This window comes from Onychomys torridus, chromosome 7, assembly GCF_903995425.1.
Source record: "Onychomys torridus chromosome 7, mOncTor1.1, whole genome shotgun sequence".
NCBI classification, from domain to species: domain Eukaryota; kingdom Metazoa; phylum Chordata; class Mammalia; order Rodentia; family Cricetidae; genus Onychomys; species Onychomys torridus.
Window position 1 is genome coordinate 57398157 of NC_050449.1, and position 143488 is coordinate 57541644.

Sequence of the window (143488 nt, forward strand, 5' to 3'; positions counted from 1 at the left end):
AATGTGACAGCAAGTTCAGCCACTCCAGGTTGTGTGAAGTTCAGGCGCAAACCTATGTTCAATTGGTCTCAGCTCAGAGAGTCCACCTGGCGGGGACATTCCCACGTCCACCAGGAAAACTTCCTCTTCTCAGCCTCAGGCTTCCACTCTGAAATCTGCTGTAATCCAGGAAGGCCCAGGCTCCCTGCACCTTGGCTGTAAAGGGAGCCCCAAGCCTCTCTAGAGGTGCACACCTTCCTTGTTCATCCCTCCGGGCTCACTCTTTAGAGGGTTTATTTAGTCTTCAGTGGTGGTGAGAAATAAACCCTGGATTGGAATCTGGATGTCCAAGCCATACTCCCCCCAAAGGAATGACATTCTACAACATGCCCCAGAGCAGGGTGCTGATGCAGCTGGGATTGGAAAGGATCCCTGTCCCTGAGGCACACAGCCCAGCACTTGCTATGCAGGAAGTGCTCCATAGACACTGAGGGAATGAGGCTGGGACCATGCAGCTCGGTCTGCAGCGCCTTCCTGCTCTCTTGCATGGCTGGGTCCTGAATATGGGCTGATCATGGGTCACTGCTTGGCTCTTTAGCCAAGGAAATGTGAGGCGTGGGCCTGGGTAGAGGTGAAAGGGTAGGGAAGAGTAAGTGTACCCATCCCCCAGAATGTGGCACACATCACCACATCTCTCCATCAAATAAATCTCCACATTTGCCTTCTCAGGGAAGGGACATCCTCCCTTGCTCTCTTTCATTGGTAGGGAAACGGAGCACCCCTGCAGGGAACTGAAGAATATGGATTTAGACTACTCCCAGATAGACCCTCATACCATACTCCTCTTCCCTCTCTTTAGTTGATAAGCCTCGAAAGAATGATGGGGTAACTGAGGTCTGAGCACATATGGGTCTTTCTCAAGCTAGTAGGACAGCTGGTCCCAGCCCAAGACTGTAGCCTGTACTGTTTAACATAGTGGCCTTTTCCTCCCGGGGGCTTCAAGACTAGTGAAAGCAGATACCTATATCACTCGCTGTCCAAGGGTGGCACCCATTGGTAAGGAATAGGGTGGGCCCCTGCCAGCAAAGGTCAGCCTTCGCAGGGCGTTAAAAGGGGCACATTCTGACACCCCACAGCAGACAGTGTGCCCACCCTAGTACTGAAATAAAAGTCCCCCTGGGGGAGCCACTGCTTGTCACAGTGAGGGGCAATGTTCAGCAAGACCCTCATCTTGCTGCCCTCGTCTCCTGACCAGTGTCCATTCCCACCCTGGGGAACATTCCTCAAACTGCATCTCTGTAGGTGCCTGGCTTCAGAGGATGTGTCCCTCACTCCTGCTGGGTGGGCAGCTGAACAAGTGGATCTGCCCTCTGGCCTTCTTCTCTAGACACAGGAGCTAGACACACTAGAGGCTCCAGGCACCCTCTCTACCACTGTGGACGCTGGTTAGAGCTGACATCCTCCAGGCCAGGCTAGTGAGAGCAGGTAAGACTGTGGAGGCTGTGAAAACTCCCAGCTCAGGCCTGGGGAGACAGGACGGTTGGTAAAGGGTCGCCAAACAAGCGTGAAGATGAGTTCAGATCCTCGGCACCCACGTAAAAGCCAGATGTGATGAGGCACATCTGTAATCCCAGGGCTGGCCAGGTGAGAGGAAGCTCTCTGGGGCTTGGCCCAGCCAGTCTAGCGCAATTGGTAAGCTCTGGGCTCAGTGAGAGACTGTCACAAAAAAAAAAAAAAAATAAGGTGATGGGACTAGAGAGATGGCTCACTTGCTGCTCTTGCAGAGGACCTGGGTCCGTTCCCAGCACCCATGTGGCACCTAACAACTGTCCATAACTCCATTTCCAGAAAGTCTGATCAGCCACGGTGAGTGCTGCACCCATGTGTCCCACAGACATACATGCAGGTAAAACACCCAAACACTTAAAATAAAAAGAATAATTTTCTTAAAAAGTGGAAATGCTGGCAAGATGGCTGAGAGGGTAAAGATGCCTGATGCCAGACAACTGAAGTTTAATCCCCAGTACCCACACGGTGGAAGGAGAGGACCAACTTGAACAAGCTGTCCTATGGCGTCCATGCATTTGAACACTGGGGGGGGGGGGGGGAGTCAGGGAGGAGAGGAGGAGACAATGCCTGGCTTAGATCTCAGGCCCTGAGGACCATAACCAACCAACTGTGAACATTCACTGTGTCACGTGCCTGTGATGATGATGTGCAGCTTAGCTTGCTACAGGCTCTCAGTGATAGCCCTGTTATGTGGTCTGATGATCCTCCCAGCATCCCCGGGCTCCTCTTCAGTCTCTCAAGGATGTGTTCCCTGAGACATCTGTCCACGCTCATCTGACTCAGCATCTGCTTCTCAGAGAACTGGGATTCAGCACAGGTCCTTACCCTGAAGAGTGTCATGTCTGGAGACATGTCTGGGGCTTCGGAGACTGTGGGACACCCAAGGCCACGACATCACCGAGCTGACACATTGAACAGCAGATGTCCACTTCATCACATCCAGGACCTACTACTTGCCAGGGACTGGGTGTAGGTCCTATTTCCTTCGACTCTAGAGCTCTTGCTCCCTCCCAGCCTAGAAACCATGGGTCAGCCATTCTTCCCCAGGCAGAGGTGGGCAGGGGCTAGGCTGAGGCAGCCAGAAGTCACGTAGAAAGACATAGTCATATGGTCAGCAAATTCTGTATTTTACTGTCCATGAATTCATCTAGCACCTTGTGTATGAGAGGCATGGTGACAGCAGAGTACTCCATAAATGACACAGGCTTCAGAGACCACTGGAAAATAGAGTCTGCATTTGAGCATTCACGTCCAGGGCTGTGTGATACTCAACAAGTCACTAAGCCTCTCTGGGCCCATGTCTCCCCTGTGTTTAAAAAAAAAAAATGTATTAGCTGACACTAGCAGATGTCTCCCAGGGGTCCTGCTTTGGCTACAGCTCGTCTGTCCTTGAAGCAGCTACTTAGGTCTTCCCGTTCATTCTGGGCAGCCAGATACCAGCTTCCCACAGGCTGCTCAGCAGATGGAGTTTGCAGAACCCCAGCTATCTGCCTGCTGAAGGGGAGACTCCAATGCAGGTCTAGCCTAGGCTCCTGTGGGCTGGGCCCCTTCCATGCCAGCAGCTCAGTAGAGTGCAGAAGTCAGCTGCAGGGGGCAGCCTGGGGACTGTGTCCTGAAGGACCTAGGGATGGAGCTGCTTCTCACACAAGGGGCGTATAAGGGCATCTTCAGCCCAAGTTCCTCAGGTAAACCTTCAACTTCCCACATCAGAGAGACAGATGTGGACAGCTGCTGGGGGGAAGGGTGAGGGGGGGATCAGAAAAATAATCAGCTCAGACCAAAGTGGGAAAACCCAAGAAGCCATCCCAGAGGAGGTGCCTGGGAAGGGAAGGCAGGGGCTGGAGACTCTGGAAGACCAAGTGGACAGCGGCACAGGCTGGAAGAGGGGTGGGTAACTGAAGTGGTTAAGAGAGGAGAGAGAAGTGGGCCGGATGTGTCAGCAGGCAGGGTCAGAGGTCAGATCTTCAGCAGAGAGGCACCAGGTCTGGAGTTTGAGCAGAGCAACACTACACAAGCTACACGTATAGCGAGGTAAGCAGCTCTAGCGGCTGGATAAAGTGGGGTATGAGTGCAGGGAGCATTCTGGAAACCTGGAAGTCCCAGACTGGCCCCTACAGTCTTTACCAGGGTTGCTTTTGTTTTAAATAGCTCCCACCTCTCTGTCCGTGTTTACAGCAGGAACTGGGAGTTGTGGAAACCGTGTACTCTGTGTCTTCAGCCTGTCCCATACCATCCCCACACCCTCATGCTCAGGTGGAGCAAGGAGCAGCACCTTGCGTGCATGACTAATATTGACCACCAGAGGGCGCCGCCACCACCCGGCAATGAGCTCTTAAAGAACCCACCAAGCAACTTAGAAAACCCATCTACCTGCCCATTTCACCTATGTGGGAATTGAGACTCAGAAGTAACGGCCTGAGCAAAGCGAGGAAGGAGGGAGTGGCCCCTTTCAACAGATGGATGCGGGCAGTGCAGTTTGAAAATAGACACTTGCGCCCAGGAATGAGGCACCTGCCCCCATGCAGGCACATACTTGAGTGTAAATACTATCTGTTCTTGTTTGCAGTTGCCACAATACAACACTAATCAAAATCAACTCAGGGGGAGGAAAGGGTTTATTTGCCTTACAGGTTACAGTTCATCATTGAAGGAAGCCAGGGCAGGAACTCAAGGCAAGAATGTGGAGGCAAGAACTGAATCAGAGACCATGGAGGAGTACTGCTTGCTAGCCTTATACAGCTCAGGCCCACCTGCCTTGGGATGGTTCCACCCATAGTGGGCCTGGCCCTCTGACATCAATTATCAATCAAGAAAATGCTCTGCAGAAATACCCACAAGCCAATCTGATGGAGGCCATTCTTGAATTAAGGCTCCTCCTCAAGATGATGACCAATGTTAACCATCACACCCCTGCCTAAGCAAGGACCTTCTTACCACCTGTCATGTCCCTGCATGCCCACTAGGGGGATACTCTTAGTTCACACCATGTCCCAGCAGCCTCGGTCACTAGATACAGCAGAAAGGTTATAACCAGTCCTTGGTCAGCCCTGGACTCTAGGGATTCTGACCACAGCACCCCAGGAATCCACTGCAAACTTGGATATGGTTCCCCTCTTTCCTCCTCCCTAAAACCCCTCTTCCTGGGTTCCTGGTGGGGGGGCAGTCACCCCCCATTCAGCTTCTGAACTCCCTTTCAATCTCCCACTCACTCTCCACCATTCTTTAGACCAACCTGACAGCTTTCCACTTTTTGTGATTCCGGTGAGTTCCTGTCCCAATGTCCTCCAAAGCAGCCACCTGAGCTTCTTGTTGCCCATATCCTTGGGGTGGCCCACACCCTTAGAGCCAGGGCCAGAACCAGGAGACCCACAGGTTGAGAATCACTGTTCTGGCCTCTCTTTCATCCTTTCGCCTCTGTCGAGCACATAGACCTTTGGAAGAGCACAGGGTGGCAGGAGTCCAGAGCCTCAGACCTGCTCGCCGTGATGCGTCCAGTGCCTTTCCCAGGCCTTGGTGATTCATAAAACAGGGACAAGAATTGCCACCACGGTCACCACGTCCAAGCCCCACCCCACATTCCCTCTTACAAAGAATATATCCAAACCCCACCCCATACTTGCCCTTACAAGGAACTTACACAGGACAAGCTACTGTGGCCCCTGTTTTATAGGGGAGGAAAGAGGCTCGAAGGAGTTGAGTGGGAGAGTGAGGACATGACACATTCATTTCACAAAAGCTAACATTATGATACGGAGGCCTTCGAGGGACAGCTCAGGGGGAAAGAGGGCTTGCGACGCACACACGAGGACCTGAGTTCAAATCCCCAGCACATAATAATCTAGGCTTGTCCTCCTGGGCACCAATGACTCCAGTGCTATAGGGGGCAGAATGAGAAGATCCTCGGGGCTTGCTGGCTGCCAGTCTAGCTCCAGGTTCAGTAAGAGATGATGTCTCAAGGGAACAAGGCAGAGAGTGACACAGAAGGACAGCTGATGTTCCCCTCTGGACCCCACAAATGCACGTGGATGTGCAAACCAACACACACACACACACACACACACACACACACACACACACACACACACTGTGCAGAGGTAAGCATGGTCATGCAAAGCTGTAATCTCAGCACTCAGGGAGGCTAAGGTGGGAGAGCATGGACAGTTTAGGTCAGGTTGAGGTACACAGCAAGACTTCTCAAAGGAGAAGGAAGACAGAGAGCACGGGAATGACCCTAGATACATTAACAGACAATTCTCAGAATAAAACATGCAAATGGCCCTCGGCCCTTTGCAAGGCTTCCTAACACTGCACAAATAAAAGAAATGCAAATTCAACCTGCTCCAAGATACCATTTCTCACCTATCAGATTGGCACAGATCCAAAAGGTTGGCAACCCTCCTTGCTGGGAAGGCTGCAGAGAAGCAGCCTCTCTCACAGAGGGCTGATGGGAATGTGGAAATGATGCCGCTCCTCAGGAGCCAGAGCTGCTCTTTGTCCTGCTGTGCTGGGAATTGAACTCATGACCTCAGCCATGCTACCCAAGCCCTCCGCCATGGAGCCCCTCCCCAGCTGAATGCAGCCTGCCTGGGGAATCTCACTGCTGGGCACAGACCCCAGTCCACAGAAAGCTCCTAACTGCCATCTGTGACAGAAAATGTCTGGAATGAGAGGAGGGATGTCCATCTATGGGGGGGCTGTGGATGATAACACAAGAGGGGATTTGGTAGCCGCCAATGGGACCCAGGAAGAACTCCCTGACCCTGGGCAGAGGGTAGGTGGGGGGATGCTGGAGGAGACAAGGTGTAGGGAAGTGTGGCAGTACAGTGGCCTGAGGAAATGGGGTCGGGAGGAATCCGTGCAAGCAACGGTGCTGTGTTCTATTTTATTTTTAATTGCTTGCACACACGCACACACCTTGGGGGGCCAGAAGAGGGTGTCAGAGGCCCTAGAGCTGGAGTTGTAGGCAGTTGTGAGTCACCCAACGTGGGCACTGGGAATCAAATCTGGGTCCTCTGGAAGAGCAACAAAAGCCTTTAACTGCTGACCTCTCCAGTCCCAGCAAGTATGCTTTATAGATATTAAATTAATCTGAATTGATGTAAGGATGGAGCAGAAAATTTTAACTAGAGTTATGAGGAGGGTTAGGTAGTGGAGACAGAGAATGTGGGCCTTTCTGAGGACCTTTTATTTTGTCTGGTGGATGTGTTTAGTTAGCTTCCATCACTGTGACAAATGCCTGGGGAAACCAACTTCCAAAGGAGGAGAGGTTTCTCTGGACTTAGGGATTCAGAGGCTCCAGTCACGGGCTGCTTGGTCTAGCTGCGCTGAGCCTGGGGAGAAAGCTGCTCACTTAACAGCAACTGAGAAACCAAGGGGAAGGAGGGACCAGGGTCCCAAATATCCCTTCAACGTGGGCCTCCTCACACTCTACCCCACGGCTTAAAGTTCCAACATTTCCCAACACACCATCAGTGGAGGCCATTTTCAACAAAAAAGCCCTTGAGAGACACTTAAGAGTCAATCCATAACAATCGACTTTGGGGTTATAAGTAAAAATTAGGATCTCTAAGTAAGCTGAGCAATAGTGGTGCACGCCTTTAACCCAACACTCAGGAGGCAGAGGCAAGCAGTTCTCTGTGAGTTTGAGACTAGGCAAGTTCCAGGACAGCCAGGGCTACACAGAGAAACCCTGCCTTGAAAAACCAAAGAAAGAAAGGAAGGAAGGAAGGAAGGAAGGAAGGAAGGAAGGAAGGAAGGAAGGAAGAAGGGAGGGAGGGAGGGAGGGAGGGAGGGAGGGAAGAGAGAGAGAAAGAAAGAAAGAAAAGAAAAGAAAGAAAGAAAGAAAGAAAGAAAGAAAGAAAGAAAGAAAGAAAGAAAGAAAGAAAGAAAGAGAGAGAGAAAAGTTGTTGCTGGGAACACAGCTCAGGGTTACAGTACTTGCCTAACAAGTATGAGACCCTAACTTCTAATCCTCAGGACCTCAAATAAATGTTTTTCATGACAAAACATTTAAAAAAGTCTGGTGGTGCTTGGTAAAGGTTAACTTTGGAAAGCAGTTTCTCCTTCTTCTCCTTCTTCTTCTTCTTCTTCTTCTTCTTCTTCTTCTTCTTCTTCTTCTTCTTCTTCTTCCTTCTTTCTTTCTTCTTCCTGTTCCTTTTCCTCTCTTCTTCCTCCTCTTTGTCTTCCTCCTCCTCTTCCTCTTCTTTTTCCTGGTAGGGTCTCCTCCTGCCTCCACCTCCAATTTGTGAAGTACAGGGGATGGAACCCCAGGCTTCATACATGCTAGGCAATCACTCTACCAAATGAACTACAGCCCAGCCCTGACTAGTTCTTAGGAAACACCAAACACCTGGCCCAGCTGCTCCGCTCTGCCACCCGTTGATGAAAACTAATGCCAGTTACTTTCACTAATGCCCTCTGAGTATGGATGTGGCAAGTATTTCAAGTGCCTGCCACCCTGGCTCCCCCAATGGGCTGTACCCTTGAATTGTGAGCGGAGATAAAAAGAATTGTTACTGTGTTTGGTTTGGGGTTTTTTGTTGTTTTTTGTTTGTTTGTTTGTTTGATACTCAAGTTAGAATTTAAATGTTAAGAGTTAGACTTTGGAACTACTGCTCTGAACTGTAGTTTGTCACACATCTGTAAAACTAAACACACATTTCCCTGCAGTCCCTCTGGTAGGGATCAACCCCAGAGAAGTGGGCATCTATATTTGCACGAAATCTGTACATGCAGCATATTCAGTGACATGTTTCATAACTACCCCAAACTAGAAACAAGCCAAATGTCCCTCATCTAAGCAGACAGATAAACAAATGGCATTGTGTCCATGCAAAGCCATTGAACAGTGGCAGGAAGGGAAGACTGTGGCTGGCTTTCCAAGCCCTGGAGCCAAGTGAGGGAAGACAGACTCCAAGTGAGAAGTTCAGCACCACGCGGTGGGCAGCACCACACGGTGGGCAGCACCACACGGTGGGCAGCACCACGCGGTGGGCGGGGGGCGCAGAGAGCAGGCTGGAGTGGGAGGAGGGGCCGTCCACCACGTGGCTGGGGGGAGGGGCCGTCCACTACATGGCTAGATGAATGTGTTCTAGACCTTGATTGTCATGGTGTTTACATATTTGCTAAACATTTGTCAAGTCTCGTGTAACTGTGCAGTTTCAAGGGATAACTCATACAACATGGGAATAATAGAACATGGCTCTTGAAAACTCATCAGCCGCGTGTTGATTGACTATCTGACGAATGAGCGAATCGGGAGGAGTCATGGAAAGAGAAAGGCCCAGGCAGAATGTCTAAGACCTACAGGACTTTGGGGAGGGGGGGAACCAGTGGACAGCAGGGCACTCAGGGCAGAGTCCTGGAGGTCAAGAGACCTTTGACTCCCAGCTAGCCTGCTCTGAATGCTGTCTCTACCACTCACGCATGCCACCCTGCCTCCTGAAAAAACCATCCTCAGTTCCATGTGTTACCCAGCTTGCTCACATCCTTGCCCAAGTCCCCAGGAGCTGAGCAGGGCCCATGTGTGCAGAGAGGCTCACTCTGGTACCTGCAAGAAACTCCCTGGTGTTTCTGTACCCTGTTCAAGCTTCAGGAGGCAAGACCCCCACCCTGTGTGTGGCAGAGAGCCAGCCACCCATGGGAGTAAGGAGTAGAGCAGTACCTCTTCCCCACCCACTGCTCTGAGGGGCCTCAGCCCAGTGTGGGAGATGGGAGACTCAGTCCCTGATCATGGGGATGGGAGAGCACAGATCTCTCACCCCAAAGTGTCCCTGAGCTGGGGGGACTCAATGCATCTTTGTGGCTTTCACGGTTCCCCATCACCCCAGTTGCTGGAACCTTAAGTCTCCCTACTTTCCTGAAGACAGAGTTGCAGGGCCAAGTGTGTTTTAGCCACAGCTGAGGATATTAAGCAAGGAGGGGTGGGGTGCGTCCAAACTGAGGGGAAAGCCCAGCTTCAGCAGGTGAGGAGGTACTGAGTCAAAACAAGGAAGACAATGGTGAACACACAACAGGGTAGGGTTTTTGTTTTGTTTTGTGTGGGGGTTTTTTGTTGGGGTTTTTTTTGGGGGGGTGGATTTTTTGATACAGGATTTCTCTGTGTAGTTTTAATGCCTGTCCTGGATCTCACTCTGTAGACCAGGCTGGCCTTGAACTCACAAGAGATCCACCTGGCTCTGCCTCCTGAGTGCTGGAATTATAGGCATGTGTCACTGCCACATAGCGGTTAAACAGGGTAGTTTAACTTCATCATGGAGCTACAGGGGTGTTGCTAGGCCACTCAGGGGAGTAAACCAAGCTTGCAGAAGATGGAGGAAATGTCCATACCTGCCCCAGGGGAGCTCATGTGCCACTTCATCTGCAAGAGCTGAATGGTATTAGTCCTGCCCTTCATGGATTAGAAAGAACAAGAGATGAGGCAGGGGAGTCACTGAGAAGCATGTATTTGCTAACTAGCCCACTGTAGCCAGGACAGCTAAGGGCCTGTGGGTCGTTAGACGGGTTGCTGCTTGTAGATATAACCATCTTGTTAAATAAGAAACACAGAGCCAAATACAGAGTTAATAGCCAAGAGGTCAGAGCAATAGCTGAGAGCTGAAAACCTTACCCTTCACTGCTGCTCTGCCTTTCCTCTCTGCAAGAGAGCTACTTCCTGTGTCCTGTCTTTTATATAGACTTTCTGTTCTGCCTTCTCATTGGTTGTAAACCCAGCCACATGATCTCCTCATCACTGCCTGTCTGTGCAGACCTCCAGGTCTTCTATGGTTGGTATTGAGATTAAAGGTGTGTGTCGCATGCTGGCTGTATCCTTGAACACACAGAGATCTGCCTAGCTCTGCCTCCCAAGTGCTGGGGTTAAAGGCATGCAACCACCACCGCCAGGCTTCTGCTATGGCTTGCTCTGACCCCAAGGCAACTTTATTAACATACAAATAAAATCACATTTCAGTACAAATAAAATATCACCATAGCTGCTCTCTGCTGCTGTTTGCACAAGGGATTCTGAATCTAATCTGGTTTCCACCACTATGGAGCTGTGTGGCTGTGGCCAGTTCACTGCACCTCTCTGGGCATCTGTTTCCGAAACTGGACAGCAGGACAGTGCCTTTCCCACTCAGAAACAACAGAAAGGTGTTCTGAGTTCTGCCTGTGGGAGACTATCTAGCGAAAGAAAAGGAGAGGTCGGTGAGCTGGCCTCTCAGTGAGTGGCTGATTACGATGGCAGACTGAGTTGTGGTGAGAAGCATATGCCCAGGGGATAGCCTTGAACACCAGTGAAGCATCCGGTACTAAAGCCAAAGGTTTGGCATGTACTGGAATCCTGACTGCCAGCGACTTGCTGGGGGACACTAGACAAGTTGCTTCCCTCCTCTGTACTTCAATGTCTCCCTCCTTGAAGGGAAAGTACCGTGTCTGATTCTTGAAGCTTCATGTGCAGAGGTGCATGTGCGTGATACGAACATGCACGCACGCACACATTAATTAATTAATTAGTTAATTAATTGATTGATTGATTGATTGATTAATTAAAAAAGAAAAACAAGAATGGGGTCTCCATAAGTGGACATTGGTTAAGGGCACTGGCTGATCTTTTAGAGGACCTGGGTTCACATAGCGGTTCACAGCCACCTGTAACTCCAGGTCCAGGGGATCCCATGCCTTCTTCTGACCTCTGTGGGCACTGCATGCACAAGGTACACAGATATGTATGCTGGCCAAATGCCCGTACACATAAAATAAAAATAAATCTTAACAAAAACAAAAACAAGAAACCATGGTCGTGCATGACTGTAAAGCAGTCCTCAGGCTGTGGACGTAGGGCCACTCGTGGTGACACATACCTTCAATCCCAGCACTTGGAAGGCAGAGGCAGGAGGAACTCTGAGTTCGAGGCCAGCCTGGTCACCATAGTGGATTCCAGGACAGCCAGGGCTACACAGAGAAACTCTGTCTTGAAAAAACAACAAGAAGAAAAGCTGTAGGTGTGGGTGGATCAGAAGTTCAAAGCCAGCCTCAGCTACACAGAAACTTGGAGGCAAGCCTAGGCTCCCTGAAACTGTCTCAAAGAGTTCATACATCCATACCCAGCCCCCTGCTCCAGGACTGGCCCACAGCCTGGTCTCCAGGACTCATGCCCAACCGGTGGCCAGCCTGCTCTCCACAAGGCCACCAGAGGGAGCCCTGGACAGTAGCAGGCTCTCCAGGCTGGCCCAGTGTACCAGTACCACACAGACAAGCCTGCAAACTAACTTCATCTGGCCTGCCCAGTAAGCTGCCACCACCTTCCTTCTCCATGGCCCAGTCCACGACACTGCAAGAGCTGTGGCCCTGTAAGGGCCATAGTTACCTATACATAATACAGTTCTCTTGTTTATCTGGAACTCAGATCCAACTGAAAATCTCTATTATAATTGGAAAGATGACCTCTAAGAAACCATGCACTCTTACCAAAACAGACACACCATCTTAATGTCCCCTTCCTGGCCAAAGAGCAACCTCTGAGCTGAGTCACCCCCTTGCCTGCTGACAAGGATTTCAGGCCTGCTGGCTTCAGAAGACAGATGTCATTTTGTGGTGTGCAACCTGCCCGGCTATCCATGGTATGCCTGCAGGAGGCCAGACAAGCAGGTACTTCCTGAATGAGGTGCCAGTTCTTGCTTCTCCCTAGCAGTGTGCTGGGATGCACAAGGACTGGCAGGGTGTGGCCAACACCCAGGCCTCAGCTGGCAGCCTCTTCTGGGCGCTCTGGGTGCTTTTGGACTTAGGCCCTATTTACAATGTGTCCCATAGTAGTAGAAAGAGGGACCCTATGGCAGGCGACAGCTGCCCTGTGGCCTGCCGGTGCCCACTGCAATTATTACAAGTAAACAGTTGCCCAGGCCTCATCCTACACCAACACTTGGCCCTTGTTCCTGGACACGCCCCTCTGTGCCCCATTCCTTTGTGACTGACATGTCATTAGGGTCAGGCAGCACCAGGGTAACCCAAGCCCCAAGCCCATCCTAGGGAGAGGGGGCTGGTCCTGGCCATGCAGAAGCTTAGCGTGGGGAGTCTAGGCAGACTGGTTGTCGCCAGCCAGGCAGCCACCCCCTCCTATCCCCAAATATCCAGTGTGGGCCACAGGCTGATGTGGAGCCGTGGGGGCGCCAGCTGACTCGGATGCCTTTGTTCTGGGCCTAGAGTGGTTTGAGCGCATGTCTCCTCCACTGAGGAGACACAGACGATGGGCGGCAGGGCCTGATAAGGTGTCTGCCAGGGGTTCCCACCCACACAGGCCCCATGAGGACTTGGCCCATGCCTGTCACTAGAGAACAGTCCCCCTGGGGTCTCAGCCTCTCCACATGGGACAAAGTAGAGGCCAGAGAAGGTTTTGTATGGAGAACTCAGCAGAGCCAACTCAGCTGCCTCAGTACTCTGCCCCTGAAGAGAATGGCAGGGAAGGCATTTCCCCTGGAAATTGTATAATATGCCTATACAATGGGGCTCCTGGGTCTGGGTGGGGTTCTCTGGATTTTCCTAGATCCCCTCAAATTACATCAGAGTTGCCTTGGATATACACAGCCCTGTATATGTCAGGCTCTGTGGTAGACACAAGGGTTTGGGGAGAGATAAGACATAGCCCAGGACTATATGGGACTTCCAGGAGGAGGCTGTTGGAAGATCTACCACCGCTCACCAACCTAACCCAAACCAAGCCTCCAGCCCCAGGGTCACAGAGTGGAAGGAGCATCCAGATGGTTTGGGGAGTTAGGGAGAGTGGGGTGAAATTCAATACTAAAAGACCACAGTGCTGAGGTCCCCAGGAGCAAAGGGTCTCTAGTCGGATGGAGGAGGCCTGGCCTGACCCTGCCCTGAGGAAGATCTGGTTTCTTGGGAAGTGTGTGAGTTTACTCACTGCTACTGTCTGAGGAAGGTAACTGAAGAGGGGAAGGGTTTGTTTGGGCTCACAGTTTGAGGAAGCCGTCTGTCCGTCACCGTGGGAAAGGCACGCAGTGGATACCTGAGGCAGCCGAGCACAGCGCACCTGCAGTCAGGAAACAGAGAGAGACAAAGCTGGGGCTCGGCTTGTTTTCTACTTTTTATTCAGCTTGGATCCCCAGCCCCAATATGAATATGATGCGGCCCACATTTAGAGTTAATTGCCTGTGTGTGTGTGTGTGTGTGTGTGTGTGTGTGTGTGTGTGTGTGTATTTTTTTTTAATTCTTCAAAGCAACACTGATGATAGAAGGTGGCTTTCATTCACCAAGAGACTTGGATAAAGACATTTACAGGAGTGCCAGGCAGCGGTGGCACATGCCTTTAATCCCAGCACTGGCAGAGCCAGGCGGATCTCTGTGAGTTCGAGGCCAGCCTGGGCTACAGAGCCAGATCCAGGAAAGGAGCAAAGCTACACAGAGAAACCCTGTCTCGATTTAAAAAAAAAAAAAAAAGACATTCACAGCAGCTCTCCGACATGGCCAGGACTACAGATAACTAATAGAAGTGCAGATACATAAATTGGACTATACACACAATAATTTTCTAGGAGTAGTAGTGTCTGCCTGCAACAACAGTATTAGAGGCAGAGTCAGGGAATCATGGGATCTAACCCAGATTGGGCTACAGACTAAGTTCCAAACAGTGAGACTGTCACAAAAGGAAGCCAACAAGCCAAATGTTGTGGCACACGTTTTTAAATTTCAGCACTTAGGAGGCAGAGGCAGGCAGATGTCAGTGAGTTTGTAGCTAGCCTGGTCTACATAGTGAGTTCCAGGCCAATGGGGGCTATATAGACCCTTTGGGGGCAGGGAGACAGAACGATAATTTACTTCGTGGGTGGTGGCATACAGCTAACACCAGTGCTTGTGAGGTGGAGTCAGAAGCATCAGGAGTTCAAACCAGCTTTGGCTACATAATGAGTCTGAAGGCAGCCTAGGCTACACAAGAAACCAGAGGGAGGGGGAGGGAGAGAGGGAGGGAAGGAGGGAGGGAGGGAGGGGAGGAAGGAAGGGAGGAGACTGGGCAGGGGTGGGGGAGGGAAACTATACAGCAATTTAAAAAGTAAGCAAGTAAGCTGACAGGTGATGGTGCACGCCTGTAATTCTAGCACCGTAGAGGTGGAAGCGAGAGCATCAGATCAAGTCAGCCATGGTTACACAACCTGTGCTATATGAGATCCATGTTAAAAAAAAAAAAAAAAAACCTAGAAAATAATGACTACCTTACAATATAGATGACTCTCACTGGTATAATGGACCCTCTAAAGACAGTAACCCCGTTATCTGTCCCAGAGTCTTCTAGAATGTTTCCATAGCCAAGTCTAGAGATAAAGTCTATGTGCCCTCCCCTTGATTCCAGAGAGATTCTAACTATCTCAACACACAGAAGGTGGTAGATATGAGGCAGTATTACCTAAGGCTAGACCATAAAGTCTTGCTAAAAACTCCCTCACAGACCTGTCCAGAAAGCCTCTGAGGGGATTCTAGATCACATCAAGCTGGCAATCAATATTAACCATTATAAGGACTTAAGGCACCCTGAGAAAGACTAAGAAGGGGCTGGAGAGATGGCTCAGAGGTTAAGAACACTGGCTGTTCTTCCAGAGGTCCTGAGTTCAATTCCCAGCACCCATATGGTGGCTCACAACCATCTGTAATGAGATCTGGCTCCCTCTTCTGGCCTGCAGGGATACATGCAAACAGAACACTGTATACATAATAAATAAATAAATCTTTAGAAAGAAAGAAAGAAAGAAAGAAAGAAAGAAAGAAAGAAAGAAAGAAAGAAAGAAAGAAAGAAAAAGACTAAGAAGACAGGCCCTCCTGAAGTCAGGCCTCTCAGCACCCCAAAGGAAGTTGGAGTGATCAGGTGGCCTCAGGAATTATGGGGGAAGGTTTTCTGACAGTAGTGGATGTTCCCCCTCAGGACTACATCAGAACCTTGGGCTCCAGATTTACCCACAGTAAGTGGAATTCAGGGCTGGCCATCTGCCATGTGGCAGCCAGCATGAACAAGGCCTTCCCATGAGGTAGGTGATGGGAAGCAGGCTAGACAGCAGGGAGTCCCAGCTCCCCTGCACCCTTGACTGTGGCCTGGGCACACTGATAGCTCTCTCTGGCTTACAGTCTCTTTGGGGCCTCTTAGGGATTAAACCCTCATGAGAGCCACAGATCAGTGGCCTGTGTGGCCTGAGAGTGACCTGGGCTTCTTCCTGCCAGAAGCCCTAGGGAGAATGGAGCAGTAGCACCCAAGTGTCTGCATCTAGAGTTCTTCCAAGAGACACGACAGTTCCACAGCCACTTCTCCAGCTCAGAAAGGCAGGCCTGGAGTTCTGTTTCCCCAGGAAAGCTCAACCAGCTCTCAGAGACCTCCCCAAGCAAGGCCCAGACCAGGGCCCTGCCTGCACATGCCGCCTCCTCCGTCATCCAACGCCATCCTTCCCCAGGATCACAGCCCTACCAGAGCAGTTGCTACTATGCATCTATCAGCCACTGCCACACACCTAAGTACCACAAGCCGGGATGGAGGGGACAGACCCAGCTTCTGCTCCAGACACGTCCAGCTTCTGGGAAAGACAGAGAGAGCCATAGAGCCACAGGAACAAGGGAGGAAGGTGGGTCCTTGGGCTGGGTCACTGTCACCTCTGGTCCTTCCCTCAGGCTACCTCCTCACTCCTAGCAGAGCACCAGGCTACTCATACCAAGATGATGCTAGGACACAGGGAAGGCACAGAGACAAAATAGAAGGCTAAAAGAAGAGGTGGGCCTGGACCATGAGCCTGAGAGAAGGGCTGGGGTGACAGGGCCTGCCCTGTACAGCACCTGGTAGAGAAGTCACTGTATGCTGAACTAATTGTGAACATGCTCCCTCATCAATCCAGGGGGTGTCCCCTTCAGAGCAGGGGCTGTAGATAGACCTCAGTCAGTGCTCAGGACAGGCCTGACCTGGCCTCCAACCACCCAGAGCTTGGCCTGGATCTGCTGCAGACTTCTGTGACCTTGCGCAAATCACTTCTCTCGCTCTGGACTTGGAACATTAACAGGGACAGGGTGGACAGGTAGGAAAGGTGCATCTTCCCAAGCAGGTGGCCTTGGAGGCACCTGGATAGGGTAGAGCAGCTCCTTGCTTAGCCAACCAGAGACCCACCAGCCCATCTTTGGGGGACTCTGTCAAAAGGGCAGAGTCACCCCAACTCCAAGATCTTTACTGCACACCAGGCCTGGGGACCTGAATGCCAGTGAGTAGTGACATTATATGATCATAAGTACTCTAACTTTCTCAGCATGAAACAAAACACACACACACACACACACACACACACACACACACACAAACCAAACAAACCCAAAGCCCAACAGCACTGTGTCACGTAACCTAATAGACACTCAGCTGCCAGTGGCTGTGTCTGTGACAGCAGCTGTGGAACAGTGGACGAGGCAAAGGCCAGCCTTCTGGAGGCCAACGTCGTCCCTCTGGTGTGGTGCCAGGAGGCAGGAATGTTGGTCAGCACCCATCCTGAGGAAGGCATGGCTGCAGCCTCCCACACAGGCTTTCTCATGTTCTCATTTGTTTAGCTTTTGTATACAACTCCACTGCGTACACAGCAAGCATACAAACATGTATTCGTGTACACACAAAGCCATACATGGTGACAGGTCAAGATAAAAAAATAAAAGCACTTCCAGTGCGCCAGAAGCTTCTCTAGAGCCTCCTTCCAAGCAGCTCCCTCCAGGATAACAGGCTGGACAACTCACCACAGATGGTACCTATTCCTTCACAGCTCCAGCAAAATGTCAGACTGGCTCATACTGCTGAGTCTACTGGTGGTCTCCTTTTACAGTTATTTGTTTTGTTTGTTTTTGAGTCAGAGTCTCTCTACCTAGCCCTGGTTGTCCTGGAACTTACTATGTAGACCAGGCTGACCTCAAACTCACAGAGAATTTATGAGTTTGCCTCCTGTGTGCTGGGATTAAAGGTGTGCGCCACCATGCCAGGCTTGGTGGTTGCTTTTTAAATGTTATCTCTTTATAATATTCTGTGGCAGGACATAACTTCTGATGTGGCCTTTCTGTTTTCTTCCTCCTCCTGTTCCTCCCTCTTTCTTCCCCCTCCCCTCATATTTGTCTATGTTTTTTGAGAAATGGTCTCTTCTAGCCTAGGCTCAGCCAAACTAACTTCATAGGATGACCTTGAATTTCTGATCCTCCTGCCTCCACTCCTTGAATGCTGGGATTACAGGCATGTGTCACTATGCCTGGTTTAGATGGTACTGGGATTGAAACTAGAACTTCGTGCATAGTAGGTAAGCACTCTGCCAAGGACCTACTTCCTCAGCAATCTTTTTTAAAGATTTATCAATTATGTACAGTGTTCTGCCTGCATGCATGGCTGCCCGCCAGAAGAGGGCACCAGATCTCATTACAGATGGTTGTGAGCCACCATGTGGTTGCTGGGAATTGAACTCAGGACCTCTGGAAGAGCAGCCAGTGCTCTTAACCTCTGAGCCATCTCTCCAGCCCCACTTCCTCAGCAATTTGATTTTGTATTTTCAGGGTCTCATTTTGTATTCCTGAATGGCCTGGAACAACTCATTAAATAGACCATGCTTGCTTCAAACTTGCAACACTTCTGCCTCAGCTGTCTTGGTACTGGGATTATAGATATGAACATACCACACTAAGCCATGTAAATGTACATGAGTGTGTGTGAGTGCATGTGTATGTGCATTAATGTGTGTAAGTATAAGTGTGAGTATATATGTGTAAGTGTGCATGTGAGAGTGTGAGTGTATGTTTATGAGTATGTATGTATGTGTTTATGTGAGAGTATGTATGTGTATAAATGTGTGTGTTCATGTGTGTTAGTGAGAGTATATGTGTTTGTATAAACGTATGTGAGTATGTTTAGACAGAGTATCCCCTATTATCCCTAACTATCCTGGCACTTCCTATGTGGCACAGACTAGCCTCAAACTCACAACAATACACCTGCCTCGATCTCCTGGAAGCTTGGATTATAGATATGGACCAGAACATCCTTTCTTTTGTTGATAGGCACCAGGGTGGATGCCACCAAGGTCTACTGCGAACACCCTCAATACCCTCCTGAGCCCGTTGGCCATGTGCATCTTGGTTTATGGGTGGGTACCTGCGCCCTTAGCACCAACAGCCATGTTCGAATCAGGTGCACTTAGCCCCACTTCAAGGGATGGAGAGAAGGGTTCGGAGGGCGGCAGCAGCCCTTCAGCTCACACGGAAGCAAGCAGGCTGTCCTTGCTTCTAGCACCTTTTGGGATGCTCAGCTGACTCATCCACCTTCCTAATTCCATTCTGTAGAAGCAGGGGGCGGGGCACAGCACACTCTTTTTTTATTATTTAATTTTTCACAGTCCATTCTTAGGAACTTGTGAACAGGTGAGCATGCCTGAGTCCCAGCCTACAACAGTCAGTACTTCCTCACTGAGCTTTTGCCCCTGCACCTCTCTTTCCCACTGGTCAGGTGCGAGACTTATTTCACAAGGGTAAGTGATTTGTGCAAGGTCACAAGGCTAATGGGTCACAGAGCCAGAATCTGAAGCGAGGTCTGGGGCTGGAGGTACAGGCAGGCATTGTGTTCAATCTACCAACCTAAAAATAAAATGAATAATAAGCAAACTAGGGCTGCTCTGAAGATGAGGGTGATCTTAATCTTGCTCTCTCCCTCCCCACTGCTGGGATCACAAACATGCCACCACAGGCTCCTTTGTGTAGTGGAGGGCATGGAACCCAGAGCTTTGTGCGTGTGTCAGGCAAGCACTCTGCCAACTGAGCGACATCCCCAACGCCTTCTTCAGGCTTGTCACCATTCTAACTTCGAGGCTGGACTCAAGACGTGGCCTGTGTTCCTGCTGGGTACACATGGTCACTTTGGCGGAAAGTATGAATGAGCAAGCGCCCTTGACCTTCACAGGTCATGAAGCAGAGCATCAGCTCCCAGAGAGGCACACTGGTCTCTCAGCCCAGCGAGCATCTGCGGGCTACCCTGACCCCTGCCGAGGCCCCCAGACTCCGGGCGCCGCAGGCCCCGCGGGCCAGGGTAACCGGCAATTTCCAGGGCCGCTCTGTACTTATCCTGATGAAGGGTTCCGCGGCCCTAATGGCCGGGCGGGCACGGGTTCAGGGCGGGCGCAGCCGGCCCAGCCGGTCCCGTGCTCCTCTCGCGGGCGGCCGCCTGGCCTGTGTCATCCACCAGGAATTTCTGTTTTCCCCTCCGCGGGGTTGGAAGAAAAAACAATAATTAGGTCACTGGGCAGGCGGCAGAGAGGGTGTGGGACAGGCCAGTGGCGCCCTGTTGGGCAGGGAAAGGGTCTGGGAGGCCCCAGGGTGCTTGCCTCACCCGCTCCAGCACTGCAGGATACAGGAGGGGGGCCTGCGGTCCCCACCCTGCCCTCTGGGTACAAGCTTCCCATTGCATTGACCTGGTACCTTCTGCATCAATCACCTTCTGACCCTGGGATGAAAAAAAGGGGGAATATGCGGGGACGGGGGGGGGGGGGGGGGCGACGGCAGAGACCAAGAGACAGAGAGAAAGAGGCAGTAACCATCCTTAGCTTGATAGGCCAAGGAGTTTCCTGGGAGTGCGCATGTGGTCCAGGGGCATCAGAGAAAACATGGTAGGGGAAGGAGCTTGGGAGGGCCAAGGAGATGCTAGTGGGAAGGAGGTGAGGTGTTTGGGTGAAAAGAACTCAAAAGATTCAGGCTGGAGGTGAAAATACGTGTTTCAGGCGTGCTGCAGGCATGGAAGTCTACCGGAGACACACAGCAGGAACGTGTGTGTAGCTCCATCGACTAAAGACAGGTTTTTGGTGCTCTGAGTCCCTTAAATACAAGCCAGCTACTTTACCTGGTGCTCTACTCAAGAGAGCCGGGCCCTAGAGGACAGTAATGCTGACTGGTGGGGAAGTTGATCTCAGTACCGTGCCTCTAAGACACTGAAGGGACTGTCCAAGAGAGATCCTCTGGATTTTGCTGCATCCTCTGCTGTGTGCGTGAGCTCTCTGTGCTCAGGACACCCTTAGATGGGTTGTCAGAGTGACTCATCTGCTGCGTTGTGGACCAGCTGAGCTGAGGCTAAGAGATGGGCAGGATGGAACATGAAGGCTCTTGCAGGTTAAGGCATGGGAGTTCAGACCCCAGCGGAAGGGAAGCAGGGAGTGGGGGTTTAAACAGGCTGGAGGGACAGGATCAGATTTCTAACCCCTCATACCTGGATAATAGCTGCCGTTTCTGCAGCTATTGAGAACTGGTGCTCACCAGGTTTTACAGCCAGCACTGGAGATGATGGCAACCCGTCACAGTACTGCCAGGTCTCACTAGTTGAAGCAGAAGCAGGCTGGGGGTGGGGCAAGAGCTCACCTGCCACCAAAGGTCAGAACCAGATCTCTGATATCCCTGATTCATCTAGGGGATCTGGGGAACTTATCTGTTGAGGAAGACATGCTCAAGATGTCTCAGCCTCCATACCAGCAATTGTTTGCTACCCTCTCTTGGATGTTATCCCCCAGATGTAGACTGTCCCAGGCTGGGACCTGGGAACCTACACTTACTTGGTCAGATCATCAGGGCACCTAGGCAGCTTTTGCAATCTTGGGGTACACAATGGACTCCCCTCCGTGTTTATGTTCTGAGCAGAGGAATGGGGAAGGAGAGGACAGGCTCTCTCTCCTTAGGGTACATCACTTCCACCCACAACTCACTGGTACAATGTAAGCAAAGGACACTGGGCAATGTAGTTTCTAACTATACAGCTCATGTGCCCAACAAAAACAAAACATAGAGGGCTGGCCTGTCATGGCTGAAGCCCTGGGTTCCCATCTTGGGAATGAGAGAAGGAACAAGGACATTTAACATTACAGAACAGGAACTGGTAAGTTTTTCTATAAAAGGCCAGAGAGTTTTGAGGGCCTGCTTCTTCGCAGATAATACATCAATCAGTGAGCATGATGGCACATCCAAAATCATTCTTTCACACACACTGAAATGTGCATATGGTCTAATTTCCATGACCCCCCAAATATATTTCATGTTTTCCAACCATTTAAAATATAGATAATAGCATTCCTGTAATCCCAGTTCAATCCCAAGGAGGCAGAGGTGAATGGATGGAACATTGCCAGTTTGAGGTTGGACTGCTCTATGTAGCAAGTTCCAGGGAAGAAGGGGCTACATAGCAAAATCCTGTTTAAAAAAAAAAAAAAATTAATAAAATGTAATTGGGGCCTGGAAAGACGGCTTAATGTTTAGGAGTACTAACTGTTCTTGTAGAGAACCCAGGTTTCAGTTCCCAGCATGCACATCTGTAACTCCAGTTCCGGGGAATCTTGAATAAGAATTAAAGGTACATGGCCTTAATCCCCAGCACTCGGGAGGCAGAGGCAGGAGGAACTCAGTGAGTTTGAGGCCAGCCTACAGACCTAGTTCCAGGACAAGCCCCACTACACAGAGAAATTCTGCTGGGGGTGGGCGGGGCTTAGGCTTGTCTATTTGAATGCTTAGCCATCCGGGAATGGAACTACTTGAGAAAAATTAGAAGGATTAAGAGTACAGCCTTGTTGAAGGAAGTGTGTCACTGGAGGTGGACTTGCAGGTTTCAAAAGCCTTATCAGGCCATCTCTCTCTTTCTCTCTCTCTCTCTCTGTCTCTCTGTCTCTCTCTCTCTGCCTACAATCAGGATATAGCTCTCAGCTACTGTTTCAGGGCCCTGTGTGCCACCATGCTCCGTGCCGTGATGATCATGGATTAAGCCTCTGAAAAGCAAGCTCCCAATCAAATGCTTTCCTTTCTAAGAGCTGCCGTGGTCATGGTGTCTCTTCATAGCAACAGAACATTGACTAAGACAAGATCCAATCTCTCCTGGTTTCTGCCCACAATGCACCGATGTGGTGCATGGGCATACACACAGACAAAGCATGTAGGTAAATTTCATTAATAAATTAAAAAACTACTTTGTTGGCTAGAAAGACAGCCCAGTGGTTAAGAGTGCTTGCTGCTCTTACAGAGAACCCAGGTTTAGTTCCCAGCATCTGCATCAGGGAGCTCACAATTTCTGTAATTCTAGCTCCAAGAGATCTGATACCCACTTGCAGAAGAAACCATCTGCCTAGCTTGTCCTGTCAAGGACTCATGTCTCTCCAGTGAGAGTGTCTCACTATGGGCCTGAGGACAAGGGACCCTGGGGTAAGCCAAGGAAATAACGATCCCTGCCCCTTTCCAAGGTCTTTTGGATTTTAGAGTCCAGGCTCAAAGCCTTTTGCTCCCAAAGAACAGGCTGTAGCTACCAAGCATCTCCCAACAAGCTCCCCAAGTCTTGAAAAAGGCCCGACCTTTTTTCAAATAGCCTTTAGGATCCTGTGTGTCTGTCTTCATGGATCCCCACCCCACAGAATGCTGTCACAGCAGGACTAGGTGGGGGAGGGGAGGTGGCTGTGAAGACTCTTGAATCCCAGGTTTAACTCTGAACCCTGGATTCCAACCATGGCTTTGCAGTTGTCTGTCAATCTTGTCCCCAAGCCACAGTGTCCTCCTTGGAAAATGGAATCACGCCATCTGCCTGACTTTAGAGCTGAGAGCAGAGCGGGCAGGTCTCAGGCGAGTGTGTCTTGGTGAAACAGCCCAGACTTGGGATTCCTTCTAGTTCCACTTTCTTTATCTGGTCTCTACAGGGGCTGACCTCCATGGACAGATTAGCAAGGATGGCACAAGAGAGGGTTCAAGGCACCGGGAGGGCGTTTGACTGACGGGTGCTGTATTAGTAGCCAGTTACAACTTAACTGATTGCCCTAGAGGTCAGCAATGCATGATGGCAAATACTTATCATGCCACAGTTTTGTGTATCAGGACTATGGGCGTTGCCTGGCACGGTCCTCTGCCCCAAAGGCAGGCTGCCATCAGGCTATGGCCAAGCCAGCAGTCAGAGACAGCTGTCCTAGGAATGAGGTCTTCTTCAGCTTGCCCTCATAGGTCACTGGCCCAGGAGTGGAGGGCTTCTTTCTGGCCTTGCTGGCTTAAAGGATCTTGGCTGGAGACCTCTTCCTCCTCAGATCCTTACCACCTGGACTTCTCCACTGGGCAACTCACAACACCGGTGTTGCTCAGAGAGGGCAAGAGAGTTCCCAAAGTGAAAGCCGTGGTGCCTTCCCAGTGGCCTCGCATCAGGAGACGCACCCAAGATTTTGCTGTGTCTGATTGTCAGAGGCAGGAAGGTACCAGACACCAGGCACTGGGACTAGAAGTGGGGTTATTGGGGTGCATTCTAGATGTTCCTTGACATTCTAGCAGACCTCCTACATGGAGGAAGGCCATAAGGAGAGGACCCACAAGCATGCTGTTGGTGGACAGTGGACCATGGAGGGCTTCTGAGCCGAAGTCCAAAGCCCATCCACCCCATCTTTATCTTTATCACGGCAGTATCTGTTTGATGGCCAGAGAGTTTGCAGGCAGCAGGGGCTGCATTCCAGAGCTGGCACTTAACATTCCAGAGGCATTCAGCTAATTATTGCTTTGCGTGTCCCAGGCTTGGACCACCCACCTCCCCAGAGTTCCCATGGCTTGGCCCCAGGGACACCAACCCCCACTGTACCCTCTCCCACCCCTATTCAAGGCTTTGAACCTTATAAACAGGCTCATGGGTGGGCAACCAGTGTCACACAGTCATGAGTCAGTGATAAGGTTGGAAATGAATTCTAGGGGTATCTCACCCATCTCTTGTTGCCAGAACCTCAGGACTGGTCCCCCTGGGGTGAGGACTATCTCAACAGACCTCAAGTGAGTGGGTCTCCACTTCCTCATTGGTAGAAAGGGAAACTTTCTCAGATCCCAAAGCCTGTGACAGAGTCACTTTCCCTGACCAAACTCCTCTGAGCTCCCTTTTACTGGGCTTCAATCTAAGGCCTCCTGATCTTCAGCCTGCCTGGGCAGCTTTAGAAGTACTACCCTGTGCTCTGTGACTCTGGAATTTTCACCCTGATTCTGCTCACTGGCTACCACCAGAGCTCCAGTGGTCTGTGCCGAGCTCAGAGTTGAGCCCAGCCTCTCCAGAAGGAAGCCTTTTGTTCGAGTTTGCTTTCTGTTGCCGTGATAAACCCCACAACCAAAAGCAACTTGGGGAGGAAAGGGTTTATTTCCACGTCGGGGCAGGAACCTGGAGGCAGGGACCGCTGCAGAGGCCACAGAGGGACCCCACTTACTGGCTCGCTCGCTTGCGCCCCATGGCTTATTCAGCCTGCTTTCTCATACAACCCAGGACCATCTGCCCAGGGGTGCCACTGTTCACCACAGGCTGGGTCCTCCCACATCAATCAATCATTCATCAGGGAAATGCACCACAGACTTGCCTCCGGGCCAATCTGATGGAGATGGAGGCATGGTCTCAGCTGAGGTTCCTCTTCCCAGATGACTCTACCTTGAGTCATGTTGGAAAAAAAAAAAAAAAAAAAAGTAACCAGCATAGCAGCTCAGAAGTACCTGCTTCTCCCATGGGTGACAGTGGGTTGGAGGGAGACACCAGAGGCACAAGAGAGCTGAGACTAGGGTGTGTCTGCCTAGTGAGACGCCACATAACAGTGTGTCTACAGACCAGGTGAGGTCCCAGGAGAGGAGGTGTCCAAAGACACTGAAAAGGGCGGCTACCACTGTGTGCTGTGTGTCTGTCATCAAAGCTTCCCTGTGCTCACGGTATCTCTTCCCCTAGGACCACCTACAGCCTTTCCTCAGTGGGGCCAGTTTCCCAGGCTCCGCTTCCACATCTACCCTAACGCAGAAACTCTGCAGTCTTAGCTTGCAGAACTCATGGCTGTCCACAATGAAAAGTGTATTCCTACAGAATGGGGCCTTGTCAACGGCTTGCAAGTAGAGTGTCTGTGTCTTGGAGCGTCGTCTAGGGGAGACAGTTGCTGGAGCTCCGGCAGCCACTCTGTACCATGAGGAGAGTATGGAGTGGGGGCCTGTGCACCACGGAGAAACAAGTGGAGAGGCCTGGATGCCTGTCACTGTGGTGCCCTCTGTTAGGCCTGGGCCTCCGGGAGACCGGATTTCTATGCCAGTCACAGATGAGCTTCCTTATTAGTTAAACTACTGTCATTTTGTATTTGATAGTTTTTGACTCGATGACTGTTGCTTTTCCCCGGAGCTGAACCTAAAGCAGATGAGCCAGGAAGCTTCTTGTCAGGCTACAAAAATGTAGCTCAGTTGTCGGCATCTAAGCCTGGCTGTTCTGCTTTTTCTCTGAATGACAAATGAGGAAACCGAGGCACAGAGAGACTCAGGAATTCCAGGAGTTTGGCAGAACTGGGACTTGAACCAGACCCCCAAGCCCATACCCTCAGTTTGTCCTCCTTGTGGCAGGAGAGAGTTTTCTAAGTTAGGGAATCCCCTGAACGCACCCAGTCTCGGCTAAACTGGACATTGAAGACCACACAGTACCTCTCATCTTCCTCCAGAAGAAGAAATGGGGCCGGGCGGTGGGGGCGCGCGCCTTTAATCCCAGCACTCGGGAGGCAGAGCCAGGCGGATCTCTGTGAGTTCGATGCCAGCCTGGGCTACCAAGTGAGTTCCAGGAAAGGCACAAAGCTACACAGGGAAACCCTGTCTCAAAAAACAAACAAACAAACAAAAAACAACAAAAACAAAAAACAAAAAAGAAGAAGAAGAAGATATGAGGAGCAGGCCCTTGCTAGACTACTGGGGACCTTGAAGAACAGGGCTCAGGCCCCAATAGAGGTCAGAGGAACCAGGGATTCACATGACTTAGGTGGCCCCAGGCATGTGCCTCAGACACCCACCTCTCCAGCCCTGGAATTACAAGCAGATGCCACCACATCAGGTTTATGTGCACATGTGTGAATGTGATCACACCCCTGCAATGGCTTGTGTGTGAAGGTCAGGGGCAGGACCCTCCTCCTGCTGTGGGTCCTGAGCACAGAACTCAAGTTCTCAGACTTGCATAACAGTGTTTTTCCAACTGAGCCCACACCTGGCTTTTAAAATCGGAGTTCCAGGCTTTGAAGTCACGTGTTCCTACTCGTAAGGCAAGTGTTTTACTGACTGAGCCATCTCCCAGACTCATTTTCAGAGCAGAAGTTTTAAATGGTAACTAATTTCTCCTTCAGGGGTCATACTTCTGTTTCTGAAAATTCACTTTTTCTAGTAATCTCACCTAGAAATTCATAGTTTTGTTTTACATTTAAAAATTTTTGTTTTTATAAAAGATATGACATTGCCAGGCTTTGATGGAACACACCTTTAATCCCTACACTAGGAGGCAGAGGCAGGCAGATCTCTGAGTTACAGGCCAGCCTGGTCTACAGAGCAAGTTCCAGGATAGCCAGAGCTACTCAGAGAAACCCTGTCTCAAAAAAACAAAACAAACAAAGATGTAATACTCATTTTTTTTTTTAACCCAGATGTCCAATTCTCCTGGTAACGTTTGTAGAAAGTGTTATCGTCCCACAATTTTTGAGAGTTTCAGAGATGGTCACATGGGTCTATTTCTAAGCCTCTTTTCTCTCCCTGGTCTGTTGGTCTATCCTCTCTCTCACCAGTATCAAACAATGCTGGAGGCCGCCTCTTCACAGTGTAGTCCAAGGTTGATAAAATCAGCCCTCTTTGTTCTTTGCTTTTATGATTTTATTGGCTTTTCTGCCCATATCCACAAAGTAATTCACTGAGTTTAATTGGGGTTGTGTTGAACATTCAGAACAAATCCAAAGAAATGACATCTTAGAGATGCAGCTCAGTCGCTAGTGGGTTTGGCAGGCACACATAAAGCCCTGAATCTGATCCATGCGAACAGGGTGTGGTGGTACACACCTCTAATTGTAGCACTCTGGAGGTGGAGGCAGGAGAATCTGAAGTTCAAGGTCATCCATTCTCTGCTACATAGGAAGCTTGAGGCCATCCAGAAAAACACAAGGCCACCTGTTTAAAAAAAAAAAAAAAAAAAAAGTCTTAACAAGTAGAAGGTTCCTAATCTGTGAACTTGGAAGAGCCTAGAACAGCTTGTGTGTGTGTGTGCATGCACACATAGTTGAGCTCATGCACACTTGTCTTGATCAAAGTTTGATATTTTTTCCAGGTAAAGCATTAGATGTACAGTTAGAATACTCAGAAGCCATCACGGACCCTGTCATTACCACAGCAGCTGTGCAGCAGATGGGAGCAGACACACACAGGGTCACCAGCATGCCGGGAGCGAGGGCCAGCCCTACACCTTCATTCCTGCAGCCCCTCAGCCCCCGGTTAGCTCTCTCCCTCTCACACACCTGTTCTGGCATTGCCACAGCCTCCCCTACCAGCGCAGGGCTCCAAGGACTTGATGAAGTCCTCTGTGTTAATCTCGCCATCTCTGCTGGTGTGGAGGTCGAAATGGTCAGCTAGCTGCTTTTCTGGAATGTGCTTGGTTTCTTTCATGGCCCCGATGAGCTCTGTGATATTGCTGACATTGACCCCGCAGGTGAACCTTCAGCTGAGCCCAGCTTGCCTCTGGGATGTCTCCAGTGGTGAGATCGGCTGTCTGTTTGCCCAATCTACTGCACTGTCTCTGAGCTTCTGGCTGGCTCTGGATTCTTCCATGTATAGTCTCAGCAAGCTCCTGCTTGATCTCTTGCAAGGCCTCCATGTGTCCAGCATGTGCCCTTCAGCTACAGCTCCTCCTCCTCTTCCTCCTTGGCAAGAGACCCCTGATGCTTCTGTTTAGAACCCACAGGCACCACTGAAGAAGTCACCTTTCTGCTCAGTCACTTCCTCCTGCTTCAGGACCACAGAAGGTGGGATCCTTCAGACACTCTAAGCAGACACTTCTAGCTGAAGGTAGGTGACTGGCTCCCAGGGGCAGCTTCTCCCATTGGGAGGGTGTTTTCAGTTTCCTCTCTAGAGACTCTCGGGGTGGCCACCTCGAGTCCGGTCCCCAGTTTCATCTTGCTAGCTGCCTGTTTACCTTCAACTTGGCCCAATGCTCACCTGGGCCCTCGTCCCCTGGAAGGTTCTGAAAATGGATGTGAGTTAGTTGGCAGGCAGGAAGGGTGGGAAGTACAAGGTCTGGGACAATATAAGCAGGGATGTGGGCACCTCCTGGTACGTGTGATCAGCCCGCCAGCGATTCGGCTGTCCCCTTAGACAGTCTTCTGTTGACACCAGCATGCCCCACTGAGAATCTCACTAGAATTCTTTGATATTCAGGCTGTTTGCCCTTCCCTCACAAGGCACCTTGTTACCAAGCCTTTATGGTCCTTGGCTTCATGAAGAGCTGGAAGCTTGGAGCTGTTGGTGCAGATGACCTGGAGCTGGGTGGCTCACACAGTACCATCGATCGCTCTGGCCCTCAGCTGGGCCCGGTGAGATCATCGGGGCCAGCTCATTCTCCAACACCTTGGAAAAAATGCAGGCTTTCCTCACTGCTGTCCCCACCCTTTTGAACCTTCTGGAGAAATAAGAAAAAAATAAGAAAAAAGTCTTGAACAGCACCGCTCTTGGCTGCTGCCTTGTTCTCACAGACTATCTCCTCGCAGGTTGCTGAGCAAACTTAATCAGGCCGCTGTCCTGCTTTCAGCCCCTGCAGTGTGCTCTCAGTCTGTGACAGCAGCATGTTGGGGAAGAGCTTTGAGATGAAGGACAACAGACAGTAACTCCCAGATCAGTCCTGCCACAGAGGACCAGCGCAGGACCCAGGAGAAGGGACCAAAGGGACACTGCCCTACATTCCCGGTGGCTGTGGAGGATCTCACAGTGTGCACTCTGGCATCCTGGTGTCCATGGCAGGAGGAGGAAGCTGCAGACCCCTTCCCTGCCACCTCCATTGGGTACCTGACCATGGGATCCTTTTTATTTTTTTATTTTTTATTTTTTGGAGCTAAGGATCGAACCCAGAGCCTTGCGCTTGCTAGACAAACGCTCTACCACTGAGCTAAATCCCCAACCTGGGATCCTTTTTAATCCAGCATTTTGGTTTGTTCTTTCCAGGGGCTTAGGGGCCACATTGCTGTGGAACCCTAGATCAGGAGTTGGGAGGTATGAGTGCCAGCAACTCACAGGAGAGGCAAGTGGTCTTGTGGTGACCAAACATGGCATGGTCACTATTGTTTGTGTGTTCTCAGGCCTCAGAGGCTGGTGCTGAGGCCACACCCTCCAGGGAGGGCTGCATAGGGTGACAGGAGTTTGGTGTCCATCCAGCCCACCAGTCCTGCACTGTCCTCTGGGATGGTGTAAGCAGGCAGATACTCTCTACTGACGGTGTCTCAGCAGGTGCCTTCCATGGATACCTCAGCCTCCTCCTTTGCTCCCTAACTTTGCTTCCCTAAAGTCCCCATGGCTCTAGAGCCTGCTGATAAGAGCTGCTGACAGTCAGGGCTGGAAAGAAGGTTCAATGGTTAAGGACACTATCTGCTTTCCCAAAGGACCCAAGTTCAAATCCCAGCATCCACATGACAGCTAACAACTGTAACTCCAAGATCTGGTAATCTCACACAGGCTTACCTGCAAGCAAAACACCAATGCACATAAAATAAAATAAATCAAAGAAACAAGAACAAACATAAATAGAGTTGCTGACAGTCGTTGGTTCCCAGGTCAGGCTCAGCTCTAAGGCCCTGCACTGGTACTTGAATAGTGGCCGTCACTGAGAACAGACATCTTCCTGCAGAAAGGGGAGGTGAAGTGGAGACCAGTTCACACCAGGCTCTGGGCCCCAGGGTCTCAATGCTGTTGGCACTGAAGCTTGAACCCAGGGCCTTCCACATGCAAGGCAAACAACCTCTATTGCCAAGCTAAACCCCAGGCTGTCCTTTTTATTTCATGGCAGGGACTTAGGCGGGTGCTCCAGCTGGCCTTGAACTCATTCTGTAGCACAGGCATGCCTTGAACTCAGGCTCCTCCTGTAGAAGTATACAGGCTTATAACCACTAGGCCCATGATGTCATCTTTTTTTTTGTTTTGTTTTCTGTTTTTGTTTTTCGAGACAGGGTTTCCCTGTGTAGCTTTGCACCTTTCCTAGAACTTACTTGGTAGCCCAGGCTGGCCTCGAACTCACAGAGATCCACCTGCCTCTGCCTCCCGAGTGCTGGGATTAAAGGTGTACACCACCGCCGCCCGGCGTGATGTCTCTTAGATCTCCTGTTTTTATGTCCCTTGTGTAGATATACAGCTGCTGTGCACAGGCTAGGTTGTCCCTCTTTCTTTTCTTTTTTGATGTCCGTGTGGGAGTGCATGTGTACATGTGTATAGTGCACATGAAGGTCAGAGGTCAGCCACACATGTCAGGACTCCATCTATCTATGCTCTAGTGTTACAAGCCAGCGTCTCTCACTGGCAGGAACTGGCCGGTCTGGCTAGGCTCGCTAGCTGTAGAGCTCTGGAGATCTTGTCTCTGCCTCTCCACACCTCACTTTTAACAATTATTTTAACTTTATTCGTCATTTTTCCGTGTGTGTGTGTGTGTGTGTGTGTGTGTGTGTGTGTGTGTGTGTGGTGAGTGTAGCACTTCGTGCCACACGTATCTGTGGAGGTCAAAGGACAACTTGCTGCGTTTGGCACTCCCCTTCACCTGTGCACTCCAGGAATTCAACAGGTTGCCAGGCTCACCGCAGGCACCTTCACCGGCTGCCATCTTACCAGCACTGGCTTTTTTTTTTTTTTTTAAAGCCGGTTCTGTCCTAGGAGATTGAACTCAGGTCTTCACGCTTGCCTGGCAAACACTTTACTAACTGGGTTATCCCCCCAGCCCTTCACCCTCCACCCTGTTTCAAATAAGGTCTCAATATAAAGTCTTGACTGTCTTCTGAGCCTGTTTCTGTCTCTCAAGTGTCTGGGTCCCATTCCTGGCTTACTCTGAATTTGAACATGCAAATGAATCCCCCAGGGGTCTTGTTAACATGCATACTCACTGAGTTTGGGGGAAGGCCCAAGACTATGCATTTCTAATAGGCTCCCAGCCTTTATTAATGCTATTAATAATGACTCTCATAGTTGGGTCCAACTGTGGCCCAGGATAGCTATGAATACAACCCACAAAGTCGTAAACTTAAAGCATTATAAAGGTTTTGCTTTTTTGGAGAATTTCTTTTTAAAGCAACTCAATTGTGTGATCCTTCAGTGTGGACTTTGTAGATAATAACCCCACGTTGCAATATCAAAAGGCTGGACAAGCCCAGACTGGGCATCTTTTCTCAGGTCTTGCAATGCTCCATCTCTCCTCTTAGGCTGCCTGCCCAGTTCCTTCTTATCCCCCAGTTCTAAAGGAGCTCCGCCCACCAGCCGCCTGTGAAGTGGGGGGAGCTCTGGGAGGTGGTTTAAAAGATACCTAAGCCAGGCGGTGGCGCACGACTTTAATCTCTGTGAGTTCGAAGCCAGCCTGGTCTGTGAGTTCCAGGACAGCCAGGAATGTTACACAGAGAAACCTTGTCTTGAAAAATAAAAAGAAAAGAAAAGAAGAGGTTGGGGATCTAGCTCAGTGGTAGAGTGCTTGCCTAGCAAGCGCAAGGCCCTGGGTTCGATCCTCAGCTTCAAATAAATAAACAAAAACCAAAAAAAAAAAAAAAAGAAAAAAAAAAAGAAAAAGAAAGAAAGAAAGAAAGAAAAGAAGAAAGAAGAAAGAAAAGCTACCTAAGGGTCAGCAAGATGGCTTAGTGGGTAAAGGGGCTTGCCACCAAGTCAGATGACCTGAGTTCAACCCCTGAACACACAAACATTTTTTTTTAAAGTAAAAAGAGCCAGACGGTGGTGGCACACCTTTAATCTTAGCACTCAGGAGGCAGAAGCAAGTGGATCTCTATGATTTCGAGGCCAGCCTAGTCTACAGAGCAAGTTCCAGGACAGGCTCCAAAGCTACAGAGAAACCCTGTCTCGAAAACCCCAACACAAAACAAAAGCTACCCAAGGGATTGAGCCGCCATAATTTAGCTTCAATGGACAAATCAGGCCCAGTATCTCCAGCACTTCTGGGGACTGAGTTAGCACTACATCACCTGTGCAACTAAGGAATGATCACAGAAGTCAACCCGGAAGGGCCAAAAAGTAGACTGAGTTTGAGCATGTAAAGCAGCTGGGGACCCGGCACACCGCAGCAGGGTTTATATACCACATCTTATCATGTTGAACATGTCGCCAGCAGATGTGAAGGTGACTCCACCTTGAAGCACCCTCATCCCCCAAAGTGAGCATTCAGCTTCACTGCGTGGAGGACCAGTTAAAATACAGGTTGCTAGGCTCACATTGGGGGTTTCCATTCAAGCAAGTGTGCTCCCACTGAGGACTATATGCCCAGCCTATGCTTTTCCACTGTGTGGGTCTGGAGTGGATTCAGGGAGGCTGTGCTTCTGACCCCAGGTGCTACTGATGTTGCTGGCTCAGGGAGCAGCTTTTGACAATCTCTGATCTCGGGGAACCTCCTTCCCAGAGAAGCCTGGTCGTGCTAGGTTTCATCACATCCGGAGGTAGGAATCTTATCAGCAGCCTGGGTGCCAATGATACAGAAAGGGGGGGGGGGGGCGCTTGGCCAAGGGCCAAGGCCCCTCTGCAGGCCTCTCCCACAGGCCTGTTGCCTCCTGCCTGGCCCAGCACCCCAGCCCTCAGAAGGCCCCTCCGCCCAGCTTTGTTTGCATTCCTGGAGCCTGTGTCAGCCTGGACAGCAGGCGTGACTATGTGAGCCTGGCCTGGTGCAGGCTTGATGGCTGTCTCTGTACTTCAGGCCTCCTGGGCCAGGCCCAGGTGGCCACACAGGACTCCCTCAGCAGGCCAGTGACTCATGCTTCCCCTCAGGTTCCGGGGAAATGCCTTCCTGCCGCCACCGCCACCTTCTTCTCTAATGAAAAATTAGCTGTCAATTTCCATGGCAACCTAAGGATAGGGAGGATAAGGGACAGGGTGGCCAATCTATTCTCTGGAGGGCCCCAAGGATTCCTGTCCCAAGAATGTATACATTCTCATTCTCTCTCTCTCTCTCTCTCTCTCTCTCTCTCTCTCTCTCCCCCTCCCCCTCCCCCATCCTTCCGTCCCATCCTCATACCAGTCCCAGCCTGCGTCCTCAACCCACCATAGATCTTTGGTTCAGGAAGGCCAGCCCCAGAAATGCTTGCTTTTATTAAAAAGGGATGGTTTCACAAAGGCACAACTGTAGGAAAGGTTGTAATTTGCCCAAATAAAACTTAATTCGATCCATGAAATAGCTGTGGTTTATTGTGTAATCAATGTGCTATGTGTTTCAATTTGAAAGAAGTCAATATAATAGGGGGCCAGCAGCCACCTCTGGGGGTCCACCTCTTCCCTCTGTACACAGTAGAGCCATACAGCCTGCCCTGATAGACCATCCTGTCCTGGGTCAAGGTCGGCTAAGACCTCTGGCTGGGACCCCAAAAGGCTCATGGGAGAGATAGCCTGGGACATCAGTGAGAGCTCTTGTAGCTGGTGGGGGAGGCTGGGGGCGGAAATGAAACTGCCCCCTTTCCTAAAGCAAGTCTGTGCTGGGTGTCTGAGGAGGGGTCTGTGGGGACTGAGTCACCTTCCTGTCTGCGAGGGTAGGGGTTGCCAGGGCTGTGGGAGAGAGAAGCTGGCCATCGCTTCCTATACTGAGGAGTCCCTCTAGAGACTCTGGAAGAATGCAGTGGGTAGCAGGGAGGGGTAGTGGCCTGTGCCCTGGTTCAGAGTGAAGGCGGTATAGGCTGGAAATGGGCATGGAGCTGCAGTGGGAACGCACTCGGATCTGGGGAGGCCTCTGCTGGTGAATCCAGCCCACATCCCCCACCTTTGCCTGTCCTGTCCATATAGGCAAAGGCACTGAGGGAGGAAGGGTCTCAGCTGGCCGCGTGGTCCAGCACTCGGGGGGCAGAGGCAGGCAGATCTCCATAAATTGGAGCCCAGCCTGGTCTACAAATCGAGTTCCAGGACAGCCAGGGCTACACAGAGAAACCCCACCTCGAGAAACCAGGGGTGGGAAAAAAGAGTTTCAACTGGGGTTCATTCTAGAAACTAATAAATAAATAAATAGTCTCAAGTAGGCCGTGTAGCCAAGGATGAACTTAAACGCCTGTATTCCCACCTCCACAGTTCTGGGGATCAAATCCAGGGCTTCCTGCATTCTAGGCAAGCACTCTACAGGCTGAGCTCTACTCCCTGCCATCACTCCAGAGACTGTCGTATCAGCTTACTGCCCTGGCAGGGAGGGTTGTGGTGGGATACCAGGCTAGCTTTACAGTCACATCTTCTTGGGAACCGACTGACAGACACCACTGAGGAAGGAAAATGGACCTGCCTCAAGCACCTCGTGTGTGATAAGTAATCTTCGTGACCACCTAATGCAGTTACTGTCAGTGGTCCCACTTCTGGTGCGGGCACTGGAGTCGGGGTTGGCTTGTCCAAAATCACAGATGTTCTCGGACCTTTGTGGCCTCCCGTACATGGAGGCAGGATACAGCTAGCAGCCCCACCCCCATTTCTACTGTCCCCTCTGATTATGGGGCTGCGGTCCAGCACGTTCCCAGTACATTCTTCCCCTTAGGGGTTTTCAGAACAGGGCCTTTCTGTGGCTCAATGTCACCTTGAACAAGCCTTGGGGCTCAGCGCTCCCATTTTCAAAATGAAGATAATTACCCGCACATCCACTCAGAGACCATCCTGATGATTAAATAAAGCTGCATACCAAAAGTACCAATGCCAGGGCTCAGCAGTCAGGAGACACCCTTTAAATCTGCTTATTGCCCCTACTGAGGGCTGAGATAGAGCTCCATGGTAGAGCACTTCCCTAGCACGTGCAAGGCCGGAAGTTCAATTCCCAGTACCACACATGCCTACAAAGGAACCCTCGTCGAGAATACAAGATTGGAGGCACCTTCTAGACACTCGTTTGGAGGTAGGGCAGCTCAGATTTGAAGTCCAAGTCTGCGGCCAACTCACGAGTTATCTGGATGGGATGGATCCTCGCCTTACACAGCTGAATCTTAGTGTTACCATCTGTAAAATGGGTGTAACAGGGATGATGAAACAGTGGGGTGACAGATGGCGCACACAGGTGCTTAGAAAGCAGTCATTGTTTTCGTCACCACCATTACCAACATAGCTCTTTTGAACCGGCCTTTACAGGGCTTGGCTTCACGTGTTATGACCATGCATGAGAGTCTTAATGTGTGGCTTTCCTTGTGTACCTGTCTGCTGCTCCCCTCTCCCAACCACGTTTTGTTGTTGTTGTTGTTTCTTGAGGCAGGGTCTCACTATGTAGCGCTGGCTGTCCTGAAACTTGCTATGTAGACCAGGCTGGCCTCGAACTCACAGAGATCCAGTCTGCCTGTTTCTGCCTCCCGAGTGCTGGTGTTAAGGGTATACATTCCCAGCCCACGCTTTTCCACTGAGTAAGTCTGGAGTGGACTCAGGGAGGCTGTGCTTCTGATCTATTCCCAGGTGCTACTGATGTTGCTGGCTCAGGGAGCAGCTTTGACAAACTCTGATCTTGGGGAACCTCCTTCCCAGAGAAGCCTCCTGGCTCTCCCCAAAACTTCTTCAATTACACTGGGGTCTCTGCCTTAAGGCTGAGAACCCTCTGCATCCTGCCTGTGAGGCAGACCACTTGGGATCCAATGGCCAAAAGGGTGGAGAGCAGTTGCCCACAAGCACAGGCCTCTCCTTACTTCTTCCAAGGAGGCATCAAGTCCTGGCCAGCCCTGCTGCTGGCCTAGAAGAGCAGGCTGTGGGGCACAGGGAAAAACACCACCTCATATGTCAGCACACCATGTTCCAGGCAGAGAAGCCAGGAGGCTTCCTGTGAAAGCTGGAGACACACATTGCTCCTCACCACCTTACAAGGACCGTGGGGGGTGGGGGGGCTTCTCTGTCCCTGCTGTGGGGTCAGATCCCCTTGATGTGAACCACGGGGCAGAAGGCCAGCTGGAAAGTCACGCTGTGGCCTGGGCTTCTGAGGCCGCCACCTGCAGCCCTGGAGGACTGTGACCCACCTAAAGCCACAGCGGGTCCCACACTGTTTGACTGATAGCCTGGTGTCTGGGAGCCTTGCCAGAGTGCTTCGGGGCCAAGTGTGTCCATACGTTATTCAGTGTTACCCGTGTGAGGGTAGCTTATCATCACTTCATGCAATCAACTTCAGTTAAGCAGAACAGCAGCAGTTAGGAGTGTTTGATTGAGATTCAACACCAGAGCTTCTTGGTTGGCATTTATCACAGAGAATCTCTGCATATAATTATGATGTATAATGAAGTTTGTTGTAATAAAGATAATATGTGATTTGTGTGGGAAATGTGAAAGAATTGATCAAGTATAGAGGAGAGGGATACAGGCATGTCTCCTTACGTCAGACCACAGACGAGCTCACAAGTTACATGTTATGTTCTGATACTCATGCTTTAACGTAATGAGAACATTTTAAAAATAGTTTACAGAAGTGATAAGAAAGAAAAATATACAGTCTCAGGGCTGCAGGGATTGCTCAGTGGTTAGAGCACTTGCTGCTCTTGCAGAGGACCTGAGTTCAGTTCCCAGCACCCATATCTGGTGAGTCACAACTGCATGTAACTCTAGTTCCAGGGGATCCCATACCTCTGGCTTCCAAGGATGCCAACGCTCACACACACTCTCACACATACACACACACACAAAATTAAAATAAACCTTATGACAAACCCTACAATATTTCCACTTCAATGGATGCTTATTTGCTAACAGGAGTAAATAGGGTTTTTTGTTGTTGTTGTTGTTGTTGTTGTTTTTTCAAGACAGGGTTTCTCTGTGTAGTTTTGGAGGCTGTCCTGGAACTCACTCTGTAGCCCAGGCTGGCCTCGAATTCACAGAGATCCGCCTGCCTCTGCCTCCCAAGCGCTGGGATTAAAGGCGTGCGCCACCAACACCCGGCTGAGTAAACAATTTTTTTCCATTTGCTGATTTTTTTCTTTTTTCTTTTTTTCTTTTTCTTTTCTTTTCTTTTTAAAAATTTATTTATTTATATAAACAGTGTTCTATCTGCATGCATGCCTGCATGCCAAAAGAGGGCACCAGATCTTATTATAGATGGTTGTGAGCCACCATGTGGTTGCTGGGAATTGAACTCAGGACCTCTGGAAAAACAGGCAATACTCTTAACCTCTGAGCCATCTCTCCAGCCCTGATTTTTTTCTTTTTATTTACTTGTTTGTTTGTGAAATAGTGTCTCTCTGTGTATCCTTGGCTGGCATGAAACTCACTGTGCAGACCAGACTGATCTCAAATTCACAGAGACCCACCAGCCTCTGCCTCCTGAGTTCTGGGATTAAAGACAAGCACCACCATGTCCAGCTGATGTTTCTTTTTATAAAAGTTGCTATTCATGCAAGGTGGCGGCGGCACATGCCTTTAATCCCAGCAGAGCCTGGCGGATCTCTGTGAGTTCAAGGCCAGCCTGGTCTACAGAGCGAGGTCCAGGACAGGCACCAAAGCTACACAGAGAAACCCTGTCTTGGGAAAAAAAGAAATTGCTATTCATGTTTTCCCACTGAACTTTTTAGGTCTTTTTTTTTTTTCTTTTTGATTTGCAAGTGCTCTTTACATATTTGGTTTTTACTTTCTTTTTATTTTATGGTGTTGTGTTTTGATGTTACAGAAGTTGCCAATGTTAAGCCTACAAATACACACATCTTTTCCTGCATAATTCTTTTCCTTTTATGGCTCGGCTTGGAGAGGCCTTTCTCATCCAGAGATCAAAACCACCAACATTTGTGCAAGTTATTTTTTGGTTTTGCTGTTTTTGAATTTCACAGTCTCATCCATTTGAACTGTGTTCCGCTTTGTAGAGTGAGGTGAGGACATAGCTGTTGTCCCCTGCCCTCACTGACTCAGTTTCCCCAGCACCACTGGAGAGAAGCAAATCTCCTTTCCAGGGCTTCTGTGAAGCCCAGAAATTTGAGATACTGTCTGCCATCACCCAAAGACCCTCCAGCCTCCAGTAGGTACTTTCCGCTGTCAAGAGCCTCAACCTCCTTCTGGGGTCATAGGAACCAATGCAGCACCATTAACACTTCAAGCAGCTCTTGGGTTCAGGACAAAATAGATCACAAACAGATCATCAAACTAACCTCAGCCCTATGAGGTCCTGAGCAAGCACTGGTGTGTGGGCACTGTGTGTGTGCCAGTTGTGGAGAGTGTTAGGACATAAATCCCAGAGGAAGGGACAGGGAAACAGTATTATTGAGAAGTCAACATTTGGAGAGACACACAGGTCACCCAAGAGGACCAGGGCATTTGGGTGTGAGGAGACAATGCTCACTTGATGCCATTTTTGTCCATGTGTGTGCATCTCTTTGTACTGATGTTAGCTATCTATAAAGGTCATAATTCGAGGCAAGTAAGATGGCCCAGCAGACAAAGGCAGTGTCTAGCCCTCCTTTCTAATATCCCAGCAACAAACCAGGATATGATTCTACCAAAGTTCACTCTGGGGAACCAATGAGTTTGTTGGACTCTGTAAGACAGAGCATAGGTGAGGGGTTACTTACAGGAACCTGGGTGTTCTTCCCCAAAAGGCCATACCTGGAAAGTCTTTACCCACAGGGATAAGGGCTTCCCACAGCCTGCAGAAATGGATGCCCCTCCCCAAGAGTCCAGGCTTCTATACTCTAGCCCTCCCCCAAGCCACTGCAATACAGAAGAGTTGCATTCAGCAGGTGGTAGGGAGTGGCTGGATAACCAGGTGAAGGTCTTTCTCACCCTCAAAGCCATCTACAAGGGAATGTAAGCAATCAGGAAAGCCCACCTGGAATAGTTCTACTGCAAAGAGGCACTGCTGAGCTCTCCAAGACTGCCGCTGTGTTTCTCAGAGGAGAAGCACACACAACAGATGCTTCCCTCATAGTTCAAGGGAGTCCAATCCCCAGAACACATGTGTCTTAAATAGGGTTTCTATTGCTGCGAAGAGATACCATGACCATGGCAACTCTAATAAAGGGACAAAAACGATTGGGGTGGTTTACGTTTTCAGAGGTTCAGTCCATTATCATCACATTGCGACATGGCTGTGTGCAGGCAGACATGGCGCTGGAGCAGGAGCTGAGAGTCCTTACATCTTGATCTGAAGGCAACAGGAAGTGAACTGAAACACTGAGTGTGGCTTGAATACATATGAGGCCTCAAAGCCCACCCCCAGTGACACACTTCCTCCAACAAGGCCACCTCCTAATAGTGCTGCTCCCTGTGGGGGCCATTTCCTTTCAAACACCACAATGTGTAAAGATGGAAGGAGAGAACCAACTCCACACAGTTATTCTCTGGCCCCCACACGCACATCATGCCATCCCCTGTCATGTACACAATAACAATAATTTTTAAAGATTATGGTTTTGTTTTTTCAAGATAGGGTTTCTCTGTGTAGCCTTGGCTGTCCTGGAACTCATGCTGTAGACCAGGCTGGCCTCAAACTCAGAGATCCACCTCCCTCTGCCTTCTGAGTGCTGGGATTAAAGGCATGCACCCGGCTGCCTCTCACCTTCTTAAGCAGGTCAGTGAACCTGACCGAGCCTCCTTTCTCCATACTTGAAGAATGTGAGTCTGGTGTCAGCATTCCCTTAGAGAACGGTCTCGGGACTCCTGTTAACATATGTGCAAAGCTCAGTGCCACTTTCCTAAGGGCATTTCCCTTCTAGTCCAAGAGGGAGGGTTACAGGGAACCTGGGCCTGGGCCCAGGGTCTGAGGCCCTGCTGAAGCAGGCAGACCTCAGACCCATGTCCCAGATAAGGCAGCGGAGACCTATACACACTCCCTCAGCCGCCTAAAGCCACCAAGTGTGCAGTCCAGTTCCAAGGTCAAGGCTAAACACAGAGCAAGTGATCCCTCAAGACAAAATAACTGTCACCATGGCCGGGACTTGTTGAACTCTTTGCTCCCCACTAGAGAAGAGGAGGGAAGGGGCACACAGTCACTGAAAGGGCCCTGCTTGCACACGCATCAAAAGGCTACTGACCTAGACGTTCTACACAGTCCACACTGAACAGGGTCCCTTGGAAGGTTTTGTTTTCCCCCTATACAAATTCACAAGCAAATGTGTCTCCATTAAAGTGTCAGCCAAGCTGGGCGGTGGTGGCGCACACCTTTAATCCCAGCACTCGGAGGCAGAGCCAGGCGGATCTCTGAGTTTGAGGCCAGCCTGGGCTACCAAGTGAGTTCCAGGAAGGCGCAAAGCTATACAGAGAAACCCTGTCTCGAAAAACAAAAACAAAAAAAAGTGTTAACCAAGGCGCATCTTGGACTGTTGAAAACGTTGAAAAGCACATACAAGGTGGGGATGGACTATAGTGTGTGTGTGTGTGTGTGTGTGTGTGTGTGTGTGTGTGTGTGTGTGTTTTGTATGGGTGTGTTGTGTGTGTGTATGTGTGTGCTCGTGTGTACATTTCTTGACATCCCGAAAGCTGCATTTGGTTCGTTGCTCATTGATGAGAAATTGAAAGCAAAACTGTTAAAAATAAACATTTACAATGAATATGCTATTTAAACAGAACTAACAGCAACAAAACCTCGTCAGTAAACAAGGTTTTAAAAACAAATACTAAACACTGCTCGCTGTGGCCAGGCCTGTCTCAGCTGTTCCCAAACACCCACTCTTGGAACCATGTGTCTTCCTAGCTGCCCCCAGCACAAGACCCCACTCTTCTTCCTGCTTCTGGAGGTGAGGGAACCGGGGCTTGGTATCTGGAATGAGCAGCTGAAGGTCACTTGGCTGGAGGCAGAGCTGTGTCTGCTGCCCCGTGGGCTCACTCGGAGGCCTGAGTGTTTAACAGTAGTGGAAAGTGAAGTTCAGGAGGGGAGTCCCAGAAAAGGTATGTGGGGGAACAGTAACCCTGAGACCAGAGCAATGTGAATGTGATCCCGACCGCCGCTAGGTGACTTTGGACAACTCGATCACCTCTTTGAGACTGTCTATCAGATGAGCACAGAATTCAATGTGCTGATAGAAAATGCCCAGTGGCTAACAAGTCTTCAGTATTAATATCACTAAACCAGGTAAGAATCCTATTTCTAAAAGTTCTTCTCCCTCATTCCAGAAGCTCAACATGAATTCCCCACTACCAGCCTCTCTTGGGACATAGATTTTGGGATAAGAAAAAGGATTTTTTTTTTAGAGCTTCCAGGCTCCAAAGAAGCTACCATGAAACCACCAAGCTCAGCCTTTCATTCGAAAGGGAAACTGAGTTGGACAGAGGTCTCTCTCAGTACCACCCAGCTGGATCTCTGATTTACAACCATCCATCCCAAGATGACCAGGTTGAGGGGCATCCTTCCCTCTCAGCCCACAGGCTGGGGAATTCTGGGTGATTTATGTGTGCTCTACGGAGCCCACCATTGTCTGCTTTGAAAACAGTCACAGAAGCTTCTGGGTTCCTTCTCTTCTGCCCTAGCAATAGCCCATCTAGCCTGGACAGCCTTTCCCGACACCTCCCCACCTTCCCCCTTAGCCTCCCCATTCCTGACTAGACTACAGAGATAGCAGGCCTCCTCTGGCTCTTGGGATCCTCAAAGGTGAAAAATTCAGGAACTATTTTCATTTGCCTTTCATTAAATAGAGCTTTGAGAACTGAACAATAAAGATGAGCTCACTGCTCAGAACCCTGTTCTGCTAGAAAGGACATCATCAGGTGTCTGGTACCCCAGAGACTTCAAAGGCACAGGCTGGTAGGGGTGGTGGCATGATGACGTAGGTGCGCATATGCCACTGATGCATATGCCTCTGAACCACGCACTTAAAAGTGAAACAGACTGGAGAGTCGGCTCAGCACTGAGAGCATCTCTGCTCTTGCAGAGAACTTGGGTTTGGTTCCCAGCACCTATATCCAGCAGCTCACAAACACCTGTTACTCCAGCCCCAGCGGATCTGATGCCCTCTTCTGGCCTCTGAGGGCATCTGTACTCGTGTGCACATATACACACGGACACACATAATTAAAACTAATAAAAATAAGTATTTCCAAGTAGATAAGGGAAGTTGAGATGTCACTCAGTAGGAAGAGTACCTGCCTAGTGTGCTTGAAGTCCTGGGTTCAACCCCCATCACTGCATAAATTGGATGGGGTAGGGCACACCTGTCTCAGTACTTGAAAGGTAGAAGCAGGAAGATCAGAATTTCAAGGCCATCCTTGAGTTTAGGGCTTGTCTAAAATAAACAAACAAACAAACAAATAATGAATGAATGAATGAATGAATGAATGAATGAATAGGGATGGTGAGGTGGCTCAGTTGTTAAGTGCTTCCCTTGCAAACACAAGAGCCTGAGTTTGATCCCCAGCACTTATTGGAAACCAGTGGGCACAGTGTGCACACTGGTAACCCAGCTCTGGAGACTGGAGACAGGTGGATCCCTGGGACTCACTGACCAGCCATTCTAGCCTTGTCTTCAAGCCCCAGGTCCCAGTGAGAGACCCTGTCTCAAAAGACAGGGCTGGTGTCCTGGTTTGTTTTCTCTTGCTGTGATAAACACCATGACCAAAAGCATCTTGGGGAGGAAGCTGGCTTCCACTTCCACACCATAGTCCATCACTGAGGGAAGTCAGAGCAGGGATCAGAGCAGGGACTCAAGGCAGAAGCCTGGAGGTCACAAAGGAGTGCTGCTTACTGGCTTGCTCAGCCACCCTCCTTCCCCCTCCCTCCCTCCGTCTCTCTCTCTCTCTCTCTCTCTCTCTCTCTCTCTCTCTCTCTCTCCCTCTCCCTTTGTATAGCCCTGGCTGTCTAGAAACTCATTTTGTAGCCCAGGCCGGCCTTGAACTCAGAGATCTGCCTGTCTCTGCCTCCTGAGTGCGGCAGCTCAGCTACTCCCCCCACTCTCCCCACCTCCCCCCCAGCTGTGTAATCCTGGCTGTCTTGGAATTTGCTCTTTGACCAGGTTGACCTCGAACTCAGAGATGCACCTGCCTCTGCCTCCAGAGTGCAGGGAGTAAAGGTGGCGCCACTGCTCCTGGCTCAGCTGTCTTTCTTATACCACCCAGGACCACCACCATGGGTTGCATTATCCACACTGGGCTGGGTCCTCCCACATCAACCATCAATCAAGAGAATATTCCATAGGCTTGCCCATGGGCCAATCTGATGGAGTTATTTTTGTAACTGAAGTTCCCTCTTCCCAGATGGCTCTGGCTTGTGCCAAAGTTGACCAAACAAACAAAGCTGATCAGCAGTGCAGGTGGGACTGCTTAATGTGTAAAAACGCCTGCTGTGTGGGTCTGATAACCTAAGTTTTAATTCTCAGAACCAAGAACCGACTCCACAGTGTTGTCCTCTGACCACCACATACCCTCCATGGCAAGCATATCAGACACACACACACACACACACACACACACACACACACACACACACGGTGATAATTTAAAAACCAAGTGGGTGGCTCCTGAGAAATGACATGAGATTGACCTCTGGTCTCCACAAATACAATATGTTTGCACACTTGCCTGTGCAAGTGCACACCCAATATGCACATGCACACACACAAGGATGCATGCACACGCATGCACAAATGCACACATGCATGAGCACACACACAAAATAAGTTGTGTTTTACCAAAGTGAAATTCAAACACCTGACCCGCCTTCCTTGCCTCTCCAAGGCTCTGCTTAGGTTGATGCTGGCCTCAAGTGACAGTGCTCCAGGCTTGGCCTCCATCTGCCACTGCCCTGCTCTGTGGCCCCAGTGAACACTTCACCCTCTCTGCTGCTCAGTTCTGTCATGGGAGCAGAACTAGAGGCACCCTGAGACCTTCCCAGCACTGACATGCTCCAGCCTGCGTTCTGGATCACCCAATGGACCTCCCATCTCCATGAGCATCTAAGAAGATACAAGACTACAGGTCCTGAGTCCCGGAGCCTGGGGCAGGGTGAGTAGTCTTAGTGACCATGGGAAAAGCCAGCTGGGGGTTGTCACACCATCCTAATAAACATACCCCTCTGGAGGCCTGCATAGTCTCTTAAGAGTTTATAGAATACACCCACATCCATGCTCTCTGTGACCCTTTCATTCTACAAACATCCTAGATCTGTCCCCTGTGCCCAGGATTGGGCTAGCCAGAGCCATGGGAGGATGGGGATGCTTAGAGTCATGATGATCAGAACATGCATGGGACAGGCTGACTGGAGAGATGAGGACAGACTGGCCAGGACCTGAAGAGGAGGCAGCTGGTAGACAGAGGAATATGAGGGTTCCTGGTGGAGTCAGGCAGTACCAGGTTTCCTCCCCCTCCCCCACAAGCCACTCCAAAGGCCGACCTCCATCCTTAGGGTCAGGGAGGCAGCGCTGCACCATGGAGGAGGCACACTCCCACTCGTTAGTGGAACCTTAGCATTCTGGATAGAGAATGGATTGGAGGAGAAGCAGGGGGGCTTGGGTGTCCATGACTAGGCACGTCAGGTTGCAGGCGATTGGCCAGGATCACCAGAAAGTGACAGATCTAGCTTCAAGTTCCCCCACTTACTGAATATCCAAACCCAGATTTTTTCACCCCCTTGGGCTGCCATTCAGGTACCCTGGTAATGCCACTGAATCCTCAATGTGTGCTGGTTCTGAGTGTCCCCAGCATGAGTTCACACCCCTCATAGTCCCCAGTACTAGCCAAGTCCACCTTTACAGATGAGGGAACCACTATAGAGGTGGTAAGTCACTTGCTCAAGGTCACTTAGAATTAGGCAGTTACAGCCAGAGGCAGCTGGAGTTTCTAGGCCTCTGCCATGTGGGGGTGGGAGGTTGTAGGGGGGAAGGGGGCCGGGACAGAGACTAAGAGGTTTGCAGCAGCACCAACAACTCCCTAGAGATGAATAGAGTGCACATGCTGTGCAACCTCAGGCCACTCACACTCCTCTGAACATTACAGGAGACATGAATACAAAGCACTCAGGACACCACTCCCCATTAGTCTGATTTTCTCATTCCTAGATCAGTGGTTGAACCCTAACCCTCAAAAATACCCAAAGACGGAGACCGTGGCAGAGCCAGAGATGGGGGTGATGTGCTGAATGGCAAGAACCCAATGGAGTTATTAGCTCTTCTTCAAAAACCGTAGTCCATTTCAGGTGTCCCCTTGGGACACAGGCTGCCCGAGCTTCTGTCTGGGGACAGTAAGTCCCACCTACCCCTTTTTCTGGGGCCAGCAGGGACCAGGCTCTCAGCATTCTCCAAGGACTCAGGCTTTGTTTAGAAGTGTCTCCTTGGAGCATGAGTCACCAGATCTTGGGTGGTCTGGGGGTAACCAGGATGTCACTGCTGGGTCCTGGGCTGGAGGCAGCTGCTGCCCAAGATGGCCGACTTAGCAACTGGACCAGTTCCAGGGACCCAGCACCCTCACCTGTAACCCGAGGGGCTGGAGCAGAACTCAGGCCCTCACAGAGCAGGTGAGCTAGCTCAGCTGCTAAGGACACAGGTGGCCATCCTGGGGACCTGGAGCCCACATGGGTAAAGGCGAGTCCTCGGGCCTCCGCACATGTGCACAAAACAAACAACAAATGAACGTCATTTAAAAGGGAAAGTCAGCTATAGGTTCATCTGGGTCCAGTGCCCTCCTGCAGCTGGGTCCCTAGCAATGACCTTTCAGAAAGTCCAGCTCAGGGCCAACAAGATGGAGCAGTGGGTAAAAGCTTTTGCTGCCTGGCCTGATGACCCGAGTTTGACCCCTGGGGTCACATGATGGAAGGAGTAAACCTACTCCGATAAATTGACCTCTACATAGATGTCATGGTTCACACATACACACACAAAGATAAATAAATACATAAACAAATTTCATGAAGAAAGTCCAGTGTTGATCGTTGCCCCATTTAGAACCCAGCCCACCTTCCCACTGCCTATGGAGCATCAGCCTGGTGCGCAGGGTCCTCAGCCTCCCTTTCCAGGTTGGCTGGCTTAGTTACACTATGAGTTGGTGGTCTCTCTCCAGAGTGCAAGCCTATGAAAATGTTCCTTCCCCACTCCCTGATCTCACCCACCCCGAATCCTTGGCTCCAGATCCCATTGCTATCTTGGCATTTATCCCATGAGGCAGAGATCCCAGAAGAATGCCCAATTTTACCTCAGCACCCAACAGAGCTTATTCCTGGACTCACTATTGGCCTACGGCAACCTGGAGACCTACACTAAGAATCAGGTCCTGGCAGCACAGCTGGTGTCTTTAGGACAGGGTCTCGGTGGGGAGGTCCTGGAGGAATCAACTGTGGTTAGGACAGGGACACCAGGGTTGGCATGGGGACAGCCCATGGGTAAATAACATTGAGAAAGTCAAGTGACTTATGATTCCTGTCGCCTGTCCTGTGCCACCTGCGTCCTCTTGTGGCTACCACACATGGGGATAGGAAGGGCTCCTGTGATCAGAAGGCAGCAGAGGAGATGTGATTCTGGAATTCAGTTGCATCCAGCTTGGTCAGTCCCATGAATGACTTGCTCTGGGAAAGCTTTGTCATGAGAACTCTGAGGGGTAGATCTTTTGGTGAGGGGACACGGAGTAGATCCTTCAGCCCAGTTAGCCTGAGGCAGCCACAGCTGGATGCCTAGCTTGACTGTAAGCTCTGCACAAGCTGACCAGACCACCTGGCTCCTGCCACAGAAATAGTGGGCGGTAAGAAGTGGCGACTTAAAGCTGCCGCGGTGGGTTAATTGACAGAACTCTCAGAGCTCATTACGTTCGTGTAAGTCTCCAAGAGGAAACACAAGAGCCCTTCTGTGTGGATACCCTCCAGAAAACCCCTCTCATATCACTCTGGTCCTGCAGCGTGATGGCTCCTCCGATCACAATCTTCAGAGGTACAAACACCCCAATAATCACTCAGAAGCAGCCTGCCTTTCACACACCTTTAACATGGCTCATGTAGCAGATTGTGTGTGTGTGTGTGTGTCCTATCAAGGTCCTGAGAGAAGCCTCACTACTCCAGGGCTCAAGATGGGAGGTAGGGGGGCTGGAGAGATGGCTCAGAGGTTGAGAGCACTGACTGCTCTTCCAGAGGTCCTGGGCTCAATTCCCAGCACCCACATGGCAGCTTACAGCTGTCTGTAATTCCACTTCTAGAGGATCTGACACCCTCATTCAGACATACATTAAATAAATAAATCTTTTTAAAAAGATGGGAGGTAGGTCTCCATCTTTCTTCCCCAGACTGTGGGGAGAGACGGTATTTTCTAATTTGTTCAGAGCTCTTAGATGGGAGGCAGGGACCCACGCCTCTCCCATCAGACCAGAACAGGGAAGGGACCTCTCTTATCAGACAAACAGGCCTGCACTATTTCTCACCCCTGGACACGCCCCAGCCCCAGCATGGACAAGGAGGAACAAGCCCTTGCCTGGTTCTTATGCATAAACAAATCTTCTCCCCTTTTCTTTCCCCTTTTTTTCCTTTGTTCTGTAGCCTTGAACTACCGATGCCCCCTGCCTCCACTTCCCAAGTACTGGGATTACAGGCATGTGCCACCATGTCCTGACAGCTCCCTTTTCAATAGACTCAAATTCAGTAAGTACTGAAACCCTGTCCCTGATGGCTCGGAAGCCTACTGAAGTCCTGAAGGAGGTTCCTCTTTGTAAGAAAGAGAGCTTTAAAAAAAAAAAAAAAAAAAAAAAAAGGCTATAATGCAAACACTTTATTATCAAGAGTGACTGGTATTAGTTTTGTCTGGGCATTAATATTTTTAAAAAACCATACACCAAACCCAGGCTTTTCCACCTAGTTCTGCTGTATAATTTTCTTTAAAAAAGGAAAGAAAGAAAGAAAGAAAAATATATCTGTATTGAAAGAATTACAAGCCAAAGTGCGTCTTTCTTTTTTTCTCCATATACACACATTGCACCATATATAAATAATTACGTTGTAAAAATGACTCCATAATTACAAGTATAATATATATTTCCATATAATATATAAAACTTTATATTAAATCTAGGTAGATGATATCTGGGGGGAGGGTGAGGTTGTCCCTGGGGTGGCGTCTCTGGGCGCTGACCCCCCAGAAGGTGGGGGGACGCTGCGGCACAGTGGCAGCCATGATGCTATCTGTGGTTGTTGAGGAGGATTTCCAGCCAACAGGGGCAGGAGGTGATGAACTGTCGAGAGTAGCAGGGTCCCCAGCCCTTAGCGAAGCTGATGCGCACGCTGTGTGGGTCGTAGGGGCCATGGGCGGCGTCCGCATGCTGCAGCTGCCCTGAGCGCTCAAAGTCGAACACCTTGATGGAGTAGCCCGGTGGCACTTTGCGCACGACCAGGGCGCGGCCTCCGGGCGCATCCAGAGTCGGGGAGTTGACGAAGATGGGGTGTTCGCCCCGGTTGTAGGCCCACACGCCGTCGGGCTCCTTGCTGAGCAGGATGCCGAAGCCGATCTTGCTGCGTGTGCGCCGCACCGACTCACTGCGCTGCTCCAGGTTAAGCTGGCCCAGGCAGAAGCCGCTGCCCTGAGGTAGGTCGTAGAAGATGCTGACGGCCTGGTCGTACACCGCATAGAGGCGGCCCACGCGCGTCCGGTGCTCCCAGTACGCCACGCTGCACCAGTGGCTTGGCTTGGTGGCGTCTGGAGACATGCTTGCATCTGCAGGGCAAACACAGGAAATGGCAAGGTTACTGCGGGTGCGAGGGGAGTCTAGGCAAGATTTTCCATGTTCAACCAGCAAATGTGTGCGAACCAACCCACTGTGTGCCAGACGGTCAAATAATTTAGTACACAGTGGGGATTTCTCTCTCTTAAAAAAAAAATCAAGACATTTGTGTGTGTGTATATATGTGTATGTGTGCTAGGGATCAAACTTAGGTCTTCCAGCTTGGCATCCAGCATCTTTACCAACTGAGCAGCCCGCCCCCACCAACACACACACACACACACACACACACACACACACACACACACACACACACACGATGAACTTACAGTACACAAACCGAGCTGCTAGACCCCTGGGATACACAGATATGAACCACATCCAGCTCCTGTCCACTATAATTTTACATCTGGGAGAGATAAACACCGACAAAAACAAATAGAACCTACTACAGTCTACCAAACAAGTGTAGCAACCTTATAGGATTCTGTCTCCAAGGCCACCAGGGCCTGCCCAAAGTGCTCAGAGGCCCACCAGGATGTGATTCGAACCCCTTAGTCCAAGACTCCACTCCAACAGAGCTCCTCAAGGGGCCTCCAGCATAGGACAGGGGTCAGGTAGGACCTCTTAGAGTAAGGCATGGCTGCACACTTTGCAGGCCTTCGATAATAAATAAGGCATGGTGGCATGTACTTGCTGTCTCAGGAACTCAGGAAGTAGAAGATGCAAGATGGCTTGAACCAGCCTGGGCAACAGAGTGAGTGCCCCCACCCCAAGAACAATGCTGACACTCCCTGCCTCAGTCTCCCTGTGATCCTTACCAAGTGGATTTTCTGGTTCTCTGAGAACCACAACCACTCCTGAGCAGGATCACTTGGTGGTCGCTAAGTGCTATTTTAAAAAAGTGGGTTTTGCTCTCCAAAGGATGTGGATGTTGTCCATTCTGAGGTGCTCCTTTCTGGGCCTCAGCTCTTCCCACTGTAGGGCAAAGCCGTGACCCACGCTCTGTCCAGCTGGCCTTGAAACACTGCCCCCACTCAAACGGGGGCGTTCCCCATGCGTGAGGACCTGAAACAGGCGGCTCTGTCTTAGAGGGCAGTCCCAGAGCCCTTGCTCCTGGGCACAGCCCACTTTTCCGATGCCAAAGCCTCTGAAATCCTGTCTTTGCTTTGGGCTCACAGCTCTGAGAGGCAGGGGGGCACCAGGACTTCCCATCAAGGTGACATGATCTGTCATGCCCGCTTCTGGCGGGGCCTTCTGAACACAGAATCAAACGTTTACCCAGCTCCTCCCAGGGAAAGTCATCAACAGTCAACCCAAGTCCAGGTGGGCAGCCAGCCATTCCTGGAACCATGAGGCCAGCTCTGCAGCCTCCATTTCAGTCCTAAGTCCCAGCCCTGGGGCCCTGGGACACCTTTTCACACATATAAGGATGCCTGGCTCCTAACAGGAAAGCGCCCCAGGGGCTTTCTGTAGGCTGCCATTTGACACTCAGGTGCCACCCACAGGGTGCTGAGGACTCAGTCTGCTGAGGACTGCCAATCCTCTCACCAGCTAAAAAGCTAGGTTAAGGGGGTGGGGGGGGGGGCTGGCTATCCTCAACTAAATGTCCTTGGCCAGTGAACTTAGATAGCTCAAGCTCAGGCCCATGGCAGGAGACCAGGATCAGCGAGATCCTGAACTCCATCCTGCCAAGCCACTGTTCCTCTCCATACCCATCCATCTGGCCCAGGCCTGGGGACCTCGAGGGCCAGAAAAACAGAGGCATGCCTACTGGCCATGAGCTTCCGGTACTGCTCACAGCCAGCAAGACTTCCTCTAGTGAGCCAGACCAACTTAGGTCAGGAAGCTGAGTGCAGGGGCCTGGGTATTTAGGAGCAGAGCCAGCCAGGGTGGGTACCAGGCATCGTGGAGCATCTCCTATGAGCTAGGCACTGCTTTCATAGGTTAGGAAACTGAATCCCAGGTTGTGCACCCCAGAATTCTGAAGCCAGCCTCACTGGGAGGGCACGCCTTTGTGTATGTGGTGCCAGTGACGAAATACAGGGTAGCCTGCATGCACATGCCAAGCATGCAACCTCCCGCTGAGCTACACCCAGACCCCCAAGCCAGCCACGCTAGAGGGCGCTCTTCTCCAGCCTCTAGGCCTGTGGTTCTCAACCTTCCTGATGCTGTGACCCTTTAATACAGTGCCTCGTGTTGTGGTGACCCCGCCCCCGACCAAGCGTACATTTGCATTGCTACTTCATGAATGTAATTTTGCTACTGTTATGAACTGTAATGTAAATATTTTTGAAAATAGAGGTTTGCCAAAGGAGTCTTGGCTGACAGTTGGTTGAGAACTGCCACTCGATGCAGAATGTCAGGCAGAGCTCTTCCTTAAAACCCGTGCACTGGGCCGCTCACTTCTCTTAAGCCTCAGTTTCCCTATCTGTAATGGCAACTGCTCGGAGGGCCTGTGAGTCCGTAGGTACCTCACTCTCTCACTGAGGAAAGGGATTGCTGGGTACAAAGCAGCATCGCTCCAGGTAGCAGCTCCACATAAGGGAGTGTGTGCAGGGGCCATAGGTGGGTGGGGGTGGGGGTGGAGGGAGTGTGTGTAGGGGGAGGAGTGGGGTAAATGTAGGGGGGAATGTGTGGGAGGAATGTGTGGGCAGGGGAGTGTGGGAGTGTGTGGGGGGAAATATGTGCGTGGAGGAGTAGGGGGGAGTGTGGGAGGAATGTGGGGTGTGTGTGTGGGGGAATGTGCTGGGGGAGTGTGTGGGGGCAGTGTGGCAGGGAGATACTTCCTCCTTGCCAGCTTCTAGAGGGCTTTGTAACTCAAGTCCAGCTGGGCTAACTGTTTCTCTCAGCTCCCTGCCCTGATCCCTAGCCTGGCCTCAGGATCCTTCACAGGGGTGGTTCCCTACCTTATAAGCCGGAGTGAACAGCTCTAGTTGTCTGGCTCTGGGTGCCCAGGCTAGACTCATCTCTACCCCTGTGGCTCTTAAGCTGACAGGCTTCCAAATTCCAGAAGGTAGTCAGCCTGCCACCCTGTGTGGTCCTCTGTGATCACCCTCCTGGGCTGCCAGGATTCTCAGGTCCTGGACAAGGTGCCTGCTTGGGTCAGTGACTCTGGGGATGGCTTATTCCCCACACTCCCTACATACCAACAGAGGAATCTCCATCCTCTCTGGGTCCTCCCCCAAAGCTGCAAACCCGTACCATGCTGTGAGCACACACTAAAGCAGAGGAAGGAAATAAATAAAAACACATCCTAAGTGTCCATGTAGCTCACAGGAAGCTTGCCCTGAAGGTGAGTTCAGCCTCAGGTCTGAGGGCAGGGGGAGGGCGGTGGGCAAGGACTTAAGGACCCTGAGAGCAACCCCCTTCCAGCCTCAGAGCTCCCCGGGGGTCATCTCATCTGGTAGAGATATCGGGGTGTCCCTAGAGAAGTGTGTGTGTGTGTGTGTGTGTGTGTGTGTGTGTGTGTGTGTGTGTGTACTGGGGGAGGAGGTGAACTCAGGACCTTAGTTAGGCATGCTAGGAAAGAGCTCTACCACTGAGCAACACTCCAAGCCCAAGCCACACTTTAAATGGGAATGGGATGGGGAGGGATGGCACAGAGCTCTGATCTATTTTGTCCTATGGGTACTGACTTTCTAACTCCCCCCTCCATGCCATGAACTAAGGAAAACTTGGTCTAGAGAGAGCCTATGGGTTCCACAAGTAAAGTTTGGTGGCCTTATACCTGGAAGATGGCACCCTGGGTTGAGGGGGCGGGGGAACACACAGGGATGGTGGAGTAATTTGCCTGAAGACACAAAGCCGAGCCTGGCAAAGCTGGGGCCAGGACTTCCGATCCTTGAATGAGTCAGACACTTTGAAGGACACAGGGCAAAGGCTGCAGCCGCCAGCAAGCCCTTGCCTGAACAGCCCCCTCCCCCGCATGACTTATCAATCACCAAGGGCTCTGCTCACATGAGGCCACGTTGGACTTGCTGGAAACTCAAAGAGTAAATCAAGCATGTGTAGAAAAAGACAGTCATTTTGCTCACTGGCTCCAGGCCTGTTGGAACAACCCAGGCAAGGGTACTCAAGCTTAGAGGTGTTTCAGGGCAGTAGGTGAGAGAAGCCCTTTCGCACTCTATAAAGCACCTTGGTTAGTTCCTGTGGTGCCAGACCTGCCCTGTAAGACAAGGAATGGAAAGAAAACTGAAGGTCTAGAATGAACCTGGTTGTGGCTTCATGCTCACACCCACAACTCCTAAGAACTCAGTTTTGTGGAGACATGTCTGCTGTAAACTGATGTGCCTCAGTGATAGTGAGCGGGGCAGGCTGCACAGTGAGCCCACATGGCCCTACTCTACTCAGGGATAGTATCTCATAGAAAGAGCCTTTTCTCTGTGGAGTTCCAGAGTCCTGGTCCTGCCATCCCACAGCCACCAGCCTAATTAGGAACCATCTCTTTAATTGCAAATAAATACCGGGAGAGGCAGACCAGACCAACATCAAAGATGACCGAGGTCTGACCGAAACTCCCGCTCACTCCCATTTCCCCCCTGAGTCCCTGGCCTGCTCAGGGCCTGGCCTAGTTCCCAGCCAGCTCTGGGTCCCGCTGGGAGGGGTGGACACAGAGGAAGAGGAACCTGGCTTTCTAGCCAGGATCGGCAAACTGTCTCCTTTCTCAGCCTCAGTCTTCCTATCTGACTAACAAAGAAGTAACTTCCATGCTCAGCTCTAAATTTCTACTCCCAGCAAGCTCCAGGTCAGTCCCTTGCCTGGAGTCCTGCTCAGCCATGCACCGACAGGGGGATGGTGCAGCCCTTTCAGGAATACCGGTCAGCAATGAAAGGAACCAGCCCCACAAACACGAAATAGCATGGATCGCCCTCAAGTGCACCTGCTTGGCCAAGGAAGTCACACACAGAAAACCCACTGAAGTCCAGAGACCGGAAGTTCTTAGTAGGCAGAAGAGCTAATAGGAAATACAACAGGCAAAGCTAGGCTTGTCTACATGTCCAAGGCCCCAGGTGCCAACCCCCACGCTGCAATAAATAAATAAAAAAATAAAAATAAAGGAGAAAGGAAAAAAAGTGAAGGGTCAGGATAGCTGACAGAGCAGGAAGGGGCTGGGGACTTCTAGGGTGGAACATTGGGAACTGGGGTAGGGACACTGTGAAGGGTCATGACCCAAACACGAGGCTAAGCAGGCTTTTGCTGTAGTTATGACATCTATGGTGGTCTCAGCAGGTCCCCAGGTGAGCCAGGGGATGGTCCCCTGCTGCCTTCCAGAGACACCCACATTCCTGCCACCAGAGGGTAGTGGCTGCCTGCTCAGAGAACCAGGCGACAGCCCCAACTAAGCCCCACAGTAGGGCCCAGCCACAGGCTGGCAGGCCTTTCTCCAGACTTCTCTGCCCAGCTAGGGTGCAGAGAGACCAACATGTAATTTTGTGTGTGCAGGGGGGGGGGGGGGCATGCTGGACCTCAAGGGGGCTGGCTGGAGTCTGGAGGAGGTGGGGAGGGTTGAAATCCCAAGAAATGCCTCTAGCTTCTTCGAATCAGCAATTTTCTGTCAAAACAAAGGGCAGGAGTGCGTTCCTGTGAGCTCCCCCACAGGACCCAGCTAAAGCCCGAGCACAGTGCCCTCCCCTTGCCTTCGGGCCACAATGCCCAGGGTTGGCCATCCCAAGAAGGAAGCAAAAACATGCCCCAGTTAGATGGGAAGACAGAGCACTCTCAGGAGGCCTGTGGGGTGGTCCATGCCCACCATATTTCTAACTTCTGCTGGGCTTCACATCCTTCTGGGTTGCACCCCTTCCCTGCCCCCAATTAAAAAAAAAAAAAAGACTGCTCAGCAGTAAGCTCCAGGTGAGGACCAACAAAGTCAATTCTTGCAGAGTCCTGAGAAGAGAGACCAGCTCTTCAAAAACCAGAAACGTGGAGCAACTTGCTCAGGGTCACACAGCAGGTTGGTGGCAGAGCTGGAATCAAGCCTAGGGCTTCCTCTAAGCCCTTTGCAGGGGGGCCTCCCGCCCTCCTGGAAAAAGACTTTCTTCTGTCCCATGTCATGCCTGTGGCTTCAAGCTCCCTTCATCCAACCGACAGCTTTTCATCTGTGACTCCGGGGCCTGGGAGCAATTATGCAGGCCCTGCATCTGGTTAACCTAACACCCCTTTTAAAGCCTTGTTTGCCCATTAGATAAGTAGTTTTCGTTATCAAACTTAGGGGAAGAAAGAGTTTCCACTGAACTCTCCTTTGTCCTTTGGAGCTGCAAACGGCTTCGGGTTTTGCAGCCGTCCAGCAAGCATTCATTAATGGCCCGCTTTTCTCGAAGGGGAGGGAGGGAGGGAGGGCCTGTCCCGTCCCTCCCGTCCCCCCCCCCCATAGCAGCAGCAGCAGCAGCAGCAGCAGGGAAAGAATGTGCTCGCTCTCCCTAGCTCACTCAGGGCCATGTTAATGGTCAGCAGCTTAGAGCCAGCCAAGCCTCTGCTGAAATCGGTCCAGAAGGCGGCCCAGCTGACAGGGGTTTCCTCCTCCTAGCTCCCACCCACCTTCCCAGCCCCCACCTCAGAGCCAGCACCTCTGGCTCCCAGAGGAAGCATGGCTTCCAAGAGGAAGTTCCTAATCGGTCATTACATCACGGGGCCAGCCGATCAGGCCACTGCCTGCATGCACAGGCCACCGCAGGGGCTCTTTCGACTGTGGGTCTCCAGTCTGGGGACAAGGCTGTCCTCCCTCCTCCCCAGATGGCGACCTGGTTGTTCTGCTGACAGGAATGTGATGGGTACAGAGAAGGAGAATCCAGCAAGGAGAGAGAGAGGGCCAGGGACATGTGGTCCTCTTGACTGATGACCAAAAGGTCTCACTCGAGGCCCAAAGAGGTGAAGTGACTTGCCAAGGTCACAGTAGAAATCAGCACTAGAGCTGAGATCAGTCTGGTATCGGCTCTGTGGGCTTGGGTTTTAAGCACTGGAACAGGAGCAGGGCAGCGTGCGTGCAAACCCCAGCTCTGCCATTCACCAGCAATTTTAACTGTCCCAGCAGAAAATATTCTAAAGAGAGACACTTGTGCTCCTCCCTTTGGCCATCAGACAACTGTCCCCAAGGAATTGGAATTTCCCCAGGAATCTTACGCTGGGAGGAGGAAAAGGCTGAGGTCTGGTGTCAGAGGGGGACAGAGATTTCACACAGTTCTGACAACTTGTAGGCCACCTTGCAGGAGGGACTGGATCCTAGACAAGGATGGATCAGTGATGGGCAGGACCACCCCCTGGACCAGCTACACATCCCTCTAACTATCTATTTAAACTCGAACCTCCCAAGTCAGTACCCTAAAGATGGTCTTGGACGGGCAGTCGCTGGACCTATTCATCTGTTCCTCTTCCCCAGGCTGCCATACTTTCTCTGCTCTTCATTACTCCTTGTCTCTCTAATTGCCCTGCAGAGGATGGACAGCCGAGCCCAGCTTGTACCCCAAAATGCCAGTAACATTATGCTCTCTCAGGCATATCTCTTTTTGCCCCTCTGGGTCTCAGTCTCCTAAACTGTAAAATGGGAATGCAGTCAGTGGTTACTTCATAGAGCGTTGGGATCCATTGCAATTGCACCAGATGATGCATAGTTGGAAATGAGCAGCCCGGAAATGAGCAGGTATCACTAATGCTTGATAGATCTCAAAATCTAAACTATTAAAAAAATTTGGGGGGGGGGGGGGGAGGGAGATTGAGACAGGGTTTCTCTGTGTAGCTTTGGTGCCTGTCCTGGATCTCACTCTGTAGCCCAGACTGGCCTCGAACTCACAGAGATCTGCCTGGCTCTGCCCCCCAGAGTGCTGGGATCAAAGGCATGCGGTGCTGCCGCCTGGCGGCTATTCAAATTACTTATATCAATTACATAATGCATAGTTCACAAGGATATTCATATTGGGTGATGTCCATAGCAAAGATAAGATATGCCAATGGAATTGACACAAGGAGAAATAATAATGATAATAATAAATCAGTCAACACTGAATGAAGCCTTTACGAATGCCAGGCGGAGTGACAGGCTAAAGACACTCTGTGGATAAGCTGCTAATTCTCTCGGCTCCTCTTGTGTTGTGAGGTGTTTGTGTGATGTCTGTGTGTGCAAACATGGGTGAGGAGGCCAGAAATCAACCCCAGGTACTGCCCTTCAGGAGCCATCCACCTTATTTTTTTGAGACAGGGCCTCTCACTGAATCTGGGGCTGGCCAATTAGGCTAGACTAGCTGGCTACAGAGCCCAAGGGACCCTGTCTCTGCCTCCCCTGCACTGGGATTAATAGGTGTGAGCCACCCTGCCCAGCTTCACTGTGGGTACCGGGATAGGAACTGAGGTCCTCAGCAGATGCTTTCCCAACTGAGCCATTTCCTGGTCATCCCAGACCCTCCCACTTTCTGATAAAGGAGCTGTGTCAACTTAAGAAGGTTGTGCCCAAAGTCAGCAGCAAGATTAGGATCTGATCTCCTGTCTATCTAGGCTTAGAGATGGGGGCTCTTGGTATTATTCCCACGTGTACTGCCAACCCCAGTGGTAGCAAGGATAACATCACAGGCACCATGCCCAAACCTCTGGCTCGGCCAGCTCTAAGATGTTATGCTGGGCCATGCAAAGATGGGAGGGGTCCTCTGGCCCGGGATGTAGCTTAGCGGTAGAGAGTGCTTGCGTGCTGACCAGCTTCCTGGAAGGGCAGAAAGGCTTCTCAAATACAGCTCTCCAGAGAGCCCAGTGCTACTCTGACACCCTCTGTCCTTTTAGTTTCTTCTCCCTGGAGTCCACTCCTCCAGACCACAGCAGGGAGTGTTTTCTTTTTCTTTCTTTCTCTTTCTTTCTTTCTTTCTTTCTTTCTTTCTTTCTTTCTTTCTTTCTTTCTTTCTTTCTTTCTTTCTCTCTCTCTCTCTCTCTCTCTCTCTCTCTCTCTCTCTCTCTCTCTCTTTTTTTTTTTTGCTAGAGCTGAGGACCGAACCCAGGGCCTTGCTCTTGCTAGGCAAGCGCTCTACCACTGAGCTAAATCCCCAACCCCAGGAAGTGTTTTTCTAGGGGGCCCAAGGACAGGACTGCCATGCAGCCTACATCCTGCACCATTGAGCGATGACCTTCTTGCTGCTCATCCATATAGTGGTCTGGGTTATCCTTAGAGGCACCATCCAGGAGGGTGCTAAATCCCTCAGGAATCTGATGATCAGCTTCCAAGAGGCCCAGCAGGCCCTATAGAAAGACCTTCCTTTCAGCCTCCTTGCCCTGACCTTGGCCTGCTCAGCCTCTGGTCTCTGATGGAACCAAGAGGCAGCCTGATTGTGCTGGATAAGGTTTCCACTCTTGCATCTCCTGCACAATTAAACAGATTCTGAACAGATAAACTCTAGCAGTCAAGTCCTGACCCAGAATAAGCTTCACCCATGTCTGCTCTGTGATTGCTCCCTGCAGGGGCAGTCTCCCCGTGAGCCCCAGGCTCAACCCCAGTAGGCAGAGGGACCAGTCAGAGGGTCCACATCCGTCACATCCCTCTACAGCCTTCCACCTACCGGCATCTCAGTCTTTCCTTGCCAGAGACTACTCCCCCGCCCCTGCCCAGGAGTCTCTCCCCAGGCTTCAGTGTTAAGCTTGGCAGCATACCACCAGCCACTCCAAGAGCTACAAGGCGAAAGATGAGTGTCAGAGCCAGCTCTGGCATGACAACAAGTGGGGTAGGCAGATGAGACCAGAGACACAACGAAACCCAGCAACTTCAGTGTAGGAAAAGACCACCAAGTCCCAAGGAGCAGGGAAGTCCTCAGCCCCCGGGCAGGAAAGCCCCAGGTGAGGCAGGCAGGTAGAGAGGGACTGGAAAAGTGTGTGCAGTAGAGGGAGGAAGGGAGGGAGGGAGGGAGGGAGGGAGGGAGGGAGGGAGGGAGGGAAGGAGGGGAGAGAGTTAGAGAGCAAGCAGTCAAGCAGCTTACTGGTTTAGGTAGGTTTACCTGGTTTAGGGAAAGAATCAGTTCCCATCACAAAAGACTCTGACCTTTGCTCCCATTCCAAGGCCTCTCAAAGTCAGATGCTGAACCTCTGCTTACTTATTTACGGACCATCTAGGGCGGGAAAGCCTCACTTTTCTTATTGCCTCTGGAGTCTGGCTACAAATGGGAAGTTGGGGGCCTTCTCCTTCATCTGTCCATGAAGGAACTGCTGGCCATTGGATTCCCAGGTGTTTACGGTCCACGAGAGGCTAGGCCTGGGTTATCATCTTCAACCTCCTTTAAATCTTATGTATGTATGTATGTATTATGTATTTATTGAGACATGGTCTCATATTGCCGAGCTGATCTTCCTCTGTGGACAAGGATAACCTTCTGATCCTCCTGCCTCCACCTCCCAAGTGCAGGGATTACAGGTGTGCACATGCCCAGTTTATGAAATGCTAGAGACCAAACCCAGGGCCTTGTACAATACAGGCAGGCACTCTACCAGCTGAGCCACATGCCCAGCCTGTCATCTGAGGTCTTCAGTGGACAGTCAGCCTGACTTCCCTAGTGAACTTGAGACCACATCAAACAACATGGACCCTCATGGGGTTCAGGTGGGGAACTGGCCCGTCTCCATGCTTCCCTCATTTTCCTAAAGCAGCCTGGGGTCTCCTTGAACGCTTCCTCCTACCTCAGGCCTCACAAAGTCATCAAGACAAAGCACCTACCGCTCACGTGTCCTCCACACCCCCTGCAGCCTTCAGAAGCCCACCCCCTCAGGCCTCAGCTCAGCTCCCTGCATTTTGAACCCCACTACCCGGTGCTCCCTCTGTCTATCCCATATCTTGATCCATATGGCTCCAAGGCCACGGGTGGTGAGAAGTGAAGAGATACCAACCCAGACAGCTGTGCTTCTCTGAGCCAGGGACTGCATGCATCTTCGAGGGCCAAGGCCACCTCTCTGATGGGGGACGAGCAACGTAAAATAAAAACGCAGGGCCCTCTTCAAAAATCATTAAAAATTCTAAGAAGGTGAAGCAAACATTTAGTTAGGCAAGGGCGCCTTCTAGGGGGTGGTGGAAGTGCCCTGTGATGGCACAGATGGATTAGCCTTCAGAGATGTTGGTTTCTTCCAAGGCATATTCCATCCAAAGGTGGAGTGGGGAATCATGGTGCTTGCCTGCACTGTCACAGGAGGAAGGCTGCAGGTTCATCTAAAGCTCACAGGTACCTCTCAATGGAGAGGCTTTGATCTCTCTGGGTTGTCTGGTCTACAAGTGTGGAGGGACAGGGACATGTCATTGGGGGCGGAACTGGCTCTTACTTGCAAACACACCAGTCCATTTCACAGACTGAGAAACTGAGGCATCTTGCAGTGGCACCCAGGTGGTCTGAAGGGGGATGTCAGGGTGTTCAGGTGTTTTGCTGTCATCTTTATTTAGCTCTGGCTTTAAACATTTACCCTTTCCACAAGTCATGGCTGGGATACTGTAGAAGTCTGATGTCACTCAAAGGCCCGTGAGTTGTCTACCAAGGAAGAAGTGGTTAGGTGACCAGGCATACAACCTGCACCTCCCAGATTAATTAATAATTGGGAGCTGGCCACCCAGGCAGAATTGGAAAGATTCAGTGAACCCAGGGGTAGTTACTGACACAGAGGAAGGAGCCGTTCGCCTTTGCCTGTGGCTAAGAGGGAATACACAATGGCCATGATTTATGGGCTGGATTACCTGGGAACCTCCTCAGTGGCTGACTGGGGCCCAGGCTTTAGGAATGCAGACGCCAGCAGCCTACAGGCCACCAGTGCCCATGGGGAGGGAGGAGGAAAGGTTGATTGGTGGCTTAGCAGGCACCAGTCTTGTGGAAGGGGCGCAAGTCACACTCATGGGCGACCGACCTCAGGATGAGGGACCGTGCTGGCCAACTGCTGGAACTGTGTTTGTAGAGGTTAATACAAAGGCCTCACGTCTGCTCATTCTCACTGACCAGAACAGTGACACCCACTGGAGATGTAGCTCAGCTGGTGGAGTGCTGGCCTAGCACGCATGGGTGCAGCCTCCAGCGCTGCAGAAACCAGCCACGGCAGCACGTACCTCTAATGCCAACACTTAGGAGTTCGAGGCAGGGGCTCAGTTCAAGGCCACTCTCAGCTTCACGGCTAATTCAAGGGCAGCCTGGACTATGCAACGCTTCTTAGTTCATCCACTCACTCCACCTTTCACTGGATGATGAAGGGACAGACATTCAGACACTGGAAAGAGGACGGAAAGTGGAACACAGGCAAACACTGTACCCGTGTGTGAGGCCCATGCCTCTGTCCATGTCAAGTCTTTGGGAGACTCTAAGAAGAAGCCACGTGGGCCGGGAATGGTGGTGCACACTTTTAATCCCAGCACTCGGGAGACAAAGGCAGGTGGATGTCTGTGAGTTCGAGGCCAGCCTGGTCTACAGAGTTTCACTCAAACCAGGAATACACAGTGAGACCCTGTTTCAAAAAGGAGGAAGAGGGAGGAGGAGGAAGAGGAGCCCCAGCTTAGTGCACAACCCTCTGGACAAGCAGTGTCTTTAATTCCTAAACACAAGCCATCCTTCCCTCCAGTAAGCTACAAGTTCAAATGGGCAGCCTGTGCCACCAGGAAAGCGGGGTGGTGGCTGCTAGTCGGGTGATGTCAAAACTAGGCCAGAATCCAGGTCCCAGATACCCAGAAGGCTGAGACAGGAGCACAAGAGGGCTGCTTGAGAAACGGAGGGGACAAAATACACGCAGCCATTAGCCAAGAATAATCTGCTGCTATTGGTAACTGCAATAGTGTTGTGGTCACTCTGTTAGCCCACACCACACGGTGGTGCCCCATCTCACTCCCAGCTGGTCCATCTATCAGTGCCAGAGACTCGGCACCTTAGGGGGACAGTCCAGAGAAGGCTTCTGCATCTCCTGCTTTACCTACTACGTGCCTATGTCTGCTCTTCACTTCCAGTACTGGGGGCTGAATCCAGGAACCCCTAAATGCTAGGCAAGCACTCTACTACTGAGCTGTATCTCCAGCCCTCCTTTCACTGTTTATGTTAAGACAATTTCTCACTTAAGTTATCTAGGCTGACCTGAACTTGCCATCCTTGGGCTTCAACCTCCAGAGTATCTGGGATTACAAGCCTACGTCCCCCGACTCAACTCATGACTGAACCCCAAAGCTTTCTATAACTCTGATGCTCTGGGGAGGCAGGGAGACTTTTGTCTTCTCTTTCCCCTAAGCACTGAGGCTTCTGGACATAAAGCACGGATTTTGCCAAAATAAATTATTGCGCACATAAAGCATCAGTAATTAGGACCCATAAATCCAGGCTTTGTAATAATTCTGAAAGTAGCCGGGTCAAAGTTGAGGAAAAGTTTTGATAAACAAATGCAAAATGTAAATACGATTTAGAACAACTGTTTATCTTACTAGCGCTATATAAACAGTGCATCCCAGTGACACACTGCGTTCATCTGTCCGTAATGAAGTTCGCCAGGGACCTCTCCCAGGAAACACTCCCAGCCAGCAGCAGTCTAGGATGGTTGAAAAACCACAAAACCTTGGTCCTTAGTGTCTTTTCCTGTCACCCCTCACCCCATCATCCTGGGCTGGTGAAGAGCCCCTGAGTTGCTGGAGTTCTATATTTGGAAAAGAAGCCACTGGGATTGGCTAAACTTCCCTGGTCCTCCGTCGGTAGCCAATGGCCACCCAGGAGATAGTGGGAACTCTCGGCTCTACACACCACCCAGTTTTCTGTGCCCAGCTTCAAGAAGTAGCGTTTCCTAGAGCCTTTGGCCAGGGGACCTTGCCAATTCAGGCATTCCCACTGAGAGTAGGCAAAGAAACCTCTCAGGCGGCTGCTGCAGCTAACTACCAAGGTGCCCGGTTGGTGGCTTCCCAAATTAGAGCTGCTGTTCTCCCCAGGAAAGCTGTGAGTGGACTAGGTGGTCAGTAAGAAGGCAGAAGAGGGGCTGGGGAGACAGCTTAGTCCATACAAGAGCCTGCTGTGCAAGCATGGGGGATCTGAGTTCAATCCCCAGCACTCCTGTAAAAAGCCAGATGTGGTAGGATGCACTTGTAATCCCAGCACTGGGGAGGCAGAAACAAGAGTATCTCAGAGACTTATAGGGTCAAGTCAGCCTAATCTAATCAGTTAGCTCTGGGACAGTGAGACTGTCTCAAAACAACAACAAACCAAAAAACAAAAACAAAAACAAACAAACAAACAGAAAAACAGGAGAGACAGCTCTTGAGAAGCAATACACAAGGTTGACCTCTAAGCCTACACATACTCCTGCACACACATCTGCAAACATGTGGCCCCGCCCCTGGCCGTAACACACACACAAGTCAGGGGAATTGAGGGGCTCACAGATAAACATAGAGTGTGGGGTGGCAGGAAGAGGCTCCATGAGCCTGTGAAGCAGTCAGCTGATAGGGTGCCTTGGTCCTGGCTCGAGAGGGACAGACTGCAAGGCCCCAGAGATGTGGGCAGGGGGCCAAGCTGGAAATACCGAGGGCTGTTCCAGCTTTGGAGAGGTGGCCCTGCCAAGTCGGGAAGGCAGTGCTGACGGGGTTGGTGTGGGGATGGGGGGGGGGGGGGCTGGGGCTTGTGGGGAGAGATACTGGCAGGTTCCAGCCATGTCTCTAAGGGCACAGCGTCAGGGGCAATCTCTTATGTCTTAAGGCACATGGGGGCTGGAGTCTAGCCAGGGAGATCCAGGGTACCTCTGTATTGGCACTATCCCACAGCACTGCAGCATAAGGACCCTTCATACCGGCCTTGGAGATATTGGTCACTCTAGTACACAGGACCATTCTATCATCACTTTCCAGCTCCTGATCCCAGAGATGCTCATCAGAACCCACCAAGACCACCTCCCACCAGGGGCTCTGTAGCTGGCTCCCTTGTAGACATTTTGGAATCTTCTAGCTCACCAAGACCCTGACTGAATGCAGGGTGAAGGAGGCAGCCCTGAAGTGAATCCCAAGGCTGGCCAGGGTCTCTCTGTGTCCTCTGAGAAGAAGTCATCCTTCAAGGTAGGACTGGTGTATTGAGGATGCCTCCTTCTCACATTACCAATTCCTCTGCCCCTTTCTGGTGGGCTTTATATATTGCTATAAGGCGGGTACAGAGTGATTCCCTAACAGGCACAATATCCCGGCTTCCATCCCAGCCCTGGAATATGTATGTATCAATAAGAAAATAATAGCACAGCTTGCCATATGAGTATGTCCTGCCACAAGATGGACATTGCCCAGACACCATGGGGAACTGACCCTCATCAGTCATGCAGTCTGACTGCAAGGTGAGCAGTACAACCCTCTCCTTCCTCTTGACATTTATACTAAAACTCACAAACCAACTCCCTGCATGGTAAACACGCAATTAGCATGTCATTCTTGCCAGAGTCCGGCCACTTCTACCTTGCAAAGGGCCCCTCCTGCTGGCTCACAACACAGCCAACAGAAAACCACCCCAACCCAGGCCTTGAACACGTGGAGCTCCACTCAGAAACAGTGGGAGCACACTCCCTGAAGGGAAAGCGTGGGTAGGGTGTTTTCAAAAGCCACTCATTGTGGGCTTGGGTTCGAGCCAGGAGAACTGCCACCGAGATGCAAGCAGAGAGCGTCCACTTGGGAGGTTCTTCCTGCAGCGGACAAATGCCTACTGCCTGCAGGGTCAGGAGACTGAGGGGAGAAAATACCGGGGCTGTCAAGGAAACTGAGGAGACTCTTGTTTATTCCTTCTGGTCAGCGCCGAGTTATTTAGGAACTTATACACATTTGATTGTTTTCTCCCAACCAAAACAACACGAATAATTCTAGTTGCTGCCAGAGGTACCTCCAAGCCCATAAAAAGTCCCACTCACAGGCACTGAGAGTTACCATGCTACTTCTGCCTCTGAACGGGTTCTGTGGACTGGGAAGGTTTCGGGGTAAGGAGGCTTGCTCATCATATAGTAGCAGGACTCTGAAAACTCTAGGGGGCTTTGCAACTTGATGTCAAAAGGCAACATCACGCTGCCTCAAAGAGGAACCTGGGGGAAGACAGAGGTTCTAATGGATTTGTGGAGAATAGCTCAACCTCAGAGCTGGAGGTCAGTGAGCTCAACCTTCTCCATTTAGAGAAGAGGAAACTGAGGCTTGGAAGCAAAAAAACCCTGGACCTGGCAAGTGGACCCTGTCGTGGGTACCAACAAACCCGAGAAACTGAGACAAGTACTACCCAGTGAGTCCAACCAACATGAATTCTTTTTGCAAAATGGTCTGTTTGTTCTTATGGGTAGCAGGGAGAACCACCCCCACCCCCACCCCCACCCCCACCCCCACCCCCCCCCCCACCCCCGGCTGTCGGAATAACTCCCGGCCTGTGCCTGAGAAGTGACCCGCCCCGGCACCACCATGGACTCTCAGGCAGAGGATGTGCGTTGCAAAAATGGGGCAAAGTTTCCTATTCTGAAGATAACATTGTAAGACACAGGAAGTCTGCGAGCAAGGCCTGTGTTTCCAGAAAGCCTCTCTGCACACTCGTTCACAACCACCTCCATTGTACAGGCTTCTAGACAACTGGGGGGTGGGGGGAGAGCAGGTTGTGCAGGACAGGGACAGTGCTGTGAATGACAGCAACCATGGTCCAGGTAAGGGACCAGAGAGCAGCTTTACAGCCCGCAGGCTCACTGAGCCTCCCAGCAGCAAAGCCTGAGAATCCTCTTCAAGTCGTGGCTTCCACAGCCACAACCGAAAAGGGTTGAAAGAGCCTTCCACTGAGGCCCTCAAGTCAAGATCCCCAGGCCCCACCCCTGGAGACTCTGATTCATGGGTCCTGGGTGGAGCCTGAGATTCTGTGTTTTGCATAAGATTAGGAGGCCCCTCTGCTGGCTCCATGGGTCATAATGGCATGAGTGTGGAGGATTCAGCAGCCTGGCACAGAGGTGGGAGAGCTGGCTTCCTCATCAACGGAAGACAAGGGCAAGAAGACCAAAGCAAATCAACCTCCTAGCTTGAGATGGATGCAGCTGCTCCAATGCCAGGCCTGGGAGCCTGATGGCAAGGCGGCACTCTGGAGCCAGCACGATGACTCTGACTCAGTGGGCCTGGGTGTGTTGGAGGACAGGCCCTTGGGAGAGTGTATACCTTTCCTGTGGGATTTGGAATCCAGGATGAGGCTTCCAATCCTGCCTCTACCACTGGTCCGGATGAATGGTCTTAGCGTCTCTGGGCCTCTGTCTCTGCAGCTGTGTAATGGGTCAAGAACATCTGTCACAGATAACTGCTGGGCGATGAAAAAGACCTAACAGCTAGCATGTTCTGTAAGCTCACGGCGTGGCAGGCACAGCCAGTTCTCAGAAGGCCCCTGAGAGCTAGCCGTTTTTTAACTGTCCTGCTTTACTGATGATAAGAAACTAGGGCCTCCTGATCCATTCTAGGTCACGACCAGAGGGTGACCCAGGATTCATACATCCAGTCTGAGGCTGTACTCCAGGCAGGGAGGCTCCCCACTCAACCGCCTTGTCTTCCTTCTTCTGCCTGAAGCGCATAAGACTTGCCTAGCACGCCTCTGTCAGTGAGGACATGACCTGAGGAGAACATTATAAATGAGGGACAGCAAGTCCAGCTATGGGGAGAGGGTGAGCAGAGATTTGGAGGTGGGGTGTCAAGTGGATGAAGTATGGGGAGCCACTGTGTGGGACAAGACAAAGCCAAGCACACAAGTGGAAGACAAGGCTACCATGGGCTTCTCTGACCTCACCCCCAGAACCACATGAGATACAATAAAAACTGTGGCTGCAGAGGCTGGCTGGGAGCCCAGCATATGAGACCTGGCATCTCTGACTAGGTGAGTACTGGCATCATGTGTGGGCGCAGCAAGCCACGGCACAATGGGGGAGGGGGCCCTGGACCCACCCTGTCCCCACTGCCCTTGTATGCACATCCAGCAGACTATAAAAGGCCTGGACTCTGGCCCTCACTTCCACTGGATCCTAGAACTAACAACCCAATACTAGAAGGTGGGGGTCTCTGCCCATGCTGAGTGGAGGAGTGTACACAGTGTCTAGTGCTGAAGAAATTTCTTGGTGGGCTCCAATTCAGAGGCAAGACACACTATTCTCGATTTAAAACTCCAAGGAGGGGCTGGGTAGATAAAGTGCTTACTGTACAAACATGAGGACCAGAGTTTGTATCCTTAGAACCAACGTAAAAGCGGTAACCCCAGTGCTCAGAGCTGGGAGGGGGGGTAGGGAATTGAGGGGGAGGATTGATGTCAGCCTGGTCCCTGGAGCTCACTGGCCAACAGGCCTACCCAATCAATGAGCGCCTTTGCCCTACTTCTCTTCAGTCATGAGCGCCAGGGGGTTTTTAGATGTTTATTAAAACACATTTACTCTGTATGTATGTTGGTGTGTGTGTGCGCACGCGCGCACGCAGATGCCCAAGGAGGCCAGAAGAGGGCTTTGGATTTCCTGGAGCTGGAGTTAGATACAGATAGTTGTGAACTGCCAGATGCGTTTGCTAGAAACCAAACTTGGGTCCTCTAGAAGAGCAAAGTGCTCGCTCTCAACCACTGAGCATGCTTCCAGGCCCAGAAGTGAACTCTTAGGAACAACAGGGAGTGACATGGAAGAAACACTGCTTTATCCATTGGTTTTGACTTCTTTTACAAAGATCATATAGTTATACTATCTAATATCACACTGCTACAGGTCTAACGACAAAGCAGGAATTCTAAAGAGCCAAGAGAGTGGAGATGGAGTTCATTTGGTAGGGTGCTTGCCTACTACACACCAGGCCCTGGGTTCCATCCCCAGCACTGCGTAAAACAGCCATGCTGGCATACACCTATGATTTCAGCACCCCAAATGTAGGGACAGAAGGATTCTAAGTTCAAGGGCATCCTTGGCTATATAGTGAGCTCTGAGCTAGTCTAGAATACATGAGACAGAGGAAAAGGAGGAGGAGGAAGGCATGACACACAAGACTCCCCATAAATACTATCCTTTGATCAAGTCCACATATGGGAGCTTACTCCCATACACTCATTATTAGAGATGAAGAGGCAGGAGGATTGCCTCAAGTTCAGGCCCAACCAGGCCCAATGAGTGAGGTCCTATTTAAAAAAAAAAAAAAAGGAAAGAAAGAAGAAAAGGAAAAAGACCAGGCATAGTGGCACATTCCTGTAATTCCAGCTCTTGGGAAATAGAGGCAAGCAGATCTCCATGGAGACCAGTCTGGTTTACAAAGAAGTTCAAAGCAAGACTGGGTTATATTGACCTTCTGTCTTAAAAACATTCCATCAACAAAGTTCCAGGACTTTTCTGCTGAGTGCCTCCGTTCTGACTGGTTTTATAGTTTATGTCACCTGGACACCAGCTAGAGTCATTTGGTTAGAAGGGACCTCCATTGGGAAGATGTCCCCAACCAGACTGGCCTCTGGGGTACATTTTCTTTTTTTTTTGATTAATGACTAATGTAGGAGGGCCCAGTCAACTGTGGGTGGTGCCTGGTGGGTAGGTGGTCTATAAGAAAGCAGGCTGAGCAAATCAAGGGGGAAACCAGGAAGCAGCCCCCCTCCAAGGCTGCTGCTTCAGTTCCTGATGGAGTGTGACCTGAGGGTTGTAAGCTCAAATAACCCTTTCCTTCCCAACTCGCTTTAGGTCCTGGTCTTTATCACAGCAATACAAACCCTGACGAAGACAGCAGATACCTCAGACACAGCCACGTGATATGAAGGGAGTCAGCGCGGAATTCGCTTCAAGGAGGGACCCCACCCAGTCAGTTGTATCAGTCATACTAGAGAGGCTGTCCCTCTTGTCCTCCTGGGCAGCCACCCTACATCTGCAGAGAATCTGATGCCTACGATCCAGACTCTGGGCTGGGCCTGTCACCTGCCAGCACTTCCTTCTTGGCCTGTGGACATCTAAGTATTCACAGTAGTGTTCATCTCAGGGCAGGACAGGCCCCTCAGGGCCCTGAACTACTTACTGTCTTGCCTGCTCTCCAGCCATGGGGGCAGGACATCCCACAGTTGAGGGATGGGGCCCCGAGGGGCTGAAACAAGTCAGAACAGGCCAGGGCCCAGAGGCCAGAGACTCAGCCTTGAGGAAGAGGAGTCCCCGATGGCTGTCCCCAGGAGCAACAGGGGAGAGAGCGGCTCCAGCCAGGCCCAGCCTGTCTCTAGGCCTCTGCCTGCACCACAGGCCAGTCTGTTCTCTCAGTGCCCAGGGCCTCTGCCTTCTTGGCAGCTCCTAATTAGGGCAAGGGCAGCTAACAGAGCCCCAAATCCCAGTGAAAGGGAATTTCCCACTGTGTGTACTATAGCTGCTGGGCATTACCAACTGTGTGTACCATGGCTCCTGGGCACTACCCACTGTGTGTACTATGGCTCCTGGGCACTACCCACTGTGTGTACTATGGTTCCTGGGCACTACCCACTGTGTGTGCTATGGCTCCTGGGCACTAGCCATTGTGTGTACCACAGTTCCTGGGTACTGCCCACTGTGTGTACCACGGCTCCTGGGCACTACCCAATGTATGTACATAGCTCCTAGGCACTACCCACTGTGTGTACCATGGCTCCTGGGCACTACTCACTGTGTGTGCTATGGCTCCTGGGCACTACCCATTGTGTATACCACGGCTCCTGAGCACTGCCCCCTGTGTGTACCATGGCTCCTGGGCACTACCCACTGTGTGTACTATGGCTCCTGGGCACTACCCACTGTGTGTACTATGGCTCCTGGGCACTACCCACTGTGTGTACTATGGCTCCTGGGCACTACTCACTGTGTGTGCTATGGCTCCTGGGCACTACCCACTGTGTGTGCTATGGCTCCTGGGCACTACCCATTGTGTATACCACGGCTCCTGAGCACTGCCCCCTGTGTGTACCATGGCTCCTGGGCACTACCCACTGTGTGTACTATGGCTCCTGGGCACTACCCACTGTGTGTACTATGGCTCCTGGGCACTACTCACTGTGTGTGCTATGGCTCCTGGGCACTACTCACTGTGTGTGCTATGGCTCCTGGGCACTACCCATTGTGTATACCACGGCTCCTGAGCACTGCCCCCTGTGTGTACCATGGCTCCTGGGCACTACCCACTGTGTGTACTATGGCTCCTGGGCACTACCCACTGTGTGTACTATGGCTCCTGGGCACTACCCACTGTGTGTACTATGGCTCCTGGGCACTACTCACTGTGTGTGCTATGGCTCCTGGGCACTACCCACTGTGTGTACCATGGCTCCTGGGCACTACCCACTGTGTGTACCATGGCTCTTGGGTACTACCCAATGTGTGTACATAGCTCCTGGGTACTACCCACACCAGACTTATCCCCTTCTGAGGAAGGTCTGGGGTATACACCTCATATCCTCCTGGGATCCAACATTCCATCAGGAGCCAGTGGTGTATGAGTTTACAGAGGCATTTCCTAGCATCTGCTGGGGTCTCGGCAGCCTCTACACTGGATCTTTATATTGCTGGGGGACAAGGCTATCCCCTAAGCCTCACAGATGGAGGGTCCAAGACAGTCAACAGCAGGGGCCCAGGCTCTACCCAAGCATAAGGATTCACCACAGGACAACCGCCTCAGATAGACATGAAAGCGGACTGCTTCTCAACCATTTAATTGTTGTTGTTGTTTTGAGACAAATTCTCTCTCTATGAGGCCCCTGGCTGTCCTGGAACTCACTATGTAGCGCAGGCTTGCTGTGCTGGAAGAGGGAGGAATGTACCTTTCTCAGGGACCAGAAACAGCTCTGTTCCCTACTCCAACCTGTGGCCTCTGGCCACTCCACTCCTGATTTACTGTGTTACTCATGGTAAGTTACCCCACTCTGGCCTTCATGTCTTCCAAGCAGGGGCTTGACTATCAGTAACTCTGCTGCCCGGGAACCGCTGGGGCAGATGGCTTTTGGGTGGAAGGTTCTGCTGTGGAGAGGGGCCCCTCCCCTTCGTGGGTACGTGGGAGGGAGGGAGGAGGGCAGGCAGGACAATGGAAACACGCATTTCGGAGCTGAAGTAAACAGCCCTGTTGGCATGGCAGAGCAGGCAGAGCCGATGAACCGGAATCCTGAAACCGTTAAAAATAGGAGAAGAAACGGCACAGCTCACATATTTTTGCAAAGCTGAGTTAAACCAACATCTGCAAAAAATATCCCCGTTAAACAGAATCGCAGGATTTCATTAAGTAAATTGCAAGTTGGCAAAAATTCTGAAAGAAAGGGGAAAAGCCACGGGCTGGCCTGTAATTTAAACCTTATTTTAACTGTGACAGTATGACTGCAGAAGGGTTCCTTTTCCAAACGAAAGGAAAAATAAAATAAAATAAAATCTAAGGGAAAAAATAAAAGTTGTTTTTTTTTTTTTTTTTTTTTTCCAAAAGGGCCTCCCGCACACAGGCCCTCCCCTGGCCTCCAAGCAGGCAGCATTTTCTGTAATCACAGTGGTACCTAGTGCCCCAGTTTTCCCACGGATACAATAAATGGGGGGCGGGGGGTGTGGAGAAGAGGGAGGAAAAAGTGAACACACAGAGTCACCACCGTCACCTCTAATTAGGATGTGTTTTTCCCCCCTTACCAAAATGGCTAGAAGCGAAGAACCCTGGGACGCTTCCCTTCCCCCCACCCCCAAGCCTTGAAGTCCAGCCCCACTGAGGCTTCTCCTGGCTAGACATCCTTAGGAGGTGGAGGCTGGGCCCAAAGGCCAGGGCAAATGGGGGGGCGGCCCCCTTCTGATCCTCAACCCGGAGCATCCATCATTCATCTTTAAAGTGGGGTACAAACAGCAACCACTGCCCACAATCTGGGGTACTGGTGGGTCAGTGGGTGGCCAAGAGGAAGCACCCTGTAACATGCAAGGGGCCCACAGAGGCCAGAGAGGGCTGGGGGGCGCACTGCAGCCAGGCTTGGGGCTGGAATAAGTAACCAGTGTGGCCTTTGTTGTAAAGGCCACTAAAGCAGAAGAGATGGGAACTTCCTGGTGCTGGATTCTGCAGTGTGGGGTGAGAGTGGGACTTAGTCTATGCTAAGCATAGACTCTAAGGAAGCTACCCCAGTGCTCCTGGATCTTAACGTCTGTCTGCGTCGGCATTTAACGGTAAAACACACGCTACCTCCCACACCATTGCAACCTCTGAAGGAATCCTCCAGTCAACCATCTAAAACGGATCAATGGCAGTTGCCCACGCCTCCCCATCCTGCCTGAGAGAATCCAAACATCCTCTCCTGGTGCACGTGGGAAACTGAGGCCAAGCAATGAATGGCGAGGAACACAACCCTGTTTCCACACTGATGGGGCCTGGAAATCCAAGAAAGTAACTTCCTGCGGGTGAGCAGAGTATCCGTTGGGTGATTCTTTGAGCTGAGCTGTGACCTACCCTAGACACCGTTATGAAACCTTTGAAGGGTACAGAGAGCCAATAAACAGCTCCTTCTTCCACCAACCAATCCATTGTTGAAGTTTCAAACAAGATTTCATAAAAAAAAAAAAAATGCACCGTGAGAGTATAGTAATTTACAGGGCCAGCACGGGAAAGACACTTACCCAAGGTCACACAGCAAGTGAGCAACAGGAGGGACTGAGTCAAACACCCCGCATGCCTGGCCCCCCTGAGCCCCGCCCTCATCCTCATCCTGGCCCTAACTTGCTTCTAGTAGGAGCCAGAGTCTCATGAACCCTTGCCCTGGTGTCTCCAGTAACTTGTGAGCTCTGACACTCTTGCTAGCTCAGTGGTCCTCAACCTTCCCAAGGCTGTGACCCTTTACTGCAGTTCCTCTGGTGACCCCCAACCATAAAGTTACTTTGTTGCTACTTCCCAACAGTACTTTTGCTACTGCTATGAATCGTAATGTAAGTATCTGATATGCGACCCAAAGGGGTTGTGACCCACAGGTTGAGAACCACTGGTCTAGAGTCAAGGTGCTTTTTTTCCTCTGAGCCTCAGAGAAGTCATTTGTAAAGCCAGGGTTGTGGTTAACTGTGCCTCAACACCTAGTCACCCTATTATTAACACCCTGGAGACAGGTGTCGGGACTCTGGGAGACACACTCAAATGGTGCTGCCGGTCAACCAGCAGGTACGCATTCCACACAGCCCCATCTGGCAGCCCAGAGACCCTCTGGGAAATCCATATGGTGTACACCAAGGAGAATGACTAAGCACGCCCCTCCACGGGGCAGCAGAGGAGGGCCTGAGGCTGCAGAGATGGATCAGCAGTTAGGACAAGTTCAGTTCCCAGCACCCACGCCTGGCAGCTCACAACCACCTGTTAACTCCAGCTCTGGGGATCTGACACCCTTCTGGATTCTGTGGGAATTGCACTCATGTGCACACCACGCCCCCTCGCCCACAACTCCCCCCGTGTGCACATATAACTAAAATTAAAAGGAGGTCCCGTAGTGTTGAGCTCCTCCTACCCAGGAGAGCTACCAGAGCTGCACACAGGGCTATGGATGAAGTGTGGTAGTTGGAGAACACAGCCTAGACAGAGGGAGTGTGGCTGATTGTGCCAAACTACAGCCGTCCTTCATCACAAAACAAGCCCGCCCACTCCTGGGTAGTGTCCCCTGGCTGTGGATGCGGGCATCAGGAGAAACAGGCCAAGGACAGCCTGTGACAGTGGCTGTCTCCACGCTGAGAGAACTAGAAACCATAGAATGGAGGGCTGAGAGGACTGGAGCTGCCCGTTGTCTCTGGGACATAAGGACAGCGAGTGCTCAGGAGCTGGCGTGCTCAGGGGCTGGCATGGCTAGGATGCCTGAGGGAAGTAGCTGTGGGAGGTAACAAAGGCCGTCCTGAGCGCCCCCCACCCCCGTATGGAGCTCTTGCCCTCAGTAACAGGTGCTTCCCCAAACTCCACAGTTATGAATCTTTGTGAGAGGTTGAGGGAAAGTCTGGAAGTTTTCTCTTCAAATTCAGCGAGGGATTCGGGGGTGGGAAGGTCTGAACCAGGCAAGGTAGAGCGAAAGTTATGGATCCCAGCAACCATATTACCATGGTGGGGACCTAATAAGCCACGCTAGTCACTCTTTTTTGTTTTGTTTTGTTTTTCGAGACAGGGTTTCTCTGTGTAGTTTTGGTGCCTTTCCTGGAACTCACTCTGTAGCCCAGGCTGGCCTCAAACTCACAGAGATCCGCCTGGCTCTGCCTCCCGAGTGCTGGGATTAAAGGCGTGTGCCACCACTGCCCGGCCACTAGACACTCTTAAGTCAGGGTCACCCAGCATTCGGCCTCGTCACTAACATCATATGACTCTGGGCACAAACAAGTCTCTTCCTTTCTCAGAGGCCCAGTTGCCCCATCTGTGAAATAGAATATTTTTTTGTTTTTATTTTCTTATGTGTGTGTGTGGTGGTGGTGGTGGGGGGGGTTATATGTCTGTGTTTGTGTTCCTGTGTGTGCATAGGTATGTGCAGACTTGTGTAGAGGTCAGAGGTCACCCATTATGTGTGTTCCTCATTTGCTCTCTCCCTAATTTTTTGAGACAGGGTCTCTCACTGAACTAGAATCTCACTCATTTGACTGGATTGGCCATTGAGAAATCCTTCTGTCCCTATCTCCCCAGCACTGGGATTGCAAGCATGTGCTACCGTGCCCGGCTTTTCACATGGGTTCTGGAGTTCTAAGCTTGTGTGGCGAGCGCTTTATCAACGGAGCCCTCGTTCCAGTCCCCAGTAACAGGCTCTTGAGCTGAATGACCTCTGACATCTCTCACAAAGGGACACTAAGGGATTCGGGAGAGGAGCCCCAAGCCAACATTGCCTGCCTTTCTGCTCGGCTATGTCCAAGGACACCCAAGGGAGCCAGACTACAAGACGGACCAGGAAAAGACACAGACCTCAAAGAGGCAATGCTGGAGCTAGGGAGGAGCCACAGGACTGCCCAGAGACGGCCTGACTCACACAAAGCCCAGAGAAGCTGCCCACTACTAAGGTGACATCAGGACAGGCTGGGGACTCCTCCCACCCATCCCTGGACACACCCTCAGCTTTATCACCTACTCTTCACATCCAACCCTAAAAGAATGGCCCCCGTGGGCCTCAGGGCCTGTGTGGGAGGCTGTGGAGAAGCACAGCCAGGGATGTATGATGCTCCTTGGTACCTGAGCTCATCAGCACACTGGCAACAATTAGGCAAACTCTGGGACACGTCCATCATGACGTCCACATCTAATGAGCAAGACCACAGTGCATCTTTGCAAATCCTGTTACATCCCAGGTCTCTGCCCCCTGGATGCCACTCACTATACATACTCCATCCAGACTAGTAGTCCGATCCTCGGGAAACCCTCTCCACACCACCTGGACCACTCCCACTACAACATGCAGAGGTCTGTATGGGTTTCTAAGTGGACATCTGTTCCACTAAGCTGTGAGCATTTTGATGAGAGAACCAACCACAGTACTAAGAGGAACATCTGTCTCAGAAGAAGGACTCAAAAGTCGCTCATGTTACCTGCAATCTGGGATTATTCCTGGCACTCTGGGCTCCAGCTGGGGGTTCCTCTACACAAATGGTGCCAATGGCCAGGTCTGTGGTCTGCCAGATGATAGGGGAGTTCCCCAGGAGCACAGCATCTAATACCAACCAGCCCAGGCCCCTGACTCACCTATCCCAGTATAACCAATAACTCTCCTGAGGGGCAGAGACAACCAGCTTCCTGGGCCTCAGCGACATTAGAACAAAAATGAACAATACTCTCAATGGTTTTCCCTAGGAGTGAATGAAAGCTTGGTGTCAAGCGCTTAATAGTCCACTAGCAGAAGGGGTTGTCATGCTTTTAAGTGCTCTGCCGAAGTGTTTCACACAGCACATTCCTACAGAAGGGATGGAGAAAAGGCAAGCTGGCCATTGAGCTCCAGGCGTCACCAAGTCACCATGTGACCTATATGTCTGGGACCTTTTCCTCTCCTCCTGGGTTCTGCCTGGGCCTGTGCAAGTGCTGGGGCCGTCAGTCAGAAGCCAAGGTCCCGAGCCCACGCATCGGCCATAGTGGCCCAGTAAGACAAGAAGGGGGCCCAGCCAGGGTGGTCAAGTGGCCTCCCCCATGGAGGGTCACCTCCCCACCAACCAGCTTTACGATATTGCCTCTGACCTCGACACATGACTGTGTCATCCGACTTGGGAGATGCCTGGACTTCGGTTTCCTGTCGTGGAAGCAGCACTGAGGGCCACAGGAGGGGTGGGTGGGAAGAGGATGCCCATTTGGTGAGCATCTCTAGGTACCACGCAGACTGCCATCTGAGGCTAACAATCAGCAGGTGTGTAGTGTCCAAGAAGCTGAGCTGGGACTAGCCCCCTTTTTTCTGATTCTGCAGTAAGAAGAACGCCTGCAGATCTCAGTCACTAAAATTCTCCCCAGCTTTCCACAGAATGGGCCAACCCAGGTGGGAGAATTCTTTCTCCAGAGTTTTTCACACATACATACTCACCGGCGTGTCTACATGGCACGCGCGCGCGCGCGCGCACACACACACACACACACACACACACACACACACACACTCCACAGACGTGAGCTAAATGAATTATACCAATACTATCACTGATATTGAGTCCTCACCAATTCAGGGCAGATGGTCACAACTGGGCTGCTGAGAGGTCACTCGGGTGTCAGGAATGCACACCCAGGAGTAGTGAGATAAGGGTGCAGCGCCATCACCCCAGAGAGGGCAGAGCGTACATTCTACTGGTTCCCAAAGTCCCCACAGGACACAGCTTCAGCTGCCCACAGAGGCAAGGGGCTCCAAATGTCCCCACCCCACCCCACCCTACTCTGGCCTTTCCTGGGTCAACTCCCTTTTAGTCTCAGGCCTGCTCTTGTTAATACCCAAACTAAGAAAACCCCCCTCGCCGGGTGGTGGTGGCTCACGCCTTTAATCCCAGCACTCGGGAGGCAGAGCCAGGCGGATCTCTGTGAGTTCGAGGCCAGCCTGGTCTCCAAAGCGAGTTCCAGGAAAGGCGCAAAACTACACAGAGAAACCCTGTCTCGAAAAACCAAAAAAAAAAAAAAAAAAAAAGAAAGAAAGAAAAAAAAGAAAACTCCACTCGGCATTGAGCATATTGTGTGGGAACCAAGGCCTAGTTCCTTGAGAGCCAAGAGGAGCTGAAGGACCAATGCCTATCTATCTGCTCAGTGCCTGGCTGCCATTCACAGGCCAACTCCTAGGAGGTGCCCACATGAAGCATGTCAGTTTGGTGAGTCACTCTGGGAACATCCACCGGCCACAGGATGTCTCAATCTTCCGAGTACACCAAAGAAAGCCTGCCCTTGTCCTCAGGGCACCTCCAGTCAAGCTGGAAGATAAGAAGAAAATGCCTGCAAAGAAAGGGGAGTATGACACCCCAGGGCCTGCCCCAGCAGCACCTAGGGCAGACCTCTGCCTCCCTGAGAGGTGACTGGCCCAAGGTCACAGCCTTGCTATCTTTCGCTGAAAACTGACTTCAAGCTCCTCCAGGGTCAGGTTGTGTGTGAGAAGTCCCTCCGTGTGCCTCTGGCAGCTAAGGGACAGGGCAGGGGGGCTGGCCACCTCAGGTTATCAACAAAGGGTCATTGGTTCATCTTTGAGAGAGAACACACTCTCGGGGATGTGTGTGCTCTCAGATGTGCGCATGGGAACCTGGAAGGACAAAGTTGGCCTGAGAGCAGACCCTCACTGGTTCCGTTGTCCTGGTAACCTGGCACTTCCTACTAAATACCAAGCACGTGGGTAGGCCATAGGACGCCCAAGGATACTGTGTCCCTGTTCCTTCCTTCCCTAGAGCTGCAGAGTCCCTGAAGGATTTCCACAGGTTTTTTAAACCGGATACAGACAAGAGAAGCAGACAGACTGCTTCTCTGCCTGGATACCAGACATGCGGACCGACAAAGTCAGAAACTGAGCTGGTACAGGGGGGCCTGAGTTCGGTCCCCAGGACTGCACAAAACAGGTGCCTGTACAGGATCCCAACACCGGAAGCCAGAGGTCAGAAGTGCAAGGTCATCTGTAGCCACGTAACCAGCTTAGGCCAGTCTGAAATCCTGGAGCCCAGAGCAGGGAAAAGGTGAAGAAAAAGGAAGGGGGAGGGGAGGGGAGGGGAAGAATCCCAGTCTCCAAGAGGACCGGAGACCAACCAGGACTGCACAGTTCCCGCCCAGCAAAGAAAACATTGGGGACGTTTGGAAAAGCACAGCTTTACCCAGTCTCCCCCTGTGGCTTTACAAGGAAACTCCCACGGAGTCTCCTTTTCCCGATAATCCTGGGCAAAGGCAAGTTAAGGAGCTGAGCAGCGGGGAGGGGAAAAGCAAGGGAGGGGGCAGCAGAGAGACCCCCCCCTCCTGGAAAGGGCCCTGAGAGCTAATGCAGAGAGTCAGGGCAGTTTCCAGCGCTACCCTTCAGATGAAAGTATACCCTTCAATTAAACGTTGAAACCGTGTTTTCTCACATTAAATCACTGAAGCGTTTGCGCATTCCTTGAATATCTCAGGGCACTGTGCATTTTTATTTATTGTTGTAACCCAATGCCCTTAGCAGCGTGAATGGTACTATTCGAGGGAAACTTGTTTTGCAAAGGGGAAAGCTGTCCCAGGTCTCTTAAAAGGTTCATTATGTGCAGGGTAACTCGGCTCTATTAATAATCCTGGACTATATGGGCAGGGCGTGCTTCCCAGTGAGCATTATATTTTCCGCCCTTCTGTAAACAGGTCCTCCACACAAATGCTTTGATATTCAATTCCTCCCGCCCCCCACCCCCACCCCCACCCCTCCTCTCAGAGCCTACTCCTTCTAGAGGAGGGGGGGAGTGGTGGAAAGAAAGAAATCATCATGCACACATATTTTTTCAATTAAGCCAACGCTTGGTGCCAAAATATATGGATCCCACTAATAGCCATAAGTAATCTGAAGGTCTTTCCCCCAAATATTTTGATTATTTTACAAATCCCCCAAGGAATGTGCTCTTAGGGTGATTTATGGTGCCCGGGGAGGCTTGTGATTAGAGGGAGGGGTCTGGCTGCAGTGAGGTCGGGTTAGGATGTGGGGCTGGCTAGGTGCCAGGGTCAGGGGGCTCTCAGGGGAAATGGCAGGTCACTCCAGCAAGGGTGAGTGGGATGAGGGGCAGTGAGTCTGAAAGGGACAGATGGGTGTCATCAGCGGCCCAGGAAATGATGGCTGAGGCAGAAGGGACCACCACAGGCAGTCCCGGCTGATACCTGGACATTCTAAAGTGCTTTCTCATTTCTCTGTTCATTTTTTGTTTTGTTTTGACACGGGGTCTCTCTAAGTTGCCCAGGCTGGCCTCAAACTGGGTATCTACTGCCTCATGCAGTGGCAGGTACCACCACACCTGCTTGCATTTGTGCATTCTCTCTCTCTCTCTGTGTGTGTGTGTGTGTGTGTGTGTGTGTGTGTGTGTGTGTGTGTGTAGAAGCCAGAGATCAACTTCAGTGTCCTTCCTCAGAGGCCATTCGTCGGTGGGTGTGTGAGAGATCTCGTTTCATACTGTGTGTCTATGTACATAGACAGGCGTGTACACATGCTTGTGTATGAAGACCAGAGGCCAACTTAGTGTCTTCTTCAACTGCCGTCTGCCTTACTCTTTGAGATAATGGCCTCTCTCTCAACTTGAGGCTCAAGGATTAGCTCGCAAGCCCCAGGGGTCCTCTTGTTCCCCACCCACCTATACTGGAATTACAGGGGTGTCCAGGCCTGGCCTTACCTCTGTGGGTGCTGCCCTCATGCATACATGGCAAGCCCTTCTCCTTCTCCCAGTGAGCCACCACACTTACAATGTGAGTTGGGACTTTCTGTTGAACCTCTGTCGAATTAAGACCTCTCACTTTCCAACTCCTTAAAATATGTATGTATGTATGTATGTATGTATGTATGTATGTATGTATGTATGTATGTATTTGGAGGCCCTGGCATGTGCCTGACGGTCAGAGGACATCTTGCAGGACTTGGTTCTCTCCTCCTATGTGTATTTCTAGGATTGGATTCAGACAGTCAGGCTGGCGCCCCTACTGGATGCACCTTTTCCATCTCTCCAGCCCATTTTTTTCAGTTTTCCATCCACAGCTACAACCAAGCGGGAAACACAGAGGTTGAGGAAGCTGACTTTGGACTCCCCATGAATGTCTGTCACATGACCAGCAATGCTGGCACATGGACTGGGAGGTGCCCATGGCTCTGCCACCAACACCTCCCAAGGCACCCTCCACCTAAGCCCCAGGAATTCCTAGAGAAGAAATGAGCTGGGACTCACAAAGCCTGGCCAGGACCCACAAGTCAGTCTGGACAAGTGGTTCCCACTATGAAGACCTTGCCAGCCAGAGGCACACAGCCACCCATGCCCCAGAGGGCTCACCCTGGGACCCCTCAAACCATGCAATCTCTGTCCAGGCCATCCTCTTCCCACTTGCCAGACAGAGAAAAGAATCTCTGTTCCTTCCTCTTGGCTGAGGGCTGTCCCTGAAGCGCAATGGGACCAGTTATATTAACTGTATTACTCTGTAAAATGAAAATCAGCCAGAAGGAATTTCATGTATTAGTGCTGTTATCCCGATAATTGACATGCTCAATGTCCCTACACACAACATCCTGGAAAGTGGCTTACATATTCCCGTCCCTTACTTAGACTTCAAAATAATGTTTGTTTTTTTTGTTTTTGTTTTTACGAGGCAGGGTTTCTCTATGCAGCTTTGCGCCTCTCCTGGATCTCGCTCTGTAGTCCAGGCTGGCCTCGAACTCAGAAAGATCCGCCTGCCTCTGCTTCCTGAGTGCTGGGATTAAAGGCGTGCACCACCACCACCCTCAAAATAATGCTGACCCTGAAAGCCCATGTTCTTTGCAGCTCTGGGTCCACACAGCAACCTGAGGGATTCAATCCTTCACAGTCAACTCTGCCTTGAAGTTTAGAGGATCCCTGCTGGGGGACTTGCTGTGCTCACGGTGTGTCACTGATCACCGGATTCCCAAGCAAGCCTGTCAAGATACTTTCAGATTGAAACGCTTCACCCTACCACTGAGCCTGAAGCAGTCACAGCTGGAAGCAGCTGTAACCCAAGATATAAAAGCCAAGGTAGTCACTGTAGCTCTCTCCCATACTCAAATGATATTCCAAGATGGCCCCTTCACAAAGGAAGTGAATCTTTTGTAGGTCTCTCTATGAAGGAAGCCCTGGTTGTCCTGGAACTCACAGAAACCCACCTGCCTCTGTCTCTCTCTCAAGTGCTGGGACTAATGGTGTGAGCCACATACCAGGCTCTGTTTCATTTTTTTGAGACAGGGTCTCAGGTAGCCCAGGCTAGCCTTGAGTTTGTTATGTTGCTGAGCACGACCTTGAACTTCTGATGTTCCTGCCTCCACAGGTCCAGTGCCGCGAGTACAGGTATGTACCGCTATGCTCATCTTATGTGGTCTGGGGACAGAACCCAGGGCTTTGCTCATACTAGACAAACACTCTACCAACGGAGCTACATCCCCAGGCCCAGAACTGACTTTTAAAAATGATTTTTATGTGTATGGGTATTTTGCACCATGTGCATGCAGTGCTTATGGTGGCCAGAAGAGGGCATCTGACCATGGGAACCTGGAATTACAGTGGGCAGTGAGCCACCAGGCCGATGCTGGGAATCCAACCTGGGTCCATGCTCTTCACCACGAAGCTGTCACCCAGGTGACTTTTACTAAGCAGAGCTATCCCCGGCGCATGTACCACCCCATCCCAGGGCTAAGCCAGAGCCGAACAGCAAACACGGGCACAGCAAACAGGCTGCAGGCAGGGACCTTGAGGGTGTAGAACAAAGAGCCAGCTCACAGGGAGGGAGACCTTTACTTCCAGAAACTCACGTGTCAACCTAGTCGCATCCTGCATCCTACACCCTACATGCAGTCCCCGTCCCCACCCCCGACCCCGTGCCTTTTTAAAAGATCCCAAGTTGGTTGGAGACAGAATTTTCTCAAGTGCCCAGCCTTGCAAACTTATAATAGACAGCAGTCACAGGCTGTGTGCCTGTCATGCCCTTTTCTCTTATCAAGTCCAACCTGCTCCACTGTCCCTGCTTCACGCCCTCCAGCAGATCACGGGAGCTGTCAGCTTGGAGGGGGCCTTTGTCTCTGGCCCCAAACTGACGGGCAGGAAATGGTATGTAAGAGGAGTGCCACAGGACTGAAGAGGGGCATCAAGGGGCCTCCCCGCCAGATACAGTGTGATCACCACTGCAAATACAAACAGGTATGCACAGAACCCAGGGAGCATTGACTAGCACCTAGTCTCTGTCCGTAAGCATCCAGCGCAGAAGAGGAAATGGACTTACCCAAGGTCACACAAGCTGGAGGCAGAGGCTGTGCTGCAGTGTGCTTTCCCAGCCTTTGTCCTGTAGCTAGGCCCTGGGGCAAGTACCCTGAGTAAGGAAGGGTGAAACTTAGGGGGGGAGGGAGCCACTGAGGGCTGCTTTAAAGGAGGCTGGTGGATGAGAAGACTCCCCTGGGGAAGTCAGGAGTTGAGGCAGAAGGCATACCAGCCGGAAGGCTGCAACAAGAGTGGTCTGGGGATAGGGAGAGAGCTGGTTAGAACTTCATATTTCCAAAGCAGGATGCTTGGCTGGGGCCTCTCTTCCTGAAAATAAACAGCACACAGTCGTATTCAAAACAGAGGGGCCAGGGGAGGGGCCGACTGCCATGCTCTCTGGAGGTGGGGACAGGAGGCAATGAGAACCAGGACTGGACAGCAAATGACCCTCACCCCAAGTCACCTGGGGAGCTGGAGCCTTGCAAAATCAACTCTTTCTCTACCGCCTCCTGACCACAGGTATCCAGGCTCTTGGTCCAAAAACAAATAACAAAAAGCAAAAAGCCCTCCACTCCAGAATCAAGACTAGACCCCTTAACAACAACAACAACAAAAAAAAAAAAAAAAACAAAACGAACAAACAAAACAAATTAAGGCTTAGTTAACCTCGGGCTCAGTGCTCAGGTCCTACAGTGACCTAGAATGCGGACAGAGGAGTGTGGCATGCGAGCAGGTCCAACATAGCGCCCCATCCTGTGTTCTTTCCTGGCCCATGCTTCACCCCTTTCTTGAACTATGGATGCTTGCTCACTCAGCCAGTAACTGTGGGCAGTGACTGGACTTTTGGTTTGGTGAAGCCATGAACAAGACAGCCTCTGTCACCAGGAGCTCGCTACTGGCTACTGATGACGCTCTCTATGCAGACCCAGGCAGATGCCAGGGACAGAGGCTGCAAGGTGGATGTCTGTGGGTCTGCTGTCCGGTCCTCCTCCTGCAGGCAGGTGGGAGCCACATGAGGACAGAGGCCAGGTCTGAGCCCTGTGGCAGCTTCCCAGGGGTCCGACCTAGCAGGCTGCAGGGCATTCACTCAAAAGCTGGGAGCGGACTATTTACCTGATGCCTCCCTTCCTCTGGCAGGAAGTCGCTCCCAGAGCACTGGTTTTTATTTTTTAAATTTTTTTTCCCCAACTCTTTCTGGGCTCCCGGTTTGGAAATCACAAAGGATTCAGAATTACAGGATTCTGGGTCCTCTCTTCCATCTCCGCTAGGAGAGAAAACGGATGCAGCCTTTCCGGAGGGCACTTTGACCTTAAATGTGCATGGCCTTTGACAGGGCAATCCCATTTCTAGGAATTTATCCTAAGGAAACGGCCAGAGATTTGGATTTAAATGCAAGCATGCTTGACCAGAGGTTGTGTTCATGGCCTGAAGAGAAAGAACGAGGTGGGTGGGGGAGGAATGGGGGAAAAAATCAGTGCCACCTCTAAAGGCCCAGAGCTCAGAGGCTGGCTGAGGAAACATGCCGGGTCCATGAGAAAGAATACTAAACAGCCGTTGAAGGTCACAGAGAACATGTGTTGAATTAAGGAAATGTCCTCAATATGGCTGAGAGAAAAGGTACCTCAACAGTGTAGGCTTCTTCTCACACATATCAACACACCTCCCCACCTCATGTTCTAACTTTCTTTTTTAACTCAGTGATTTGCTGAGAAACAAGATGACAAGAAAAAAAAATAATATTCCAAACGATTCCAATAACAACTGGATTATTTGCTTTTGGAGTAAGAAGAGTTGAGGGTAGTTTGTTTTCCCCTCAGGCTTTTCTTGCTTTCTAAATGTTCTGTATTAATCATGAATTACAAGAAGGGAGACAGGAGGGAGGGGGGGAGGGAGGGAGGGAGGGAAACCCAGGAATGCAGTGTTGGTGGCATACATGTATAATCCCAGCCCGAGGAGCCAAGTTCAAGGTCATGCCCAGCTACATAGTAAATTTAAGGCTAGTCTGAGCTACATGTGACCTTGTCTGGGTCTCTTCTTCTTCTTTTTTTTTTTTTTTTTTTTTTAAAGAGGGCTAGGTAAGCTGGAGATGGCTCAGCTGTTAAGAACTCTTCCTGTCCAGGCAGGGATCCCAGGTCATATTCCCAGCACCCACCTGGTGGTGGTTCATGCCTACCATCTATAAACCCAGTTCCAGGGGATCAGACGCCCTCTTCTGCCCTCCTTGAGTCAGTATGCACACACAGCATACACACATATACCCTGGTACACACAAACAAACTCATAAAAATAAAGAGTGAGGGTGGTTCAGTGTTCAAAAACGCTTGCTATGAGGACCAGAGTTCAGATCCCCAGGACCAACAAATAAAAAACCTAAAAGCTGAGTGGGCATGGCGATCCACCTCTAATCCTGGTACTCAAAAGACAGACAGGGGATCCCTGAAGCAAACTGTCCACACTAGCCATATTAGGAGCTCTTGGTTCAGTAGAGACCCTGCCTCAATAAATAAGGTGGAGAATGATTGAGGAAAACCCCTGACATAAACCTCAGGCCTCCACACACATGCATATACATGTACATACATCTGCACATACACGTGTGCACCCACCCACACATGTGAACATACATATACACACATACGGTAAAAGGAAATTCTACTGGTTCATTTGCTAACTGGAAGAAAAACAAGGGCCTCACAGACAATGAGAGCCGAGAAGGGGATTCTTGCACAAGGCCTGTCCTCTGCCATCACGGGTTTTATACTCGGCCCTTCCAAGTGCACACCCATTTAACAGATGCCGAGTCTGACCTGGTGCCAGCTCAGAGGCCACATGCTTACCTCTGAGCCCTGACACCTGATGCTCCAAGAAAACACAGCACAACAGACCTGTGGTGTTAGTGTGGTGTGTGTTTGGGTTGGGAAGAGATAAACACCCTCTCCAGAACTACTAATTCTAAAATGAAAATTGACAAGTGCCATTCCCCCTCAGAACCGGGCGTGTGTGCATGTGTGCGTGTGTGCGTGTGTGTGTGTGTGTGTGTGTGTGTGTGTGTGTGCGCGTGCGTGCGTGCGTGCGTGCGTGCGTGCGTGTGTGTGTGTGTGTGTGTGTGTGTGTGTGTTTGTGTGTGTAACTGCTAGCTAGCTGGAACAGCTGCCACTCCATCTTCCCTGGGTAACTACCTCATAGGCATCAATGACTCACAGAAAGACAGGGAAGAAAGGACCTATTATTATGCAGATGTGGCAACCGAGACCCACAGAGGAAAAGGTCACACAGCCAAGGTGTGAGCCTTTACCTAGGCTGAGATCAGAAAAGCCAGGGAGCAGCACCTGGGTGAACCTAAGTCTGATAGGGGACCCCAGAGCTGTGAGGCCAGGCCGATTCTCCAGCCCCTACTAGGGACAGGCTGGGTCCCACCCTGGGAGCTACCATTTACTACACAGGGGACCACAGTACTACAAGGCTGACTGATGTGGGGTCTCACTGCCCAAGAGGACAAGAGACCTGGGAGGAACTGCCCTGGTCAAGAGCACTGCACACCCTAGGACAGGACAGGGCTCGCTACGTCATCTGCTGGATGCTGAGGGTGTATGGGGTAAGACCTTGTCCCTTTCACTGACAAGCTGGGAGCTAAAGTAACTTGTCTTCCCAGGTGGTAGTAGCACTAACCTTGAGGCAGGTGGATCTCTGTGAGTTCAAGTCCAGCCTGGTCTATAGAGCCAGGGTCACACAGAGAAACCCCGCCTCAAACACCAAAAATAAAATAAAATAAATAAAGTAACTTGCCTCTCCACTTGAAGATTCTGTGATTCTCATGGAGCCCCGCCTAATAGGGAGCAAAGTTTCTAGACACCCTATGCTGTTCCATGGGACATTTGGGGAAGATATGGTGTGGGTGGGATCATGAGGGCCTAGGTCCTTGTGCCTATTCATGGCTGTGAGGAAGGGAGTCACTGACATGTGGGTCTGAAGCAGAGGAGAGAGGTGGTTTGAAGGTGAGGGCGCCCCATGGCCTCTGTCATTGCCATGAGCTGCTTGTACTTGAGTTGAGGTTAGACTCACCTCTTAGGGGCTTCGGGGTGGGGCCTACACTCTCTGTAAAGTTATAAGAAGGCAAATTATTTGTTTGTTTATTGCTTATTTATTATTTTTGAGGTAGACTCTCACATAGTCCGGACTGGCCTCAAACTTCCTGTGTAGCCAAGGACGACCTTGAACTTCCAACTTCTACCTCCCCAGGGCTGGGACTCCAGGCACAGGAGACTCCACCCCACTGATGCAGGGCTGTAGACAGAGTCTAGGTCAAGTCAGGCAAGCACTCGACCACCTGAGTCACATGCCCAATTCTGCAAGTCATCTTAATTCAGGAAGATCATGACTCCGACTCTCAGCCTGGTACCCAGCATCTCACTGTCAGACATTCACAAGGACAGAGAAGTCCCCGAGGAACCGGCCTTTGTTCAGAACACATCAGTAAAGTCAGAAGAACTCTGTGGAGCCAGTTCTCTCCCATCTTTACGTGAGTTCCAACGACAGAACTCAGCTGTCTGTGCTGATGAACTTAACCCACGGAGCCATCTCATCCACCCCTTAACTTGCAGTTTTTAAAATTGCCCCAAACTGCACACTCCTGGACCCTACCCAGACTGAGTCAGCAGACTGGTACTCTGCATGGAACGCAGGCTTGCTGGCCAGGGTAAGGCCCTACATACAGCCCTAGGGCCAGGACCCTAATTTTTATATGATGTTGAGTCCGAATGTGACACTTCCTCCCATTCAGCCTTCTTGTTCATGTTACAGATGAGGAACCGAGGCCTAGAACATCAGAAGGACCCAAAGCTCTCAGATGTCCTAATGAGATATAATCTAAGTCAAGTCAGGATTTAAGCAGGGCAGAAGAGACGCTCCGTGCAGAGAGTCCAGATGGCACCAGTGTGGGATCTGGGATCCCACAGATCAGCCAGGGCTAGGGATAGTGGTGAGTGAGGGCTGGGGAACTTTCCTACCCACCTGCCTCTAGAGACAGCTGACATACATCCACCATTTCCCCACCTGGTCCTGACGGAGCCGGAAGTCCAAAGGAGATGGAGATTTTTGTGATTGCTGTTATCTCTCAAACACAAATTACTTCCATCCGGAAGGCGGAGAGATGGGGACCATTGGAGTCCACTGGCCACCGGCACACAGCCAGTGTGTGCTCATAAATGCCTGGCAGCTGGAGAGAGGCACAGCTCACTGCTAACAGCACCGCTGATTCCCCAGCTCGGCAACGGAGCCCTCCCCAGCATCTTGACCACGCCACCCCACTGGAGTGTGAGCAGAAGGAAGGGGTAAAGACTGGCTCGTTCATTTATTATGGAGCTGACTGTGGTTCAGGCCAACTGTTACCAACAGGGCCATTTGCTCCTGTAAGTGAAAGAGGAGGTAACCAAAAGCCAGGGTCTAACTTCTGAAGTACCCACATATCCCTGGCACAGGACTGAACACCAAGGGCGTATTCCAATAACCTTTCCCAAGGACCCAGCAGACAAGCCATCTTTCTTTTAAAAAAAAAAAAAAAAAAAAAAAAATTAGTTTTTAGATTTTATGTGTTTGTGCCCATGTGTGTGTGTGCACCACGTATGTGCAGGTGCCAGGGAGGCCACATGAGGGCCTCAGATCCCCTGAAACTGGAGTCACAGCCTGTTGAGTTACCATGTGGCTGCCTGGAACCAAACCTGGGTCCTTTAACCAATGAGCCACCTCTCCAGCCCCAGATAGGTCGTCGTTATCATTCATTTTATAGATGAGAAACCAAGACTTGGGAATGTTAAGGAACTTGACAAAGGTCAGATCGAGTGAATGGCACAGCCTTAATCTAAAGCCAGAATTCTGCAAGGAGAATGGAGAGGGCCAGAGAAAGAGCTCAAGCCTGGCAGACACAATGCCTAGCAGGCCACCCCACCATTCCAGCTGTATGCCTTGAACTTCTGAAGTTTCTTCCTGGGGCCCCAGGAGGGAGGCTAAACACTCACTGCATACCCGAGTTGGGGTGATCTTTCTGGAATGGGCCACAGTTCAGGATTGGGGCTGCAGGAGCCCCAAGAAGGATGTGCTGCCAAGTTAGATGCCCATCTCTGAGAACCAGAGCAGGGTAGAGCTCAGCTGAGAGATCAGGAGATCACCTCCAGTGCAAGACTCTTCCTTGCAAAGGTCCCAACCCAGCCAGGGCTCCTCTGCCTACCTGGAGGCCAGTGTGGGTTTCAGGCTAAGAAGCCTGCCCTTAGAGCCTGGGCCATGACAGAACAAAGCCATCAAAAGCAATGTTTATTTTTAAAAAGTGTGATGATAGGAAAAGATTTTTTACAATGCTGAGGAGAAAGACAAGCAGAATACAAAAATGTGTGCGAGTATGTATGCATGTGTTTTGTGGGGTGTTCAGTTCTTTCACTCGCTTGTCTACTGTGGGACCAGGGCTAGGCAAGTGCTATAGTATACTCTGAGCTACACCCCCGGCTCCAAAACTGTATTTTTTTTTAATGAGGCAGGATGTGGGGAGTTAGGCAGAAGAAGTCAAAATACCCTAAGAACAACGATGCTATGATGCTGTCTCCAGAGTCTGGTTCTGGGAGCACACACACACACACCCCCCCCCCGACATCTCGCCCATGTCATTGCCCTTCCCTGCATCTCTCAGCACTTTCTAGGCTTCCCAACTTCCTCTAATGAACGAGCACTGAAAATGGAAGCATTCAAAAACGGCACTGCACACACACCTGGTCCCTGAGTGGACCCTGCCCACCATACTCTCCACCCACCACATGCCCTTATAGACAGAAGTCCTGTATAAACCCTCTCCAAGAACTTCAGGAAGATGGAAGCTAACATTCCCAGCCACTTCCGGTGTCCCAGAGTCTACAGGATGGAGGGATCCACTCCTGGATTTCACCTGCAGCCAGGAGAAAGCCTTACCTTCCCCAAAGCGACTCAGGATCCAAAGGAGGATGGCAGCGGATCCACAACAGTAATTCAAGAGTTGTCTTGGCTCCCTCTGCTCACGACCTTGCTCCAAAAGGGAAGAGTCTCCCAAGCTGCCAAATGTCTGGCTAGGCAAGCATTCAACGGAGCTACATACCCAGTCCATCACAGACCTCTTCCCAACCCCGGGCAGTCACCAGTTCTTACGAAGACACAAACAGACACCATTGTAAGTGTCTATATATCTGTAGTCAGTAACCAGAACGTCCATCCAATCACATTCTGAGCTCTGTGAATGCACTGGTCTTTCATTCTTGCCCTCCTGGGCAACAATGTCCTATCTGCCCCAGGACTGCCTGTCCCTGGAGCTCCCCAAGGACAAGGACTCACTTCTTTTTTAAATTACTTTTTAAGTTTGGGGAGGGAGAGGAAAGGTACATATGACATTTGGGGGATGGGGGGGGGGTCAGAGACCAGCTACTTTACTTTTGTTCTTGAGGCAGGATCTCACTATGGAGCCCTGGTTGACCTGGGACTTCCTATGCCTGGTCTATAGAGACCTGCCTGCCTCTGCCTCCCAAGTGCTGGGATTGCCAGAGGACACTTGCAACGCTTTATGACCTGTTCCCAGCCATGTATATAAAAATACTTTCTCTGAGGGCATTTACAAAATGTAAACATTGTAGACCCAGGATAGGCTGGCCGGAGACTAACAACAGCCTGGCAGGGCACTCAGGTAGTGGGACCAGCAGAGACTGGATGCTGGAAAGCCAGATGTCCTGGCAGTTGGAGGCAAAGTCCATGTTCAGGGAGCCCTTCTGGACTTTCCCCTCCTCTTCTTGTGGACTGCTGGGATGATGCTAAATTGGGGAAGGATGTGAGTTCCCAGGAGGTTGGAGCTCCCAGCCCATCCCTATCCTGGGCACAAACTAGGGCAGCAGCTTCAGGAAATTTATAGAGGCTCCCTCTCCACCTCTGGATTCCCCTTCTACATTCATATATGAGAGAATCTCCATCCTCAGGCCAGGGATCTTTAACCTAGGTCATCCTTCAGAACCACCTGCAGAACTCACAGCCACCTGAGGGGACAAGGGCAGAGAGGTGTACTGGGGAGGCTCTGCTTTCATAGGTATCTGGGGTATGGCCAGAGGACCCTACACTTGTGGGCTCTGCTGCCAGGAGGCAGAGAAGACAACATCCCATAAACCATGTGTGGGGTCTACACTGGTCGGTGTTGTTTCTCAGTCCCATGCTTTGTAAAATCAGATGGTCCGGGAAAGTCTGTCAAATATCTCAGGCTATGAAGGCAAAACCTGAGTCTCCCACGGACAGTGAAGAACTTTCTAATACTGCTGTCACAAATACTGCTGGGGGCATGCCTATGCACATTGTTCTCATTGATAATCTCAGATTCAATGCCAGTGGGAGCAGGTTAGGGTGATACATGCTCGTAATCCTGGATCAGGAGTTCAAGGCCAGCCTGGGTGGAGGGAGCCCCTGGAGAGATGGCTCAGTGGGTAAAGTGCCCATGGATGAGAACTTGAATTTGCACCCCCATAACCAAAATAAAATCCAAGCAACAAGGCATGTCCCTATAATCCCAGCACTGGGGTACCAGCCTGGCAGAAATGGCAAGCTCTAGGTTCAGTGAGTGAGTCTGCCACAATAAATATTAAACAAATAAACTGGAGGAAGACGCCTGTGCATATATGGCTGAGCACATCCCCCACCTCTCACCCGCACATGAATACACACTTTAAAATGCAAGGGGGCACCCTGTATTTATAGTCTAGTCCCACACCTAGGACTAGTACCTTCATGGCTCCCATCCGAGTCTCCCCTCAGAAAGGAGGAGGAAGGGAAGACCCATGGAACTTCCCTGCTGTCTCCTTACTCTCAGAACTTTGCTTCAGGAGAGAATTTTATGTTTGGAAGCAGGGTCTCATAGCTGAGGCTGGCTTTGAACTCACATTCTCTTGCCTCTGCTTCCCAAGAGCTGCTTTTACCAGTGTGAACACCACGCCCAACAGGGAATTAGGTTTAGAGGCCTTTCTGGATCTTGCTCCAGTCTCTCTCTAGTAGGGGAGGAAGTCGTAGCTCCCAGCAATGCCCAAGGACAAAGAGCAGGGGTCACTAGTCAGGCGCCATGTCATCTACTCCCGCTCCAGTCCAGTCCTGGGTGACAGCATGACCGTGCTGTCCGGCAGGCTGTGGTCACCCCAGGCCCTACCTTTCTTATATGAATCAAAAGTTCTGGGACAGCAGGTGCCCCGACATCCTCCTAAGTGCTGCCGGGGCCCCAGTTTTCCTGTTTGCGGGAATCCACACCAGCACACAGTCCTGCTAGTTAAAGCCCCTGTGGCCTTCTGCCACACATGTGACATCAAAAGGCAGCCTGGGTGGTATAGGCAATCATGGAAAAAACACACCAGGGATAGAGAGATGGCTCGGAGGTTAAGAGCGGAGGTTAAGAGCACTTGTTACGCTTTAGTGTTCAATTCCCAATATCCCATGGTGGGTCACAACCATCTGTAACTCCAGTTCCAGAGGCTCCGATGCCCTCTTCTGACCTCTGTGAGCACTGAGCATACACACGGTACACACATACGCAGGCACATAAAATTTAAAAATCTAAAAGAAGGCAAAGAAAAACACATCAAACACAGCTGGTGAGATAGTTCAGTGGGTAGGGGCACTTGCTGCCAAGCCTGACGACCAGAGTTCCATCCCTGGGACCCACATGGTAGAAGGGAAGGACTGACTGCCACAAGCTGTCTTCTGACCTACACACACACACACACACACACAAATGTAACCTAAAGCATATTTAAATAGACCAAAGCTTACCATTGTTACCATTTAAAGTTTTAGCCCTGTGGCAGTGGGTATATTCACAAAATCGAACAACCAGCACCACCACCTGGCTCCAGAAACCCTGTCCTGTGAGTCGTCATACTGCACTGCACAGTTTTGGAGTTCCAATAAAAACTGGAGGCTGGGAGACCGTTCGTCGGCAAAGCATCTGCTGTGCCAGAGTGAAGAAGATTCCAGAACCCATGCAAAGAGCCTGACACAATGGACATACCTGCTAAGATGGGGGACAGACAGAAGGACACAGCGGGGAACCACAGAAGCTCTCCAGCCAGCTGGCCTAACCTACTTGGCAAAGTTCCTGGCCAATGAGCAAGGTTATCTGGGACCAAGAGTGGAACCCCGAAAGAGCGGAACCCCGAAAGAGTGGAACCCCGAAAGAGCGGAACCCCGAAAGAGCAGAACCCGAGGCTATTCTCTACCCTCCACAGGCCTGCGCACTCAGGTTTGCCCTCCCGTACACAAACACACACGTGAGCACACACAGTTGGGTCAGTTCCTCCACTTGCTCCTGGATTGACTTCCATTTCTTCACCTGTGACACAGGAGAACTCAGAGGCCCCATGCAAGTCCAGACTAAGGGGCGGTCAGTCAATGTTTAGAGTCACTTCCGGCTCTTGGGGCTGAAGGCCCAGCTAGGGCCCTCTCCAGCCCTCTCTGCATCCTGTCTGTCGGGTTCCTGGGACTCGTGTGGTAACAACAGAAGGGGCAGTCGCCTCCCTTCCCAGAGGAGGAGCAACGAGGCCAGCACTAACAGGTTCCAGAGTTTTCCCCAGCCCTGTCCAGAGCCCCATTCCAAACCAAAGAGTTACAAAGGCCTTTAAACTCCACACTCAGCACCTCAGGGTGAGGTCAGCCAAAATCCGCTCTTCCAAGCCCGGGGCTTTTAGACTTTGAAAACAGTCAAACATGAACTGGCCACCTCTGAGTGTCAGCGATCCTGGAAGGGCCCCAGACCTCCTGGTGCCAGCACCTATGGCTGCCTCGGGCCTTGGAGTCTCCTCCTGGCCCTACCTAGTTCAAAGCAGGGGTACAGAACAGAGGGTGAGGAGACAGGCCCCTCCCACCAGCCACTAGGTCACCCTAGGCTAAGACTGCTCTTTCTGATACATGGAAAAAAGGGAAAATTCCAAAATAAGGACTTGGCCATTCCCCAAACCTCAGCAGGTCAGGGTACTTGCCTCCAAGCCTGACAACCTGAGCTGTCTACTTGGGACCCACCTGGTAGAAAGAGAGAACTGGTTCCCACAGTTGTCTTATGACCTCCACACATGCACTGTGGAGTGCACCCCAACATATATTAAATAAACAAACAAACAAAGTTTTAAATGTTTAAGCTAACTGTACTTCTAGTCACTAGCAGTATGTAGCCGGAAGATGTTTGTGGGGTTTTTTTTTGGTGGCCGGGGGATTACTGGTTTTAGAGTTTTATTTGTTTGAAGACAAGGTAGTCCAGGCTGCCTCTGAATTTGCTATGTACAGAAAATGACCTTGAACTTCTGATTCCTCTGACTCCACCATTCTTGTTCTGGGATTATAGATGTGAGCTATCACATTAGCTACCTCATGCTGGGGACCAGGCAAGCACTACCAGCTGAGGGGCAGTCCCTGAAAAATACAAAGTACCACTTTAGGATGACTCTAAGAACAATGAATTGAAGCTGGGTGCACACCTTTAAACCCAGCACTCAGGAAGTAGGCAGGCAAATCTCTGAATTCAAGGCCAGCCAGTCTGATCTACAGAGTGAGTTCCAGGACAGCCATGGCTACACAGAGAAACCCTGTCTTTTAAAAAATAGAGCTATATATATTCACTCTTCACAAAAATCAATTCATCAGCTGGGCGGTGGGGGCGCACGCCTGTAATCCCAGCACTCGGGAGGCAGTGGCAGGTGGATCTCTGTGAGTTCGAGGCCACCCTGGTCTACAAAGCTAGTTCCAGGACAGCAGGCTCCAAAGCTACAGAGAAACCCTGTCTCGACAACCCCCCCCAAAAAAAATCAATTCATCATAGATTATAGACCTAAACCCAAAACAATAAAATCTCCAGAAGAAAATCTGGTGACCTTGAAGACGGGAAGAGTTCTGCAGGAGGCAGGAAAAGCATGAAATGGAACAACTGATAAAGTGAACTTGAACAAAATTAAAACCTTCTGCTCTTCAAAAGACTCCCTAAAGAAAACGGAAAGAAAAGCCATAAGCTGAGAGAAAACATTTGCAAATACCTTCTACATGACTGATACCTAGAATATAAAAATAACAGCCCAAAGTCAATAGGCATACAATACAATTTAAAAGTCATATAAAGATCTGAATAGATACGTCATCCAAGAAAATACACAGACAGGAAGTCAGCTGTGCAGAGAAACACTCAATATATTTCACCAATAGGAAAATGTGAATTAAAACTCAGCAATCATACCGGATACTTACACAAGTGGTGTGAACCCTGGATGCACGAGGAAACCCAAAGACAACGTTTATTTAGTTTGTCTGAGACAGTCTCACGTAGACCAGGCTGGCCTAAACTTGAGGCAGTGGAGGATGACCCAGAACTGATTCTCCTCTCTCTACCTCTCCAGGGCTGGCAGGCACCTCACATGCCCAGTCTTACATAGTGCTTGAGATGCTTGGGTATCAAACTCATGGTATCGTGTATGCACAGCAAGTACATATGGGAGCACCCTATGCTGGGCTCATAGCCCTATTTTCTATCTTAACTGCATGGTAATGGTTACAAAGGGGCAAACTTCATGCAACAGGATACTTCAAAACTTCAGGAACAGACAATGTACCTGACCTGGGCCAAACAACAAACCCTGAAGCTCCAGAGGGCTTGATTTATTTTTCTATCTACAGGTGAGCTGACTGATGGAGCCTAGAGACCATGCTGGCCTGGAGAGGTACAGTGTCTTTCCAGGGTTACAGGTTCTGGAGACAGGCAGGATCTGGACGCAGGTCCCAGCTACACTACTCACTCATCAGCCTTGGGCACCTTACTTCTCTATTCTGAGCCTTAGTTTTCTCTTCCATAAAATGGACACAAATAACTATAAGACCTATCTTATTAGGAATGAGCAAGCATACAAAATAAGAAACACATCATGATGTCTGCCCCTCATCCTGTACTTGGTCACTACTATACATCTGCCGTGACCATGATGACTGCATCCAAGAGCAGTCTAGTCACAGGGAGAGACTCTGAACCATACCTTCAGCATGATGGGCTGCAGAAGGGCAGAAGCAGACCCAGGTCCCGCCCAAAAGCCACGCACTGTCTGGCAGGGGGCAGAAGTTCTATATAAAGTCAGCCCTCTGCATGAATATGGTAGAGATGTAACAGCCACTAAAAGCACGGAAAAGAGAAGCCACAGAGAGCTGCAGTCTGTGAAGCCTTCCTGGAAAAGGAGGGCATTTAGTAAACTTCAAAACCAAATCAGGAGTTATGGCAATCTCTCAGCAGGTAAAATGCTGACTGCGTAAGTAGCACACAAGGATCTGAGTTCAAATCCTCACACTCAAGTAAACGTGGGGGGGGAGTGTGGCACCACCCACATGTACCAGTGTACACGTAACCTGAGTCCTGGAGTACAGGAAGGGAGGAAAACCAGGCAGACCTCAGAGGCTTGAGATCCAGCCTGACAAAAACAGTCTGCTCCAAAGCAATGAAAGACTGTCTCAAAAACTAAGGTGGGGTGGTGAAGTCATAGAGAAGGACATCCAGCATCCATCTCTGGCCCATGTACATCAGTGCACATACACATGCATGAATACTACACACACACACACACACACACAGGCAAAAAAAGAAAAAAAAAATCATACAGAGTCTGGGGATGTGGCTGTAAAGTGCCTGCCTAGCGTGCACAAAGCTCTGGGTTGGATCCCCAGATCATGTAAAGTTGGGCATCGTGGCACAAGCCTGTGTTCCCAGCCCTCAGGACAGGGAAGCAGGAAGATCGGTTCAAGGCCATTCTCAGCTCCATAGCAAGTTCAAAGCTCTAGCCTGGGCTATAGGAGACTGTTTCAAAATAAACAAACAAATCAAGCCAAATAGGATATTGAATCAAAAGAAAGAGGACCCGGGAAGGGAAGGCCTGAAAGAGTCCTCTCCTGAACCTCTCTTCTCCACCAGATGGCTCTGCCCATCCTCCTAGGGCTGCGCCCAGCAGTGCTCATCCTTGGCATTTCCTCCCCCAAACAGCCCTGTGCCAAGGGGCATGACAGCAGAGCTTAGGCACTGCATGTGTGTCCCCATTCCTGGTGGGTGGGGTTGGTCTGGGACCTTGGGCCTTACCCACCCCCCCCCCACCCATACACAGGTCCCAGCACACACGTTTCTGTTGAGTAGCTTGAATTTCAGTTTGTCTGTGGCATTTTCCTAAACCTGAGTGTTTTCTCTGCAGCCCGGTCACCCCCTGCCCACCCCTCAGAGGCCTGGCCCTTGTCCCCAGCCCCAAACCCCTCGAATCTCTGACTGCAGGGCCCAGAGATGCCTCTGATGCACACCACCCTCTAGACTTCAATGCTGCTGTGTGCACGGCCCCTTTAATAAGTTATTTCCGTGGAAAACCCTGGTAACCGGGTCGTGAATCAAGCCTATAAACACCTCTTAGCCATCAAAGCACCCAAGAAAGGGAGGGTGAGCGGGCGAAGGAGTCCCTTAGGGTAAGTGGCACATTGCCCCTCCTGTGGCCCACAAGAAGCCCCTGGCACCTGGACCACAGCAAATGCACTGAAAAGATGAGGAAGTTGTCCCCAGAGCCAGGCAGGCATCACCAAACAGCCGAAGGACACTGCCTGCCTCTGTGTCCCAGGGACGACCTCAACCCAACTCCCGGCAAGATTTACAGCTCAGAGAGGCCAAGCTGGCTGTGGCTCGCTGGGTACAGGAATGTCATGTTGTGGCTCCCAGTGAAAGGCCTGGCTTATTGGAGACACACTTCTTTTCCAGTGGTGAGTTTCCTTCCTCCTTTCTGTTTTTCCCAGAGTGCACTGCCCAGGGCCTCTGGTTGAGAAGCTTGAGGCCCAGGACTCAGTTCTATTTGAGTGACAGGTCGGGCATTGCTGTCATGTGGGCAAGGGTCCTGACCCAGAGGAGAGACCCCACGTCTAGACCCAGCTCTGCGGCTTAGAATGAGCAAAACCTCCCCTCCAATTGCCCCAACTGAAACACTGTGGCCCTGACAAGGGGGTGAGAGACTGTCTCCAAGGTTTAGTCTGTACAGTGCTTGCCTTGTGAACATGAGGACCTGAGTTCCATCCCCAGGGCCCACATTAAAGGGACTGGTGGTCAGGGGGAGGGGAACCAAAACAAAAAACCAGGCATGGTAGCATATGCTTGTACTCCCAGCACTGGGTGGGTGGAGACAGGCAGCTAGCAGGGTAGTAGCTCACAGGCCAGCCAACCTTGCCTACTTAGCAAGGTCCAGGCCAGTGGAGAGACCATGTCTCAAAACCCAAGGTGGACAGCATCTCAAGGAATTACACCTAAGGTTGCCCTCTGGCCTAAAAACACACCTGCCTGAATACACACACACACACACACACACACACACACACACACACACACACACTCTCTCTCTCTCTCTCTCTCTCTCTCTCTCTCTCTCTCTCTCTCTCCTAGACTATGACCTTGGAAACAATCCCCACAGCCTGTAGTAAAAGGTGTCAGGCTAGGCCGGTCGGTGGTGGCGCAGGCCTTTAATCCCAGCACTTGGGAGGCAGAGCCAGGCGGATCTCTATGAGTTCAAGGCCAGCCTGGGCTACCAAGTGAGTTCCAGGAAAGGCTTCAAAACTATACAGAGAAACCCTGTCTCGCTAAAAACCAAAAACAAACAAACAAAAAAAAAGGGACAGGCTAATAACGACTAGCCACAGCATCTCCACTTCCAGGTATTTGCCCAAGAGAAATTTGTCCCCGTGTCTTTGAGAAGGCCAGCTCAGGAACATTTATTGTTGCATCATAGGTAGGAGATTCATATGAGGGGCCACAGATTCCTGGAAGAGTGATGTAGGTGAGCAAGATGCACAGAACTCAGAGATCCTCCCCACACCCGACAGAACTCCATCGGGAAATGAAAATGGCGGGCACTTAGACCCAGCAGCAGCACAGAGCATTCACACCCACACTCTGCCCAATGAGAGAAACTAGATATAGGGACCCGACAGTAAGAGAGAGCATTGCTCTGCAGCCGTGAGGACCAAAGTTCAGGGCTCTGCACCCACAGAAGTAGTTGGGTGTAACCCCAGCCCGAGTGGGACAGAGACAGGAGAGGATTGCTGGGGCTTCCAGTCTAGCTGCGGAAACTCTGGTCTCTGGTTAACTGGGCTGACCACTCTAGGACTCTGCGGTTGTCTGAGCTTCTGAGTGCTGAGGAGGGTGGAGAAGGCTCTGGCTTGCCCAAATTCTGCATGGCTGCCCATCTGGAGCTGGCCGCCACCTTCTCTTTCACTGAGCAGAGAACAGAGACAGCCCCAGCGTCCTCTGAAGTATGAAAGTAGCACCAGCCAGCCAGGTATCCAGGAAGCCCAGCAATCCTTTGTCATCTCAAATTGGCCACCTCATGGCCTTTCCATCTGTAAAATGGGTTTATCGGTGGAAGGCCTTGATTCTCAGTCCTCTTTGCACATAGCCCAGCCAACCCAGTCTTTCCTCATCTCATGCTGAGTGACCTTCCTCCCACCTCACCAATCTGGTGCCACCCCAACCAGGCAGTGATGGCTGGCTTCTCTAGCTCTATCCACTTTCACCTGATCCCAGATGACTCAGAGAATAAAATCACTGCCAGGTTTTTTTGAGTCAGGGTCTGTCTCATATAGCCCAGGCTGGCCTCCAGTTCATTATGTAGCCGAGGATGACCTTGAACATCTGACCCTCTTGCCTCCACCTTCCAGGTGCTGGCATTACAGGTGTGGCCACCATGCCCAGTATATGAGGTACTGGGGATTGAACTCAGGGCTGTGTGCATGCTAAGCAAGCTCTCTGCTGACTGAGCTACATCTGCAGCTCCTTGCTCCTCTTTTAAAGGTCACTAGTGTGTTGGCAATGATTCACCTCAAGTCTGGGCTGCTGGCTTTGAGGCCAGCTCCGACCTGAGACCTCTGTTTATCCAAATCCAGAAACTTCTACCATAAGATGAGTAGGGCCTTCTAACACAGGGCTTGGGGTAGGGTGGGTGATGGACTGCTCTGTGGAGTTCAGTCCCTCAGACTTTACCCTCTCAGGCTGGAGGCCATGGGGACAGGCCCGCGAATATCACGTATTCTTTCCACAAAAAGTAGACAAGCAGCTAAGGGGCGTGGACGAAAAAGGTTTCATACAAAAACACCTGGTCAAGTATCTTCAGGAGATATTTTCTGCATGAAAGAAATGATAATAGCCGGGTGGCGGTGGCACGTACCTTTAATCCCAGCCCTCGGGAGGCAGAGCCAGGTGGATCTCTGTGAGTTCGAAGCCAGCCTGGTCTACAAAGCGAGATCCAGGACAGGCTCCAAAACTACATGGAGAAACCTTGTCTTGGAAAAAAAAATGCTACTCAACCCGGACAAAGAAACTTTCAAGTGCAGCCCCTCAGTGTTGCAGATGCCCAGAGAGATGAGCTAGAAAGACAAGGTGAGGGAGGGCCAAGGGTGTACATGGCCAAAATGAGACAGGGGGTAGCTAACTGTCCCTTCTGGAAGGTCCTCAGAAAACCAGTTGCTTTCACAGTGCCACAGACCAGCCCCCTGCCTGGAAGAAGGGGTCCCAAGATGTCCTGAGAGTGAGGCCATCCAATCCAGCTCAGAGTCAGAGCATCTGCTGAAAGTATCTATACCCTCCAAGCCCAGCAGGCACATCTCAGCTCTCCCACCATCTCCCTGGCAATTCATTCCTTGACACACCACCAGCGAAGGTGCAGAGATGCCCTATTGCATATGACAACGTGTTCACTACTCCCTCACCATCTTAGCCTGGTAGCCGGGGCAACTAATTCAGCAGAAAAACACAGTCATAGCTAGGTCTCTGGTAATGGTCAAGGAGCTGTTGACACTCCCTAGTTGGAGAGAGGGAGGTGAGGATCACAAGATTACTCCCTCTGCCTTTCCCGGCCATGTGTGCTCTTGGAAGGTGCTAGGGTATAGAAGAGAAATGTTAACGGAAAGGACACTGTGATAGGCTTCCATGACATCGCCATTCTTGATGGGGTGGAACTCTGCAGTGATGTGGTTGCTCTGGGATCACCCTTCACCCGTGTTCTGTGAGTAAACCGGTAAACTCACCAGTTCTTCAAGCTGGACTCTGACAAAATATTATTTTGGTCACCAGTGCCCTCACTGGAGTGAACAGACATCTGTTCATGCCGAACCTTGGCTCCCTGAGGGCCAATAAGCCCCAGAAGCTCAAAGACTTTGAATCCTACACTTTGCAGGGAGCAGACAAGAGTACCTTATTAGCTACTGGGAGACCCCACAGTGGGGCCAGCCAAGCTTCCCAGCTCCCAAATTCTACCGCTTTCCAGCTGAGTGAACCAAGACAAGCAACTCAACCTCTCTGGGCCCCAGTCATTTCTTCCTTTAATTTGGCTAATAAAGTGGCTGCTCACAGAGGTGCTGGAAAATTCCATGAACTCATAGATGTATGGCACTTGAGAAAGCGCCTGGCTCCGAGCTCTGGGATCCCAGGGTCATTAAATAGTGTGTGATGATTGCTCTGTCTTGATCTCCATGAACTCTCTCGGGATTCCTCTGCTCATGAAAATGAGCCCCCGCTGTGGGTTAGCCTAATGCTAAGCGATGTCCTTTAGGACCAAGGATGTCCTAGGGTTCCCTGGCCCCAGTGGATATACTCCCTCGTGCAGGATTCATCTCTCCTCAGCCTCCCATCCCTCCCACGTCTACTTCAGCTGTTTCTGAACACAAGCTGTTCCCTTTACTGAGAGAACACTTACAGTCTGTTTCCAGCGAGCGCTTAGTCAGCCTACAAAACCCAACCCAGAATGGCCCGCGCTTCTGTGAAGTTTTCCCTAACACCCACATTCCCAACAGAGCTCTGGCATCCAGGGCACCAGTCCTCTCTCTCTGAGTAGCTGTACCTCAAGCCACCTCTGTGCATTAGAACAAGAATGGGAAGAGCAGCTAAGGTGGTGTAGGCCATAAAGGCCAGCTTTGTACCCATCCTCCTCCTAAGGCCTAGGAGCTGGAACCAACGTTCAGCGGCACATCGGCACGCTGGCGCCTGAGATCTCTGACCCGATGGGCTCCTGTGCAGCCCCACCAACTGAGATGTAGGAGGCAAGGGCCTTGCTTGCTTTGGGGGTCACCCGGCAGGAAAGGGCAAAGCCAAGCTCAGAACCCACCCTGGCAATCTGCCTTATCGCATGATGCTCCGCGGCACATTCCTGAAGGCACCCCGGCCCCACCACACACACAGCGAGCGGTCACCTCTTCACTCTGCATGCCCTGTCACCTCAGCAACCAGCCTGGGAGGATGGAGCCTCTGTGAAGTGTGAGGAGCATAAAGCAGGGAAAAGGGAGATTTAAAACAGAACACGGGAGCAGGGCTTGCCAGAACACTGTTCATGTGGGGACAGCACCAGGCCGTACTTCCTCCCCCACCACCACCCCAAGGCACCTCTCTAATCCGGGGAGCCCCCAGGAGCAAGCGTGAGACCACCCCGCTCTCCACAGAGTGTCACAATCCTCCTCGCTCCAAAGTCTAAGGAAACCATCTTTTCAGCTAGCATCTCCTCCTCACTGTCTCTACTCTCCTCCAAACCACCCAGTGTCCCTAAGGTTCATCCCAAGAACACCATTCTGTGACAGTAGCATCCAAGCCCCCCTGGCCACTAGTGTGACTGCTACTGAAACTCACTGAGCTGGTCCTATATCCCTGCACGTAAAAATGGCTAAAATCTGCCAGAGCCGGCGAGATGGCTCATGGGGTAAAAGTGCTTGCTGCCAAGCCTGACAACTGAGTTGGATCCCCAGGACACACAGTGTCACCTGTGCCTGAAGATGTGAGCCAACAGCGTCCAGCTGGGCGGCAAGGGCCACAGGACAGGTACCATTCCTACCAGGAAGCAGGTGGACAAACGACACAGGTCCACCTACTTTTTGACTTAGCTCCAGCTACCAATGCTCGCTGGGTGGTTCACGGCCAGTCTCTAATCTCTCTGAACCTGTCTCCAAACTGTTAGAAAAAGCACCCATAGAAGGGCCTGGTCTCTAAGGAGCTTCTGATTAGGGAGACACCAGATCCAGCTCAGCCCCAACCACTGTTTCCTCCTCCTAAGGAGGGGTATGCTCTCACTGATCCAGCTCAGACTGAAAAGCCAGCAGCACACACAGTCAAGGCCAGCGGAAGGGATTGCCTAGTCCTCGCTAAAGGCAGCTTATACGGCATACAGACAATGCTGGACTAAAAAAACACCGGGCCAATTACCAGATGGGCTCTTGATGATTCACTAAAGGGTGATGGTGGGGTGTAAAGACACCAGCCAGGTGCTCCCGCCATGGGATTGGGCAGGCCCAAATGCTCTGAGGCTCACCACCTATAGTCTCACTAAGTGACTAGAGTTCACAGGGCAGCCAGCACACAGCCTGGACTGGCAGAGGCTCCTTCCTTCTCCCATCCAGCCAGGGCACAAAATTCCCGTCTCAGGAGCCCTCTCTTCTTCTAGGCTGGAGTAGGGGATGCTGGGAGAATCTCGCCTGTCCCACAGCCTTCCTCAAAGCACCAGTTCCCTCTGCCTTCTCGGTCTGCAGTTCTTTGAATGAGAGCATATTCTGCCTTCCAGAAGGGGTAACTCACAGCCACTCACAGCCTCGTGTGAGTTTCTTCAGCTCATCATACTTCATCCTCAAATTAACTGAAGTCAAGGGAACAGGAGAGGACTGTTGGTGCTGTGAAGAAGGTGGCTAATGGGACTCTGGATAGCCAGGGGACAGCATTCCAGACCCAAGTAAAGCAGGGAAACCACAGACCAAAGCTCCAAGAACACTCCCCAAGAGTCCTCAAGGCCAGTGGTTTTACCCCAATCCCATTGAAGACACTGGGCATGAGGGTCTACAGAATCTAGCCAAAGGTCCACGTCCACCTCTCCCCACTGAATGACCTTGGTGAGGTCACCTGTGCCCTTTGAGTTTCCCCATGGAGATTACAGAGCCCATGCTGAGACCGAATACCTAAGGGGACTCTGGATAGCCAGGGGGGACAGCACCCCAGACCCAAATGAAGCAAGGAAACCACAGCACCAGAGTTCCAAGTGCACCCCCCAAACAGAGACCTCATTCTGTGAAATGAGTTACAGGAGTTCCTTTCCTGCAGTTCCTTATGCATCCTTGCCTGCCGAGGCCTGTGATTAGCCCCTAAATCCTGCCATCCCCCTTACGTGGCCTCAGTCACAGGACAGGAAAGAACAGAGACTCTGAACAAGAGTTGCAAAGAAACTGGAAGCTCGTCCAGGCTGTGACTGTCCCTGTGTGCAAAACGCCTATGCTGTGGTGTGAGAGAGACCAGGCCCTCAGGGGCACCAAGACCTCAGGACAGAGGAGCACAGAAGGATGGCACAGTCGGCTGGCAGGCTTGCTCAGTGGCCGCACAGAAGCATGAGTCCTGTGCCAGCGAGCCCTCACCCCGGCCCTGGCACTGAAGCTGTCCAAGCCTCTGCCAGCTTACTCTGCCCAAGCCTCCCCGTGTACAATCTGGGGACTGGGGCTGAAGAGGAAGTAGTGCAGAGGAGACCATCTGATGGGGCTTTGGGGTGCTGTTCCAGAAGGGACCCCGTGGGTACACTTGGAAGGATCCCAGCTGTCTCACTGGATGGCAGAACAGAGTCGATAAAGGACAGCCAGTACTGATCTGAGTGTGAGGGTCAAGGGCCACCAACATTACCACCAGCACCGTAACCACGCCAGGGGTCCCTGACCATCAAATGTCCCGGCTTGACCCACACCCTGTGCCCACTCTGTCCCCAGCCTTCGCATGCCTCGATTCGCTCCTGTGTGACCCCACAGGATGAAGCAGCCATGACTCTGCTATTCAGCAAGGCCTGCTACCTCCTGAGGCCTTTCATTTAGTGTGACAGCCCAAAGCCCAGGAGGACACAGAAAATGTTCCACTTGCTTACTCAGGCCCAAAGCCCATCGCCACCTCATCCCATCCTCCCATGTGGGAGGCCCCAAACTTTCTTCCCCCATCTTTCAGCCTCTCAGACTGCCAACCCCTAGACATGTTTTCTTCATGACAGTCAAGACCAGCAACGACCTCCTCACTGCCCAGTACTACAGACTCAGCTCTGAGACATGGGGTAGAAATCCCCAGCACAGGCCACCCCAACACAGTCCAGCCTACAGTCCCCACATGCTGGGGTGGTGCTCTCTGCAGGGGTCAGGTTGATGGCAGGCTTCCGGAGGTGTGCTGAGGTCTACCCCTTTAAGCAGCAATCATGCACCAGGCCTCCTCTGGAATCAAGGGAGCTCACAAATGCACACACGGTGAAAGACACACACAAGTTTCCACTATTAACAAGGAAAGAGGACGTCAAGGTGCCCATCTGTCCTGCAATCCACACCAAGGAAACCCAACTAACAACTGCCTTGAGAGCTGGCAGGAACCCAGAATCATAAATGAAAAAAATAAAAAATCAGAGTCCCTGTTTCGGAGTCGCATGTGGCTTCTGCCTGCATGGACAGATGAGAAAGAACGGTTTGTGGTCTAACTTCATGTCACCTGGCTGGATCTTCAACATGTTTTGGGTTTTTATTTTTTTGTTTTGTTTTGTTTTGTTTTTTGTCGTGGTGTGTGTGTGTGGTTAGTTTTGGTTTTGTGTGTGTGTGTGTGTGTGTGTGTGTGTGTGTGTGTGTGTGTGTGTGTTTATGACAGGTCTCACTACGTATCCCCAGCTGGCTGGAACTACAGATTAGGCTGGTCTATATCACAGACATCCACCTGCCTCTGCCTTCTGAGTGCGGGGCTTAAAGACGTGTGCCACCACACCCAGCTACCTGGGCTGGGTCTTTGAGGGAGAGAGCAGAGTGGCCTGATTAGGGGACCAGGGGCCAGAGAGCAGACAGGAGACCTGGACTCCTGCACCGTCGCAGCCATGAGCTCACTGTAGGGTCTGGCTTTCTGTCTCCCATCTCTTAAAACAGCTGTGCTCCTGAGGTTTCCTCCTGGACAGTGGGGGAGACCAGGGGACAGACAGGGAAGGGCTCAAGGCTAGGGAAATGGACAGGTGTCCCGGAGCAGGCCGACCGTGTCACCTTCGAATCGCCAGAAGTGAGAGAGGGAACTCTGGGCATATACTCATCAGGCCGCATTGCACTGTCTCAGATGGGGATGAGGGTGGGGCGTAGCAATAGAGACAAGGAGCTCAGGCTTGAGCAGCAAGGTTCCCGTGGCCACTAAGGCTGCTGTATGGCCCTGAGGGACCTATGAGGGAGACCATGTAGGTGCTGGGGTGGGGCCTGGCTCACGGTGACCACTCATTCTCATTACCTTGCTTTTATAGCTTGGGTGTGGAGTCAGAAAAAGAAGCAGAGGCCCGGCTGGCCACCCCGGCCCCCAGGCCACAAGCCCAGCTGCCACACAGTACACCCTACCCACCTTGCTCCCAGAAGGCCGCACAGACCTCACCACACAAGTCCCTGGCCCTCTTGCCCGTTCCCCTAACGACCCTCTCACAAGAATTCCCTTGAATGTGAGGGGACTTAGGGCCACCAACTGGGAATTTCAGACAGTTAGGGGACACCACCAAGGCTGGGGTTCCTTCCCCCTGCTTCCTGCCTGCCATCCACTGCCAAGTACGGGGCACAGACACCACCAGCTTCTAGCAAACTCCTCCCTTGCCAGTCTGCCCCAGCTCACCCATTTGCTTACCCACAGGCCCTCCCCCTGAGCACGGAGAGAAGACAACTTATGTGTGACCCATCCACCTTGAGGCCTCCAGTTACTGGGAAGTGTCCCTGGCTACACAATGATGGAGGGCCTGTCTAACCCAGGGGAATGAGAAAGACACAGTAGAGACACCAGGTTAAAACCTGGCAAGCTATTATCTTCTAGCTTCTACCCACATAAACCACACAGCTTTGTAGCACAAGCTGGCCTTCACCTCCTCTTGCCTCAACCTCCTGAGTACTGGGCTGAGAGGCATGCAACACCACACCCAGTTCTTATCTCCAAGAACACCAGACGTGTGCGGGCACACACACACACACACACACACACACACATACATCATCATCATCATCATCATCATTATCATCCTCCCATTCACAGAGTGGGCGGATAAGAGCACAAAAATCACAAGAAATCAAAATCCTTCCATCAATGTAGCCACATCGGTCCCCACTGGTACCGCCCACAGCAACAAGTGAGAAGAAATATGCCAACCTGAGAATTCACCCGGAGCAGTGATGAGGGAGTTGGTGGCCTCGGTTTCAGTGTAAGACAATGTGGAATCGGACAGATCTGTTCCAGGGGGAAAAGAAAGAGAACTCAGTTGGCCGAAAAGCACCTGTTCCCATGCACGAAGGGCAGATGTCCCTGGTGACCACTTATTTAGTATACATTTATTCCTGTAGCCCAAACTGACCTTTATTTCAGTACCTAGGCAAGGATGACCTTGAACTCCTGATTGTCTTGCTCTCACCTCCTAAAAGCTGAGATTATAGGCACGTACCACCAAGCTGGGTTCATGCAGTGCAGGGAATCAAACCCAGGGCTTCATGTATGTCAGGCAAGCACTCTACCAACTGAGCTACAACCCACAGACCCCTCACAAGTTACTAATGCCACTCTGTGACCCAATCTCAGGACCACCCCAGACCAGGCCAACCATCTAGCCCCAGAACCTTTCTGGAAAAATGCTGACCGCTGTGACCCTGACACCTGGAAGAGCCTCGGTGGCCCTTACCACAGAAACAGTCCACATTCGGGGGACTGAGCAAGCACCAACTTGCAGCCTGTTTGGGTAAGGTTAAATTAAGTCCCTGAACAATTCATAGCTGCTCAAGTTAATCACAACCATTAAAATTCTTGAAGTTGTTCGTTCTTGCTTCCTTCCTTCCTTCTTCCCTTCCTTTCTTCCTCCTGGAGCCGCAGAAACGTAACAAATCACCAGCCACCTCTGTCCCCACACGCCTCTAATTACGACCCAAGTGTTTGCTCTCACATTAACTTTTGCTGTCTCCCCCTCTCCCACTCCCCAACATCAAAACGGCCTGTGCAGCTTGGGCTGGGTTTTGCATTCATGCTTAATTAAGTACTTCACACGGCATGCATCACCGGCCATCCACTGTGTGCCGTGTGCAGAGATGGAAGGGAACTTTTTCTGCCCCACTGGTTTCATAAACTGATGCTCTCACGGGCGGGAAGACTCGGGAGGTCTGGGCCTCTGCAATTAGCAGTGTGGGCTTGTCCCCAGTACAGGACAGGCCTGACCAGGAGTTGAGAAGGCATGGACCAGGAGGCCTGAAATCTTTTTATCTTCTGGTCACCCAACACAAACCAGATCTGGCTGGGCTAGTCCCAGCTGGCCCAGCAGCCACCAGAGGCTGGGAATTCCTGGGACAATTCCCTCAGCTTAGGCTCTAGCTGGCTAGAATTCCATTTCATCTTGCAGGAATTTTTTCCCCTTTTAATGCATAGCTTAAAGAGCAGGAAAAATGAAACATTAACCAATTTGGCTTTTTTTTTTTTTTTTTCATTTCCCACTTGCCAGATGCTTTTATTTTGATTCCTGGTCTCGTGATCAGGGAGGCACAGACATGAACTAGGTGTGTGTGTGTGTGTGTGTGTGTGTGTGTGTGTGTGTGTGTAAAAAGAAATAATTTGCCGGGCAGTGGTGGCACACTTTAATCCCAGCACTCAGGAGGCAGAGCCAGGCAGATCTCTATGAGTTCGAGGCCAGCCTGGTCTACAGAGTGAGATCCAGGACAGGCACCAAAAATACACAGAGAAACCCTGTCTCAAAAAAAAAGGAAGGAAGAAAGGGAAGGAGGGAGGGAGGGAGGGAGGGAAGAAGGAAGGAAGAAAGGAAGGAAGGAAGGAAGGAAGGAAGGAAGGAAGGAAAGAGAAATTTAATTCATGGTAAAGGAAATAATTATTTCCCTTTTTAAATATTGCACTATTTCTCAAGGCATACAAAAATATTATCTGCTGGTAACAGTACTGAAAATAAAGACACAAGAAAATCTTCCAAAAAAACCCTTCAATGATAAAGATTTAAAATTTTGTGGTGTGTGTGTGTGTGTGTGTGTGTATGTGTGTGTGTGTGTATTTGCACATTTGTAGACGCACATCATATGTATGTGTAGACACAGAAGTCAGCTTTTGGTACCATTTCTCATCCCTGTGAGCAGGGAGGGTCTCTCACTGGCCTACTTCACAAAGTAGGTATGCTGGCTGGGCAGTGAGTCGCGGGGAAAACTCCCCTTCAGTGGTGGGACTGAATTTATACTGACTGAACCATCTTCCCCACCTGAGTTTGCATTGAACACCCGCTGTCCCCAGTGCGGAATGCCTGGAGCCTCAACACCACTTCTCATCTGAAGGAGCAGCACCGGCTCAAAGCTGGATTCTGTTACTTTTTAAAAAAAAAAAATTTACTTGTATTATTTTTGATTATGTGTAGCTGTGGGTCTCCATGTAGGTCTGTGTATCCTGGAGTTGGAATTACACACAATCCTGAGCTACCCTATGTGGGTACCGAGGACCTAACTGCTACCTCTATGTAGGTAGCACCCAGAAGTTTTCAGGAGTAGGAAGGGCAAGTGGCTTCTACCTTTTGGAGCAACTCAGTACTGAGTACCTGTCACACCCTTGCCGAGCCCACAGATCTAGACTTTCCACTGAGGTCATCAAAGGCAGCCTTCCTGTGGTGGCTGCTCCAGAAAGAAATCTCTCCCAGATCTCCCCCAGCCTCTAACACCACCTTAAGCCACGGAGGGATCCTGGTTAGGATCTGATGTGTGTGTGGGTTTTTGTTGGTGGTGGTGGTGGTTGTTTGTTTGTTTTTTTGAGCTGAGGATCAAACCCTCTACCACTGAGCTAAATCCCCAACCCCCGTGGTTAGGATCTGGAGCCCAGTTCAAGATGCACCTCCAGCAACAGCCGGCAGTACCAGAGGTCACCACCTTCTTCTGTAGAAAGTAAGCACCTTCAACCACGAGAGCCTCACAACCCGCCCCCTTTGCTCAGCTCCGCACAGTAGCAAGACGGAGCAGCTGTGGGCAACTGGAGGAGCGTGACTGGACATCCAGCTGCTTGCCTTCGGGCCACCTACATCTTGTGCGCCTTTCATGTTTCGGGGAATGTTCTTGCAACTTAATTTTTTCCCCACATCGTTTAAAAAAATGAAATCAGAGCCAGCCACAGTAGTGCATGTCTATAATCCCAGCAAGCAGGAGGCTGAGGCAGGAGGATGGAGAGTTTGAAGCAAAGCCAGCCTAGACTCTATAAGGAGATCCTGTCTCAATCAATCAAATTAGTAAAAGCCATCTTATCTCTTATGCTAAGATGGAGTTCTGTGAGGCCCCAGCAAGGGTCATGTTTGCTTTCTGGCACTCAGGTGTCCTACCTGTGAAATAATGGGATACCTGGTAGCTTCTAAATGGTCCCTCTCTAGGGCTTGTCTGTTTTCCTCCAAGCTGACTGACAGTTCCTCTAACAATAATCCTGCCATTGGTTATGAACTTTTGACTTTTTCTTTCTCTAATGGAGAGAGGCATGTTCTCTAGGACAACTGTCACTGTGTTTGTTGGCTTAGGAGATGCTGAGGCTGGCCTATGGCAGGAACATGGGGAAGATGGCCTGCCCTGGGTTGGTGCCTCAACCCTGCAGCTCCTCAGCTAGGGGTCTCCCTCTCCTCATTCAGCTGGCTCCTCCTCATCTACAAGACCATGATCCCTCTAGTTCCTAAAGAAGTAAACAAATCTCCCTGTGCACAGGGCACACAGCTGGAACAAAGACCACTGCTCAGCCACAGCCTCCCACACCCTTGAGACACAGCCCTCGCCCCAATGGCCATGGATCAAACTCCTCAAGCAACTCTGGGGTGGGCATATTTCTGACCTCATTGGGAATGAAGGGCTGGAAGGGACTTGGGGTGACCCCTGAGTCCATGACCCTGAAGGTGACCTTCTCGCCAGAGCCCACACACTCCAAAGAGGATGCTTCTACCATAAACTTATCCTTGGTGGTCAGTTGGGGATGTTCTAGCACCCACATCATGCCAATGGACTTGGGAGGCCTGGGCCTCACAGTGACTGCTGATGACAAAGTTTCTTTGCTGGAACTCTTCAGGCCAGCTCACCTGCTACTGGAACTCTGCAGACTAGAGAGACCAACTACTCTAAATCCACTGCGTTTAGGGCTGGAGAGATGGCTCAGCCGTTAAAGGCTAGGCTCACAACCAAAAATATAAATCCACTGCTTTTAAATAGTTTAAATTGTGTGTAAGAGTGTGTGTGTGTGTGTGTGTGTGTGTGTGTGTGTGTCTCGCATGCATGCATGAGTGTATGCACATGCAATCACATGCAAGCAAGTGCCCTTGGAGGCCAGAAGAGGGCACTGGATTCCCTGGAGCTGGAGATACAGGCAGTTGGGATCCACCTAGCATAGGTGCTGGGAACTGAACCCAGATCCTCTGCAAAAGCAGAAAACTTCTCTCAACCATAAGCCATTTTTTAGCCCCTCATCTGCTTTTAAAATTGTCTGTGTGCACCCCAGAACATGAGCTGACACTTAGCCCCAAGGTTGTATAGAAAATAAGTCTTGCCACTGCACAGGACTTATCTGAAATGACACATTCTCTCCACTAAGTTCCCTCGGAGACAGCCAAGCCACCTGCCTACCTGTCCAGGTAGGGGACAAGGACAGATACAGCTCAACAAAGACTCCATGCCCTATCTGCCTGTCACACTCCCAATTAACACACTGGTGGACAGTAACTCAAGTCTGGGGGAGGAAGGAAGGGAAAGAGACCCAGAAATTCCAACCCACCTCCAAAGAGCAGCTTAAGTCAGAACCTATTCATCTCCCACAGGCCCATGTTTAAAGGTCATGGAGAGGTTAACGAGAAGCCTGGAATTTGAAGATGTAAATAGTCTCTCTGCAGCAGCCCAACCGTGGGAGTGTTTGTAAAACTTCACCCTGTTTGAACACACCCAACTCAGCCCACCCCTCCAGGGGAGGGCACACTTACCCAGTGGCTTGTACTGGTCACGAGGAGACAGCCGAGAATAGGGAGGTGGCGGTGATTCTGGAAGACAGGATACAGCATGTCATACCTGGTGTTCCACGTGCTTTTAACTATTAGTTTCCGCAAATAATAACCTCTGACCCCAGGATGTTTTCAATGTCGCCCACCATCTCTACTGCTCCCTGGGGCTTGGTCCCTACACACGCCACCTATGCTTTGGGAGCTCCAGAGAGTCCCCTCGCCTCTCTAAGATGATTTCCTCAGCTATAAAACAGGGGTGATAATCATAGATCTCTTGGTTTTGCCAGAAGGGCAAAAGATAGCATATGCAAAATGCTTAGCACAGCTCTTGGTCACACTCCCATAAACAGCACCTTTATTATCATCACAACTAGAAAAACAGTAGGCAGAAGTCCGTGCTCGGGCTGCCAGATGATATACAAGGAGGCTCAGCTCTGTTTGCATTTGGGCTAAACCCGGACGGAGTATGGTCTCTTAGTATAAGCCCAGGCCTTACAATATCTGGGATATACTCATGCTGAAATTTTGTGTTGCTTGTGTGAAATGAAAACTGAACAGGCATCCTAAATTGCTAAGTTCAACAAGCCAAATCAGAGTTCAGAAGGCCCACACATGGAAACGTGGTTGGGAGGGAAAAAGGCGGGAAAGGGCTGGTGAGATGGCTTAGCATGTAAAGAAGCTTGCTGCCAAGATTAAGGACCTGAGTTTGATCCCCAGAACCCACCTGGTGGAAGGGAGAACAGATAGCCTCAAGTTATCTTCTGACCTTCACATGTGTTTCATGCCATGTCTGCACCCCCACTACATACATGATGGCAATAATAAATTTTAAAAAGTATTTAATCCACATTAGAACCACCATTCCTGGGTGGCTACTGGGGCCCTGGAGGCCTTCACATTCTAAGCCAGGTACTTCCAGACTCTGGCCTCAGTCTCTCTCGGTTGTTTGTTTGTTTTTGTTTTTGTAAAGAAAGGCCAGGGGTGGGTCCCAGCTTTCCAGCTCAGACTCTAGATTCCTGATTGTCTATGGTGTTTTCCTTCCGGCTGTCTTTCATTTGCCTAAAATACTCCTCCTTCAAAACATACACTTTGTCTTCAGAGGAATTTCTTAGGCTCTTGCTTTACCGGGAAGTAACAATTTGCTAAACTAAGTAACAATCTGGGTGAATGAAATGACCCTCCATTTTCCCTAATGAACCTGAACCCCATCAGATGGCAAGCTGAAGCAGATTCCACAGTAATAAAGGGGTGATAACTATTATTAGGTGGGTATCAGGAACGACACGGGGTGATGAGTGTTTTCGCAATTATAATAAGGCACCATTAGTTAGAGGAGCATTAGTTATGTGCGTTCCACACACCCAAAGGAGGCCTCCCTCGCCTGCCAACCTGTCCTCTGCAGCCAGAAGTGGCTTCCTCAAAGTCAAGGCTCTGAGTCTAGAGCAGGGACTCTCTGTAGACAGGGGTCACAGGATAGGTCAAATAGGGAAAGACACTGAAGAGATCTGAACATTCCCTCTACGCCAGGCACTTTTAAGTCTCTCTATTGTCTCTAATTTTTTTTTTTTTTTAAGATTTATTTACTTATATGTGCACTGGTATTCTGTCTGCACGTATGTCTGTGTGAGGGTGTCACAAGCCCTGGAATTAGAGTTACAGACACTTGTGAGCTGCTACATGGTGGGTGCTGGTACTTGAACCTGGGTCCTCTGGAAGAACAGCCAGTGCTCAGCTGCTGAGCCAACTATCCAGCCCCATCTCTAATTCTTATAGCCCTCGAGAACACGAAGGTTAATCACCCTGTCAGACACCTGCTCCAATTTAATCTTTTCTCAGAGATAAAAATAAATAAATAAATACCTAAGATGGTATCCACATTCCCATTTTGCAGACGAGGAAACTGACTGCCTCCTGCCACCCCAGACAATCACGGCAGAGCTGAGATTTGCGCCCAGGCTTGACTTCAGCCTCACTGTTCCAAAGGGCCCCTCTGCACCCAGTGTTGACTTAGGTCTCCAGGCAAAGACAAAAGCATGGGAGAAAGGATCGGAGATCCAAGGGCACCTACCAGTGACCTCAAGCAGGACACAGGGAGGAAGATTATATGCTTTTAGTAAGAGCTGCTTGTAATCGTCCTGAGCCCAGAGGCCAAACCCAAGAGAGGTCCAGTGGCCCAGCATGGAAAGGCCTGGCGCTCTGAGGGAGAGGGGACTGAGCCTGGGTTCCCACGGCATAGAGGAGACTTGAGGCCTGGTGAGTGGATGTGACTCCCTGGGGAACTTGCTGGGGAGCCAGAACCATGTCTGGTACACACCCTCTTTTACAGCCCCTGAAACCCAGGACACAGCTAGACATCTGCCTCCACACCCGTCTCCAGCTGGAGTGTTAAAACCAATCCCAGCCTTCTCCACCCAAGCTTTCTCTGAGTTTTTTGAAAGAGTGTTTCATTTAGCCCAGGCTGGCCCTGAATTCAGTATATAACCAAGGATGACCCTGAACTACTAACCCTCTTCTTGTCTCTGCCTTCTGAACATATTACAGGCATATCCCTGGCCATCCCCAGCATCTCTTACAGAGATTTTAAAGTGCTCATGATGTTCCTCCTTCCGAAGCACCCACTACCCACAGTCACACCTGAGGTAGAGGCTCCTAACATCATCCGTGAGACAGAAAGAAAACAGATAAGCCAGAAGTGCAGACATGCAGCCAGGGAAAGACAGCTAAGCTTCTAGCAGGGACTTCGTCTAACCACAGATCCTTCTAGAAAGTTAAAAGAAGGCTTATAGTCACCAGCCCTGAATACAGAGCTCTAACATATCAGAGATGAAAGGGGTTGGGGCTCCACCAAACTCAACTCTTTTTTAATTTAACTTTTATTTGTTTTGGCTCTAAAACAGGGTCTCAATGCATAGCTCAAGCCAGCCTCAAAGGCCATGATGCATCCTCCTGCCTCTGCTTCCTGAGCACTGGGATTACAGGCATGCACCACCAAACAAAAGCTCTCAACTCCTTTTTTTTTTAATCAGTGGGACACCTGACATCCAGCCTAAAGGACCCACCCAAGGCCATGCTGGGAGACAGCTACACAAGCCCTCTTATTGCTATTGGAGACCAAGACCAGGCAAGCTTATGGGAGGGAAGTGGGGAGAAACTCACAGATCACAAGATTCACCCTCTTAAAGCATACAATTTAGTTGTTTGGGGTACATTCCAAGAGTTGTGTGACCATCACCATGATCTAATTATAGGACATTTTCACCACCACAAAAAGAAACCCTATCCTCATTAGCAATCACTTCCTATATTCCAACCCCACTAATTAGGCAACCACTAATCTACTTTTTGTCTCTATGGATTTGCCTATTTGGAAAGTTTCATGTCCATGAAATCATACGCTATACACTATAGAGCCTTCTGTGCCTGGTTCCTTCACTCAGCACAACTTTCTTCAGGTTCATCCAGGCCTTGGCATGGGCGAGCACTTCACCCTTTTTTACGGCTGGATGATATTCCATTGTGTGGCTACATCACACTTTGTTTATCCATCCATCGGCTAATGGACATTTGGGTTGGATCCACATTTTGCTGTTATGAATGATGTGCTGGGAACAATACCAGTAATTCTTACCTGCCATGTTCCCACTCCCCTCCCATACAGCCTCCAGGATTTAAGAAAATGGAACCACAGGACACTTAACTCAGGCAGGCTAGGCGAGCCCTCCACTGGGTTAAGACATAGGATCAGAAGAGAATCTTCAAGTTGACCCCTGGCTCTCCATTCACTGTCTAGGAGATTCTATCCTAGCTCTTGTTAAGAGTCATGTTGAGTTTACACATGTAAACTCTAACAGAACACTTCAGTCTCTGCAGGATCCTCTGAGAGAACTGGACATGGATGAGAGAAAAAAGTGAAAGACCTCAGAAACTCCAAGCCCCTCAGACCTCCAGCCCTAGGCATGGACTAAAAGAATCCCCGAACTTCCTTCAAAAGCTGAGTAGTTTAGTCAGGAGCCAACAGCATCAATCAGCCCAGTCCAGCCCCAGCCCTCAGGGGCTACCTAGCCTTCTGGGATCCAGACCTACATTTGAAGCCGGAAGAAAGTTCACAGCCCCTCTCTGAGCCTGGCGGGAGTTTCCATCACTTCCCACCCATCTTTGCAGGGCAGCTCTTTGCTGTAGGACAAGATACACGTGTTTGCCTGGGCCTCCAACTTCTCTCCCTCCCCAGGGGTGACAGGCCGGGCGGGCGTGGAGGGGTCCTCCTGGGTACCCGCCAACCCCAAGCCCGAGGATCGGGAGGACAGAAAAGGAGCTCCTGGCGCTTTAAGGCCAAGGAGCCTAACTGCCCAGATTCCCCCAGCAGCCAGATAAACAGCGCAGCCGGCTGGCGCCAGCAAGAGGCAAACTGGGCATTATCACGGCTTCCTCACCTCCAAGAGAGGAGCGGGGAGCAGACAGACAGGCCGAGGGGCCGCGAGGGGGCGGGGCGGGGCCGGCAAGCCCAACTTGAAATTGATCTCATTTCAAAGGGATAATGCCAGGCCAAATAAAAGGAAAAACTTTCTAGCCCGTTCTAATTCCTCCAGGCCTGGCCTGGGAACCCTGTGTTTTCCTAAGCAGCCTCCTCCAGCCCTTTAGAAGTTCTCTCTTTCCCGGGCACAATTTGGATAATAGTAATTTACTGAATATAATTACAGAAAAAAAAAAAAAAAGTAGGGAAGCAAAGAGCAGGAGATTCATTCCAGAGTTAATGGTTACTTGCAGGAGAAGGGAAGTCTATAAACAGGTCAGAGCTGTGATTAAAGTATTTCTCCACATTTCCGTCCACATAGGCAACCCACTAAGCTCAGCGCTGCCTTTAGTCCTAACCAGAAAGGCCCAGGAAAGATCGCCCCCAGAGGCCTCCAGACTCTCTCACGCACTGAGCCTGGTGTTCAGGACACCAGTTTCTAAGACAAAGCCCATGGGGCCTGGAACCTGTCACCTCTTCACCTCAGTTGTTCAGGCCAACCCAGAACTTTACAGATGGCAGAAGGCCAGGCTCAGAAAAGAAGGGGACCGTACTTCCCACACGTCTTGACACCCGGAGTCCTTGGGGGGTGGAGGCCATGCACGAATGACCGGTGCTGGGTGTTCCCATGCACTTTGCTCTAGTTGTATGCGCGATCAGACAGTCTGTCTGCCTGCATGCCTGCTTGCCCCATGCCCCAGCCCTTTTCCCTGAGCTGGAAAGTTGGGAGGAGCGGTCTCCTTATCAGGACGCGCTCGGCTGAACCCCAGCTATGTGCCCGCCCATTTCGAGGAGCCAGGCTGGCGGCTAGCCCCGGAGGCGGGGTACTCGGCAAAGGGCTTCCCCAGTCCCCACTCTTAGAGAAGGCAAGAGGGTCGACCGGGCATACTGGAAACTCTTGCAACCACAGTCCTCAGCGGTGCCCCCGGCTGGCTGACTAGGGCCCTCCTGGGTTCGTGGCCAGCAGAGGCAGGGAATAGGTTCGTGGTGCATGCCTTCCCCCAACCCCCAGGGGGAAGTGCCTCTTGGGGGAAGCAGGGAATTAAGTTCCAATGCTCAGTAGAATTGAAATGTCTCTAGAGCCCTCCCACACATACACACTCATCCAAGGTCACTGTCTGGACAGAGCCTAGGTCCAGATACTATAGATAGTTCATCAGGTCCCCCTCCACTTCTCCCTGGCCACGCAGGGCCAGTTCTGAGTGCAAAGAGTAGGAACTGAGTGGGGTCCGGCCTAAGGTCTCCAGCTTTTTGCTCCTCCTTCTCCGGTCCACCCACCTGAGTAAGCCCTCTTTTAGGTCCACCCCCCTCCTCGGAGGCTGCTCCAGGTTAAAGGCGTGGCACTCCCAGAGGTGATCCAATTACAGACACACCCACAGCCCTCCCGGTGGCTCAGACCACTGACCTAGCCCCACCCCCTTACCTCCTTCCCACTTCTTCCCACCTCCCAGGAGGATTTCTTGACAGCATGAATCTTCTCCTTCTCTCTCTCTCTCTCTCTCTCTCTCTCTCTCTCTCTCTCTCTCTCTTTTACACGCACAGTACCTGGTACAGAACAAATGCTCAACCAACTTGTTAGTACTGTGACTTAGTCACAGGAAAAAAAAACCCACTAGGGCCTTATGGAAGAGTGTCCTGGGCCCCACCATCCAGCTCCTACCAGGAAAACAAGGAGAGAAGTCAATACACGCACAAATAGGGTCCTCCTCCCCAGAGACCGAGACTGCAGCTTCCTCCAGGGGAAGCAGCTGTCTGTAGCTCCAGGCACAGAAAGCCAGGGACGACCCAAAGTCTACCTGGAGCCTGGAGAGACTGACCATGAGGGAGGCACACCAGGAACCACAGGGAAGGGAGGAAAACTGTCTTCTCTTCACACCACTAGGCCGGTCCTCATCTACACACAGGGGAGAAGTCAAGCTTCCCCAGTCCGTGTCCTCTTACCACACTGAGTCTAAGAACTGACCAGAGCCAACAGTCTGGAACTACCTGTCCCACTCTCCCCTGCAAAGCCTCCAATGCCTTGAATGTATTCACCTACACCTATGGTATTTCCTGTGGTGCAGAAAACGTGTGTGTGTGTGTGTGTGTGTGTGTGTGTGTGTGTGTGAGTGAGAGAGAGAGAGAGAGAGAGAGAGAGAGAGAGAGAGAGAGAGATGCTCCGGCCATCAGGGGCCTTCATCTCTCCTCACCTCTGCTCCTGCACCTGAGCCTGCCTAGGTAAGCAAGGCTGGTAGGGTGTGTGCGGAAGATCCCAAGAGAACAAAGAGGCTAGTAACAAAAGAGCTAGCAGCCTCTGAGTCTCAGGTGCCTTAGGACCCTCAACTCTAGAGGTAAGCTGAAGGCAAGAATTAAGAACCGTGAGGATGGAGGAGCCTGGCATTCCGCCCCCAAAGGATGTTGGAAACGAGATTCTGCAGGGCAAAGTGGGACATTTTGCACACACTTTTGACGCTGGGCACGAGTTGCCTGCAAACAGTTTCGCAGCCATACCTACCTGGGATGCAGAAAAGCACAGCTGGTGTATAGGAATATGCACACAAATGCTAGAAGCTGATTACCGACTGGGTGAATCCCCCAAAAGGGAGATGTCGTCTACTCCTTTGGCCTCTCCATGGCTTGCTATCCCGTTTCACAACGCTGCAATCTACTTTAAGTCCCAGAAGCTGCATATAGAAACCCGAACATGCCCCTTTCTAACTTCGCAGGCGCTACAGGTGAAGTTACCATTTGAAGTTGCAAACACCTACCCCTCAGCTTTCCTCAGCCCACTGCAGGCTCCCACCAGTACCGGGGAGTATCCCGAGAGCATCCACAAAGAGGTGGCCACAGAAAAGGGTAAGATAAAAGGCATAGGTCGAGGCGACCCCGTGCGCGCGCGCTCACCTGGCCCGCAGAGCCGGCTGAAGTGGTAGGGGTTGCAACACACCGTGGGCCCGTCGGGGGCGGCGGCGAAGCTGTGGCAGCCGCACAGGGGTTTCAGCTCCACAGCATGCTGCAGGTCTGGCCAGCGAAAGAGGCGGCCGAGCAGCAGCTGCGGTGGCGCGGGCTGGCCGCCCAGGTGGAGGTCCGCGCGCGGCACCAGCACGCAGGCGCCGGGCACGCCGCCTCGGGACTCCACTGCCTCCAGCAGCGTGTCCAGCGAACGCTCCTTGAGCCTCTTGAGCAGCGAGTACGTGACCGTCTTGAGCTCCTGCTCCAGAAGCAGCAGCCTCGAGCGGGCTTCACGACTCCGAGGCCCGCCACCCTCCTCTGGCTCCGGGGACTGCCCCGCTGGGGGATCGCCGGTGTCCCGAGGCGCACTCGCTGCGTCCCGCTCGGAGAAAAGACAGCAAGTCACCGTCTCGCAGTCACTCTCAGGCAGCCAGCCCGGGCCTCCAGGCTCCGCCACATCCAGCAGGGAACCCTCAGCTCCGACCCCTGGCTCCGACACCGGCCTCGGGGGGCCCCCAGTGCGCCGGCGCCTGCCCGCGATCGGGGCGCCTCGCGGTCCCACCGCGTCCCGGGGCCGCCGCGGGGCTACCGAGCGGACTTCAGAGCGGCCGCAGCCTCCGCCCTCTCGTGCCCGCGGGGCAGGCTCAGCTCGGCTGCCCAGGCTCCCATCCTCGTCGCCACCACCGCTGCCGCCGCCGCCGCTGCCTTCCTCCCGATCAGGGACCACACGACTTCGCCAAAGTCGCCGCACCAGCCCCGAGCGTTTAGACCTGAACATACGATATCCTTTGGCGCCTGGGGTGGTGGGAGGGGAGGCGGTCTCCGGTTACCGGGGGTCCGTTCCCTCAACGAGGCGCCGGCTGCGCGGGCCGCAGCCCCACATGAAGCTCTGCAGCGGGGCGCCGTGCAGACCGCGCACAGCCTGTCGTCGAAGGGGCACCGCAGGGCTGCAACATGAGGGAGCTCGCGCCGGGCCGGGCCGGGAACACGCGCGCGCCAAGCCGCAGTCCGCGCGGGACCAGCGGGCTACATGGACCGCAGTGGGCCGGGACTGCTCAACTCCAGCCGCTCTGGAGCCTTTTGGGAGTCGCGGGCGAAGCGATGCTAGAAACACCCCGCATGGGCCGGCGAGCCTTCAAAAGTTGCGCGGCTGGTACACGAGCACAAAGCGCTTGCGTTGTACCCCCAAATGTGTCTGCACAACTCTGCCTTCAAAAACCAAGTGCTACGCTGCATGGGCTTTCCCTGCAGGATCCGAAACTCAGGCTTGTGGATAACTTCCAGATCCCTGCAATGAAATAAAATAAAATAAAAATAAAAGCAAAGCAAGAAAAAGATCCCAAACAAAACCCGAAATGCTTGGATTTGCACGCACGAAAAGCAACTCCGTCTCAGGTCCTGGGCGCTCGGTGCACTTGGGCAAATCTCTCCTGAACGCCGGTGTCAACACATGAGTGGAAGCCGTAAAAAAAAATCCCAAGAGCTGCTAGGAATCCTTAATTAAAAATGCAATCCACCGAGGCAGAGGTCGCAGCCCGCCCCACGCTGTGCTGGGTCGCTTCGGGCGCCGCGGCTGCCGAGGTCGCCCCCCCTCCCCCCTCCACCAAAGTGCCTCCCGGTGGCCCCGCGGTCCCAGCGAGGTTTGGCGAGGCAGCGCCCGGCGGCTCTTTCTCTGGGCTCGGCTCCCTCGCTCGCTCCCCCGCTCGGCGCCCTCTCTCTTTTTTGTTCTCCTCAAACGCACACTGAGGGCCCCCGGAGGAGCGCCGCGGAGTCATTGGCTGCCTCCCATCATATGCCAGTCTAGACACTTTGGCGGCTCCGCGGCGCTGATTGTTGCGCAAACAAGGTTTCAAGTTTCTTAACTCTTAAAGGAGAACACGTCCCATTGCTGAGCCCCAGGCTCCGAGGGGGCTGGTTCCCGGGGCGGGACGAACTCGGGCCCCCGCCCATCTCCCGCCCCAGCACCCCTGCCTCGAGGCTTACAGCGCCCGCGACTCGCTCTCTAGCTCACGTCGCGCCTTGGGCACGGATACGAGGGATCCCGTACACGAGCAAACACACCCTGCTACCCAGCTCTGCTCGGTGAACCCACAGCGACCCGGAGTCCAAGGCAGCCCTTTGCCTCTCTCTGGCTTGTGCACAAACTTGCAAACACGCATTGCACTTTAGAATTTGTCCAAACCCCCAGCCTCAGCGCGGGGTAATAAAAATGGGCGTGTGTGCGCGCCTTCCTGCCGTGCGTCTCCGGGGGACTAGGGGGCGGCCGAGAAGTTGGGGTAGTGGGATCTTCTGTGACCCACGAAGGCTCCACGTACCCACTTCCCAGAACTAGGGAACACTTCGATCGAGGGAGCTCCGGGATAGCCGGAGGTGGGGACTTCGACAGGGTGGGGTAAAGGGGGGGGAGTGCTCTTGCTCTTGGATGGCTCCTCTCGGTCGCCTGGGCTCTCCCGCCAGGTTGCCTGGCGTCCCAGGCCCCCCTCAAGGCCAGGAGCTTCCTTTTCCCTTCTTTGGGTTTACTTTTTGCCTCTACGAGAGGGGTGTGGAGGGGCGTGCTTTCCCCAGCTAGGTTTCACTATGAAAACAGGGGCAAGTTTTGGGGACAGACTTTGGGGCCCGGCACCGGAAGGGTTAAGGCCGCTCCTGCCCTGGAGCCGGCGCGGCGGGGTACCTCCTCGGGCGTGCTTGCTAGTCCGAGGGTGGCAAAAGTTCAAGCTTGTAAAGTCGGGATTGGTCCCGCGCGGAGGGGAAAAAAGGCCTGGTTCCCCCTCCCCCTCCCGGGCGTGGCGCCGATTGGCTCAGCCGCAGGGCCGGCCCCGCCCTCCCCTGGCGCCCCGCGGCCCCACCCCCGGTGCAGTGCCACGCCCCCTTCCGGGCAGGAGTGGGGGCCCGAGCTGAATGAAAGAAATTCCGCTACGCTCATTGGCCTGGGGCTGGACGCCGCTCCCCGCGGGAGGCGGGGTGCAGAGGATGGGGCGCGGACTTGTGACGCCCCCCCTTTAGGATACCCGTGCTCTGGGGCTGGTGTCGTGACCGCGGCGTGCAAGCCCAGAGCCAGGTCTGGGTGTGCACTGGGGGAAGGGCCTTGTTTGCAGGAAAAGACTCAGAATCGTTCCCTGAGCCTTACCTGGAGTCAGGTATTCGTGTGCTGCGAAGGCCGATTGTCACATCCACCCCTTACTCTTTTGGCCAAGGTGAAATATGAATAGTCCTGACCACTGTTTCTCCGTTGACAACGCTGGGGATGATGCCTGCCTCACAGAACGAAGATTCTAGGAAATAATTGCTTACTAATAAGTGGACAGGCAGCACCCATATGAACTTGCCTTTTAGTGTTTCTCACCCATGAAGAAGGTGATGGTTCCTAAAATACAAAGAAAGCCCTACAGGGTTGTGCATGCCCATTAGCCTCAGCACTTAGAAGGTGGATCAGAAGAAGTTCAAGACTATCCTGGACTACACATTGAACTGGAAGCCAGCCTGGGGATGCATAAGACCCTCTCTCCAAAAGTCCCCCAAAATAAAATAAAATACAAAAAGAAATAAAATGTTTTCTTCTATGAAGATATTTGTCGCCTTGGGTCCAGCAACAAATTACAATAATAATTGAGCTCCTTAGCTCGGTAGCAGAAGTTCTTACCCCAACAGCTGGAAGAGGTGTGTACCCATGTGTTATCGCAGCAGCATACCTTTTAGGGGAGTGGTTCCCCAAATGTGGTGCAGGGTACTGCCTGTCTTAGACCTGCTTGCTGGATCACCATGTGCTAGGAGGGCACAACTCCCTAAAACAATGCTCTGGAGATGAGGATGGCTGACAACCATCATTATATAGACTACTAACTAAGCACAAGGCCTTGGACACAAGAGCCTACACAAGCTGTTGTTACTGCCAGGAGTGGGGCTTGAACCTGGACAGTTTGGCCAAGAAAGAAGAATGAGTACCAAGGGAACCAAGACTCCTGAAAGAGGGGTTCCCTACCTGTAGACAATCCAAAAAAGCCTCCCTCATGGTAGGGATGGATACTTCCAGAAGAGTTCCCACACCCCCAGCCCTGGAGGATTATATGAGTTGAGGACTTTGTCCTTCCTGCCCCTCACTCCTAACACAAACACCTCTTCCCCCAAAGTCCCTGCCGTATACCAGGCCAGGAGAGACCAAAGCAGGCCTTTAGAAGCCTGATACCTTAAACCAGGGGCTAGAGAGCACTAAAGTGCTTGCCATGATGACCTAAACTTGGATGTCCAGTGGTCTGTGTAAAAAGCCAGGCACAGCTGTACTGGTCTGCAACCCAGAACTGGGGAGACCGGAGCAGAGAGAGGCAGATGCCTGGAGCTCTCTGACCAGCCAGCCCGGCTAAATGGATGAGCTCTAGGTTCCGTGAGAGACCCTGTCTCAAAAAAATAAGGTAGAGAGTGATCAAGAAGACTCCCCATGTCAACCTCTGGCCTCACATATGTACACTCCCACAACACATACACCGTAAACACACACTAAATAAATAATCAAATAAAGGAATACATAAGAGGGCTGCTAACTAAAGCAAAATTTAGTCTCTTGGCACTTGCTTGCCGGGAGATGTAGGGTGGGGACAGTGTCTAGGAAGGACATCTCTGCACTGCGGCCAGAGCCTGGTAGGCCTGGTGCTACTGTACTTCTTGGTACTTGGTAAGTGTAGGTTATCTATCCACTGTAAAATGGGAAGAGGAATCAGTAGGGGCAGCTGCCAACATTAAACGACAATAAGCCTTAGATCAGCACTCTTGCTCCTTCTTGGGCCCATCCAATTTAGAGCTTGCCACACCTTGTAGCCACTAGAGGGTGCACAGTGGGGTCCAGCTGTGCAGGCCTGTGGAGCTGCAGCCTCCACCCTACTAAACTGCCAGGGTCAGATTCCCTGGGATGTAGGGAAAAGAGAGGAAAGGAGGAAGGCAGGACCCAGATGCCCACCCTCAAGGTTCTGTAGTTGCAGGAAGTCACCCAGGAAGAAGGGACCCTGACCCGTTAGATGTACACCGGTCCCCGCCACTCTACTCTCTCTCCTGGGAGCACTCCGTCATTCATTATCATTTGCTGCAGTACAGTTCCATGTTCTCTCCTCTGAAACAAAGGCCTGCCAGGACAGAGATGGGGACTTGTCAGGCCAGGCCACCCACATCATCAGCGTGGATCAGAACAAGGGCCCTGGAAACCTCCTGTCGGAGACTGCACCCGCCTCACTCTGACCGCCAAACACTCAGTATCTGTGGGTCGGCTGAGTTAAAATTCCCCACTTCACTGAACTCTCCATCCTTCCTGGCCAAACCCTCCTAGGCATCATCTTCTCCCATCCTCCTGACAATACAAGGAAGGTCTTGTTCTTTCTTCCTAGACTCTTTTAAAGTGCCTGAAACACAGAGGTTAGGCTGTTTGTTTCTGGTCTTACAACCAGTAGGTGGCAGAGTCAAAACCAGGTAAGCGAGCATCTCCTGATTCTACACCTGGTTCTATTAAAAAAACAAAACAAAAACAAAAACAAAAACAACAACAACAAAAACAAAAAACAAAAAAACCTTGGTCTTTTGCCCTGGGGAAGTTTCCACACTAACTGATAAGGAACGGGGTATGAGACAGCAGAAATCACAGAAGCCAGAGTTTGCTTCTGGGTGGTAGGAAGGAATCGGATCCAGAGAGCACAGTTAACAAACAAAGAAGTCATAAGGAAGCCTGGCCACCTCTCGCCATAACTAAGTGGATTGACCAGAAGACTCATCATAACCCACCGCACAGAGACCGATGCAAATGTCCAGGTCCTGCCTATGAACTCTGTGGAGAACAATTATACATTCGAAAGTTATAGACCAGCCAGAGGGCCAGCCAGCCAGCTGGTGGGGTCTAGTCCTTTGGAAGGCAAATCTACTTGGCCAGCATAACCCCAAGTGGAAGAGTTGGGGCACACTTGAAAGTGACAGACAGCCTTCTGAAACTCTGATACATGCCCTACAGACTCTCCCTTGGCGGGAAAAATGCGCATATACTCTAATGGAGTTTGGGGTTCAGTGGTATTTGTCGAGCTCCTGCTGGGTGCCCCGCCCTCTTCTCAGAGCTGGGGAACCTGCAATAAACAAAATGCAGTAATTCCAGAGCTCATGGAATCTGGTTTGAAGAGACCCACCACAACTAAACAGAGTACCCAGTACTGGAAATAAAGACACCAAGGCCAAAGGAAAAGAAAGAAGGGGAAAGAGGAGGCATGTGATGGAAGGTTTCTTTGGGAAGGTGACATTGGAGTGAGGGAATGAGGTTTTATTGGTGACATAATTAAATTGATGTCTTGGTGGTGACACTGAGATCACAGTGGTAGTTTCAGGAGGGAGGGAGGTACTTTCTACCACAGCAAAAAGTTATAGGAATGGGCCAGGTGGTGGTGGCGCACTCTTTAATTCCAGCACTCAGGAAGCAGAGCCAGGCGGATCTCTGTGAGTTCGAGGCCAGCCTGGTCTACAAAGAGAGTTCCAGGAAAGGTGTAAAACTACACAGAGAAACCCTGTCTCAAAAAACAACAACAACAACAACAAAAAAAAAGTTATAGGAATGGACAGCACTGAGCACAAGAGCCCTGAGGCAGGATCATGCCTGGGTTGCATGTGTATAGAACATTCCAGGGCCTTCACGGAGGTAAAGAGGTTAGAGAAATCCTGGGGTCAGATGTGGGCTCATGCAGGCCATCGCTGGGTCTTTGGCTTGTGTTCTAAGTCAGTTGGAAGCCTCTGAAGGTTCTCAGCAAGGGAGAGGCAGAACCCACTTTCTAGGTTATGTCGTTGACTTGTGGTGTTGGGGATCAGACCCTGGGCCATGAGCCCAGGTAAATGTTTTACCGCTTAGCCCAGGCTGGCTTTCTGTTTTTCTTTTTCTTTCTTTCTTTCTTTCTTTCTTTCTTTCTTTCTTTCTTTCTTTCTTTCTTTCTTTCTCTCTCTCTCTCTCTCTCTCTCTCCCTCCCTCCCTCCCTCCCTCCCTCCCTCCCTCTCTCTCTCTCTCTCTCTCTCTCTCTTTCTTTCTTTCTTTTTTGAGACAGGGTTTTTCTGTGTAGCTTTGTAACCTTTCCTGGGACTCGCTCTATAGACCAGGCTGGCCTTGAACTCACAGAGATCTGCCTGGCTCTGCCTCCCGAGTGCTGGGATTAAAGGTGTGCGCCGCCGCTGGGGCTTTCTGTTTTAATAGGCTCCCCTGACTGTGTGTAGAGAATAGCCTCCAGGCCAGAGCAGGGGCCTGGTATGAGGCCTTCCTTGCCGGTAGCTAGGTGATCGGGAGCATCGTGGATCAGGGTAGGAGCAGTGGAGGAAGGGGAGCTGGAGATAATAAAACAGATCCAGGCTCTGCTGTCACATGTTGAAGAGTATGCAACAACATTTGAAGATGGAGCCCATAATATTTGGCATTTATTTATATTTTTTGAGATAGAGCCCCATGTAACCCAGGCTGGCCTCTCACTTGATATATAGTCAAGGGTGACTTTGAGCTTCTGACTCTCCTCCTTTACCTCTTAAGTGCACGCACCACTGTGTTCTGTTTATGTAGTGTTGGAGATCAAAGATACTTAGTGTTTTCAATTGAGTGTTGGCCTGCATATATGCCTGTGTATCGTGCACAGATCCGGCACCCTCAAAGGACAGAAGAGAGTGGCTGACCCCCTGGAACTGGAGTTTCAGATGGTTGTGAGCTGCCATGTGGGTGCTGGGGACTGACCCCAGGTCCTCTGCCAGAGGAGCCAGTGCTCTTAACCCCTGAGCCACCGCTCCAGCTCTCAAGTCACTTGTAATGAACATCTACAAAGGCATGGATACGTTCGTTACATTATCACTTTCAAACAAAGACACACATCTACTTGAGTGTGGAGTAACTAAGACGATTTAATCTGCGTATCACCTCACATGACCCTGGGATCACCCGTGGACATGTGACCTCAGACAGACACTGGGCACGTTGGTTTAATCAATTTCTAACTCCACCCTCTTTGGTTTGCCTTCACTTGTTTGTTTTCCGTGGTTGTCTCTCAGGGCGGGTGATTCCTCCTCGTTCTAACTCTGTGATGGGGAGTGCTTCCAAAGCCCTCTTGAACCACCTTCTGGTGTTATTCCAGCCACCCCAGGTCTCCTGCACAGGGGACATTCTCAGCAGGATGGACTAATTGTTAAGAGCCTGTGTCACAAGGTCCAGCTGACCTAGACTGGAAACCCAATTTCTCCACCAGATTGTGGTGGGTATTGTGTTCCCTGAAATATTGTGTGTTCCCCGAAATAAACATATCTGGGGTCAGAGAACAGCCACTAGAACAGAGCCAGAAATGGTAGCTAGAAAATGGGAAGAGTAAGCCATAGCAGAAGTTGGGCGGTGGTGGTGGTATACACCTTTAATCCCAGCACTTGGGAGGCAGAGCTAGCCAGATCTCTGAGTTCAAGGCCACTTTAGAAACAGCTAAGCATGGTGACCCACGCCTTTAATCCCAGGGAGTGGGGGCAGAAAGAAAAAGGTATATAAGGCGTGAGGACCAGGAACTAAAGAGGAAAAAGCATGTAGTTAGTTAAGCTTTGGAGCAACACAGTTCAGCTGAGATTCATGTGGAGGAAGACTCAGAAGCTTCCAGCCTGAGGAAACAGGATCACCTGAGGAACTAGCAAGGTGAGATAGCTGTGGCTTGTTCTGCTTCTCTGATCTTCCAGCATTCACCCCAATAACTGGCCTCGGGTTTGAGTTTTATTAATAATAAGACTCTTTAAGATTCATGTTACACCAGATAGACCACCTGAGTCCTCCCCAACTCCTCTTCCTCCTCCTCCTTTTTTGGGGGGTATTTTGTAGTGGTGGTGGTAGTCATGAAGATGGAGAGTGAATCTAGGGCCTCATATTCCAAGGTGAACATGCTACAGCTGAGCTACCCCCAAATGTTTCTTCTGCTGCATAATTCTCTTTTCTTCTTGTTCTTCTTCTTCTTGTTCTTCTTCTTCTTTCTTCTTCTTCTCCTCCTCCTCCTTCTCCTCCTTTTCTCCTTTTTTTTTCCTCCCCAAGTTGGCCTAGAACTCAAATAGGTAACCCAAGTTATCCTAAAACTTGCGGTCCTCTTGCCTCCATCCCCTAGCACTGGGGTTACAGGCTTGCCCCCTCACTTCTAGTTAATAAAAATCTTAGTCTTAGATGGTTGTGACACTAGAAGGTGGTTTGGAATACCAAAGTTCACTGTCTAGAGGCTGGAGAGAAGGCCTCAGACTGAAAAATACTTGCCTTGCAAGCATGAGAACCTGAGTTCAATTCCCAAAATGCAGACTGAAAAAGCTGGGTGGGGCTGGAGAGATGGCTCAAGGGTTAAAAGCGACTGCTGCTCTTCCAGAGGACCTGGGTTCAGTTCTTGGCACCCACATCAGGCAACTCACAACCACTTGTACCTCCAGCTCCAGGGGATCCAGTATCCGTGCCCTCTTCAGGAACCTGGACTCATGTGCATATACCCACATAAAAGACACATATACAGCCAAGCAATGGTGCTGCATGCTTTTAATCCCAGCACTAGGGAGGCAGAGGCAGATGGAGCTCTGTGAATTCAAAGTCTACAGAGCAAGTTCCAGGACAGCCGGGATGATTACACAGATAAACCCTGTCTTGAAAAACAAGAAGAAAACAAAACAAAAAAAACAAAATATAGAAGAGGAAAAAAGAAGAAAAAGATACCTATACATAAGTAAAATTAATAAAATTTTAAAACACAGCCATAGTGGTACATGCTTGTAATCCTAGCAATGGGCAACAGAGACAGGAGGAGGCCTAGGATTCTACTTGGCAAGTTCCAGGCCTGTGAGAGATTCTGTGTCAAAAAAAACAAAACAGGACAGTGCCTAAGGAAGAACAGCACTCAAGGTTGAGCTCTGGCATCAACATGCATGCACACACATTTACATGTACACATATACACACGGATAAACACGGTGTCTGACATAAAATAAGGGCTCAGTAAACCATAGCTCATATTATTGGCGTGAGAATAGAGCCAGTCATTACCAAGTGGACCACTAAATTAGTGGCAATGCTGGAAACTCTTCATCTCTGGGGCAGGCCCCCTCTCACTGCAGAGTGGCTGACTTGGCAATGATAGGAGTTTCTAGTCAGGCAGCTCAGGACTCACAAAGGGCTCAGGGAAGGACTTGCTAGCTGATAAATGCGCTTCAGAACTCTGAGAATCTGTGCCCAGGTCATGGAGGGAAGTCACTGAGCTCTCACGAGTGCAAAGCAGTTGGAGGTGGGGCTGTTCTGCCCTAGGGCACTTCCAGGGGAGGGCAATGCCCTTACCACTGTCAGGGAATACGGAGACTGGGATGCCTGTGCTGTAGTGGGGCCACAACCAAGGCTGACCAAGGGGTTCAAGCCCCTGCAGCGGGGGTTCTAGGGCCTTGGGAAGTTAAGGAGTTTTTCCTGGACAAGTGACTTGATTCACAGGTGTTGGGAAAAATTCTTTTCTTCCTTAAAAAACAGCCTAGCCGGGCGGTGGTGGCGCACGCCTTTAATCCCAGCACTCCGAGGCAGAGCCAGGCAGATCTTGTGAGTTCGAGGCCAGCCTGGTCTACAGAGCGAGATCCAGGAAAGGCGCAAAGCTACACAGAGAGACACCCTGTCTCAAAAAAACAAAAGAAAAAAAAAAAAAAAAGCCTAATATAGCCTAAGCTGGCATTGAACTTTGTTGTATAACCAAGAATGAACTTGAATTCCTGAGCCTGCTATCTCTACCTTTCCAGTATTAGCATTACAGGAGTGCACCCTGACAGATTTATAAGGTACCAGCAATAACCCAGGACTTCATGCATGCTAGGTAACACTCTACCAGCTGAACTACACATTGTATTATTTTCTTTCATATATACAAGTATTATATAAATACATAAATAAATGTATTTTTTAATTTAACTTCTTTTTTTAAATTAAACTTCTTTATTGACTCTTTGGGAGTTCCACATCATGCACTCCAATTCTGCTCACCTCTCGGATCCCTCCATACCCTCCCCTCATCCCTGTCTTACCCCCTCCACGAAAGAAAAACAAAACAAAGTGAGCAGCAAGCAAACAAAAGCAAAAGAAAACCAAAACTAAAAAGACAAAACAAAACAAACAACAGAAAAACCTCTTGGCTTATTCCCCTTCTCTCCATCACCTCTTCATGTGTCCTGGTGGCATTGGTGGCTTCGGTGTGCCATATAGTATATATCCTGTGTCCCGTCAGCTTTACTAGCAAATGCTCATTGCAATGAGTCACTGGTCTGCTTCACGGCCTCTGGTTTCTGGAACACCATCCTTATTGAATCCTCACCAGAACTCCTCTGGGATATCCTGTGGTCGCCCCGAGTCTTGGGAATCTTGCAGGTATCATTCCACAGACAGTCCCTTCTCGAGTTCCAGCAGGTCCTAGATTGGGTAGATGCTAGGGTGGGTCAACCCAAAGCCAGGCTGTGGGCTTGGGTAGTAGCCAAACTGGTTAGCCACTGGGGCCACCATCCTAGGTGAGGGGGCAGTCAGTTCCCTTCATGCACACCCTCAAGGTTGGTTCGCCCTTGCCTGTGGTGAAGGGTAGGGCCCATCTCTCCCTAGAGTGTAGGGGTCAGCTCTCTTGCTGTGGTGTCCAATGAGAGGCAAAGCCAGCTGTCCCAGGGCCAGTGAAGGGTGGGGCAGGCTCAGCATGGCCCTCTGATTTCATCTGCATGGTTCTTAAGCCCTCCTGAGGTGACATAGGCCACAGATATCAACATAGACCCCAGCTGCAGCTGGGCTAAGGATCCTGACATGGCCCTCAGCTGCAGCTCTGGCCCCAAAGTCACCATGACAATGAGTAGCAATACAGGCTACTCAGATCTGGATACATCCTGGCCCTTGGACACAGACCTGGACTCAGGTGGCTAATCTGACCCTGAGCATCTTCAATGTGCTCTGGGTGGCAACAGAAGCCACATATGTCAATCCGGACCCTGGATGATATAGGGCCATGAACCCAGACATGACCTTTGGCAGCAGCCTCAGCCCAGATGATACCATGGCCCCGGCAAGTACAGGCCACCCTTATCTGTATGGTCCCTGCTGTGGTGTGGCCCCCATACTCCAACCAGATCCTGGGCCACTGTATGGCTCTAGTGGCAACCTGGGTCACAGACTTCAACACAGACCCCAGCTGCAGCTGGGCCACGGACTCAGACATGGCCCCAGGCATCAACTCAGCCTGGTAGGCATGCTAGCTCCAAGTGGTAGCCCCAGCCACTCTGATCAGGATGGCTCTGGCAGCAGTATGGCCCTTGGACACCAACAAGGCCACAGGTTGCAGCCCAGACGCCGGGCTTCATGTGGCCTTTGGTGGCACAATGGGACATGGGTATCAAAATAGACCATGGCTGTGGTAGGACCATGACCCAGACAGGGTCCTCAGCAGCATCCCAGGTTGTCACCATGGCCCCATGTGGCGGCAAAAGCTGCCCAGATTGGTAGGGCCAATAGTGGCAGCATGGCTCATGGACCCAAACAGGGCCCCAGGAGGCAGCCCAGCGCACTGGAATTAGCATGGCCCTCGCTGGCAACAGGAGCCATGGACATCAACATAGACCCTGGTTACTGTAGTACCAGGGACCCAGATACAGCCCTTGGCAGAAGCCTGTCTGGCCATCACCATGTCTCCAGGTGGCAAGCAGGCCTCTAACATCTGCCCACTGCTCACCGTCTTCATTTTTTACTTTCTGACTCTTTCTACAGTGCACGAACCATTCCGCTATCTCTCCCATTTCTCCACCACATATTTCCTTATCATAAGGCTTTTCTTTCCTAAGGACCTGGGCTGGCTAGACCCTGCCTGAACAGAATGGCATCAGGTGCCGGTGGCTGTCTTCCCCTATTTTTAAAGTTTTAATTGCTTGGTGTTCCATACATTTACATAATGACTTTTAATTGTTTCACTCCCTCTTCTCTCTCAGCTCCTTCCCTCTTCTGTGATATATATTTATTTACAACATATTCCATTTTGAATACTAAAACTAATCCAGATATACCAGGGAGTAGAAGGAAAAATGTCCATGAATATTTGATCAGAGGTCACAGACCACTCAAGACTGTCAGTACCACTGTGAACATTAGCCTAGACTGACCTAAGACCGGGTTCTAGGGAGGCCTCACTCTCCCAACCTTCAGGGAGACACAGAAATCCTTATATAAGAACGTATCCAAGGACACCGATGCATGGCTGAATTCAAAAGCACATTTCCATTGAGCATAGCCTTCCAAGGCTAGATTATTTGCAGGACTGTGTACAATGGTGCACAGTCAATCACTCCCCCACACCATGGAGAGAGAAACTTCTGCCTTCATCTCTAACCAGGCTGTCAGCTGGAGACCCCCTCAATCAGTCCCCCTCCCCCCGAGATTAAAGGGTAGCCTCTTAGCTGCCATTAGATGACTCACCAGTATCTCTCCTCTTCCCTCTGTGACTCCTGACCTCAGAGAGCTCCCCACATACTCTCCAACACCCCAAGCTTTGACATTGGTGGTCAATCTGCCTTTTCCTCTGAACCTCGAGCCTCCCTTCCTTGCAGGAGCCTGGCATCGGTGTGTCCCTCTTTCTCAGGACTAGAGATAACTTTCCGAACCCCTAGTCTAACACCCTGGGAACACTTCAGAAATGTTGGGAGAAGGGACACAGATTGGAATTTCTAACAGATTCAGTCCAATTGGCCTCCACTCTGCAGCAACGTCTGTGCCTATTAGTCCCCACTCTCGGCCTGTACCCCTCAGTCCCCACTCTCGGCCTGTACCCCTCAGTCCCCACTCTCGGCCTGTACCCCTCAGTCCCCACTCTCGGCCTGTACCCCTCAGTCCCCACTCTCGGCCTGTACCCCTCAGTCCCCACTCTCGGCCTGTACCCCTCAGTTCCCACTCTCGGCCTGTACCCCAGTTCCCACTCTCGGCCAATCACACTCCACACAGATGCACATCCATCTGTGCCATTCCTGAAGAGTACAAAGTCGCACTCTATAAATATTATTTTCTAATAAAAGACAGAATATTAAAAGCAACCTTAATTGTATCGATATAGTGTCTAGTTGAAGAATGATGGTTCACCATCCAGCTGTTGAAAAAGAAGAGGCACCTGAAGATAAAAGATCAAGATAGAAAGCAATTGAAGAAAGAACTTTTGGAGGTCTAGAGACATGACTCAGTGGTTAAGCACTGGCTACCTTTTTTTGTTTGGTTGGTTTTGAGACAGGGTCTCTCTATGGTGGAGCTCTGGCTGTCCTGGAACATGCTGTATAGATCAAGCTGGCCTTGAACTCGCAGAGATCCACCAGCTGCTGCCTCTCAAGTGCTGGGATTAAAAGTGTACACCACCACACCAGCTCTTCCAGAGGTCCCAGGTTCAATTCCCAGCACCCACATGGCAGCTCGCAATCTTCTGTAACTCCGGTTCCAGGGGTCCTTTGCCATCTTTTGGCCCCTAGAGGCACTGCATGAATGTAGTACACAGATGTGCTGACAGGCAAAATATCCATACCCATAAAATATAAAACAAAATAAATCTTTAAAGATGTGGAAAAAAAAAAAAGGAAGGAAGGAAGGAAGAAAGCAAGCTAAGGGTTGACCACAATGGACATTACACTACAGGTCCACCTCCACTCTAGTCCTTGGGAATGAACCTATGTGAGTGCTAGACAAGTGCTCTAACCACTGAGCTGCATCTCTAGCCCCACTATACTAAACTTCATGGGGTTTAATGTAACCCAGGCTAGCCATTAACTCACTGTGTAGCTGAGGATGGCTTGAACTTTTGATCCCCTTGCCTCTGGTTCTTGATTGCTAAAACTACAGGTGTATGCCACTACAACCTGCTTACCTCAATTAAAAAAAAAAAAAATTGCAGGTGGGACAGTGGTGGCACATGCCTTTAGCCCAAGCACTTGGGAGGCCGAGGCAAGTGGATCTCTGTGTGTTCGAGTCCAGCCTGGTCTACAGAGCTCCAGCACAGCTAGGGCTACACAATAAAACTCTGTCTCAAAACCACCACCACCCAAAAAACTGTGTTTACAGATGCACAAATAGTCTTTGGAAAGATGTACAATAAAGCCAGGCATTGGTAGTAGCTGCTGGTCATGAGACAGGAAGATTACTGTGACTTCCAGGCCACCCTAGGCTACCATGTGAGACTGTTGGGGGGGGATATACCTGGTAAAAATGGGTATATGCCTCTAGAGCAGCAGTTCTTGGAAAACACAGATCTTTACATTACGGTTCCTAACAGTAGCAAAATTAGTTATGAAGTAACAACAAAAGTCATTTTGTGGTTGCAGAGGTCACCACAACATGAAGAACTGTATTAAGGGGTCGAAGCATTAGGAAGGTTGAGAACCACCAGGCTAGAGGAAGGCACGGGTAGACAGAAGCTGGACCCACTCTTCAGCACAGAACCATTTGGTGTTTTGTTCAGTTGCTTGTTTGGTTCGGTTGGGTTGTGCTGTGTTGCTGTTGTGTTTTGAGACAGAGTCTCACCATGTTGCTCAGGCTGGCCTTAAACTTAGCATCTTCCTGCCTCAGCCTCCCCAGTGCTGGGATTACGGGCAGTGTCCTCCACCACACCCAACTTCTTTATTGTTAATGTTTTTAGCTCTAATTAATTTTGGAGGGCATATACACCCTGGAGCAAGCGTGGAGGCCAGAGGACAACTTGCAGGAGTTGGTTTTCTCCTTCCACCATGTGGGTCCCAGAGATCAAACTTAGGACACCAAGCTTGGTGACAAGTACCTTTCCCTACTGAACCATCTCAATGGCCCCCACACCTAGCTTTGCAAAGTCATCTAAAAGTAAATCACTAGTACTTAAATGTGGCACAAAATCTAGACAGTTCTATTTGGGACAAAAATCACACCCCACTCTCCATCTCCTGCTCCCTGGCGTACAGTCCCAGGTAGACACCTGTCAGTCTCTCCTGAACGCTGTCTCCCCAAGTGGAATCCTCAGAAACAGTTAAAACAAATGCTCAGAAACAACAAATTCATCTGAATTGTAAACACCGGTTGCAGAAAGGAAGAAAATCAACGAAGGAATTGTTTATTAAAGAATTCTAATCTCCAAAACAGTCCATTGACCTGCAAAGCAGGACATGACCAAGCAGAGACGGGCGGAGGTAAGAAAGAGCTGATGACAGTGGACAGCACATCCTGTCCCGCCTTGCTTGGGACTTCCTGTGTGTATGTCTTCCTTTCCAGCCAGGCCAGAGCTGGCTTCATGCTTTTGTTTGCCCCAGAGCCTGGTGTGCAGAAAGCCCATCAGAAACACTCCCTGTCCTCATTCCCTCTGGCGCAAGCCCACATTCATGGAAGGGACAGGTCAGAGTCACCAGCATCCTCCGGGGCCTGGTGCTGTACACAGGCAGCGTTATGACTCTTGCAGACAATGGACACGTCCATCTTTTCATACTCCTATAAATAATTTAAAACATATTTGACAAGTGTATTGACATATGAACTACATCCCTCAGACTGGATTTGCCGGTATCTACTTGCTATTATCATGATGTAGGCCTGAAGAGCCCTGGTCCTCCAGCTGTGGCCTTTGAAGTAACTGGGATTACAGCCCTGTGTGCCCCTACCAACCCTACCTTATAGGATTCTGGGGATCCAACCCAGGGCCTCTGGTACTCTAGGCTGGTATTCTAGCCATTGAGTTACACCCCCAATCCTTGTTTCTTTTCTTTTCTTTTTTGGAAATGAGGATCGAACCCAGGGCCTTGCGCTTGCTAGGCAACCGCTCTACCACTGAGCTAAATCCCCAACCCTCCTTGTTTTTGTTTTTGTTTATTTTAAACAAACTGAAACATCTCATAAAGGATTATGAGGTTATCACATACACAGTAACTAATGAGTGAATAGGCCCTGAGGCTGTGCCCCAAGCATGGCTTATATTTACTAAGCAGTAACTGCTTTTCAAGAACAGCAGACTCTGGGAAAAATGCCTTTGCTTTGCAGCCCTGAAGATCCAGGCTGGATCCATTACCTACTGGGCCATGGTCAGGCCACCACTAACAAGGCAGAGTCCAGCACTCCCCTCCCCCCAGGGAACATGCCCATTGCTGGTAGCTGAAGTGTTTCCACAAAAGGAGGGAATATTCTAGTAGGTCAGGTCCACAAGTGGTCAGGAATCAAGGTCTTCTGTGAGAAAGAGGCAAGAGGTAGTGATGGGAAGCTCAGGAAAGATAGCATTTGGTTCTCACTCAGCTCGGGCTCTGTGCCTTGCCTATGTGTCCCAATCACCTGAGTGTTCTAAATAAAACCGTTGGCTGAAGAACCAGCCAGGCCAACTTCATGAGTGCTGGGACTACAGGTGGGAGCCCCCGTGCCTGGTTTGTGGAGCTCTAGGCAAATTCTCTGCCAGCTGAGCTCCATCCTCAGCCTTGGCCTTTGTTTGGACTTCTGTGGTCCCCCTGGCAATTCTGATACACACCACCTTAGTTACTTGTCTGTTGCTGTGATCAAATGCATGACTAAGTTGCAGAGGGGTAAGTGCGCCATGCTGGGTAGGCATGGTGAGCGGCATGGCGGCATGACTAAGTTGCAGAGGGGTAAGTCCGCCTTGCTGGGTAGGCATGGTGAGCAGCATGGCAGCAGGAGCAGAAAGCTGAACTCTCTCACCTCTTAAACCTCAATCACAAAGCGGAGTGCACAAACTGGAAGTAAACAGGGCGTTGTGTTATTCTCAAAGCCGGCACCCAGTGAGGTATTTCCTTCAGCAAGGCTACATCCTCTAAAGCTCCCCAAACAGACCCACCAACCAGCGGCCAAGTTGCAAATGCCAGAGGCTATGGGGAACATTTCTCATTCAAACCAACACACAGGCTGAGACCCCGCCATTACAAAGTCCTTGCTGTAGCAGGAAGGAGTAAGCCGGGGCAGGTGCCTCCTACCTGGGCAAGCTCTGAGACCATAAGGCCTCTAGGTGGCTGCCAGAAGCAGAACAGAGCTGGCATGCCTTGCCTGAGGCCCTTCTGAAGGCCTGTCTTTAATACTGTATTCTTTTCTTTTCAAAATTGTTTTTGAGATTACAATATAATTACAATATTTCTCCCTTCTCTTTCTTACCTCCAAACCCTCCCATATAACCTTCCCCAAATTCACAGCCTCTTTGTTCACTAATTGTTTGTAGATGAATTTCTAAATGCTCTTATTAAATAAAAAACAAGGAGCCAGAAACAGGGATGAAAACCTGAGAGATCAGGGAAATAGCGAAAGCCACAGCTAACCTCACCTCACCAATTCCTCAGCTTCCAAAAAAAAAAAAAAAGCTATTTCTGTCTACCCATGCCTATATGCCTTTCTGTCCTGTTCTCTCATTCACGCTCTCAGCCCAGTTACATCATTTCCTCTTCCTGCCCAGCTATGTCACTTCCTGTCTATCTGTACAGACTTCCAGACCTCTATGGTTGGTGCTGGGATTAAAGGCATGTGTCACCATGCCTGGCTCTGTTCCCCAGTGTGACCTTGAACTCGCAGAGATCCAGACAGACAGATCCCTGCTTGCCAAGTGATTAATGGCCTGTGCTACCATTGCCTGACTTCTGTTTAATATAATGGCTGGCTTTTTCCTCTGATCTCCAGGCAAGCTTTATTAGAGCACAAATAAAATATCACCACAATTGTTATTGCATGCATATATGTATATGTCCATTTTGGTATGTGCATTGGTGTGGTACTTGTTCAGCTTGAGTCTGGGCAGTCATGTTGGTGAGACTTTGTGGGTGTAGATTTTGACATTACTAAGAGACACAGTCTCACAGCAAACACAATGTTCCTATGGTTCTTACAGTCTTTCCACCCCATCTTCTGCAATGTTTTCTGAGCCTTGACTGTGGGAGTGCTTTTTATCTGTAGGTATAGGGACAAATGTTTATAGATTATTGGCAGGATTATGCTGGTTTAGTCAATTCGTAGTTGTAGATTCTCCTCCAATAAGCATGACTTCGCACGCACTGAGCAGTTAGCTAGGTTTCCAGTACCAGACATGGTCCCCCTCTTGTTGAGGGGGTCATAAGTCTAGAGAGCTGTTGGTCACTGTCAAGGTATTTGTGTTCCTACTGCACCCTTAGGGATCATGCCATACTGGTCACTGATGTGGTCATTTTTGTAGATAGCTGTTTGGCCTGCCTGTATGCCTGTGTACCACATGCATGCCTGGTTCCCTCAGAGGCCAGAAAAGGATGTCGGATCCCCTGAGACTGGAGTTATAGACAGTTGTAAGCCACCATGTGGGTGCTGGGAATTGAACTTGGGTCATCTGGCAGAGCAGCCACTGTTCTTTTTTTTTTTTTTTTTTTTTTTTCCAAGACAGGGTTTCTCTGTGTAGCTTTGCGCCTTTCCTGGGACTCGCTTGGTAGCCCAGGCTGGCCTCGAACTCACAGAGATCCCCCTGGCTCTGCCTCCTGAGTGCTGGGATTAAAGGCGTGGCCACCATTGCCCGGTATGCTGCCACTGTTCTTAACCACTAAACTATCTCTCCAACTCACCCACCCCTTTATTCTTTTTCTTAAAGACAGTCTTTCAGACTGGGGGATGTAGTTCAATTGGTAGAGTGCCTACCTAGCATGCATGAAGCCATGAGTTCAATTCTCCATCACCAAACGAAAGGGTGTAATGGCAGACCCTGTAATCCTAGCACTCAAGAGATGGAAGGTGAGAAGTTCAGGGCCATCCTAGGCTACATAACAAGCTCAAGGCTAACCTGAGCTATATGAGAGCCAGTTCCTTAAAGGGCAGAGGAGGAAGGAGTGTCTTAGATCTAATTTGGGTGCCACTCTCAGCCCAGAACCTTCTTGGACCCTGGGATAAAGGGGACAGACAACAGTCTGCATAACTGGAAAGCTAATTTGAGGGACTCTCTGTCAGTGGCTTCTTCGAGGCTTGGTGTTGTCCCCTGTACACACCTGACGTCCTGGATACAGCTAATCTTCAGAGTCCAGAGCTAGCTCAGGCCTGCTAAGTTAGCCCTACATGGGTTAGTCACAGCCTGTGTCTTTCACACAGGAGATCTTGGGCTCAGTGACCCTTTAATTTTTTTTTCTTGCTTTTTTGAGTCAGGGTCTCGCTTTGCAGCTGATGCTTGCCTTGAACTCACTTTACACTTTCTGCCTCTGCTGCCTGGGTGTTTGGATGACAGGAATATGCCTCTGTGGCCAGCTTTGTAGTAACATTTTTGAGTTAAGGGAGGACCTGTGTTCCCTATCTCACATTTGGTCTGGAAGGAATTCCATAGTATACATGTTTTTTTTGTTTGTTTGTTTTTCATTTTTGTTTTTGTTTTTTAAGTTTCCCTTACTTTATCTATCTGACTGCCAAGTAAAAACAGAAGGGATTCATGGGCCACAGGTCTGGAACTATAAGAAGGATAAGTAAGGGAGGTTGCCTAGAGGCATTCTTTCCAGGAATAGGTAGGGAAAAGAGCAAGGACCAGGGAAGAGGTCGTTGGAAGGCCTTGTGGGGGAGATTCTTGTAGCCATAGCAGTGGAGAAGATGGTGGGTATGAGACAAGCTTGGTTCTTAGGCCTGGCCAGCCCACTTCCTCACGTCTCCCAGAAGCAGGGTGTCCTCAGAAGTCCACAGTCCTTGTGGTCAGCAAAGGTAGCCCACAGGAACTGCCAACTAGCCTTCAAGTACATCCAGGTCATTCTCTCCAACAAGACAGTATTGTTTAGAGCTCCAATGCTGGGCAAGAAAAACAGAGAGTTCAATTGTTCCTGTCATAATGGGTATATAATTTATAATAGTGTTGGCTATTAAGGGATTTTTCATAATTAACTGGCAGTGGTGTGCAATTTCACTGCGATTTTGCCTGTCATAATGATCTTGAACTCTGCAAGGCGGTTTTGAACTTGTTCAAATTAAGCCCTGAATACAAAGTTGGGCAAGAGCCTTCCAAATAAGGGGGAAGTGAGGTAGGATGACCCCAGCTGGCCCCCTCCCAGAAACAGGGCTGGGCTGTGTATAACCAGCTAGGCTGAGACCGCTGACTTCCTGGAAGAAACCTGCCCAGAAGGCTCAGGCCTGTGTGGTGAACTGTAAGACAGCTGCTGTGAATGCCTAGGGAAGATGGGTTCTCCAGGACACCTTGATTGCATATTGCACAGCCAGGGTCCTATTTCCCTTCTCCATAGAAATAGGTTTGCTTAAAAAGAAGGAGGAGGAGGAGGAGGAGGAGGAGGAGGAGGAGGAGGAGGAGCAGCAGCAGCAGCAGCCCTGGGTTGCAGTGGCACATGCCTGTAATCCCAGCACTTGGGAGGCAAAGCCAGGTGGATCTCTGTGAGTTCGAGGCCAGCCTGGTCTACAGAGCGAGATCCAGGACAAGCACCAAAACTACATGGAGAAACCTTCTCTGAGGGAAAGGAAAAAAAAAAAAAAAAAGCCTGTGTGTGCGTACATATAAATATGTGTGCAGATGCACATAGTGCACATGGGTACCAGAGATTGACAAAGTATCTTCCTCAGTCACTCTCCAACTTAGTTTTTGAGACAGGGTCTCTCACTAGCCCAGGGCTCCCCACTTCAGCTGAAACCCTGTCTTGAAAAACAAAAAAACAAAATCAAAAAAAAAAGGAAAGAAAAAAAATAAAAGGATTGGGAGGTGTGGCTTTGTTGTAGGAAGTGTGTTGCTGGGGTGGGTTTCAAATGCTCAAGCCAAGCCCAGTGTCTCTGTCTTTCTCTCTCTCTGTCTCTCTGTCTCTGTCTCTGTCTCTCTCTCTCTCTCTTCCTGCTGCCTGCAGATCAGAATGTAAAGCTCTCAGCTACTGCTCTGGTACCATGCACATCTGCCAGGATGATCATTGACTAACCCTCTAAAACATAAGCCAGCTCCCAATGAAACACTTCATGGTGTCTTCTCATAGGAACAGAATAGTGACTTAGTTACACTTTTCCTCTAATAACAAAATAATCACTTTATTCATTTATTTATTTTTGGTTTTTTTGAGACAGGGTTTCTCTGTGTAGTTTTGGTGCCTGGATTTTGCTCTGTATGTTGACCAGGCTGGCCTCGAACTCACAGAGACCCCCCTGGCTCTCCCTCCTCAGTGCTGGGATTAAAGGCATTCGCCACCACTGCCCAGCTAGTAATCACTTATTTTTATTTGGACAGATTCCATACTGTGGGGAACAGGCCTGAGCACAGTCACATGGCGACCCCTACTTCCCTGTACTTGCTTAGGCCCTGTAACTGTGTCTGTTCAACAAGGTGGAGCAGAAACTCTGAGTATGATTTGGAGGAGTACTGTGTGATGGGAGCTGACGCAGTGGGAAACACCCTTTCCTTTGCCTTCAGCACGTTCCCCCTGTGGCCTGAGTATAGTTGTGATGACAGGCTCTCCAGAAGCCATCACAGAAGTAGCGTTGCAGACAGACCCGCACACTAGAGATGGCAGAGCCGGCACAGAGAGGAGCCTGGGTCCGGGGCTTCTTGAACAACCTTACCCAGCTTGGACTGCCTCTTCTCAGGTGAGTGGGAAACATCTCACTTAATTGCTGTTATTTTGAATTTTTCAAATATACTCTATTCAACTGAATCCATCTTAAATCACTAGCACTACTACAATGGACAAAATGCATGTGTCCCTCCTCATGTTGAAATTCAGCCAACAATGCGGTGGAGGACAGAGTACCGAAGAATGATTAGGCCACCTTATGAAGGTGGGTCCAGGGAGCTCCCTTACTTCTTCTGCCTTGTGCTGACATGGTGAAAATATGGCCATCTTCAAGTCAGTCAAGCATCCCCGGACAGACACCAAATCTGCTGGTGCTTTGACCTTCGACAACGCCACCTCCATCAAGACAATCTTGTGGTTTTTATAAGTCAGTCTCCTGTCCCAGCTTCCTTCCAGGACACTCTCTCACCTGCTAGTTAAAATTTCAGATCTAAGGGTTGGGGATTTAACTCAGTGGTAGAGCCCAAGTGCAAGGCCCTGGGTTCAATCCTCAGAGTAAAAAAAAAAAAAAAATCAGATCTAAGCTGGGCATTGCAGCACATACCTGTAGTTCCGCATTTAGGATGCGAGGCAGAGGAGCAGGAGTTCAAGGCCAGGCTGGGCTACATACACAATTTGAGGCCTGCTTTAAGCTGTATGAGATTCTGTCAAAATAAACAAACGTTCACATTCAAAAGCCAAATGTATGAGATATGTGAATGTAAGTGTGGGTGCCTGTGGAGGCCAGAAGACCAGGCGCTGGTTGGTTCCCCTGGAATTACAGGGAGTTTGTGAGCCACCAGCATGGATGCTGGGAACTGAACTTGGGTCTGCAAATGCATCGGGCACTCTTAACCACGGAGGCATTCCTCCAGCTTCTCTATTACCTTCCTTGATGAACTCCCTTAGGCCAATGAAGTGCAAACAGAATGAGGCTAAGAACCACACAGAGAAACAAACAAGACTAATGATACCAAATGCTGGCAAGACGCTCAGCAAGTAAAGGTGCTTGTCACTAAACCACTGTGGCATGCTAGGTATGCCTGAGTGTGCTCTCTCTCTCTCTCTCTCTCTCTCTCTCTCTCTCTCTCTCTCTCTCACACACACACACACACACACACACACACACACACACACACACACTTTAAAAAATGTTTTTAAAAGTCTTAATAAAAAGCTAGGCGATCATGGGGCACGCCTTTAATCCCAGCACTCAGGAGGCAGAGGCAGGTGGATCTCTGTGAGTTCGAGGCCAGCCTGGTCTACAAAATGAGTTTCAGGACAGTCAGGACTGTTAAACAGAGAAACCCTGTCTCGAAAAACAAAAACAAAAAGTCCTAATAAAGGCTGGGTGTGGTGGTGGTGTGCACCTTTAATCCCAGCACTTGGAAGGCAGAGGCAGACAAATCTCGGTGAGTTTGAGGACAGCCTGTCTACAGAGTGAGTTCCAAGACAGCCAGAAGCTCTGTCTGGGGGTGGAAAAAATTCCCTGGGGTCTGGAGAGATGGCTTAATGGTTAAGAGCACTGGGTGCTCTTCCAGGGGACCTGGGTTCAGTTATGAGACAGCAAACCTGAACTTAAACCTGTTCTGACAAAATGGCAACCCCATTTACCTGCCTCCACAGAGGTCCATCTGAGGGGACAGCACTATCCTCCTGTCAGGAAGCTAAAGGTAGCAGGACAGGTGTGGTGGTTAGTTTTTTGTCAATTTGACGTAAGCTTGGGTCCTCAACTGAGAAAATACCCACTAGTAGACTGGCCTGTAGGCAAGTCTGTGAGGGATTTTCTTGATTAAAGATTGATATGGAAGATGTCCCCCCTGAGCAGGTGGTCCTGGGTGGTATAAGAAAGCAGGCTGAGCAAGCCATGGAGAGCAGGCCAGTCAGCTGCTTTCTTTTGTAGCCTCTGCCTCAAGTTTCTTCTCTGACTTCCTCCAAAGATGGACCATGACATTGAAGTGTGGCCAAATGAACCCTTTCCTCCCCAGATTGCTTATTACCATAGCAATAGAAAAACAAACTAATACAATTGGGAAGCGTCCAAGAGATGAAGTTAGATGTCTAGGTTGCAGCTCAGCGTTCCAACCTGGATGACTTTAATATACCAACCTTTGCCCTCATCTGCAGAAGGGATGATGAGATGATGCTTGTATAAACACAATCCAAGCACTTAGGATGGCACCAGGCACACGGACTGGTCCAGGGGATTTAGTTCTGAGTACTCACCCTTATC

At 50.8% G+C, this 143488-nt stretch overlaps 1 protein-coding gene across 1 annotated transcript; it reads right to left on the reverse strand.

Moving 5' to 3' along the window:
• Positions 1-48101: 48101 nt before the first annotated feature.
• Positions 48102-120598, reverse strand: Smad6 (SMAD family member 6). The gene is made up of 5 exons (XM_036193089.1): positions 120149-120598; positions 118726-120061; positions 111315-111371; positions 106502-106579; positions 48102-49055 (listed from the first exon to the last, which is right to left on the reverse strand). Exons 2-5 carry the CDS (start codon positions 119549-119551, stop codon positions 48523-48525), a joined length of 1494 nt encoding a protein of 497 aa, XP_036048982.1. The 5' UTR covers positions 119552-120061; positions 120149-120598; the 3' UTR covers positions 48102-48522.
• Positions 120599-143488: the final 22890 nt, after the last annotated feature.

Coding starts and splice junctions, on each gene's coding strand:
- Smad6 (XM_036193089.1), bottom strand. CDS start 119,551: ATGTTCAGGTCTAAACGCTCGGGGCTGGTGCGGCGACTTTGGCGAAGT. Junction 106,580..111,314: donor TGACCAGTACAAGCCACTGG/GTAAGTGTGCCC, acceptor CCCCTGGAACAG/ATCTGTCCGATTCCACATTG. Junction 49,056..106,501: donor TGCTCCGGGTGAATTCTCAG/GTTGGCATATTT, acceptor TTTGCCCTGCAG/ATGCAAGCATGTCTCCAGAC.